The sequence below is a fragment of the Ranitomeya variabilis genome, chromosome 2 (genome assembly GCF_051348905.1).
Source record: "Ranitomeya variabilis isolate aRanVar5 chromosome 2, aRanVar5.hap1, whole genome shotgun sequence".
Taxonomy (NCBI): Eukaryota; Metazoa; Chordata; class Amphibia; order Anura; family Dendrobatidae; genus Ranitomeya; species Ranitomeya variabilis.
Genome location: NC_135233.1, coordinates 311,805,476 through 311,949,654, shown reverse-complemented (window position 1 = coordinate 311,949,654; position 144,179 = coordinate 311,805,476). Strand labels below are relative to the sequence as shown.

The 144,179-nt window shown below is 43.1% G+C and overlaps 1 long non-coding RNA gene across 1 annotated transcript in view; it reads left to right on the top strand.

The window, feature by feature from the left end:
* Positions 1-135,314: 135,314 nt before the first annotated feature.
* Positions 135,315-144,179, top strand: part of LOC143809375 (uncharacterized) — a 10,075-nt gene continuing 1,210 nt past the window's right edge. Inside the window, exons 1-2 of the long non-coding RNA XR_013222245.1 lie at positions 135,315-135,447; positions 140,642-140,693. This is a non-coding gene — a long non-coding RNA (uncharacterized LOC143809375). The remainder of the gene's footprint in view (positions 135,448-140,641; positions 140,694-144,179) is intronic.

Sequence of the window (144,179 nt, the reverse complement as noted above, 5' to 3'; positions counted from 1 at the left end):
ATCAGAAGTAGAGTCAGACAAGCTGGGGTCAAATCAACAAACATTTGTACTGGAACACTCAGGTGGGGTTCTTTTTAGTTTCTGTTGGTCTAAATTAAGCAATCATAACTGTACTGTTTGTGGTGCCAGCCATCACCTTAGCCTGTCCGGGTTAATGAAAGAAAGAAATGATAATCAGAGAAACACTAAAAATTGATTAAATTCTAGTTTGATTGATGAGAGGAACAGACCACCGATATAAGTAGCATGTCCCAGAATGGAACATGAACACTTTATTTTTATAGGCCATTAAAAAATTATCTATTATATAATGGCTGTGAAATATTTCGATTAAAGTTTCCAGCATTATGAAGAATCTATTAGGTAACAGGTCTTTTCCTGAATTACCTAAAAGCCCCAATTAAATCAAGCAGAATTTTCAGCGTTTGAGCTGTAAGGGTTTTTCTTTCCGCAGTAAAACCTGACAAAGCTGCCTTCTGCCGGTCAAATTCCAAGTACAGTTTAGCAATTTGAGCACACAAATTTAGTTTGGTATTAAGCTAATCACCATTCACCAGCTGAAAAGACGTCTGCTTCACTGGTGACAATGTGCCATTTCATTACTAAGTGCCAAGGCATTGGCTCACATAGCATGCTTATTACAATATTATCTGTGGGAAGAGGCGAGCGTTGCCCGGATAACAAGTATAGGTGGGATAAAACAGCAATAGAAAAAGCAGTCTTTCTTCAGCAGAGAGGTTGAGGAACCTATATGGGTCAATAAAAAAAGCTACATTCATTTTACTAGTGTTTTGTATCACAGAAGTTTTGCCAGCCTCATTGGAAGTTGACATGTGGTAAACATGTTTGAAAAAGTGATTTATGAAAAGCTTTTTGACTGATATTTTACACTAAAGTAGCAATGAACATTGTTACATAGAACATAGAAGGAGCAAGGTGAAGAGGAAGACCAGCAACCCCATGGCTTGATACTATCAAGATAATGGCAGAGAAGACCCTGGTAGACCTATCTAGGCTTGCACAAGATTGATCTTCCTACAGATCATTCATCCATCAAGACGCCATGGCTCAAGATCAAGCCGAATGCCATTAAAATTGAAAAAAATGAACATCTCTAGAAGTAATTGCTATATTGCTTATGAATGTACTTGGATCAGAATGCTAGAGAGAGACAATCGGATTAGGGATGAGTGAATGGATTCATAACAAACCAAATGCTTTACAAATTTCCCCCAGAATTTGAATATGCCAGAATCTGACAGAATCAACGCTGCCGAGAGAGGAAAGAGAAAGAGGAGGAGGGAGATGGAGGCAGGCGCAGGGCATGTAACAGCAACACAGGAGGCGGTGCACAGATGCAAGAGATTGGGATGATGGACGGCAGGGAGGCGGCTGAAACAGGGGGAGACACCATACCTCTGGGACTCAATACAGTTATGGGGCGCAATATATAAAAGTCAATATTTCAGTGTTACTTGGGATCAGAAACATAAGAGCCACCTTCACGGAATGCAGCCTTAGTGCTGCTGAAGGTGGCTTTTTTACTTAAAAAACGACCTGTGGGGTGACAAGTTCCCTTTAAATAAACTGAGTGGTACATTTATGTTCTCCATATCTTCAGCTTATGTGGTCTTGTTCAATCACAGGCAAAAAGCATTTGCTATTTTTCTCTCATACACTCAGCGTGAGCCATGTATTAACCACTTATTGACAAAGCCAATTTGGCACTTAATGACCATGCCAATTTTTACAATTCTGACCACTGTCACTTTGTGAGGATATAGCTCTGGAAAGCTTCAACGTATCCCACTGATTCTGAGATTGTTTTTTGTGACACATTGTACTTCATGTTAGTGGTCAAATTTCTTCGATATATCTTGTCTTTATTTATATAAAAAAGGAAATTTGGCAAAAAATTTTAAAATTTTACTATTTTCAAACTTTCAATTTTTTGTACACTTAAATCAGAGAGTGGTGTCACACAAAGTAGTTAATAAATAACATTTCCCATATGTCTACTTTACATCAGCACAATTTTGGAAACATAATTGTTTTTGTTAGGACGTTATAAGGGTTAAAATATGACCAGCGATTTCTCATTTTTCCAACAGAATTTGCAAAACCATTTTTTTAGGGACCAAATCACATTTGAAGTGAGTTTAGGAGGTCAATATAACAGAAAATACCTAAAAGTAACACCATTCTACAAACTGCTCCCCTCAAGGTGCTCAAAACCACATTCAAGAAGTTTATTAACCCTTCAGGTTCTTCACGAGAACTAAAGCAATGTGGAAGGAAAAAATGAACATATTACTTTTTTCACAAAAAATTAAATTAAGGAACTAATTTTTTTTATTTTCTCCAGGGTATCAGGAAAAAATGGACCACAAAATGTGTTGTGCAAATTCTCTTGAGTACGTCAATACCCCGTATGTGGGGGAAAGCCACTGTTTGGGCACATGGCAGGGCTCAGAAGGGAGGCAGCACCATTTGACTTTTTGAACGCAAAATTGGCTGGAATCAATGGTTGTGACATGTCGTGTTTGGAGACCCCCTGATGCACCTAAACAGTGGAACCCCCCAATTCTAACTCCATCTCTAACCCCAACACACCCCTAACCCTAATCTCAACCCTAACCCCAACACACCTCTAATCCTAAACCCAACCCTAACCATAACCATAACCGCAAAACTTAAACCTAACACACCCCTAACGCTAATCCCAACCCTAACCATAATCCCAGCCATAACCACAACCCTATCCCTAGCCCACCCTTAACTTTAGCCCAACCTTTTCTTTACCCAACCCTAACTCTAGCCCCAACTCTAAGTTTAGCCCAACCCTTACCCTAGCCCCAACCCTAATCATAGCCCAACCCTAACCCCAGAAAAATCTTAACCCTAACTTTAGTTCAACCCTACCTTTACCCCAACCCTAACTTTAGCCCAACTCTTTTAGCCTAGCTCTAACCCGAATTGAAAAATGGAAATAAAAAAAATGTATTTTATTATTTTTACCTAGCTAAGGGGGTGATAAAGGGGGGTTTGATTTACTATTTTTTTTATTTTGATCATTGTGATAGGGTCTATCACAGTGATCAAAATGAACCCATAGGACAAACAAAAATTTCCTACTGTTGCTGGGTGCCGGCTAGCAGATCTCAGCGGGCGCACTGTGCATGTGCCCACCATTTTCTCCCAGAAGAAGACTCCGGTGGCTCAGGGGACTTCACGGGGGGTTGCAGGGACAACAAAGGTACCAGGGGGATCAGGGGATCCCATTTCTCTCTCCTCTGATGTGTGATCACATCAGAGGAGAAATAAATTAAATGGGAAATTGGCCTTTTTTTTGCGGTCGGAGTTATTCCGTTAATAATGGTGATTTCAACACTGGGGTCGGTAAAAACCGACCCGAATCATGTTCTCTGGGGTCTCAGCTACCCCCAGTAGCCAAGACCCTGGAGAAATTCTGACTCTGGGGGCGCTGTACACTTATTTCTCAGCACTGTTAAAAGCGGCGCTGAGGCATAAGCACCCTCAACTGCCACCGTTAAAAGGTGTATTGGCGATTGCTAAGGGGTTAAAGGAAAATTCTAGATTGAGCATTACAGTAGTGATTCCAAGTGATTCATAACGCTCATATTGCTTGACTTCTACATGTCTACTGCCATCATAGATGCTTTAAAATACCTTGAAAGTGACAAAAAACAAAAATCAGGATCTCGAACATAAGCTTAAGGTATACTTATCAAGTTGCAAAGAGTTGAAACAGCATTCACGACTCAGTGTTGGGGAACAGTTTTGCTTAGCTTATACTAAGTGAATAAGGATGTCCAAACACGATAATTGATGTTTTGGAAGCTGCTGAAGTTCTCCAATCTCTAATAAGGTTCCTGATAGAATTGTGAGAACAGTTCAATTTATATGAGGAAAAGCTCTCAACATGTCTGAAAAGAAAGTATATAAACATGATGAAAAGCATCCAATTCTCAGAAAACTCCACTCTGATGAGACACGTGATGGTGACGCTCCTTTAAGTGGGCATGACAGCTTTTAAATCAATACATTTATAATCAACTTTTTGAGTTGGGGTGCAGAATTATGTGCTTTAGCTTAGGGCGTAAAAATGGGTGAACTTCCCTGAGTTCACCCCTGGGAATCACTGGTTGATCACTGTTTATGAGCATATTATTGATGTTTTTGTTGAAAGTGCACATCTGAACTTTGTCCTTCCACCCTTGATAACTTCTCTGCTTACAAGCAGCATGCAGAGGTTCTTATACCATTTTCAGTTGTTATGTGTTTTCGCTTCTGACCCACCTATTGGATTTAGGTATATTCTTACATAAAGCATGGAGGAATTGCCAAATGTTATTGTATGCAAATTGATTGCGTAATAGTTGGAGAATAAAAACGTTATTACTTCAAGTTGCTTGAGTGCGGTCGATAAATCATTGCAACTGATGTCTTCATATTAGAAGAATTTGCTGCCATATTTTTGGCTTCCTCACTTATTCTCAGTAGCCTAATGACAGCTGAATAATGTTCTGCTATCATCTATTCTTGTAAAATGAATAAAACGATAATCCAGTTTGAATGTGACACTAACAAGATAGATTTCCTCTAAAGTATGCATTGTGTCCATGCTTTTTATTTCCAGAAAATCTTCCATTTTGTCTCTCCGTTTTTCTCCTACGTGAAGTACATATATTAGTAATATATTTTATACAAGTGTGCATATCCACTTCATTTTTATTTCTCCTTGTGTTGAAATTAAGTTTCATTCCATCTCTAGTGTTTATTTTATTTATATATTTGCATGGAAATAAGAAATCAGAGAATTTGTCTTTAAATTAAAATAAAAAACAAAACTGTAAATTAAATTTTGCTGGTTGATGAACTACAAGTTCCAGTGACTCTAAGCAAGGCTTCTGAGCAGAGCGCAGGCTGCATTTTAAGTGTGGGGCTGCAGATAAGTGTATAGTTAAACACAATATCCAAGCTTAATATAAGAGCGTAGTTTGGTGTTTTTCTTACTCGTTTTCCAGTGTTTTCCTACTTTTATCTGTATTGTGTATGTACTCCATGGACAATGCTTCCAGGTGTGCGCCTTGTGAGATGTATGCATACCTTAAACAGCCGTTTGAGGGTGTCTGTGTCTGATCTCGAAGTCAGCATGTTACATGTTTGGAAGCCCAGGTAATGGATCTAAATGTGCAGCTGGCAACATTCAGCAGCATTACAAACCTGGTAAGGAGATTAAAGTTCACTGAGCATGTGCTGGCTGGGGCCAGTGATGTGGAGGTGGGGATGATCAGGACCCAGAAGTAGCTAGCTGGGTGACAGTTACAAGCAGGGGTAGGGGAAAAAGTGCCAGGGAGTTCAGCCCTGATCTGGCACGGCATAGTAAATATACATGTTTGGCTGATATTAGGATTGTAAGTCCAGGACTGGGATCACTGCAGCAGGATGTTGCTCCTAGCAATCAAGAAAATGACTGCTGTAGGAAGGGAGATAGGAGTGCAGCAAAGGCCCTACAAATGTTGATGGTAGGAGACTCTATAATTAGGAGAAAAGATAAGGTCATCTGTTGTTGAGACAGTGTGTTGTCTGCTGGGTTCTCAGGTTCAACATATTGCAGATTGGATAGACAAATTGCTGAGTGGGGCTGGTGAAAACCCAGCGGCCATGGTACACATTGGTACCAATGACAAAGTTAAAGAGATGTGGAAGGTTCTTAAAATGATTACAGGGAACTAGGAGAGAAGCTAAAGGCCAGGACCTCCAAGGTGGTGTTTTCAGAAATACTGCTGGTGCCACAAGCGTCACTCAAAAGACAGCGGGAGCATAGGGAGATAAATAAGTGGCTTTGAAATTGGCGCAGGAAGGAAGAGTTTGGGTTCACGGAGAAATGTGTCAACTTCTATGCCGGCTACAAGTTCTATGGTATGGATCTGCTGCACCTGCATGGTGTGCAGTTGTGCTGAAGGTAAAAATGGTCAGACAGATGGATGATCTTTTTAGCTAGGATCTGGGGGAGGGTAGTTATGCTAATAAGAGGATAGATAGAGTAGACAGAGAGAGTGAGAAAGTAGGGGAAATTGGGAATTAGTGGGTTGGGGTATGCAAGGAAAGTAGAGAGGTGAGGGAAGTAATAAAAATGTGCTAATAGTATTAAATGTCTGCTGGCAAATGCAAAAAAGTCTTGCAAATAAAATCAATGAACTGGAGACTCTTATGTTGGGCATTACGGAAACCTGGCTTGACAAAAGCTATGACTGGGTGACAAACGTAGAGGGTTACACTACATTCAGAGAGGACAGAAAAGACAAAAAAGGTGGAGGGGTGTGTATTTTTGTTAAATCCAACTTTAAACCTGGGCTCAGTGATGATATTGTAGGGAGCGGCAACAATATAGAGTCAGTATGGGTAAATATACATGGGGAATGAAATAAAGGAAAGCTGCTAACTGGAGTTTGCTACAAACCTAATATAGCTGAACAGGTAGACGATGAAATGCTGCAACAAATTTAAAAAAATATAAAAGGCAGCAAGTAATATTAGGGTCCTTATTTTGAGAGATTTAAACTATCCAGTGATTCAGTGGGACTTGCTTCTGGTTGTGCTAAAAGCTTCAAGTTCTTATCCACAGTTCAGGACAATTACCTCTCTCAGCTGGTAGATGACCCAACCAGGGGAGATAATCTGCAGGATCTGGTTATGTCAAATAGACCAAAAAAAATTTTGAGATCTACTAGTCAGGGAGCATTTGGGATGCAATGACCATAGTACGGTAAGTTTCAATGTAATATTCAATAAAACATTTAAAATAGGAATTGCAAAAACCTGAAACTTTAGGAAAGCTGATTTCAACACATTAAGTGCTTATTCGGGTAGACTGAGACCATGTCATGGCAACTGGTGGTACCAAATATGAATGGGCATGTTTAAGGATATATTGCTAGAATCCTGTAGAAAACTTACACTCCTAAGGATTAATAACACAGTACAAAATTTAATAAGACAAAAACAATGCGCATTCAAAATCTTGAAGGTTGAGAATACAGAAATAGCATTTCATGAGTACAAAGCTGTGTAGCTTGACAAACTTTTGTTCTCAGAACTGTGCTTGTTCACACTGTCTAAACAACCATGAATAAGGCTCATCAGAGCAGAAATGCGTCGGTTGTATCCACTGTGACGAGAACTGCACTTACCATGTTTTTATGGATGTGATTTATTTCTTCAATAAAATTGACATTTTATTTACCTGCTTCTATGCTGGATTTTTCAGCTTCTATCTCTACCCACTTCTCATGGCCTCTCACAACTTTCAACTTCTGACACACACAAAGATGGTAACACTCCTTTTCTGGTCTTTGTCCAGCTCTGTTCAATCTCCTACCTAGATAACTCATCTCTTACCCTTTCTACCCCATGAAATTAAGACTGACTACAACTTACACATTTTTAGGTGCTCCCTAAAACCCATCTGTTTAGGGTGGCCTACTATGCTCCCTATTCAAAGTCCATTTTATACTGTATATAGCCTATTCTCTACTTCTCTGAGCATATTTCGCCGTCAAACTCAACCGTTCCCATGCAGCCTTTATCTAGCCCCCATTTCCTTAAGATGGCTGGACCGGCATTGTAAATATGCACCTGTACTTTGTGTCACCTCAACCTCATTGAAGATTGTAAGCTCTTACGAGCAGGGTCATCATTATTTTTTCTTTGATTGTTGTATTATTGTTAGCTTTGTAACTTTTGACTGTTTTACATGAACTGCTGACTTGTAAAGCTCTGTGGAATATGTTTGTGCTATATATATAAAGGTTATTATTATTAGTAGATTAAAGATGGTGAAGTTCAAACAATCTTTTACGTGACCACAACTGGCTGGCTGCTCTGATGACAGAGGGTGGTGTAGGGTGAAAACGACAAACTGTTGGACTGTGAATGAAGTGCAAGCACGGATGTTAAGGTGGATTGAGAAAGATGTGATGTGCTTGGTGTCTGAGATCGGTCAAAAACAGCAGGCTTGTCCACTTACATAACAGCTGACAGACTCTCACTCACCACGACTGTAGCTTGTAAACAAGTGGAGGTTTTGTGGAGGGAGAACTGTGCGAGAACACTTTGCACATTGATGGAGGAGAAAGCAGCAGCAGATGTGGTTAATGGGCCGGCCGGTGGTTGGATGCAGTGCTTTTCGTGGTTGCATCACTTACTTTCTGTGTGGGAATCCGCAACGTAACCTACTTGCTTCCTACTCTTCCACCTCCTCTTTTAGCTACTTAGCTGTGTGACTCTGGGTTCACACCAAGTGGGATCTACAAACTAGCCATCATCCTCTCTGTTCTCCCATTCCTCACTCTGAGAATCACCATACTCTTTTTCCTGTCATGATAGTACAGTACAATTCATGTGCGCCTCAGGTAGTTGCGCCACATCAAGCTCTCCTACACCCCTAGGGGTTAATGTCTGGTGACAAGGGTCTGGCTTGGATCTGGCACCCGACTTTGTCCAGCCCCAGATTCAACTGCAAAAAAATTTGCCCATCGGTGCAGATGCTTTCCTCTCCTTGAGTCTGAATCTTTTGAGCAGAACTGTGATGCCTATAGAATAGAATGTGCAAAAGGCCTCCAGGCATATTGGCCCAACCTGGGAATTTCCTACAGATACTTCATGTCAAGTGTATTGTCATGCAGTTTATACAGAAATACCCAACCAGGTCAAATTGGTCTTGGTTTGATGTGTTAACCAAATTTCCGCTTCCGCGACTTAACATTATATCACGTATATATTCCCATCTCTCCGTTCCTTCCTCACCAAACAAGCCCTCATATATATACTCCTGGGAGTTGGAAATTGGGACCTCTTTTTCAGAGGATCAGGTTTCTAGAATGTTATCTAATGCTAGAGGCTTTTCTAGGTGTATACTTTTGCAGGAGAATGCATATAAAATCCTGACTAGATGGCATTTAACCCCAGCAAAGCTCCTCCAGAGAGGACTCACTGATAAGGGGATCTGCTAGAGATGTCTTAACTCGTTGGGTCACCACACACATATATTCTGGGACTGCCCCAAAATAAGAATCTTCTGGGAAGGAATTAGCTCTATCCTTAAGAAATTAGATTTAATCAAGTCAAGCCTTCGGGCGGAGGAGGCACTCCTCTCCTGTCCGTCCGCTAACTACTTGCCAAAGAAACATGGCCTGCTTCCTCTTCTGGTAGGTGCTGCTAAACACCTGATTACGCTACATTGGAGGGACACTTCTCCCCCCACTGTGTCGGAATGGTATATTAAAATAGATCAAATATCACGACTCGAGGAGTTGTCGAGTTGGGAGGTTTGTAGTCATGATTCTCATCTGTCTACATGGGATCCCTGGAAAAAATTTCGGGAGAACAACACCCTAAGTGTTATGACCCCAATGGCGAGGGTCTCAGAGGAACGTGGAAGTCTGCAGAATACAAAAATCCAGCTCATAGGGCAGTGGTAACTGGGTTGACCATATATCTACTCCTAACGCCAACACTAGAAGTAGCCGGGGATCATTCCTACGTTGATTCTAGATGACACGCGCCAGCCGGAGAATCTAGCTACCCCTAGTAGAGGAAAACAAAGACCTTTCTTGCCTCCAGAGAAGGGGACCCCAAAGCTGGATAGAAGCCCCCCACAAATAATGACGGTGAGGTAAGAGGAAATGACAAACACAGAAATGAACCAGGTTTAGCACAGAGAGGCCCGCTTACTGATAGCAGAATAAAGAAAGGTAACTTATATGGTCAACAAAAACCCTATCAAAATCCACACTGGAAATTCAAGAACCCCCGAACCGTCTAACGGTCCGGGGGGAGAACACCAGCCCCCCTAGAGCTTCCAGCAAAGGTCAGGATATAGTTTTGGAACAAGCTGGACAAAAATACAAAACCAAAACAAATAGCAAAAAGCAAAAGGCAGACTTAGCTGATATAACTGGAACCAGGATCAGTAGACAAGAGCACAGCAGACTAGCTCTGATAACTACGTTGCCAGGCATTGAACTGAAGGTCCAGGGAGCTTATATAGCAACACCCCTAACTAACGACCCAGGTGCGGATAAAAGGAATGACAGAAAAACCAGAGTATAAAAAACTAGTAACCACTAGAGGGAGCAAAAAGCAATTTCACAACAGTACCCCCCCCTTAGTGAGGGGTCACCGAACCCTCACCACGACCACCAGGGCGATCAGGATGAGCGGCATGAAAGGCACGAACTAAATCGGCCGCATGAACATCAGAGGCGACCACCCAGGAATTATCCTCCTGACCATAGCCCTTCCACTTGACCAGGTACTGAAGCCTCCGCCTGGAGAGGCGAGAATCCAAGATCTTCTCCACCACGTACTCCAACTCGCCCTCAACCAACACCGGAGCAGGAGGCTCAGCAGAAGGAACTACAGGCACAATGTACCGCCGCAACAAGGACCTATGAAATACATTGTGAATAGCAAACGACACAGGAAGATCCAGACGAAAAGATACAGGATTAAGGATTTCCAATATCTTGTAAGGCCCAATAAAACGAGGTTTAAATTTGGGAGAGGAGACCTTCATAGGAACAAAGCGGGAAGAAAGCCATACCAAATCCCCAACGCGTAGTCGGGGACCCACACCGCGGCGGCGGTTGGCAAAGCGCTGAGCCTTCTCCTGTGACAACTTCAAGTTGTCCACCACATGATTCCAGATCTGCTGCAACCTATCCACCACAGAATCCACCCCAGGACAGTCAGAAGGCTCCACATGACCCGAAGAAAAGCGAGGATGGAAACCAGAGTTGCAGAAAAAAGGTGAAACCAAGGTGGCGGAACTAGCCCGATTATTAAGGGCAAACTCAGCCAACGGCAAGAATGTCACCCAATCGTCCTGATCAGCAGAGACAAAACACCTCAAATAAGCCTCCAAAGTCTGATTGGTTCGCTCCGTCTGTCCATTAGTCTGAGGATGGAAAGCAGACGAAAACGACAAATCAATGCCCATCCTACTACAAAAGGATCGCCAGAACCTGGAAACGAACTGGGATCCTCTGTCAGACACAATATTCTCAGGGATGCCGTGCAAACGAACCACGTTCTGGAAAAACACAGGAACCAGATCGGAAGAGGAAGGCAGCTTAGGCAAAGGAACCAAATGGACCATCTTGGAGAAGCGATCACATATCACCCAGATAACGGACATGCCCTGAGATAGCGGAAGATCAGAAATGAAATCCATGGAGATATGTGTCCAAGGTCTCTTCGGGACAGGCAAGGGCAAGAGCAAACCGCTGGCACGAGAACAGCAAGGCTTAGCTCGAGCACAAGTCCCACAGGACTGCACAAATGACCGCACATCCCTTGACAAGGAAGGCCACCAAAAGGACCTGGCCACCAGATCTCTGGTGCCAAAAATTCCCGGGTGACCTGCCAACACCGAGGAATGAACCTCGGAAATGACTCTGCTGGTCCACTTATCCGGGACAAACAGTCTGTCAGGTGGACAAGACTCAGGCCTATCAGCCTGAAATCTCTGCAACACACGTCGCAGATCCGGAGAAATAGCTGACAAGATAACTCCATCTTTAAGAATACCAACAGGATCAGCGACTCCAGGAGCATCAGGCACAAAGCTCCTAGAAAGAGCATCGGCCTTCACATTCTTTGAACCAGGTAAATACGAGACAACAAAATCAAAGCGGGAGAAAAACAATGACCAGCGGGCCTGTCTCGGATTAAGGCGTTTAGCAGACTCGAGATACATCAGATTTTTGTGATCAGTCAAGACCACCACACGATGCTTAGCACCCTCGAGCCAATGACGCCACTCCTCAAATGCCCATTTCATGGCCAACAACTCCCGATTGCCCACATCATAATTTCGCTCGGCAGGCGAAAACTTCCTAGAGAAAAAGGCACAAGGTTTCATAACAGAGCAACCAGGGCCTCTCTGCGACAAAACGGCCCCTGCCCCAATCTCCGAAGCATCCACCTCAACCTGAAAGGGAAGTGAGACGTCAGGCTGGCACAAAACAGGCGCCGAAGTAAACCGGCGTTTCAACTCCTGGAAAGCCTCCACGGCAGCAGGAGCCCAGTTAGCTACATCGGAGCCCTTCTTGGTCATATCCGTCAAAGGTTTCACAATGCTAGAAAAATTAGCGATAAAACGACGGTAGAAGTTAGCGAAGCCCAAGAACTTCTGAAGACTCTTAACTGACGAGGGCTGAGTCCAATCAAGAATAGCTCGGACCTTGACTGGGTCCATCTCCACAGCAGAAGGGGAAAAAATGAACCCCAAAAAGGGAACCTTCTGTACACCAAAGAGACACTTTGAGCCCTTGACAAACAAAGAATTTTCACGCAAAATTTTAAAGACCAACCTGACCTGCTCCACATGCGAATCCCAATTATCAGAAAAAACCAAAATATCATCCAGATAAACAATCAAAAATTTATCCAGATACTTCCGGAAAATGTCATGCATAAAGGACTGAAAAACTGAAGGCGCATTGGAGAGACCAAAAGGCATCACCAAGTACTCAAAATGACCTTCGGGCGTATTGAATGCGGTTTTCCATTCATCACCTTGCTTAATGCGCACAAGGTTGTACGCACCACGAAGGTCTATCTTGGTGAACCACTTGGCACCCTTAATCCGGGCAAACAAGTCAGACAACAGCGGTAAAGGATACTGAAATTTGACAGTGATCTTATTTAAAAGCCGATAATCAATACAAGGTCTCAAAGATCCGTCCTTTTTTGCCACAAAAAAGAATCCCGCACCAAGAGGGGAAGAAGACGGACGAATATGTCCTTTCTCCAGAGACTCCTTGATATATGAACGCATAGCGGTATGTTCAGGTACCGACAGATTAAACAGTCTTCCCTTAGGAAATTTACTGCCTGGGATCAAATCTATAGCACAGTCACAGTCCCTATGAGGAGGCAGTGCACTGGACTCAGACTCACTGAAGACGTCCTGATAATCAGACAAATACTCCGGAACTTCCGAAGGCGTAGAAGAAGCAATAGACACAGGCAGGGAATCCCCATGAATACCACGACAGCCCCAACTTGAGACTGACATAGCCTTCCAGTCCAGGACTGGATTATGGGTCTGTAACCATGGCAGCCCTAAAACAACCAAATCATGCATTTTATGTAAAACCAGGAAACGTATCACCTCGCGGTGTTCAGGAGTCATGCACATGGTAACCTGTGTCCAATACTGCGGTTTATTTGCAGCCAATGGTGTAGCATCAATACCCCTAAGAGGAATAGGATTTTCTAATGGTTCAAGAGTAAAACCACAGCGCTTAGCAAATGAGAGATCCATGAGACTCAGGGCAGCACCTGAATCTACAAACGCCATGACAGGATAAGATGACAGTGAGCAAATCAAAGTTACAGACAGAATAAATTTAGGTTGCAAATTACCAACGGTGACAGGACTAACAACCTTAGCTATACGTTTAGAGCATGCTGAGATAACATGTGTAGAATCACCACAGTAGTAGCACAAGCCATTCCGGCGTCTATGAATTTTCCGCTCATTTCTAGTCAGGATTCTATCACATTGCATTAAATCAGGTGTCTGTTCAGACAACACCATGAGGGAATTTGCGGTTTTTCTATCACATTGCACCGAATTAGGTGTCTGTTCAGACAACACCATGAGGGAATTTGCGGTTTTGCGCTCCCGCAACCGCCGGTCAATTTGAATAGCCAGTGCCATAGTATCATTCAGACCTGTGGGAATGGGAAAACCCACCATAACATTCTTAATGGCTTCAGAAAGGCCATTTCTAAAATTAGCGGCCAGTGCACACTCGTTCCAATGTGTCAGCACGGACCATTTCCGAAATTTTTGGCAATACACTTCAGCCTCGTCCTGCCCCTGAGACATAGCCAGCAAGGCCTTTTCTGCCTGAATCTCAAGATTGGGTTCCTCATAAAGTAAACCGAGCGCCAGAAAAAACGCATCAAGATCAGCCAATGCCGGATCTCCTGGCGCCAGCGAAAAAGCCCAATCCTGAGGGTCGCCCCGTAAGAACGAAATAACAATTTTTACTTGCTGAGCAGAATCTCCAGATGAACAGGGTCTCAGGGACAAAAACAATTTACAATTATTCACGAAATTCCTAAACTTAAACCTGTCTCCGGAAAACAGTTCAGGAATCGGTATTTTAGGTTCTGACCTAGGATTTCTGATAACATAGTCTTGTGTGCCCTGCACACGAGTAGCCAGCTGGTCCACACTTGTAATCAAGGTCTGGACATTCATGTCTGCAGCAAGCATAGCCACTCTGAGGTAAAGGGGAAGAAGAAAAAAAAAAAAAAAAAAAACTCAGAATCTTCTTTCTTATAATCCCTCTTCTGCAATGCATTAAACATTTAATACTGGCCTGGCAAACTGTTATGACCCCAATGGCGAGGGTCTCAGAGGAACGTGGAAGTCTGCAGAATACAAAAATCCAGCTCATAGGGCAGTGGTAACTGGGTTGACCATATATCTACTCCTAACGCCAACACTAGAAGTAGCCGGGGATCATTCCTACGTTGATTCTAGATGACACGCGCCAGCCGGAGAATCTAGCTACCCCTAGTAGAGGAAAACAAAGACCTTTCTTGCCTCCAGAGAAGGGGACCCCAAAGCTGGATAGAAGCCCCCCACAAATAATGACGGTGAGGTAAGAGGAAATGACAAACACAGAAATGAACCAGGTTTAGCACAGAGAGGCCCGCTTACTGATAGCAGAATAAAGAAAGGTAACTTATATGGTCAACAAAAACCCTATCAAAATCCACACTGGAAATTCAAGAACCCCCGAACCGTCTAACGGTCCGGGGGGAGAACACCAGCCCCCCTAGAGCTTCCAGCAAAGGTCAGGATATAGTTTTGGAACAAGCTGGACAAAAATACAAAACCAAAACAAATAGCAAAAAGCAAAAGGCAGACTTAGCTGATATAACTGGAACCAGGATCAGTAGACAAGAGCACAGCAGACTAGCTCTGATAACTACGTTGCCAGGCATTGAACTGAAGGTCCAGGGAGCTTATATAGCAACACCCCTAACTAACGACCCAGGTGCGGATAAAAGGAATGACAGAAAAACCAGAGTATAAAAAACTAGTAACCACTAGAGGGAGCAAAAAGCAATTTCACAACACCTAAGTGGCCCTTAATTGCCCTTGAAGTCTTGCTTCATTAGAAAGTCATTCATGCAACTTTGCTACATTTAATTTCCATTGTATGTAACCATGCCGATAACCGTTTTCTGTTTATGTACCTACATGTTTTTTCCCCTCTTTCTTACCCCTTTCCCCTGACCCTCCCCCTCCCTTTTCTATATGCTCCCCAACCTTATTCCCCCCAACCACTTCCCTTTTCTTTTCTCTCAATCACTTGGCTCATTGTCTTTATGTGCCTGATAAAAATATGTTCATATGTATAACTGACAAGAGAAAACTTGCTTTACCGTTGTAATGTTTATTGTTCTACTTATAAATAAAGAATAAAAAAAAAAAAAAAAGAATAGAATGTGCAAACAGCTCTAAAGACGCACCCATCTGTGGTTCCCCACAGTCACTTGGGTGGTTGGAGAGTTGTGACATGGGGGGAACAAGGGTAATTGGGGTGCCACTTATGAAGACTGTACTGTGTTATGTTAAGATGGAGGACGAGGAGGAGAGGTCACGTGATGCAGAGCTTACCATCCACTGGAGCACATTCTGTCCCTCATCTACAAGACATACCCATATGCAGCTGCCAAAGAAAGGGAGTCAAGTTGCCCGTCCAGTAACAGAAGTTGTGAAAATGCTGCGCAATTTGTCACTGCAGCAAAACAAACATACTTCTCATCTCTCATTACATCCCTGTCTCACAATACTAAACAGCTGTTCAGTACTTTCAATTCTCTCCTCGTCTCCCAGATCCCCCTCCCTATCCACTTATCTCAGGTGTAGACCTTGCCTCATTCTTTAAGCAGAAGATTGACAAAATAAGGCAAAGCTTTTGCTTAAAGTCCTCACAGCCCCATCTCATAACTAGTTAACTACTCAACTCTCCTACTCCAAAACCTACTTCACTGTCACGGAAGATCAAGTTTCCTCTTTACTATCCAAATCACGTCCCACCACCTGTGGACTTGACCCAATCTCACCTCATTCCAAACCTTACAATAGTCTTCATCCCAAAACTAACCCACCACTTCAAGCTGTCACTAACAACTATTATCGTCCCCTTATGCTTCAGACATTTCTTTTTTTTTCCAAACTGTTTTTATTAAACATTTTCAATTAAACATTTTCAACATTAGCATATCAATATGCAAACATAGGTACACGGGATTATTTCCCTCTTTCCGGTATTACAGAAGCCCATTATTAAAGACGGTAACTATTTTAGCGTTCCAGTTTGCAAATTAAAGGCAAAATACCTCTCAATCAAGATAAAGCATAGAATTCAACATGGAAATACAATACGAGTGGACTACCATTCTGTAACTAGATAACCCCAAATGGTGAAAGAGGGGAAGTTATAGCCAAAGAGAAAATGAAGAACAAAAAAAAAAAAAAGGGGGGAGGGGTCAACAGACAGACTAGGGAAAGTCGAAGGGAGGGGAGGGGGGGGGAACACACGGCTCCGCACTTCGCCCAATGTGTTATTTAAGAGACAACTCCACTCACAAGGGTGCTCGGCCCGCTACCGTCTGTTCCAGGAACCATGTAGTTGTGCAGAAGCATTGTTTGAGCCTCTGTTGTATATGCATCGGAAGAATGGGTATAAGTGGCTGCCATAGTTCAAAAAAATTTTGGGTTTTTAGTTCTTTCTGAAGGGATGCTTCCACCCAATCCATCCTAAATAGGAAGGAGAGTTTGTCCAGGAAGATCCTCAGGGTGGGCACATTAGGTGCCAGCCAGGTTTGTAAAATCGTTTTCCGGGCCGAGGCCGAAATCATGTACAAGAATTTTCTACCATAAGTGGGGATCACAGCCCCTTCATTAGTAATGTACCCGAAAAGAGCCCAGGCTGGAGTGAGAGCCACCCTATATGGTGTATGCGTATGAGTAAATACAAGTATGCGTTGCCAAAATTGTTGGATTTGTGGGCAAGCCCACAAGCAGTGGAACATGTCTGCCTCGACCTCTTCACACCTGGAACAGATCGGACTCGGTATATTACCCATAAGAAAGTTGCGCCTTGGCGAGATATAGGATTTATGCATAATCTTCAACGTCATTTCCCAATAAGATGTAAACGGTGTAAATTTAAGCGTATTCCTCAACATTTGTAGAATCAGAGTAGGTGTTAATGACGGGTCACTGAGCTGCCACTTCATTATTCCTGTGGAATGTTCTTCCCTCTCGGTCTCAGATCTTAGGAATGTATAGTAGTCTGACACAAGCCTTTTCGTCAGCTTGCATGTGGTAAGTTTGGTTATCAGCCTATCCTGCCAGTCATTATCACTGAAACCACAAGTAACACTCGTCACATAACTCTGTAATTGCATGAAGTGGAAAGGGTGTATACTGATGAAATCAAATAAGAGTGTCGCCTGGTTGAAGGTAAGGACCTTTTTGGAATGTACATCTACTATGTCTCCCACCCTGCCCAGGCCTAATGTTTGCCAACCATGAAAAATGTGGTGTGCCTTCCCTGCCTGAAACCTAGAATTAGTACAAAACGTCTGTGCCAGTGACACCCGTGGTGATAGCTTTAATCTACGACGTATGACCGCCCAAGACCGCCAGATTGTTATAAACAGAGGATTGGATCTCAGCTCCTGGGGCACCAATGTGTAAGGCTCATGTAGTACGTTTACCAGTGACCTGCCTCCCACTAATGATGTTTCAACTGCTAGAGCTGAGTATGTAGAGGTACCCTTCAACCAGTCTCGGAGAATTCGCATGTTTGCTGCAAGGTTATACAGCTTAATGTCTGGGAAATTCACTCCGCCACTGGTTCGGGTTTGTGTGAGGGTGTGGAATCCTATTCTGGGCCTCTTCCCCTGCCAAACAAATCTGCGAAACAGACGGTTAATATTATGTTCATCCACTGGTCTCAGATAAAATGGCAGGACATTGAATAGGTATAATAATCGGGGAAATGAGATCATTTTTATCAAATTTGCCCGGCCTATGAAGGACAAGGTAAACTTTTCCCATGCTGTCAACTCGTCCTGCAATGAGGTGATGTACGTTTGCAGGTTAGTTTTGTAAAGTTTTGCCGGGTCTCTCGTGATCTGAACCCCCAGGTAAGTCAAGGAGTGAGTCTTCCAACGTAAAGAGTGTTCCTGTGTCCAGCGTGGTTCGGGAGGCCCAGAGAGCATCATTGCCTCAGATTTACCAACATTTATGGTGAAACCCACCAACGCCCCCTTCTGTTCTATTATTCTAAGGAGCGGGCCCAGAGACTCCCGTGGATTTGACAGGAAGATCAATAAGTCATCGGCGAAGGCCACAGTCTTAATTTCTGTCGCCCCACATCGTATGCCCTCAAGACCTGCCCAGCCATGGAGATACTGTAAAAGAGGGTCCAAAGCCAGGTTGAACAATAAGGGCGATATCGGGCATCCCTGTCTCGCCCCTCTTTCCAAATTAATCTGAGGGGACATCAAGTTGTTCACCCAGAGTCTAGTAGCCGCGCCACGCTGAATATTCTGCAAGAATCCCAGGAAAGTCTCTCCAAAACCCCTGTAGCGCAGTACTGTATTTAAAAATTTCCATGAGATAGAATCAAACGCTTTCTCCGCGTCAAGGCTGAGAAGCATTGTCCGGGGATAGTTTTGTTGTTTGGCCATAACCGTAGCCGCCACCGCCAATCGGACCCCTAAGGTCGAGTGTCGCCCCCTCGTAAACCCCAACTGTGAGGGTGTCAATACCTGTGGCAGAAATACCTGCATTCTATTCGCCAATATCTTAGTTAAAAGTTTGTAGTCTACATTCATTAGTGAAATAGGGCGAAAGGAACCCACATCAAGGGGATCTTTATTTGGCTTGGGTATAAGAATTGTGTGGGCCTCATGAAAGCCCTCCAGCACCTCCCCCTTAAGATAAATATCATTAAGTATATCCACTAGAATAGGGGTATTATACGGTTGCAAAAGCTTATAATATTCTATGGTCAGTCCATCAGGTCCAGGAGACTTATTATTGTGGAAAGATTTAATCGTCGATTGCACCTCCTCAATGGTTATCGGGGCAGACAAAAAATCTCTCTGCTCTGCTGTCAGCTTTGTGGGCTCCACCGAGGAAATTAAGTCCCGTGCACCCTGGGCGTCATACGGTCTCTCTTTATAAAGTGTGGTATAATATGTTATAAACGCTTGCTGTATCTCAAGTGGCGAGGTGACCAGTCGGTTACTTTTGGGTTGTTGAATCTGCAGGATTGTGCGCTTGGAGGTATGCGGCTTAGTCAGGCGGGCCAGTAAACTACCCGTCTTCCCCCCCCATCTATGGTAATGATTTTTCGTGAACTCTATATTCCTGGTTGCTTGGGCAATAGTAAACGCATCTAGCAGTTGTTTGGCGGAGAAGTAGTTTTGTTTATTAATGTCTGTAGGGTCTCTCAAGTACGCCTGGTGTGTGGCTAGCAGGTCAGTATGAAGAAGATTATACCTAGTTCTCCTTTCCTTTTTTTGGTGTATCATGTATGAAATGACATGGCCTCTCATGACGGCCTTAGATGTGCGCCACATCAGTGAGGTATCCGAAGATGAGGACATGTTATCGTCCAAAAAGTTGTTCCAGTGGACCTGGAGGAACTGTTTGAAATCCTCCGAGTTAACCAAATAGGATGGAAACCTCCAGGGCGCCGAAGAGCCCCTCGGAGGCTCCATCCCCAGTTGCAGTCTAATTGGTGCGTGGTCCGATATCATGATAGACTCTATTGTGGTTTCTGATATCCTTTCGAATAGAGTTTCTGTTACTAGGAAGTAGTCTATCCTAGAATGGGTATCATGGACCCTCGAGTAGAATGTGTAGTCCCTTTCCGTGGTATGGAGCACCCGCCACGGATCACACAACCCAGTGTGCTGCATAATCTTTAAAATGACTGAAGTAGCACGTTTGTCATGGGAAGCCGCGGAAGACCTATCCAGGTGTGGATCAAGGACAGCATTAAAGTCGCCGCCCACAATTAAATTATCTGTGCGCTTTGTCAGAATAAATTGATATAACTCTGAAAAGAAAGTAGTATTGGGATAATTTGAAGCATAGATATTCAATAGTGTGTATACTGTGTTTCCAATTTGGATCGCAAGATATAAAAACCGTCCCTCAGTGTCTGAGTATTCATCAAGCAAGGTGTAAGGCAGAGAATTCCCCAGCAAAATCGCCACTCCGCGCGACTTGGAAACAAACGGCGCTGAAAAGCAATGCTGAATCCAAGGTGCTCTCAAAGTGTTATCATCCCCTTGCCTCCAGTGAGTCTCCTGCAAGAAGACCACATCAGGCTTCAGCCTCTTTAGGTGCGTAAGGACCCGTTTACGTTTAATCGGGGAATTCAGGCCCGCCACATTCCAAGATACAAAAGTGTATAGCTGTGTGTTAAGTGGTGTGTTACTCATCCTACCCCAGTCCTGGGCGTCTCAAAATGCTGAAAATCCTGCATCTGGATCCTGTGGTCCCTGTCCCAGCGAGCAGGACCCTCCAGGAAGTCGGTAAGGCGTACAGAGTCGTGTGTTGGTGGAGAGGGGAAGGGGAGTCCACACAAGGGTAAAAACAACATAAGAACAAACCTATGATAGAAAAACATCAGTTATAACATATTAAAACATTAATCTGAAGCCGTGAGCATACAGGGTAGAACATTGCAATAATCTCAAGCTAGGTGTTTAACACCCTATAACTTCTCCTAGCCAGTGTCCTCTTGAGGAATGAGCCTCAGACATTTCTTGATCACAGCCATCCTCAAAAAGTCCTCCCTTGAACCATCCTTTGTTTATCGCTATCACCTCATATCACTTCTCCTCTATGCCTCAAAATTAGTGGAACAACACGTCCATTTTGAATGGTCCTCAAATCTAATCTCCTGCTCTCTCTTTTACCACTTACAATCTGGCTTCCAACTGCACCATTCCACTCAAACTGCCCTGACTAAAGTAATCAACGACCTACTAACTGCCAAATCAAAGAGACACAATTTTGTCCTCCTCCTCCTGGACCTGTCACCTGCCTTTGACACAGTGGGCCATTCCCTCTTACTACAGAGTCTCTCATATCTTGGCAATGCAGACTTGGCCCTATCTTGGATCTCCTTATACCTAAAATACAGAACATTCAGTGTCTCCCACTCACACACCACATCCTCATCTCATCCCCTATCTGTCAGTGCCCCCAAGGTTCAGTTTTAGGACCCCTGCTATACTCCATCTACACCTTCGGCCTGGGACAGCTCGTGGAATCTCATGGCTTTCAGTATGACCTCTATGCTGATGACACACAGATCTACCTCTCTGGACCTGATATCACCTCCTTACCAGAATCTCACAATGCAGTCCTTTATTTCATCTTTCTTCTCTGCTGGGTTTCTAAAACTTAACATGGATAAAGCCAAATTCATCTTCTTTCCACCATCTGCTACATCCCCCCAATTGACCTATCTATCAAACTCAATGGCATGATTCTGATCTCTCCTTCAAATCTGAGATACAAGCCCTTTCTCCTTCCTGCCGACTCCAACTAAAAAACTACGGGTTTATTTAAATGTGGCCAACATCCTTGCAAAACTTGCCCCTATACTAGAAAAACTCCAATTTTTTCCTGCTCAAAAAATAAAAAAAACTACAGGATAAAGAAATGTTTTAATTGCAATTCAAAATTTGTAGTTTACATCATGGAATGTTCAGATTGCAAATTATTATATGTAGGATCCACTATCAGGAAGCTCAAAGATAGACTCAGAGAGCGTTTATATGATATCCTTCAACCCACAACTAGTGTTGAGCATTCCGATACCACAAGTATCGGGTATCGGCCGATATTTGCTGTATCGGAATTCCGATACCGAGTTCCGATATTTTTGTGATATCGGAAATCGGAATTGGAAGTTCCCAGTGTATGGTTCCCAGGGTCTGGAGGAGAGGAGACTCTCCTTCAGGCCCTGGGATCCATATTCATGTAAAAAATAAAGAATTAAAATAAAAAATATGGATATACTCACCCCTCCGGCGGACCCTGGACCTTAGCGATGTAACCGGCAGCCGCCATTCCTAAGAATGCAGTGAGTTTAGGACCTGCGATGACGTCGTGGCTTGTGATTGGTCGCGTGAGCGGTCACATGAGCGGTCACGCGACCAATCACAAGCCGCGACGTCATCGAAGGTCCTTAACTCTGCATTCTTAAGAACGGAGGCACCGCTAAGAGCAGGGGCCGCCGGAGGGGTGAGTATATCAATATTTTTTATTTTTATTCTTTATTTTATACATGAATATGGATCTCAGGGCCTGAAGGAGAGTTTCCACTTCCTTCAGACCCTGGAAACCATTCCGATATTTTGTGTCCCATTGATATGCATTGGTATCAGGTATCGGTATCGGCGAGATCCGATATTTTGCCGGTATCAGCCAATCCAATCCGATACCGATACCTTTGCATATCGGAAGGTATCGCTCAACACTACCCACAACCCGTCATGTTTCAAATACATCTAACCATTTAATTAATGTCCACAACAGACAGATAACTCATCTCAAAGTTTTTGCAATAGAACAGGTGCATAGGAATGTTCGCAGTGGAGACAGAGAGAAAAAATTGCGAGAAAGGGAGGCTTTCTGAATTTACCTATTAAATACTAGAGTGCCCTCAGACTTAAATTTAAAGAAGGAAATTATGTTGCACTATTAGTATAAATGTTTTTTTGTTTTTGAATTATTATTTTTGTATCTTCTGTATTTTTGTTTAATTTATCATGTAATTTTCCATTTAGGTTTTTTATAAATTGTGTTTACGTTTCGTGCATTCATACTAAGGGGATTATCTTGATAATTGCTAATTATTCATCACATGTGTTTCTCACCTGTCAGGAACATTCTTATTTTAAACCAGACTGCTCACTTCTATACTGAGGACTAAAACACTACACGTGTTCGAAACACATTCAGTGGTTCATGGCATTTCTCCTTGGCAAACGACGATTTGTAAGCGGCTTCTCATTTTAAAGATGTTAAAATAAAGACTTTGGCTCTTATATCCAGCGCTGGATACCTCTTTTTCTCCTCATGCAAGTTTTCAGCGTTGGGCAGAGATGCTTCTCCGTGCTCGGACTTTTCCCTCAAGATCGTGGAAATGTTCTTATAAGGGTGAGCTGAATTTTTCTCCTGTTTTTCTCATCATCTCCCGCCTCAACTACTGCAACCTCCTGCTCTGTGGCCTCTCTTCTAACACTATCGCACCCATCTAATCTATCCTAAACTATGCTGCCTGACTAATCCACCTGCCACCCCGCTATTCCCTGGCTTCTCCCCTCTGTCAATCCCTGCACTGGCTCCCGCTTGCCCTGAGACTCTGGTTCTGAACTCTGAGTTTGGCATACAAAGCGATCTAAAACCTGTCTCCTCCATACATCTGTGAACTAGTTTCCTGGTACTTACCTACACGCAACCTCCAATCGTCACAAGATCTCCTTGTCAACTCCCCTTTTTTCTCCTCTTCCCATAATAGCATACTAGATTTGTCCCATAGATCCCCTCTACTCTGGAACTATGTCCCTCAACATATCATATTCTCGCCTACCATGGGAACCTTCAAAAGGAATCTGAAGAAATAACTCTTCCGACAAGCCTACAACCTACTGTCCACTAACCATCACTCCACCATACCGCTGCTCAAGCAGCTTTATCCTTACCTATTATATCCTCACCAATCTTTTATAGACTGTGATCGCTCACGGGCAGGGTCCTCTTTTTGCTCCAGTAGCTGTCGGTGACTTGTATTGTTTAAGATTTTTGTACTTGTTTTTATGCTGTATAACCTTTTCACATAAATGGCGGTATAACAATAAATAATAATAATAATAACAATACCACTGTGTGGATGCCAAAGAAAGGGAGTCAAGTAGACCGTACCATAACTGAAGTTTTAAAAAACTGTGCAAATTTCTACTCTGTGAAATTGATGACACTTTAGTGGTGTGTGTCAATCATTTTGTACTCCAAGTTGGGTCTCGTTAATGTGTGTTGCCTGTAGCAGTAGGGTTCCCAGACCGGCAGGCCTGCAATTACTTTCAGTCAACTAGCTGTTTTACTATCCTTAAATTTTTATAACATTTGTGGTATACCAAGCTGATTTTTGTGCCACCTGAGTGTGGCTGATCAAAAATCCTGTGTAAGATGTTGCATGAGTTATCCGGGCTCCCAGGACAGCAGGCTTACATCGCTCCCTAATCCACTTTGTCTTCATTGAAACTGTAATTCAAAGCTGTAAATGCTGGCCCAGACTCTTATACTTCATGCATAGGCCATGCTGACTGCTTATTTGCCATTATAACAGGCTCTACTGTGGATCAATTGATCAGTGAACTACCTGTTTTACTATTCTTACATTTTTCTATTAATAGTAGTCTATGAAACTGATGTTAACCACTATGTCCTCATTGAATCTTCAATTCCAAGTAGTAATTGCTGGGCCAGGCCCTGATACCTCATGTATGGCCCATGACTGACTGCTGCTGCGCCACTTGCTAATTTCTACTGTGGGTCAATTGATGCACATTTCCTGGTGTCTGCCACTAAATGTAGCTGTTTGGGAAGCTTTTTGTCAACCCCCAAGGTGTTTATGCATTTGGTTTTGCCTCCCATTGAACCTAATGGGGTTTGGATACGTTCTTTGAACTGTTCAGTGAACTAAGGTCTGTTCAGCTAATCCGAACTGAACTGAACCTTGAAAGATGATGCTCATCTCTATTTGAGACCCCTTTTGTGATTGTCATTTATGATATCCCCTAGGTATGCTATTGAAACAATAACCGTATTTAAGGGTAGTCATTGTGCTTGATTTAGAGAACATTAGATTTCTTATTCCCTATCTGTGGTTCCTGAATGGCTTTTGAGCCAATTAGGTACAGTATTAGTTGTACTATGTTGTTCCCCTTTAGAGTCATCTCTTTTAACTAGATTGCATGTTTAATAAAGGATTTTGCTGTTTGGACCTCTTTGTTTTTTTTTTTTCACGTAGAAACTATACCCCAGAAAAAGGCTGCTTGATTGTATACTGAAGTGCCATACGGTTATGTTAGTTTGGACCTTTTTGGTAATATTAAGAGAGGAGACTGTTACAACGGATGGCACTATGCATAATAAGAGAGGACACAATAATAATGTACTTATGAACATGCAGAGAGGATGATGTTTTCTGTATTTCTGTTCTTTTTATTTAGCTTTAAAATGTTTCTGATTCTTAACTTTTCTACATTGTTCTTCAATGACAAAATACTTCGAGTCTTAACTACTTTTTTATAAGCACAAGTAACTATCTATCTAACCCTATTGTCCAATCACCATGTATTAACCTATGATATATAGTGGTAAATTTCCTTCAAAGTGTGGCTTTAGGAGCACATGCAGAACTTGCTGTGTGTGATGATATCTTGTCCCTGTGTGAAATGGGGATTACCAAATGGATTAAGATCCTGGACAGAGAAGCACCTGAGAAATCCTTAGGGTTCATGTTATCCTTTTTCTCCCTTTCATGTATACGCCTAGGTGGGGTCTTAATTCTTTCTCATGCTGACAAGTAATTTTCCTTTGGTTTCCTCCTACAGACTGACTTGCTATGGATTATAAATTGATCCTCGAAACCTGTTGTTAGTTATTGACTTCACTGCGTATTTCATGTAATCGCTTGTCTTTTTCCTTTTCAGTCCCTACAGTTCCAGTTTTAGTAGTACAACATGTTAAAAGCAGATGTGATTATGAAGTAGGTATATTAACATTTTTTACATAAGTTCTAATGCTTACTGTTAACATTTTATAAATGTGTCCCCTGTATTGTTAGATGTTATAGGTATTGAGAAACTTCTATTTTGATTAATTCCTTGTTTCATTTTAATAGTTTTTATAGTAGTGTAGAATTATGATGTTGTGAACAAGAACTTCTACTTCGAAATGTGTTGGGATTGGGGAGCTCTGTGTGTCAGGAACCTTTCTACAATGTTCAATTACAATTATTAATAAAGAAGACACATTTTCAGAAAGAAATATTGGACAATTTATGAACTTTAATGTTAGAGGTCACTTATGCTTGTAGAAAACAGAGGCAAAAAAAACTTAGAAACTTAAAAAGTTTAGAAACTTATTTAGTTTAAGAGGAACTATCCTCGAAACGCGTCACTGAAAGAAAAATATATTTCTGCACAGACGAATCTTCAATCTATTTTGCAACACTGACCGCACATTTGGGTATCCAACAGTGCCTTCAAGGTTCTCCATACCATAGTACTACTGACTCTACTTGCGCACATCCAGCCCTTCAAGTCTCTGTCTAGGGATCCTGCATCAGGAGACTGAGCAACAGCAATGAATACCCCCTTCCTTTGTTGTGTGTGCTATACACGTAATTATATTCGAGCGCCTCCAATTTCTTTTCTCACATATTCCTTGGAGTTGTGAATACAACAGGAACAACACAACTCCACACCAACTGGAAGGGCAGCTTACCAAGAGGTTGGATCCCCATTTGTGATCAATTTTCTACATAGCGTTGTGCCTGTCCTTCACAACCCCCACAGGTGAGCATATATACATATACACTCACCGGCCACTTTATTAGGTACACCTGTCCAACTTCTTGTTAACACTTAATTTCTAATCAGCCAATCACATGGCGGCAACTCAGTGCATTTAGGCATGTAGACATGGTCAAGACAATCTCCTGCAGTTCAAACCGAGCATCAGTATGGGGAAGAAAGGTGATTTGAGTGCCTTTGAACGTGGCATGGTTGTTGGTGCCAGAAGGGCTGGTCTGAGTATTTCAGAAACTGCTGATCTACTGGGATTTTCACGCACAACCATCTCTAGGGTTTACAGAGAATGGTCCGAAAAAGAAAAAAAATCCAGTGAGCGGCAGTTCTGTGGGCGGAAATGCCTTGTTGATGCCAGAGGTCAGAGGAGAATGGGCAGACTGGTTCGAGCTGATAAAAAGGCAACAGTGACTCAAATCGCCACCCGTTACAACCAAGGTAGGCCTAAGAGCATCTCTGAACGTACAGTGCGTCGAACTTTGAGGCAGATGGGCTACAGCAGCAGAAGACCACACCGGGTACCACTCCTTTCAGCTAAGAACAGGAAACTGAGGCTACAATTTGTACAAGCTCATCGAAATTGGACAGTAGAAGATTGGAAAAACGTTGCTTGGTCTGATGAGTCTCGATTTCTGCTGCGACATTCGGATGGTAGGGTCAGAATTTGGCGTAAACAACATGAAAGCATGGATCCATCCTGCCTTGTATGGAGCATCTTTGGGATGTGCAGCCGACAAATCTGTGGCAACTGTGTGATGCCATCATGTCAATATGGACCAAAATCTCTGAGGAATGCTTCCAGCACCTTGTTGAATCTATGCCACGAAGAATTGAGGCAGTTCTGAAGGCAAAAGGGGGTCCAACCCGTTACTAGCATGGTGTACCTAATAAAGTGGCCGGTGAGTGTATATGTATCATGATTGTTTTCTATATGTCATTTATTGGGCTTTGGTAGCACTCTCCATTTTTCTCTCCCCTCTTCTCAGTCTCCTGCTAAATTTTCTTATGTAGGTATATTGTTTACAGAAAGGGAGCCGCCCCATGTTAAACCTGGTAGGGTAAAGGGTCCTCAGCTCAAGTGTAATACACAATGTGTTGTCCTCCCTTTATGTTTTTCTCCAATATGGTTAACAGCAAGGGACCCTAAGTGAACAGTTGACTGCCAGGATCAATAAGGGTTTTTCTTTGTGAGAAAGGTAATTTTTTGGTAGGGTCTCAGCATCAATCCTTGTAATCTTTAAAAATACTAGCTACCAAGCAACTTTGTTTAGAATTCTATCAGGAGCCTTACTAAGTTGACTGCACCAAAATTTTGTCTCAATCTGCACCAAAATGCTGGTAGGCATGCATTTTGGCATAATTTTATGAGTTCTAGATACTATTTAGCCTTCAAGCAAAATGGCTGTGGCTTAGTGCAAAGTCAATCAATAGATGTCATAAAGCTAGAAACGTCTAGCAAGATGCATCAAATTTATTACACAGCATGGGTTACTGTGATACATATGGCATCATTTCAGGCTGTAATAAGGCAAAGAAATCCAGCTTATCGCGCTAAGCCCCAATCCAGTCTGGAGCGTAAGAGGCATCTCTGCCATGGCGCAAAGACCAATGAAAAAATTAAGGATAATCCAGTTTCATGGACGTAAAATCTTCAGTTATTGGTAAGTATATAAAACCTTGATAACTTCCATAGAATACTTCCTGTTAGAAACACTAACGCGTTTCATGTGTAAAGCACCTTTAATCTCAGACTGCTTTATAAACTAGAAACACATCAGTGGTTCTAAAATGAAATATTTTATCGATGTTATCATGATTTAACATACTTAGTAACAACTGAAGATTTTACATCCGTGAAGCTGAATTATCCTTCATTTCCTCATTATTTCAGGCTTACTTGGGTAAGACTATTCTGTCTAAATATTTGACAAGATTAATAAATCTATACCGTTATTGTGACATTTCCCTGGTAATTTATGAATAATTTGACAACTGGGTGTTACTTATTGGGGGGTGTCCCTGCGTGTTCTGACATCGTCCCATCAGTGCTGATAATGTCAGAATGTCTAATGACACACATTGTTAACGAAAGATTGTAACACCCATCTCTCAATGTATTCCTAATGTTTTAGGAATAGAAGAGAAAGGGCACCATACAATATGTAAAAATGATCCAAAATTGTTCTTTTATGGGACATGCAAGTATTTACTAAAAGACATGTCAGGAAGGTCATGAGGAAGATAAGACACCATGAAATGAAAACTTTCTATAGACATCTTTATCCGCAGTAATACAGAATAGATAGGCTGAGGTTACACACCGTTGGTTGAGATGTGATGCAGAACAATTGCCATTTTCTTTTTGTTACTGTAACTGAGATTTGTTTCTATATATCTGCAGTGTTCTATGCAACCAGCGCACACTGGAATAGAAGGATTTAAAACAGAGTTCAACCACAACATTGCAGGCCTTGGAATTTCAACCCTTCATTTTTAGAGCACAAATATTGAGGTCGGATTCCCTTTTTTTTTGTATTTCTTTTTTTACTCCCCTTCTTCCCAGAGCCATAACTTTTTTTTTGTCAATGCAGCTTGTTTTTTGAGGGACAAGTTGAGCCTTTGAATGACATCATTGACTTTACAAAAAGGTATACTGGAAAATCGCAAAAAAATTCCATGTGAGGTAAAATTAAAAAAAAATGCAATTCCACAATTGTATTTTTTTTTATTTACCATGTTCATTAAGTGCTAAAAACTGACCAGCCAAAATGATTCCTCAGGTTAGTACGAGTATGCAGATACCAAACATGTATAGGTAATTTTTTATATAAGTGGTGAAAACAAAATCCAAAGATTGTAAGAATATAAAATGTCGACATTTTCCAAGACTGGTGGAGTCTCCATTTTTCGGGATCTGGAGCAGGGTCGGGGCCCTTTTTTTTTGCATCCCGAGCTTACGTTTTTATTGATACCATTTTGAGGTAGATACGACATTTTGATTGCCTGTTATTGTATTTTATTGCAATGTTGTGGCTGGCAAAAAAACATAATTCTGGTGTGTCAATTTTCTTTTTCACATTACCTAGTTTACCAATTGGATTAATTTACTTTATATTTTGATAGATCAGACATTTCTGAACTCAGTGATACCATATTTGAGTATTTTTTTATTTTTTTTAAACTTTTATTTTACTTTTAACTGGCTCCAATAGTCTCCTGTGGAGACTTAAAGCTGTGATCATCTGATCTCCTGTTGTACACATAGCATGACTACAGCGCTGCTATGTGTAGCATAAATCATGATCTCCTATGAACGCCGGCAACAGGCTGGCGTTCATGGATTTACAATGACAGACACAGGGGTCTTCTGCAGACCCGCGGCTGTTCTGCCAACTCATCAGCACCCTGTGATCACTTGACAGGGGTACCGATGAACAGGAATTGGGAATCGCTGCCACTCAGCACATGTTAAATGCCGCTGTCAAAGATTGATGGCATTTAACTTGTTAACAGCCACGGGTGAATCAGGATCTGCAATGTCTCATCTTGAATTGAGTGAATTCTCTACCCTCGCAGTATTTATTGACTATGGCATGGATAAGGAACCTAAAGCCCCCAGGCAGATTCCCGGGGACCATAGTGTTTTGGGCTGGCAGCTGTGTCTTGACAGCCCTTAAATTTCTTCTTGCTCTGTGAGGATATGTATGCAGCGTTCAGTACTAAACGCTGAGGTTCATGCAATGAAAGATTACATCATGACACCAGTGCCAGCATCAGGACGTACTTTGTGGGCCGAGTTAGTGCCCGATTTGTAGGGCCTCCAAAGGATGATATAAATATCCAAAATGCCTGTGGCAGAAACAAGGCTCCCCACCTCTGGTCTATGGGAATGCTGGAAAATCCTAGTTATGAACTTGGCTTGTAGGAACACAGATTTTCATTGCACACCGTATCACAAATGTAACACCCACAGCCAGTGTCGGACTGGGGTGCCAAGGGCCCATCAGTAACCAACTCCAGGGCCCCACTTTTCAACTACAAGCAAAATTGACATTACCCTCAATCACAATTGTATGTAATAACTAGCTGAAGAGCCCGACGTTGCCTGGGCATAGTAAATATCTGTGGTTAGTTATAGCACCTCACTTCTCTTATTTTCCCATCACGCCTCTCATTTTCCCCCTCACATCTCTCATTTTCTCCCTTACACCTCTCATTTTCCCCTCACTCCTCTTATTTTCCCCCTCACTCCTCTCATTCCTCCCTCACTCCTCTCATTCCCCCCTAACACTTGTCATTTCGACCTCACATCTGTCATTTTCTGATCACACCACTATTTTCCCTCACTCCTCTCATTTTGCACTCACACCTTTTCATTTTCACCTCACACCTCTAATTTTCCCCTCAGTATATACATGTTTGTCATCTCCCTTATATGTAGTATACACCTGTATGTCATCTCCTGTATATAGTATATACTTGTATGTCATCTCCCCTGTAAATAGTATATACCTGCTGTATGTCATCGCCTCCTGTATGTTGTATATACCTATGTGTCATCTCCTCCTGTATATAGTATATACCTGTGTGTTATCTCCTGTATATAGTATATACCTGGATGTCATCTCCCCTGTATATAGTATATACCTGCTGTATGTCATCCTCTCCTCTACTGTATATACCTATGTGTCATCTCCTCTTTTATATAGTATATACCTGTATGTCATCTCCTCCTGTATATAGTATATATGTGTGTCATCTCCTCCTGTATATAGCATATACCTGTATGTCATCTCCTGTATATACCTGTATGTCATCTCCCCTGTATATAGTATATACCTGTATGTCATCTCCTCCTATATATAGTATATACCTGTATGTTATCTCCTGTATATAGTATATACCTGGATGTCATCTCCCCTGTATATAGTATATACCTGCTGTATGTCATCTCCTCCTCTATATACCTATGTGTCATCTCCTCTTTTATATAGTATATACCTGTATGTCATCTCCTCCTGTATATAGTATATATGTGTGTCATCTCCTGTATATAGTATATACCTGTAAGTCATCTCCTCCTGTATATAGTATATATCTGTGTGTCATCTGCTCCTGTATATAGTATATACCTGTGTGTCATCTCCTCCTGTATATAGTATGTACCTGTATGTCATCTCCTCCTGTATATAGTATATACCTGTGTGTCATCTCCTCCTGTATATAGTATATACCTGTGTGTCTTCTCCTCCTGTATGTAGTATATATGTGTGTGTCATCTCCTCCTGTATATAGTATGTACCTGTATGTCATCTCCTCCTGTATATAGTATATACCAGTGTGTCATCTCCTCCTCTATATAGTATAAAGCTGTGTGTCATCTCCCCTGTGTATAGTATATATGTGTGTGTCATCTCCTCCTGTATATAGTATATACCTGTATGTCATCTCCTCCTGTATATAGTATATACCTGTGTGTCATCTCCCCTGTATATAGTATATATGTGTGTGTCATCTCAGCTGTATATAGTATATACCTTTGTGTCATCTCCTGTATATAGTATATATCTGTGTGTCATCTCCTCCTGTATTAGACCTCGTTCACACGTTATTTGCTCAGTATTTTTGCCTCAGTATTTGTAAGCTGAATTGGCAGCCTGATAAATCCCCAGCCAACAGGAAACCCTCCCCCCTGGCAGTATATATTAGCTCACACATACACATAATAGATAGGTCATGTGACTGACAGCTGCCAAATTTCCTATATGGTACATTTGTTGCTCTTGTAGTTTGTCTGCTTATTAATCAGATTTTTAGTTTTGAAGGATAATACCAGACTTGTGTGTGTTTTAGTGCGAGTTTCATGTGTCAAGTTGTGTGTGTTGAGTTGCGTGTGGTGACATGCATGTAGCGACTTTTGTGAGATGGGTTTTGTGTGGCGACATGCGTGTAGCAACTTTTTGTGTGTCGAGTTGCATGTGACAGGTTAGTGTAGCAAGTTGTGTGCAGCAAGTTTTGCGCATGGCGAGTTTTGCGCGTGGCGAGTTTTATGTGTGGTGCGTTTTGAGTATGTGCAAGTTTTGTGTGAGGCAACTTTTGCATGTGTTGCAACGTTTGTGCATGTGGCAATTTTTCCGCGCGTGCAAGTTTTGCGTGTGGTGAGTTTTCCATGAGGTGAGTTTTGCATGTGTGGCGAGCTTTGTGTGAGCCTAGTTTTGCATGTGGCGAGTTTTGCGTGTGGCGAGTTTTGAGCGGCGACTTTTGTGTTTCGACTTTTATGTGGCGAGGTTTTTTGTATGTGTGGTGAAATGTGTGCTGAGGGTGGTATATGTCTTCAAGTACGTGGTAGTGTGTGGCGCATTTTGTGTGTGTGTTCATATCCCTGCGTGTGGTGAGTATCCCATGTCGGGGGCCCACCTTAGCAACTGTATGGTATATACTCTTTGGAGCCATCGCTCTCACTCTTTAAGTCCCCCTTGTTCACATCTGGCAGCTGTCAATTTGCCTCCAACACTTTTCCTTTCACTTTTTTCCCATTATGTAGATAGGGGCAAAATTGTTTGGTGAATTGGAACGCGTGGGGTTAAAATTTCGCCTCACAACATAGCCTATGATGCTCTCAGGGTCCAGACATGTGACTTTTTCCAATCACTCCACTATTTCCCCTCACTCCTCTCCTTTTGCACTCACACCTCTTCATTTTCACCTTACACCTCTTATTTTCCCCTCAGTATATACCTGTATGTCATCTGCTACTGTATATAGTATATACCTGTATGTCATCTCCTCCTGTATATAGTATATACCTGTATGTCATTTCCCCTGTATATAGTATATAACTGTATGTCATCTCCTCCTGTATAGAGTATATACCTGTAAGTCATCTCCTCCTGTATAGAGTATATACCTGTATGTCATCCCCCTGTATACAGTATATACCTGTATGTCACCTCCTGTATATAGTATACACCTGTATGTCATCTATCCTGTATATAGTATATACCTGTGTGTCATCTCCCCTGAATATAGTATATACCTGTATGTCATCCCCCTATATATAGTATATACCTGTATGTCACCTCCTGTATATAGTATATACCTGTATGTCATCTATCCTGTATATAGTATATACCTGTATGTCATCTCCTGTATATACCTGTACGTCATCTCCCCTGTATATAGTATATACCTGTATGTCATCTATCCTGTATATAGTATATACCTGTGTATCATCTCCCCTGAATATAGTATGTACCTGTATGTCATCCCCCTATATATAGTATATACCTGTATGTCACCTCCTGTATGTAGTATATACCTGTATGTCACCTCCTGTATGTAGTATATACCTGTATGTCATCTATCCTGTATATAGTATATACCTGTGTGTCATCTCCCCTGTATATAGTATATACCTATATGTCATCCCCCTTTATATAGTATATACCTGTATGTCACCTCCTGTATATAGTATATACCTGTATGTCATCTATCCTGTATATAGTATATACCTGTATGTCATCTCCTGTATATACCTGTACGTCATCTCCCCTGTATATAGTATATACCTGTATGTCATCTCCTGTATATAGTATATACCTGTATGTCATCTCCTGTGTATAGTATATACCTGTATGTCATCTCCTGTTTATAGTATATACCTGTAAGTCATCTCCCCTGTATATAGTACATACCTGTATGTCATCTCCCCTGTATATAGTATATACCTGTATGTCATCTCCACTGTATATAGTATATACCTGTATGTCATCTCCTCCTGTATATAATATATAGCTGTATGTCATCTCCTCCTGTATATAGTATATAAGTGTATGTCATCTCCCCAGTATATAGTATATACCTGTATGTCATCTCCTGTATATAGTATATACCTGTATGTCATCTATCCTGTATATAGCATATACCTGTATGTCATCTCCTGTATATACCTGTTCGTCATCTCCCCTATATATAGTATACACCTGTATGTCATCTCCTGTATATAGTATATACCTGTAAGTCATCTCCCCTGTTTATAGTATATACCTGTATGTCATCTCCCCTGTATATAGTATATGCCTGTATGTCATCTCCGCCTGTATATAATATATAGCTGATATCATGAGTAAGACTTCTTAGTTGAAACGCATTGATCCTCCTCACTGGTGTGCCAGGTGTTTGCTATGTAAACATTTTTCTTTTTGAAGAACTATTTATCGCTTTAGTTGTCTAATAAAGTCCCACAAAGTCTGAACTGCCTCCACTTCCAGCTGGATCATTTCTCTGTTTGTCTTCATTTGCTGTGGGCGCTCACCCCGAACCGTGCTGGGCGTTGGCAGGTCTGGGGATTTTGTCTAAGACCGGTAAGCTGACTACATTCCTTTTTTCTTTTGTATGCCATCTCCTCCTGGCTGTCAAATTGCCTCCACCACTTTTCCTTTCACTTTTTCCCTATTATGTAGATAGGGGCAAAATTGTTTGGTGAGTTGGAATGCATGGTGTTAAAATTTTGCCTCACAACATAGCCTATGACGCTCTCGGGGTCCAGATGTGTGACTGTGCAAAATTTTGTGGCTGTAGATGTGACTGTGCAGATGCCAATCGCGGACATACACACATACACACATACACACACACATTCAGCTTTATATATTAGACTAGCTATTGAACCCGTTCTACACCCGGGTGGTGAGCACTTATATTGGTATATGGTCTCCATCCTGGTATGTGCTGCTCTCATCTTGCTCTCCCATCCTGTCATGTGCTGCTCCATCCTGCGCCCCCATCCTCTCATGTGCTGCTCCATCCTGCGCCCCCATCCTATCATGTGCTCCCATCCTGCGCTGTTATGATCCAGTGGTAGGATCTCAAAACTGACCTGACACATGTGACCAGAATATAGGACCAGTTCTGGGGAGGTGGAAGCTATACTGACCGCAATCCTGATCCTATCCACAAACACTAAAGGCAGCCGTGGAGCGTTCCTAAAATCCTAGACTTCCATTGAGTGAGCACAGACCACTTCCTAAACTTCTGACAGTAAACCTCTGCTTCATCTGGACCCTGAGAGAGAGCCAGCAAAACCTTCTCTGCTTGGTCTACCAGATTTGGTTCCTCATAAAGCACTCCTAGCGCCAGAAAAAACGCATCCACATTTAGCAATGCAGGATCTCCTGGCGCCAGAGAGAATGCCCAATTTTGAGGGTCACCACGTAACAAAGAAATAATAATTTTAACTTGCTGAACAGAGTCACCTGAGAAGCGAGGTCTCAGAGAAAGGAATAACTTACAATTATTCTTAAAGTTCAAAAACCTAGATCTATCTCCAGAGAACAGTTCAGGAATTGGTATTTTAGGCTCTGACATAGGACTGCGGACTACATAATCCTGAATGCCCTGCACCCTTGCAGTGAGATGATCCATACTAGAAGACAGACTCTGAATGTCCATATCTGCAACTGAATTCAGAACCACCCAAAGATTAAGGGGAGGGGAGAGGCTAAACACAGTGCAGAGGAAAAAAAAAATGACTTCAGGATTTCTCTTCTCCCTCTTCTGCTGCATTAACACTTTCGGGCCTGCTGTACTGTTATGATCCGGTGGTAGGATCTCAAAACTGACCTGACACATGTGACCAGAATATAGGACCAGTTCTGGGGAGGTGGAAGCTATACTGACCGCAATCCTGATCCTATCCACAAACACTAAAGGCAGCCGTGGAGCGTTCCTAAAATCCTAGACGCCACGTTCACAGCCTGAGAAACTGACTACCCCTAGAGAGAAAGCAAAGACCTCACTTGCCTCAGAGAAATAACCCCAAAGATTTAGTCAGCCCCCCACAAATAATAACGGTGAGTTAAGGGGAAAAGACAAACGTAGAAATGAAACAGGTTTAGCAAATGAGGCCCGCTAACACTAGATAGACTGAAAATAGATAGGAGTCTGTGCGGTCAGTTTACAAACTATCAAAAATAAACCACGCAGAGAATACAAGAACCCCCACACCGACTCACGATGTGAGGGGCGCACTCTGCACCCCAGAACTAACCAGCAAGCGCAAGATCACATAAAAGCAAGCTGGACTGAACTCATCATATACAGAGAAACGTTTTCAAGGAAATAATGAGCAAAATGAACAAACAAACTTAACTTCTCCAGCAGGAGACTGGTCACAAGGAATATTCAGGAGCTCTCAGAAACAGGACTGAATACACCGACAGCAGGCAACAAATGAAGGGCCAGGTGAATTAAATAGGCCTCAGCATAGCAGGAAATGAAGAAGCTGAGCCCAGCCAAGACCAGCCATATCGCTAAAGGCCACAAGAGGGAGCCCGAGAACGGAATTCACAACACTGCGCCCCCATCCTGTCATATGCTGCTCCATCCTACACCTCCATCCTGTCATGTGTGTGCCCCCATTTTGTCATGTGCTGCTCCCATCCTGTGCCCCCATTCTGTCATGTGCTGCTCCCATCCTGTCATGTGCTCCCATCCTGCGCCCCATCCTGTCATGTGCTCCCATCCTGCACCCCCATCCTGTCATGTGTGCGCCCCCATTCTGTCATGTGCTGCTCCCATCGTGCGCAATCATTCTGTCATGTGCTGCTCCCATCCCGCGCCCCCATTCTGTCATGTGCTGCTCCCATCCCGCACCCCCATTCTATCATGTGCTGCTCCCATCCTGCGCCCCCATTCTGTTGTAATGTGCTGCACCCATTCTGCCTGTTCCTGTTTCCATTCTGCCATATGTTGCTCCCATCTTTCTCTCTCTGGCTCTTCTGCCCGAGGGCAGCTGTGCTGAGTGCGGGCGGCTGTGCTGAGTGTGGGCGGCTGTGCGTGGCGGTGCTGAGTGCGGGCGGCTGTGCGTGGCGGTGCTGAGTGCGGGCAGCTGTGTGTGGCAGTGCTGAGTGCGGGCGGCTGTGCGTGGCGGTGCTGAGTGCAGGCGGCTGTGCGTGGCGGTGCTGAGTGCAGGCGGCTGTGCGTGGCGGTGCTGAGTGCGGGCGGCTGTGCGTGGCGGTGCTAAGTGCGGGCGGCTGTGCGTGGCTGTGCTGAGTGCGGGCGGCTGTGCTTGGTGGTGCTGAGTGCGGGCGGCTGTGCGTGGCTGTGCTGAGTGCGGGCGGCTGTGCTTGGCGGTGCTGAGTGCGGGCAGCTGTGTGTGGCAGTGCTGAGTGCGGGCGGCTGTGCGTGGCGGTGCTGAGTGCAGGCGGCTGTGCGTTGCGGTGCTGAGTGCGGGCGGCTGTGTGTGGCGGTGCTAAGTACGGGCGGCTGTGCGTGGCTGTGCTGAGTGCGGGCGGCTGTGCGTGGCGGTGCTAAGTGCGGGCGGCTGTGCGTGGCTGTGCTGAGTGCGGGCGGCTGTGCGTGGCGGTGCTGAGTGCAGGCGGCTGTGCGTGGCGGTGCTGAGTGCGGGCGGCTGTGCGTGGCGGTGCTAAGTGCCGGCGGCTGTGCTTGGCGGTGCTGAGTGCGTGCGACTGTGCGTGGCTGTGCTGAGTGCGGGCGGCTGTGCATGGCTGTGCTGAGTGCCGGTGGCTGTGCGTGGCTGTGGTGAGTGTGGGCGGCTGTGCGTGGCTGTGGTGAGTGTGGGTGGCTGTGCGTGGCTGTGGTGAGTGCGGGCGGCTGTGCTTGGCTGTGCTGGGCGCCGAGTGCTGGGGGCCTGAGCAGGCAGGGACACCGGCGCGCTGTGGGGGTAAGGTGCCGGAGTCTCCGCTAGCTCAGGCCCCCGGCACTTGCTATATTTACCTGTCCCCCGTCCACCGATGCGCGCTGCTCCATCCTCCATATCCTCTGGCTGTGACTGTTCAGTCAGAGGGCGGCACGCATTAAGCGCGTCATCGTGCCCTCTGAACTGAACGTCACAGGCAGAGGATGTGGAGGATGGAGCAGAGCGCATCGGTGGAACGGGGGACAGGTAAATATTGCATACTCACCCTCCTGGCTCATCCCTGCTTCTCCGTTGGAGATCACAGTGTGCGTTCAGTGCTTACGCATACCGCGATCTCCTTGGAGCGTCACTCTGTGGGGTCCAGACTGCGCCGGCGCTTGCGCTTGCACAGTCTATAAAGGCTTCGGGCAGAGTGACGCTCCCAGCGTTATATTATAGATGAGCGGGGTAGATTGTTACATGAATAAGATGCTGCCTCTGTCTGTACATAGTGATTCATGTATATTGTGCCAAGCACTGCTCATATAAGAGAATGGTGGCCCACTCCTGTACAGGGGCCCACCGGATGATTCTACTGTTCTCCTGTGGGCCAATCTAAGCCTGCCTACAGCTCCAAAACACAGACTCTCCATTTGTGGTTGCACCTGGTCTGTAAATATGGATCAGTGTTCATGAGCCTTAAAACTCGCTGAAAGTTTGTGCACCATGAGCGACGAGTCGTCCCCCATTTCACAACCACATAGATTTACAAGTTTTATTATTCTTTAATTCATTCAGTCTAATGCCATTCCAATCATATTGCTTTTTTTACAGGCACCAATCGCTAAAGCTGTTTGCTAAGCTTCCGATATGATATGCATTGGCTAATAGCATGTGATATGAACCCTGCCCTGATTATCTTTTTACCAACCTTTAATTCCTGTAGTACCCATTGAGAAACACATATTTGTTACATCACCAGAAATTACTATATTCCCGCTGTAGTATTTCTCTGACTCTATCTGGTTACTCAAACAAATTACAGCAATCTTTCATCTTCATTTACTGTGTGCTTTAACAATTACTTTCATTGAATGATCACATTTTCAGCTAATCATCCATGTATGTGTGCACCTGGCTGCTCGGCAAGTCATTCCCATACATTCCAATTACAGCAAACTAAAGAAACTCTTGTATTTACTTATGCAGAATTCAATTTTCTCCTCATATATAACATTTTTGTGTTAAACGGGTTGTCCTTGATTTTTCAAAAAACTTGTCGATAGCTGGAATTTGTTAACATAATAACATTTATTAAATTGGCTGTCAGAATTGCTTCGACATTGCTATGTTTTACAAGTGATCAGAGCTGTCAAGGAGAAAGTTCCATTGCAAGGATAAGTAAAAAAGTTTAAAAAAATTAAAAAGTTGTTAAAATGTTAAAAAAAATCACAAAATAATAAAATAATGAACAAAATATTGTACCGATAAATATTTTTATGAAAAAAACCAAAACCCCCAAAAAGTATACATAATTGGTATCGCTGCGTCCAGATCGACCTGACTTAAAAAAATGTCCCACTAGTTACCCCGTTCAGTGAACACCGTAAAAAAAAATAAAAAACGAATCAAAAATTATTGTTTATCCTCATACCACCGAACAAAAACTGGAATAAAATGCTATCAAAAAGAAAAATGTAAATAAAAATGGTATCTCTGAAAACATCATTTTATCTTGCAAAAACAAGCTGTCAAACAGCTCCATTAGTGGGGAAAAAAATAAAGCTTATAGCTAAAGCAATGCAAAGATAATAATTTTTTCCATAAAATAGTTTTTCTTGTGTAAAAGCTCAAAACATAACAAAACAATATAAATATAGTATTACTGTAATTGTACTGACCTGAAGAAAAAGGTTGCTTTATCAATTTTACCACACATGGAACAGCACAATCCCCCACACACACAAAAAAATCCTGAATTGCTGAATTTTTGTTCACTCTGCCTCCTAAAAATTGAAACAGAAAGGGATCAAAAAATGTCATGTGACTGAAAATGGTACCAATAAAAATGTCAACTCATCCTGCAAAAAACAAGCCCTCACATGACTCTGTCAGCTGAAATATAGAAACATTATAACTATAAAAATAGCGTCTTTTAGTGTGTGACAGCAGCCAAAAAGAAAAAACCTAATATAAATCTGGCATCGCTGTAATCGCACCAACCAGAAGAATAAAGTTGTCTAATCACTTATGCCACTCAAAGAACGATGTAAAAAATAAATAAAACCAATTCTTAACATTTATGATGACCCTGCACCTTGCCACCCCACCTAATGTCACTATTACGTCAGAAGGATCACGTAGTGTGGTCTCCCTACTTGCATGAACGTGACATTTCTCATCCCCTGGAGACATGTCAGCTTAGTACAGTTTTACATAGACACCACCTGTGAACACAGGACCAGAGAGACACAGGGAGTGAGAGTATGTGGCCCACGCAGTCGCTGACGTGGCACCACACTCGCACACAACTGTTGTGAACTCTATTTTTGGGCTCCCTCTAGTGGTCACAAGCGGTACTGTGTAGTGTTGTCTTTCTGCAGGTTGGCAGCATCAGCTGGTTCGTTATCCTTGGTTGGTTTCCTATTTAGCTCACCTGGATACTCAGTTCCTTGCCTGCTCTCAATGTATTCAGTGCTCTTCAGATTCCTTGTGACTACCTTGCTCCCAGTCTCTCCAAGACAAGCTAAGTTTTTGTTTGTTTATTTTTTGATTATCTGCATTCATCATGTTTCTTGTCCAGCTTGCTAAAATGTGATTTCCTCGCTTGCTGGTTGCTCTAGGGGACTGAGTTTCTCCCCCCACACCGTTAGTTGGTGCGGGGGTTCTTGAAATCTCAGTGTGGATATTTTGTAAGGGTTTTTTACTGACCGCACAGACCCCTTTTCTATTTTCTGCTATCTAGTATTAGTGGGCCTCATTTGCTGAATCTGCTTTCACCCCTGTGTATGTGCCTTCCTCTTACCTCACCGTTATTATCTGTTGGGGGCTTCTATATCTTGGGGATTATTTCTCTGGAGGCAAGAGAGGTCTTTTCTTTCTCTCTAGGGGTAGTTAGTTCCTCAGGCTGGCTCAAGACGTCTAGGATTTTAGACACGTTCACCGGCTACCTTTAGTGTGTTGGATAGGTTCAGATTTGCGGTCAGTCCAGTTTGCCACCTCTCTAGAGCTTGTCCTATGTTTTGTTACTTAGCTGGAGTATTTTGTGATCCTCAACCACTAAGGATCATAACAGTAGAGCAGGCCAAAAAGTGTTTAATGCATCGCAGAAGTGGGATAAAAAGAAGACCTGAGTACATTTTTTTTTTTTTTCCTCCCGCTTTTCCTTTGCTGCAGTCTGTTTAGCTTCTTTCATCCCCTTGAACTCTGGGTGGTTTTGAGCTCAGCTGCAGACATGAATGTTCAGACTCTGGCTTCTAGTGTGGATCATCTTGCTGCACGGCTGCAAAGTATTCAGGATTTTGTTATTCATAGCCCTATGTCTGAACCAAAAATACCCATCCCTGAGTTGTTTTCTGGAGATAGATCTAGGTTTCTAAATTTTAAGAATAATTGTAAGTTATTTCTATCTCTGAGACCTCATTCCTCTGGTGATTCCGCTCAGCAAGTTAAAATTGTTATCTACTTGTTACGTGGCGACCCTCAAGATTGGGCTTTCTCTCTGGCGCCAGGAGATCCTGCATTGCTTAATGTAGATGCATTTTTTCTGGCTCTTGGACTGCTTTACGAGGAGCCTAATCTTGAGAATCAGGCAGAAAAAGCGTTGCTGGCTATCTCTCAAGGTCAGGGTGAAGCAGAGGTGTATTGTCAAAAATTTCGGAAATGGTCGGTGCTTACTCAATGGAATGAGTGTGCCCTGGCTGCAAATTTCAGAGAAGGTCTTTCTGAGGCCGTTAAGAATGTTATGGTGGGGTTTCCCACCCGACTCACAGAAAAATCCCCAAGAAAAATGAAAAAATCTTTAAAATTATTCTTTATTATTATTTGTTAAAACCATAGTGTGCACCCACCAACACCATCACCAATAGATGCAAGCGTACTATAGAATAGGCCGGGTTAGTGCCAAACCCTACGCTTTCTCAGTGCTCCCTGCCTGCCTGCGGAGGTTGGCACCCTATTTTTTCTGCGCCGTGGCGCCCCCGCTCCTCGTCGACTGGCCCTGCTATCCCTATAATACCCTCATGGAATCAGGGGAGAAATCTCATATACACAATCAATTCAATATGGATAGCTTGAGGGGACATAAATATCAGTCAACTATCTAGCTAAAATCTAAGGGTCTCAACTGACTTGGTAGTCTGTGTCCCTTCTCTCTCAAAATACTATATTTTTAAGACCAAACACTGTAACAATAGGCAAAGATGCTACCAAGAGAAATAAAAGAGCGTGTATGATCTTGGTCTAGCTATACATTTATTACGGTCACCAGATACTACTGTGAAAATGGGGAGAATGTATTTGCTGTGGTGTCAGGCATTACCCACACAGCCCCAAACACCTCAGGCTACAGCCTGAATTTGAATAATAGACATAAAGATGATAACCATATATTATCCCCACATTTCATCTGTTCCGATCCTTGTGCTGACCAAGCTCCTAAATAACTTCCCAACTTATGCAGAAACAATTAAATAAATGTATCTATATACATCCCTTTACTACTCAACGCGTTTCTCCCCTTCTAATGAAAAGAGGTTCATCAGGAGTATATCCAAATAACAAAGGGTTACTTAGCTTGCATGTAAAATCAGCATATCAACATGGTAGACAGCTGCACCACCGGGCCGATCCCCTCATCATCATGGCGCCTGAGGGGATCGGCCCGGTGGTGCAGCTGTCTACCATGTTGATATGCTGATTTTACATGCAAGCTAAGTAACCCTTTGTTATTTGGATATACTCCTGATGAACCTCTTTTCATTAGAAGGGGAGAAACGCGTTGAGTAGTAAAGGGATGTATATAGATACATTTATTTAATTGTTTCTGCATAAGTTGGGAAGTTATTTAGGAGCTTGGTCAGCACAAGGATCGGAACAGATGAAATGTGGGGATAATATATGGTTATCATCTTTATGTCTATTATTCAAATTCAGGCTGTAGCCTGAGGTGTTTGGGGCTGTGTGGGTAATGCTTGACACCACAGCAAATACATTCTCCCCATTTTCACAGTAGTATCTGGTGACCGTAATAAATGTATAGCTAGACCAAGATCATACACGCTCTTTTATTTCTCTTGGTAGCATCTTTGCCTATTGTTACAGTGTTTGGTCTTAAAAATATAGTATTTTGAGAGAGAAGGGACACAGACTACCAAGTCAGTTGAGACCCTTAGATTTTAGCTAGATAGTTGACTGATATTTATGTCCCCTCAAGCTATCCATATTGAATTGATTGTGTATATGAGATTTCTCCCCTGATTCCATGAGGGTATTATAGGGATAGCAGGGCCAGTCGACGAGGAGCGGGGGCGCCACGGCGCAGAAAAAATAGGGTGCCAACCTCCGCAGGCAGGCAGGGAGCACTGAGAAAGCGTAGGGTTTGGCACTAACCCGGCCTATTCTATAGTACGCTTGCATCTATTGGTGATGGTGTTGGTGGGTGCACACTATGGTTTTAACAAATAATAATAAAGAATAATTTTAAAGATTTTTTCATTTTTCTTGGGGATTTTTCTGTGAGTCTAGTTCTATTTACCCCAAGTCCAATTATTGACTGTGAGAGTTTGGGGTTTCCCACCCCTACAAGTCTGAGTGATTCTATGGCTTTAGCCATTCAGGTTGATCGGCGTTTACGGGAGCGCAAATCTGCTCATCCTTTGGCGGTATTTTCTGAACAGAGACCTGAGTCTATGCAATGTGACCGAACTCTGACCAGAATTGAGCGACAAAGTCATAGACGTCAAAATGGGTTATGCTTTTACTGTGGTGATTCTACTCATGTTATCTCAGCATGCTCTAAACGCTTAAAAAAAATCGCTAAACCTGTCACCATTGGTACTATGCAGCCTAAATTTATTTTGTCTGTTACTTTGATTTGTTCTTTGTCGTCCTACCCAGTTATGGCTTTTGTGGATTCGGGTGCTGCCCTGAATCTGATGGATTTGTCGTTTGCCAGGCTCTGTGGTTTTGTCCTGGAGCTTTTGGAATTTCCCATTCCTCTGAGGGGAATTGATGCTATGCCATTGGCTGAGAATAAGCCTCAGTATTGGACGCAAATGACCATGTGCATGACTCCCGTACATCAGGAGGTGATTCGCTTTCTTGTTCTGCATAATTTGCATGATGTTGTCGTTTTGGGTCTGCCATGGCTGCAGGCTCATAATCCAGTTTTAGATTGGAAAGCTATGTCTGTGTCAAGTTGGGGTTGTCAGGGAATTCATGGCGATGCTCCGTTGGTGTCTATTGCTTCTTCCACTCCTTCTGAGGTCCCAGAGTTTTTGTCTGACTACCAGGATGTATTTGAACAGCCCAGGTCCAGTGCCCTGCCCCCTCATAAGGATTGTGACTGTGCTATAAATTTAATTCCTGGTAGTAAATTCCCTAAGGGATGACTTTTTAATCTGTCTATACCAGAGCATGCCGCGATGCGGAGTTATATAAAGGAGTCTTTGGAGAAGGGACATATTCGCCCATCCTCTTCCCCTCTTGGTGCAGGATTTTTTTTTGTGGCCAAGAAGGACGGTTCTTTGAGACCTTGTATAGATTATCGTCTTCTGAATAAAATCACAGTCAAATTTCAGTATCCTTTACCACTATTGTCTGATTTGTTTGCTCGGATTAAGGGTGCCAGTTGGTTCACCAAGATAGATCTCCGTGGTGCGTATAACCTTGTGCGCATTAAGCAGGGAGATGAATGGAAAACAGCATTTAATACGCCTGAAGGCCATTTTGAGTACTTGGTGATGCCTTTTGGACTCTCTAATGCTCCTTCTGTGTTTCAGTCCTTCATGCATGACATCTTCCGAGAATATCTGGATAAATTTATGATTGTTTATCTGGATGACATTTTGGTCTTTTCTGATGATTGGGAGTCCCATGTGAAGCAGGTCAGGATGGTGTTTCAGGTCCTGCGTGCTAATGCTTTATTTGTGAAGGGCTCAAAATGCCTCTTCGGAGTACAGAAGGTCTCCTTTTTGGGTTTTATTTGTTCTCCTTCTACTGTGGAGATGGACCCAGTCAAGGTCCAGGCTATTCATGACTGGACTCAGCCCACGTCTGTTAAGAGTCTTCAGAAGTTCTTGGGTTTTGCTAATTTTTACCGTCGTTTCATCGCTAATTTTTCTAGCGTGGTTAAACCTTTGACGGATTTGACCAAGAAGGGTTCTGATGTGACTAATTGGTCTCCTGCGGCCGTGGAGGCCTTTCGGGAGCTGAAGCACCGGTTTTCTTCAGCTCCAGTCTTATGTCAGCCAGATGTCTCTCTCCCCTTCCAGGTCGAGGTTGATGCTTCTGAGATTGGAGCAGGGGCTGTTTTGTCGCAGAGAAGCTCTGATGGCTCTGTGATGAAGCCATGTGCTTTCTTTTCAAGAAAGTTTTAGCCTGCCGAGCGGAATTATGATGTTGGTAATCGGGAGTTGTTGGCTATGAAGTGGGCATTTGAGGAGTGGCGACATTGGCTCGAAGGAGCTAAACATCGCGTGGTGGTCTTGACTGATCACAAAAATCTGATTTACCTTGAATCTGCCAAGCGCCTGAATCCTAGACAGGCTCGTTGGTCGTTGTTTTTCTCCCGTTTCAACTTTGTGGTCTCATACCTGCCTGGTTCGAAGAACGTGAAAGCTGATGCACTTTCTAGGAGTTTTGTGCCTGACTCTCCGGGAGTTTCTGAGCCGGCTGGTATTCTCAGAGAGGGAGTGATTTTGTCTGCAATTTCCCCAGATTTGCGACGAGTGCTGCAGAAATTTCAGGTGGATAGACCTGACCGTTGTCCACCAGAGAGACTGTTTGTCCCGGATAGATGGACCAGCAGAGTTATTTCCGAGGTTCATTCTTCGGTGTTGGTGGGTCATCCTGGGATTTTTGGTACCAGAGATTTGGTGGCTAGGTCCTTCTGGTGGCCTTCCTTGTCGCGGGATGTGCGTTCCTTTGTGCAGTCTTGTGGGATTTCTGCTCGGGCTAAGCCTTGCTGTTCTCGTGCCAGCGGTTTGCTTTTGCCTTTGCCTGTTCCGAAAATGCCTTGGACGCACATTTCCATGGATTTTATTTTGGATCTTCCAGTATCTCAGAAAATGTCTGTCATCTGGGTGGTGTGTGATCGTTTTTCCAAGATGGTCCATTTGGTGCCCTTGCCTAAGTTGCCTTCTTCCTCCGATTTGGTTCCTCTATTTTTTCAGAATGTGGTTGGCTTGCACGGCATTCCTGAAAATATTGTGTCTGATAGAGGATCCCAGTTTGTGTCCAGGTTTTGGCGGACTTTTTGTGCTAAGATGGGCATTGATGTGTCTTTTTCGTCGGCCTTCCATCCTCAGACTAATGGCCAAACCGAGCGAACTAATCAGACGTTGGAAACTTATTTGAGATGTTTTGTTTCTGCTGATCAGGATGATTGGGTGACTTTTTTGCCATTGGCTGAGTTTGCCCTTAATAATCGGGCTAGTTCTGCTACTTTGGTTTCGCCTTTTTTCTGCAATTCTGGTTTCCATCCTCGTTTTTCCTCGAGTCAGGTTGAGCCTTCTGACTGTCCTGGGGTGGATTCTGTGGTGGATAGGTTGCAGCAGATTTGGAACCATGTGGTGGACAATTTGAGGTTGTCACAGGAGAAGGCTCAGCGCTTTGCCAACCGCCGCCGCGGTGTGGGTCCCCGACTTCGTGTTGGGGATTTGGTGTGGCTGTCTTCTCGGTATGTTCCTATGAAGGTCTCCTCTCCTAAATTCAAGCCTCGCTTCATCGGTCCTTATAAGATCTTGGAAATCCTTAAGCCGGTGTCTTTTCGTTTGGATCTCCCAGCATCGTTTGCCATTCATAATGTGTTCCATAGGTCTTTGTTGCGGAGGTATGTGGTACCTGTGGTTCCTTCTGTTGAGCCTCCTGCTCCGGTGCTGGTCGAGGGCGAATTGGAGTACGTGGTGGAGAAGATTTTGGATTCTCGTATCTCTAGACGGAGGCTTCAGTACTTGGTTAAGTGGAAGGGCTATGGTCAGGAGGATAATTCCTGGGTTGTCGCCTCTGATGTTCATGCGGCCGATTTGGTTCATGCCTTCCACGCGGCTCATCCTGATCACCCTGGGGGTCTTGATGAGGGTTCGGTGACCCCTCCTCAAGGGGGGGGGTACTGTTGTGAACTCTATTTTTGGGCTCCCTCTAGTGGTCACAAGCGGTACTGTGTAGTGTTGTCTTTCTGCAGGTTGGCAGCATCAGCTGGTTCGTTATCCTTGGTTGGTTTCCTATTTAGCTCACCTGGATACTCAGTTCCTTGCCTGCTCTCAATGTATTCAGTGCTCTTCAGATTCCTTGTGACTACCTTGCTCCCAGTCTCTCCAAGACAAGCTAAGTTTTTGTTTGTTTATTTTTTGATTTTCTGCATTCATCATGTTTCTTGTCCAGCTTGCTAAAATGTGATTTCCTCGCTTGCTGGTTGCTCTAGGGGACTGAGTTTCTCCCCCCACACCGTTAGTTGGTGCGGGGGTTCTTGAAATCTCAGTGTGGATATTTTGTAAGGGTTTTTTACTGACCGCACAGACCCCTTTTCTATTTTCTGCTATCTAGTATTAGTGGGCCTCATTTGCTGAATCTGCTTTCACCCCTGTGTATGTGCCTTCCTCTTACCTCACCGTTATTATCTGTTGGGGGCTTCTATATCTTTGGGGATTATTTCTCTGGAGGCAAGAGAGGTCTTTTCTTTCTCTCTAGGGGTAGTTAGTTCCTCAGGCTGGCTCGAGACGTCTAGGATTTTAGACACGTTCACTGGCTACCTTTAGTGTGTTGGATAGGTTCAGATTTGCGGTCAGTCCAGTTTGCCACCTCTCTAGAGCTTGTCCTATGTTTTGTTACTTAGCTGGAGTATTTTGTGATCCTCAACCGCTAAGGATCATAACACACAACCCTGACAGGTTGAGAGGTAACTTTCACTAGCACCCGTGTAACAGAGAGCTGTCAACCCAGTAGGACTGCCACCAGTTCCTTTTTAGATATAAGCACAGTCAGTTAGCGGGATTATATTGGGTCAGAAACCAGCCCCGTTAACATTGAAAGTTAAGCCGAGAAAAGGACGTGTGGATTTGTGGATTGAGATAAAAGAGCAACCCAAGGTTAAATTATATATTTAATATGCTTAAGGGCACATTAGACAACACACTATATACACAATAGTTATAGATATACAATGGTCAGATATGCAAATACAAATAGTGGTAGTACAGCAAATATATGCAGATGGATCATGCGCCAGGCTGCAGGGGGCATGGGCTGCCAGATGGTTCCTAGGTCCTTTACAGCACATTACTCAACCTAGCCTCTAATTTTGAAGTGAACCGCAAGCATAACAAAGAGAGAGACCACATGGCCTTACAATAGCCTTTATTCCCTTGAGCTTAATCCTCTCCTGCTCTCTGGGCTGAACCTAAATCTCTTCCCCTTACCTCTAACAGATAAAAACTCCAAAACCTAAGGTGGGTCATAACTCCTTAATGTACGGTCCTAGAGAGGCAGTTTGGGCCAATGCTATGAGTTGAAACCGAAAACAGCTTTGCCACTTGGCTTCTACTTCCCATTCTATATATGTCCCCACCCTGTAGTGCTAGAACAGATTGAGACCATAGTAAGTGTTTGACCTGTTCCAGATATCTCAAAACTGTAACCGATGTGTGACCAGGATGTACGATAAGTCCATATTCTCCTTATGAGATCATAACTTTTTCAACAAAGCAGTTAGACTGCATGGTATCTACAGTCATTCAGTATTCACACCCCTGCAATTATGTCAGATAATACTCAGTTTCTTCCTGAAAATGATTGCAAACACAAATTCTTTGGTATTATTATCTTCATTTAATTTGTCTTAAATGAAAATACACAAAAGAGAATGAAGCAAAAAGCAAAACATTGATCATTTCACACAAAACTCCAAAAATGGGCCAGACAAAAGTATTGGCACCCTCAGCCTAATACTTGGTTGCACAACCTTTAGCCAAAATAACTGCGACCAACCACTTCCAGTAACCATCAATGAGTTTCTTACAATGCTCTGCTGGAATTTTAGGCCATTCTTCTTTGGCAAACTGCTCCAGGTCCCTGATATTTGAAGGGTGCCTTCTCCAAACTGCCATTTTTAGATCTCTCCACAGGTGTTCTATGGGATTCAGGTCTGGACTCATTGCTGACCACCTTAGAAGTCTCCAGTGCTTTCTCTCAAACCATTTTCTAGTGCTTTTTGAAGTGTGTTTTGGGTCATTGTCCTGCTGGAAGACCCATGACCTCTGAGGGAGACCCAGCTTTCTCACACTGGGCCCTACATTGTGCTGCAAAATTTGTTGGTAGTCTTCAGACTTCATAATGCCATGCACACGGTCAAGCAGTCCAGTGCCAGAGGCAGCAAAGCAACTTAAAAATTAAAAGGAGTTGTCCGGTGAAAAAAAATTATCACTACTTTACAGAACAGGGTATAACTTGTTGGTCGGCAGGATCTGACTGCTGGAATTTGCAGATTGGCAGAATGGGGATCTTCTCGTGTCCCTGTTGGAATGGAGCGGCAGTAGACATGCTAGACCACTAGTGTTGAGCATTCCGATACCGCAAGTATCGGATATCAGCCGATATTTGCTGTATCGGAATTCCGATACCGAGTTCCGATATTTTTGTGATATCGGAAATCTGAATCGGAAGTTCCCAGTGTATGGTTCCCAGGGTCTGGAGGAGAGGAGACTCTCCTTCAGGCCCTGGGATCCATATTCATGTAAAAAATAAAGAATTAAAATAAAAAATATGGATATACTCACCCCTCCGGCGGCCCCTGGACCTTAGCGATGTAACCGGCAGCCTCCGTTCCTAAGAATGCAGTGAGTTTAGGACCTGCGATGACGTCGCGGCTTGTGATTGGTCGCTTGAGTGGTCACATGAGCGGTCACGTGACCAATCACAAGCCGCAACGTCATCGAAGGTCCTTCACTCCTCATTCTTAGGAACGGAGGCTGCCGGTTACATCGCTAAGGTCCAGGGGCCGCCGGAGGGGTGAGTATATCCATATTCTTTATTTTAATTCTTCATTTTTTACATGAATATGGATCCCAGGGCCTGAAGGAGAGTTTCCTCTCCTTCAGACCCTGGGAACCATCCAGGATAGCTTCCGATACTTGTGTCCCATTGACTTGCATTGGTATCGGCGATATCCGATATTTTTTGGATATCGGCCGATCCCATCCGATACCGATACCTTTGAGTATCGGAAGGTATCGCTCAACACTATAGACCACCACACCACTTATTCCTTAAAGGGCTCAGTATGCTGCACTCAGACTTTTCCAGCAGTCCAATAGAGAATGAATGGACCGGTGGTCGGACATGCTCACCGCTGCACCAATACTAACAAGGATAAAAGTGCCTCATTGGTAATAAAAATTCCCTGTTCTGCAGTTTGGGTCCCAGCAGTCAGATCCCCACCGATCAATAAGTTGTCACCTGACCTTTTGATGGGTGGTATTTTATTTTTGCTGGAGAACCCCTTGAAACCTACTAGGTTATTATTATTAATGTGACTTGCACTATATTTGTACGATAAGATAGAAGGAATGATTCACAGAGAACAGAAGTTGTTAACTTATAATCTGTTAAGTAAATGTTTTGGCAGATACAATTGATTCTGCTACATTTTAGTGCTCTTGACTAATAATCGTATGCCATATTTATGTTACTTAAAAGTATTTCAGTTTATGGCTGTTGAAGGACAGTTTATTACAGTTGTCACGCTGCACACATTTCTGGCTGTTCAATAATTTAAGACATTTAAATGTATCAGCCGTGGACACGATATTCTTAAGATTCGCAATGCACTAGTATAGATTTGTCTGCTGTAGACGTAATGGGCTTTAAATCATAACTGACAATGTTACCTTTGCATCGCAATAGTCGGCATGTTTTAATGGATTTTTGCATTCTAACATGTCAAACACATGAAAAAGTCACATTAGAAACAGTCCACAAACAAATGTTCCAAATCAGTAATTTTCAGGGCTGCCAAATGTTCCTAATTCCTAAAAATTCTGTAAAAAAACTTTTTTTTTCCAAAAAAATGATTTTTCGGAAGCTGGAAGAGCTTTTGCGGATTATTGTGAATGTAACGATCATTATTTTACTATTAAGGCTGGGGTCACACATGGCGTAAGAAAATACGCCACGTATTATACGTCCGTACTACGGCCGTAATACGGAGAAATGTCCCCAAAATATTGATCCGTAGTCAGGGTGTTTCAGCGTATTTTGCGCATGGCATCCTCCGTATGTAATCCGTATGGCATCCGTACTGCGAGATTTTCGCGCAGGCTTGCAAAACCGACATCTAATGGATTTATGTGCTCAAATGTTAGGGAAAACATATATACAGTATATATATATATATATATGTCATTGAGACACATATATATATATTCTGTATTTAGATTTCATTCAGCGCGATATCTGTGAACAGCCGCTAATTCAATTGCCGGCTTTTCATTTCTCCTGCACAAACCCGACAGGATATGAGACATGGTTTACATACAGTAAACCATCTCATATCCCCTTTTTTTTTGCATATTCCACATTACTAATGTTAGTAGTGTGTATGTGCAAAATTTCAGCACTGTAGCTGCTGAAATAAAGGGTTAAATGGCGGAAAAAATTGGCGTGGGCTCCCGCGCAATTTTCTCCGCCAGAGTGGTAAAGCCAGTGACTGAGGGCAGATATTAATAGCCAGGAGAGGGTCCATGGTTATTGGCCCCCCCGTGGCTAAAAACATCTGCCCCCAGCCACCCCAGAAAAGGCACATCTGGAAGATGCGCCAATTCTGGCACTTGGCCACTCTCTTCCCACTCCCTGTAGCGGTGGGATATGGGGTAATGAAGGGTTAATGCCACCTTGCTATTGTAAGGTGACATTAAGCCAGATTAATAATGGAGAGGCGTCAATTATGACACCTATCCATTATTAATCCAATTGTAGGAAAGGGTTAAAAAACACACACACACATGATTACAAAGTAGTTTAATGAAATAAACACAGCGGTTGTTGTAATAATTTATTGTTCTCCCATTCCATTTCCAGGACCTCGCTTGGCAACATAATAAACGCACAAGATACATACCTTCTGCTGTCAGATCTCGTCCCACGAAGTAATCCATCTGAAGGGGTTAACTAATATTACAGGCAGGAGCCCTGCAAATGCAGCTGTGCTCCGTGCTTGTAATCCCCGGGGAATGAATGAAATGTAGGTCATTGACCTACATTTCCTTCAGTCGCGGTGATGCGCCCCCTGGTGGATGTCCTCATATGACCTGGAGCGTGGGAAAAAGTTCCCAGGCTGCAGTTCATGAGAACATCCAGCAGGGGCGCATCACCGCGACTGAAGGAAATGTAGGTCAATGACCTACATTTCATTCATTCCCCGGGGATTACAAGCACGGAGCACAGCTGCATTTGCAGGGCTCCTGCCTGTAATATTAGTTAACCCCTTCAGATGGATTACTTCGTGGGACGAGATCTGACAGCAGAAGGTATGTATCTTGTGCGTTTATTATGTTGCCAAGCGAGGTCCTGGAAATGGAATGGGAGAACAATAAATTATTACAACAACCGCTGTGTTTATTTCATTAAACTACTTTGTAATCATGTGTGTGTGTGTTTTTTAACCCTTTCCTACAATTGGATTAATAATGGATAGGTGTCATAATTGACGCCTCTCCATTATTAATCTGGCTTAATGTCACCTTCCAATAGCAAGGTGGCATTAACCCTTCATTACCCCATATCCCACCGCTACAGGGAGTGGGAAGAGAGTGGCCAAGTGCCAGAATTGGCGCATCTTCCAGATGTGCCTTTTCTGGGGTGGCTGGGGGCAGATGTTTTTAGCCACGGGGGGGCCAATAACCATGGACCCTCTCTAGGCTATTAATATCTGCCCTCAGTCACTGGCTTTACAACTCTGGCGGAGAAAATTGCGCGGGAGCCCACGCCAATTTTTTCCGCCATTTAACCCTTTATTTCCGCAGCTACAGCGCTGAAATTTTGCACATACACACTACTAACATTAGTAGTGTGGAATATGCAACAAAAATGGGGATATGAGATGGTTTACTGTATGAAAACCATGTCTCATATCCTGTCGGGTTTGTGCAGGAGAAATGAAAAGCCGGCAATTGAATTACCGACTTTTCACTAACAGCGCTGCGTATTTCTCGCAAGTCACACTGCAGGTCCGTGTGGAATCCGTATTTTTCGCGCCCCCATAGACTTTCATTGGCGTATTATTTGCGCAGTACGCTGACAAACGCAGCATGCTGCGATTTTGTACGGCCGTAGAAAGCCGTATAAGGCTACTTTCACACACAGCATATTTGCTGCGTATTTTTACGCGCGCGTATTTTGCTGCTGCTTTACCTGCGTTTTTTTACGCAGGCAAAAAACGCAGCTGCTTTCACACACAGCGTTTTTTGCTGCGTTTTTTGCAGCTGCGTTTTTTTCAGCATTGTGTACTGAAAATAAAGTTTGTTTGAAAAAAAAAAAGGGGGAAAAAAAAAAGAGTCATTGAGGTCATTTCCTGTCTTTATGACTCAGAATACAATACACACTGGAGTTAACATCATGTCGATTCTGCCAGCTGCAATGGCCTTGAGCCAAAGACGCCTCAGCATGCGGAACAGACATCAGCTGGGGTTTACTAACCTCACTGTCACTAACCCCAGGTTACTAGGGCAGGTGTCAGTCAGACGCCCCCCCTCGTAACCCTGTACGGTAAGGGTATGTTCACACGATCCTGATTTCAATCCTTTTTTTTCAGGACAAAAACCGCAGCTCTTGGCAGAAAACGCAGGTGCGTTTTTGGTGCGTTTTTGATGCGGTTTTTAGTGCGGTTTTTTATGCAGTTTTCTCTGCAGATTGTCTGTGTTTGACACAAATAAAGCTTTAACTGCAGTGGGGGAAAAAAAAAAGAAATGATGTCATTTCCTTGTCCAACCCTTTTCTTCTTCCATCCTCCATTTTGGGACTAAACACCAAAATGAGTGGACGTGTTTTGAATGACAGCGCTCCGCAGAGTGCTGAGCGTAGGCCAGATCACAGCCCGCGGATCCAGCTCTATCTAGCTATTTAAGTCTACGTTCACATTTGCGGTCTGCGCCGCAGCGTCGGGCGCCGCATGCGTCATGCGCCCCTATATTTAACATGGGGGCGCATGGACATGCGTCGCACTTGCGTTTTGCGCCGGCCGCATGCGTCACTGCAGCGCACGCATCCGGCCGCAGAGGACGCAGCAAGTTGCATTTTTGCTGCGTCCAAAATCAATCAAAAAAAGGACGCATGCGGCGCACAACGCAAATGTGAACATAGCCTAAGTGCCACGTATTTAAGTGCCACGTATTTCAGTGCCACGTATTTCAGTGCCACGTGCCACGTATTTCAGTGCCACGTATTTCAGTGCCACGTATTTCAGTGCCACGTATTTAAGTGCCACGTGCCACGTATTTAAGTGCCACGTGCCACGTATTTAAGTGCCACGTATCACGTATTTCAGTGCCATGTATTTCAGTGCCACGTATTTCAGTGCCACGTATCAAAGTGCCACGTGCCACATATTTCAGTGCCACGTATCAAAGTGCCACGTGCCACGTATCAAAGTGCCACGTGCCACATATTTCAGTGCCACGTATCAAAGTGCCACGTGCCACGTATCAAAGTGCCACGTATCAAAGTGCCACGTGCCACGTATTTAAGTGCCACGTGCCACGTATCAAAGTGCCACGTATCAAAGTGCCACGTGCCACGTATTTAAGTGACACGTGCCACGTATCAAAGTGCCACGTATCAAAGTGCCACGTGCCACGTATTTAAGTGACACGTGCCACGTATCAAAGTGCCACGTATCAAAGTGCCACGTGTTTAAGTGACACGTGCCACGTATCAAAGTGCCACGTGCCACATATTTCAGTGCCACATATTTCAGTGCCACGTGCCACGTATCAAAGTGACTGAGCGCCGGCCCTAAAGTGAAAGTGAAAGCAGAGTGGTGACGTCACCGCTGTGCTGTTAAGGCCGGAGCTCAGTCAGTGTCAGGAAGCAGACGCTGGGGGACGCGCAGGTGAGCATGTACTGTTTGTTTTTTTTACTTTTATGCTGGTAACCAGGGTAAACATCGGGTTACTAAGCGCGGCCCTGCGCTTAGTAACCCGATGTTTACTCTGGTTACCCGGAGGCCTCGGCATCCTTGGTCGCTGGACAGCGGTCTGTGTGACAGCTCTCCAGCGATCAAACAGCGACGCTGCAGCGATCGGCATCGTTGTCGCTATCGCTGCAGCGTCGCTACACACACACACACACACACACACACACACACACACACACACACACACACCTACCTTCACTGGGGGGCGGGGGCTTCCCTCTTCCTGTCCGACGTCACGTCCGGTCCTGGGTGTCAACCCCTCCGTACAAAGACGCCGACACCCAGGACAAAGGCGCTGTGTGTGCACGTTAATATGGGGCCCTAGGGGGATACGCAGACACGCCGCTGCGTAAAGAATTGACATGTCAATTCTTTTTACGCCGGCGTGTTTGCAGACAAAAGCGCCGCGTTTTTTTGCGGTGTGTCTGAACGGCAAAGTGAATTTCTCATTCACTTTGCCGGCAGACGAAAATGACATTGCGCATTTTTGAAAAGCGCCCGCAAAATAGCGCTCAAAAATGCGCTATGTCTGAAAGTAGCCTAATACTGAACCGTAATATACGGCTAATAGGAGCAGCCCCATTGAGAATAATTGTGCCGTATGTAATGCGAGTTTTACGGACGTAGTTTCTGCGCTCTTACGTCCGTAAAACTCGCATGTGTGACCCCAGCCTAATAGTCATCACTTCACTATTCTGAGCTATAGGCATAAATGTCAGCCATGTGATCAGCAAAATGAATATGATGAATACAAACCTACAGTATTGAAGAGCAGATATTTATTTTTTCTAAAATATATGCTTTCTTTGAGGACTTATGATATAAGTTCTAGTCTACCCCACCAGTCATAGACATGTTTAGTTTCAAGCCAAGCCTAAATACGGTAACTGTGCCCCAATTCCTAGCTTTTTGACATTTTTTATTTTATACGGTAAAACTAGGGTCTTTAATATTTCTTACACATGTATTACAATTGTTAAAAACAAAATCATTGAATGCATATAACATTCATAACTTCCAGACAAATTTTAATCCTTTCTGGAGCAATCAATTGAAACTTCATCTGAAAAGCCTGACTGCCAATGAGAACGTTTTCTGTAAAAAAAAAAAAAAAAGAAAACAACCACAAATTGAAGGCAGCAGAAAATTCCTAAAATTCTTGAAAAATATTAGACAGAAAATAGAAGCAAATATTTTCTAAAAGGTTTTAGAAGACTTCTTGCGGTAAAGGGTAAATCAAATGTATTACAATAAATGGAAATTTTGGATGAAAACCTGCTGCAGTCTGCAAGCGAATTGCAAATTTGCCATTTATTTTCCAGCAAGGCAAATACCAAATAACACTACAGTGTTAGAGCTCACTCACAAGAGTGAATAAATCGGACGAGTGCAATCCGGTAAGAAATTGGATTGCACTCGGACCAGTGTTATTCTATGGAGCCATGCATATCTGTGATTATTTTCTCATGCCGATTTGGCATGCAAAAACAATTGCAGCATGCTGCCAATAGCTGTGATAATCATATCGCATGCACCCATACAAGACTATGGTGCATATGAAACATCGCACTACACTCGGATGTCACCCGAGTGCAGTGCGATTCCCACGGAGGCTGGCAAAGGAGGAGATGGAAAAGTTAATTTCTTCATCTTGTCCACAAATGTGTTCCGATTCTTTAATGCAAGAGGATTGGAGCACATTTCACTGACACATGGTTCATGCTCGCAGCAGAGCTGGAGCCGAGTGTCTTTAGCATTCGATGCTCTCGCATCTCCAGTCCATTTATTTCTATACAGCAATTTGCTGCTCACCTCCCTCCCTCTCCATGCTCTTCCTCTCATCTTCTGAAGAGATGCAATTATACATCACCAGCCTCAAAGCCATTGTAGCAGGTCTCCTAATCACAACTCTCTGCTCTCCCTCTCCAGACTTGTGTTCTGAGTCAAAGGCCTTGTTATTTATATGTATAAACTAACTGAAGAGCCCGGCGTTGCCTGGGCATAGTAAATATCTGTGGTTAGTTATAGCACCTCACTTCTCTTATTTTCCCATCACGCCTCTCATTTTCCCCATCACATCTTTCATTTTCCCCCTCACGTCTCTCATTTTCTCCCTCACACCTCTCATTTTCCCCCTCACTCCTCTTATTTTCCCCCTCACTCCTCTCATTCCCCCCTAACACTTGTCATTTCGACCTCACATCTGTCATTTTCTGATCACTCCACTATTTTCCCTCACTCCTCTCATTTTGCACTCACACCTTTTCATTTTCACCTCACACCTCTCATTTTCACCTCAGTATATACATGTTTGTCATCTCCCTTATATATAGTATACACCTGTATGTCATCTCCTGTATATAGTATATACCTGTATGTCATCTCCCCTGTATATAGTATATACCTGCTGTGTGTCATCTCCCCTGTATATAGTATATACCTGTATGTCATCTCCTCCTATATATAGTATATACCTGTATGTAATCTCCTCCTGTATATAGTATATACCTGTGTGTCATCTCACCTATATATAGTATATATCTGTGTGTCATCTCCTCCTGTATATAGTATATACCTGTATGTCATCTCCTCCTATACATAGCATATACCTGTATGTCATCTCCTCCTGTATATACTATATACCTGTAGGTAATCTGCTCCTGTAAATAGTGTATACCTGTGTGTCATCTCCTCCTGTATATAGTATATACCTGTATGTCATCTCCTCCTGTATGTAGTATGTACCTGTATGTCATCTCCTCCTCTATATAGTATATACCTGTGTGTCATCTCTCCTGTATATAGTATATATCTGTGTGTCATCTCCTCCTGTATATAGTATATACCTGTGTGTCATCTCCCCTGTAAATAGTATATACCTGTGTGTCATCTCCTCCTGTATATAGTATATATCTGTATGTCATCTCCTCCTGTATTAGACCTCGTTCACACGTTATTTGGTCAGTATTTTTACTTCAGTATTTGTAAGCTAAATTAGCAGCCTGATAAATCCCCAGCCAACAGTAAGCCCACCCCCTGGCAGTATATATTAGCTCACACATACACATAATAGACTGGTCATGTGACTGACAGCTGCCGGATTCCTATATGGTACATTTGTTGCTCTTGTAGTTTGTCTGCTTATTAATCAGATTTTTATTTTTGAAGGATAATACCAGACTTGTGTGTGTTTTAGGGCGAGTTTCGTGTGTCAAGTTGTGTGTGTTGAGTTGCGTGTGGCGACATGCATGTAGCGACTTTTGTGAGATGAGTTTTGTGTGGCGACATGCATGTAGCAACTTTTTGTGTGTCGAGTTGCATGTGACAGGTTAGTGTAGCAAGTTGTGTGCAGCAAGTTTTGTGCATGGCAAATTTTGCGCGTGGCGAGTTTTATGTGTGGTGCCTTTTGAGTATGTGCAAGTTTTGTGTGAGGCAACTTTTGCATGTGTTGCAACTTTTGTGCATGTGGCAATTTTTCCGCGTGTGCAAGTTTTGCGTGTGGCGAGTTTTCCATGAGGTGAGTTTTGCACGTGTGGTGAGTTTTGCATGTGGAGAGTTTTGCGCATGGCGAGTTTTGAGCGGCGACTTTTGTGTTTCAACTTTTATGTGGCGAGGTTGGTGTATGTGTGGTGAAATGTGCACTGAGGGTGGTATATGTGTTCGAGCACGTGGTAGTGTGTGGCGCATTTTGTGTGTGTGTTCATATCCCCGTGGTGGTCTGGTGATTATCCCATGTTGGGGCCCCACCTTAGCAACTGTACAGTATATACTCTTTGGCGCCATTGCTCTCATTCTTTAAGTCCCCCTTGTTCACATCTGGCAGCTGTTAATTTGCCTCCAACACTTTTCCTTTCATTTTTTCCCCATTATGTAGATAGGGGCAAAATTGTTTGGTGAATTGGAAAGCGCGGGGTTAAAATTTCACTTCACAACATTGCTTTGACGCTCTCGGGGTCCAGACGTGTGACTGTGCACAATTTTGTGCCTGTAGCTGCGATGCCGCCAACACTTTTCCTTTCACTTTTTCCCCATTATGTAGATAGGGGCAAAATTGTTTGGTGAATTGGAAAGCGCGGGGTTAAAATTTCACCTCACAACATAGCCTATGACGCTCGCGGGGTCCAGACGTGTGACTGTGCAAAATTTTGTGGCTGTAGCTGCGATGGTTCAGATGCCAATCCCGGACATACACACATACACACATTCAGCTTTATATATTAGATGTATAAATACAGTGATAGCAGTGTAGACTCATAACAAACAACTGAAAGTGTTATAGCAGAACTTGTGCTGAGCTTTATTGTTCTACTAATACTACAGTTCTATTCACCAGAGTTGTCACTCAAGGAAGAGAGCCCATCCTGCTAGAAATCAGGAAGAAAGAAAACTATAAGGAGATCGAATGAAAATACCCATTTAACTTGTCGTTATTAGCATATTCTCCTTGTTCTCTCCAACACATGGTTTGGCTCTTTTGGCTTCTTCTTCACCTTCAAAGAGGCCAAAAAAAGCAAAACCCTCGGTTGAACGGGATGCTGAGCGCATGGTTTTGTTTTCTGAAATTGGATTATCACAATGTGCTGACCATCTTATGCTCTTTTTGAGTACGCTATTTGCATTTTAAAATTAAAAAAAATCAATGATTGGTTTCACACTATGTTTTGGCTACTCTGATAAATAAGGAATAACCTCTTTCATTTCATAAGGAACAGCTTGGGAAAGGAGAACAACTCCCAAGTGAAAAGCCGCAAACCAACATCTATCCTAATGGATGCAGTCTGATTCGAAGAACTACTTGGTTAAAGTCTAATGAAATTTCTCAGGCTATAACAAAAGAAAACAGAATGATTTCAGCATGTTGGCATTTTTTTTGTTATTTAATGGCCCCCACACACATTGGACTAAATTCGGTAAAGCCTGCCGATTTCAGCAAGATCGACAGAGAGTGTCTATGGACATCTCCTGACACTTCTTCTGTATCAACCAACCTGTTGGATTTTCAATGGCGGATTATTATGTTCTCTAGGAGATAAGCCGTTGCCAAAGTAGTCTGACAATGTACAGTATATTGCAAACAGAAAACAGGAGAGCTCAGTTGAGCCGAGAGCTGCTGTGTACAGTGGAGTCAGAAGACATAGCTGTCGGCTAATGTGTATATCGGCCTTTAGTGTTAGCTTGTCGAAGGTAGTTTTGTTAAAGCAGTTTCCTCGGAATTATAAAAATTATATGATGACAGAAAAAAATAATAATAAATATTACTTAAAAAAATCTAATATCTCACCTTATAAGAGGTTCCTGCCAGTCTTAGTGACTTCTACCATCAACTTTATATATGTTTTTGTTTGTTTCAAAATAGAACTGGGTAACATGACCCTCCTCTTCTCCTCTCACAGCATTAGTACTCAGATATTGAGGGAGAGATATTGCAGCAGCATCCCCTCCTCTACTCCAGCCAGTCTTGAGTTCAGTGTTTTACCTGATAATAATTGGAGCTAAGAGGTTTCTGAACATTCATAAAGAGCCCAGAGACAGAGAAAGGCGAACTACAGGAAGCATTAAAGCAAGGAAAATGACACATTCCCTTAATAAGATGTAAGGTGTTTAATATTTACATATTCCAACATATCGTAATATTATTCAGCGGGGTTTGCCTTAAAGATATTGTCCATTACTCAGACAACCCCCTCTGAATTCTTGTTTCCCCCAGTAAAATAATAACATTGATACTCCCTTCTGGTTCTGGCGCTGTTTCAGCGGTGTCGGCACTGGCTCCAGCAGGGCTTGTGTGACATTGTTATATCATGTGATCCCAGCGGCCAATCAGTGATGGCTTCACTCTCCTCTCCTTCGGACAAATCAAGACATCTGGAGAAAGTGAGAGCTGTGGCTGCTCTCTCACCTCCTCAAGGATGTCAATTACAGACATAGAACAGGAGAGTGAAGCCAGCGCTGATTGGCCATGGTGATTGATTTGTCACGCGAGCCTCGAGAGAGCCAGTCCTGACATTGCTGAAACAGTGCTGGCACCGGAGGTGAGTTTGAGTGTTATTATTTTACCTTGGGGAAAACATAGGGATTCAGAAGCGGTTTTCTGTGTAGTTAACAACCCCTTTAACTATAATAATACTAATTCAGAGCAAAAATTACATAAATATAAGTAATTGCAATAATACACAAGTAAATTAAACCCATTTGGATTACATGCAATAATATAAGCATATTATCCCCACTATTTCTACTAACAATCCCTAATATTTCAATGGAGATCAAATCCCTACTTAATAGATCATATTGTACAAAATCCTCTTACCACGTAGTATCTCTTCTTTTATGTCTGCCATAATTATATTTGCTATTTAGATGACCTTTATATGAGTAAAATGGAAGAGGGAAATGATGCATAGAAATGTGGATAAATATAGCATTAGTCATCACAGAGGAGGAGAATGCTAATCTACAGTGTGTTTACTTAAAGCAAATTACATGATATATGAGCTGATATTACAAGGGTCCTCATTAGTGAGTGACAGGTGCAATTCTGTCTAGATAAAAAGATACAGAATGACACTGTGAAATTATGAGAAATGATCTGTGCTGTTCACAGTCATTATCGCTCTCATCTCTTCATCATATTTACAGATTTTATAACTAAAGATATTACAGCACTTTCCAATAAGTGTCTTTTTGGAGAGATGATGGGTCCAACTAGACCATAAAGAGATCACAGAGAGGGGTCTTATTCCTTCTAAAATATAATTGTCAAGGTTTCATCACTGAGTATGGTCTAGGAATGCTGTTAGTGACAGCTCAGTCGCCCTGGGATCTGTGGTGTGCTGGATTATGGGGTTTGTGAGTGACAGTCCAGTTATCCAATCAAATCTGATCCTGGGGTGTGCTGGGATGTCAGCATTTTGATTAACAGCCCTGCAGTTCAATCTGGTCCAGTCAGCGGGTGTTTCCAGAGGTGTCTCCCAACCTTTAATGATTTGCAAGGTATTTAATTGGCATACAGTGAGCAGCAGGTTGTCAGTTGGAGCTTTGCTATTGCTAGGTCTGTTTGCTTGCGCTTTGTCTGACTTCTGATCTTGCTGATGCCCATGGATTTGTTATGACTATCCTTGTGAATTATCCATTCTGCTTTTGATGCTTTCAGAGTTCAGGTATCTGACCCCAGACTCGGCCTCTGACTATCCATTTGTTGTTCTTCCTAATTTTGATGTACTCTCTTGGCATTTAACCCTGGACTGTTACTTGACCACGACTTAGTCCTACCCTTCTGTACTATGAGCCCTCCTAGTATCTGACCTTGGGCCACCTGACCACTATGTCTCACGGCTTGAGTATGAGTATTCAGCGGCACAATAACAGATTGCTCTGCTCTGGCATATTTGGCCACCAATGCATTACATGGCTCCCTGCTGTGGAAGAAAAGTGTGGCCAAGTGTAGTTTTCTCTGATAATAATTGATCACTGGCAAACAATAAAAAGTGCAGTAATGGATAACGCTTTTGCAAGTAGAGATGAGTTTAACCTAAGCTGGGTATCCATATTCAGTGGCGTAGTGTGAGTTGCCAGCACCCAAGTAATAATGACCAGAAGTACACCCATTAAACAAATCATGCTCTAAGTAACCACTTAAGCTGTGCCGTGCGGTGAGAGGGCGTCATGTGGAGATTTTCTGCAAAAGAGCAGAGAAGATGGAAGTCTGTAGAGACGGCTGTGGATGAGAAAACTCATCATGGGGTCTGGACAAGATGAAGAAAAGAAGAACAGCTCCAGAGACGACGTCATCTATAAGATACTTCAGACGGAACCTGAAAACCCATCTCTTCAGGAAAGCCTACAGCCTGCAATAATCATTCTGCTGCCTCATCAACCACCCGAGCTGCCGCCTCACCAACCACCTGAGCTGCCGCACCCCCGACCTTCTGTCTCTTCCCCAGTATCCCATAGAATGTAAGTCCGCAAGGACAGGGTCCTCTCCCCTCTGTACCAGTCTGTCATCATAAATTTGTGTACTGTAAATAATATCTATAACCCTGTATGTAACCCCTTTCTCATGTACAGCACCATGGAATTAATGGTGCTATATAAATAAATAATAATAATAATAATAATAATAATAATAAAATAAATAATGACCACAGATTGCCCCATTTAGAGAGTATTAATAATTTTTCACCTTATTCACCTAATTCAAGTGGGTGTGTCTTTTTCTCTCCTGCACACAGAAAGGGCTGGTACTTTTGCCACAATACTGACATCTTGTAGTCAGGCTCGGACTGGCACTCAGGGGAACAGGTGAATTCCCCGGTGGGCCACTGTGAAGGAGTAATCCACTTAGACCCACAAGACGAGCAGCAGTGGAGTCAATACATTTGATTTACTACAGTATGTAGAGACAAAAGCTATGTTCACATGTTGCGTTTTTGCATTTTATTTTAAACAAATTAAAAACGGCTTTTTACAGTACCAGCAAAAGCTATGAGCTTTCAGAAATCTCATGCACACAATTGTTTTTTCTTTCCCTGTCTGGATTAGAAAAATGCAGCATTTTTTTAAAATCTGCAGCATGTCAATTATTTCAGTGTTTTTACAGTGTTTACGTCATGACTCTGTTGTTGGGTGTCCCTGGACCCGGGGTTCCTTTCCTGTCCCTAATGCTAGGGGCGCCTTAGCTTGCCTTGTTCCCTGGATTGCTTCTGATGGTGAAGATGCTAGGGTCACGTACCTTGCCTTAGCTCTTGAATCCACCCTCATTCTGTACTCTTCCCCCACCAAGGGAAGAGGGTAGTAATAGTGTACCATAATACACCAACCAGACTAAAAAGGTAATATGAACAGAGGTAATGAAAATACCAAACATGCAAATATACTGACACATATAACAGAGGAATGCACCAGGTAGTGGTAGATTGGTCTAAACCAAAGTAGGAGAAGAAAGGCAATTATCACACTCTCAAAACCTAGCAAAAGTCTCAGATAAATTCACCAACCGCCTACTGCTATAAACCAACAACCACCTCTAGCCATGCAGCATAAGCTATCTCTGACAATGAGTGCTAGCTAGTAGTGATGAGCGAATTTGTTCGAAAAAACGCTCAACAAACATATATTCGGCATGAATATGGCAGATTCAGATTCGTGATTGGAAACAAGAGCAAAATTTAATAAAATCTAAAAAAAAAATAACATTCGTTAAAAAGTGCGGGAAAATATTTGCGTTGCCATTAAAGTATTTTCAGCACTTTGGCTACGATAATGGTGGTTTATCATGTTTGTGGCGCACGTGTTCGATAAGGGGTTTGCAGAGCTCAGAGTAGCGGCGTGCTTGTAAACTGTATTTTTTTTTTTTTTCTAACTTTAGGTATGCACATTGCGGCTAGCAAATCAAGCCAAAGAAAACATCCACAATGTCCTGACACAACGGCTTGTGTCATTGGCTGCTGAAATCACATGTCCCTCCACATACAAAGAGTGGACATCTTGTTTTAGTGCCATTTTGACACTGTAGCAGTGCAGAGAGGCTGCTCCTGATGCTGGCAGTGTTAGCAGCTAGATTATATGGTAGTTATCTAGGCGGTTGTTTCTTAGTCAGATAGTTTAACTAAGGCTAGTTTCACACTAGCGTTAACTGCAATACGTCGCAAATGCGTCGTTTTGCCGAAAATACGCATCCAGCAAAAGTTCTTGCTGGATGCGTTTTTTCATCATAGACTAACATTAGCGACGCATTAGCGACGCATTTGCGACGCATTGCCAAACGTCGCGTCCGTTTTGCGACGCTTGGGCGTGTGGTAGCGGACCGTCGGGAAAAAAAAACCTTACATGTAACGTTTTTTGCTCCCGACGGTCCGCTTTTTCCGACCGCGCATGCGCGGCCGGAACTCCGCCCACACCTCCCCGCACTTCCCCGCACCTCACAATGGGGCAGCGGATGCGTGGGAAAAATGCATCCGCTGCCCCCGTTGTGCGGCGGGGACAACGCTAGCGTCGGGGACCTCGGCCCGACGCACGGCGATGGGCCGAGCCCGACGCTAGTGTGAAAGTAGCCTAAGTAGTGTCCTGTGTGGCTGTGAAGTCGACCTTCCAGCATTTTTTGTTGTTGCCATTACTGTGGTCCACAGACAAAGACATTAGGGCACATTTCATACAAGTGTGTTGTGCACTGCTTGTATTGTTTTCCATGCAGGAGCATACCATTCTAAATCTTATTTTTTCACTAGCTAAATGTGAAACAGCATGCCATATCCCACCTTGTTATTTAGTGCTGTGGTGACATTGTTCTGGGATTTGAGCTGTTGTGCATAAAAAAATATTTTTTGGGGCAGTTGCTACTGTGATTCACCATTTCTCACCTTGATATTTAGTGGCGGTGAAATTCCACAGTATGCATAGCTCATGCACATTAAAAAATAAATTATAATTTTTTCTGTGGGTAAACGTGATGCAACCTGCCATATCCCAGGTTGTAATTTTTGGGGGTTGAAATTAAGCTGTGTGCAAACCTCATGCACATAAAAAAAAAGTTCTGTTGCAAAACATAATACAGCCTACCATATCCCACATTCTAATGGTGTGGCAGTAAAACTGTTGTGTGTGCATAGCTATTGTACATAAAAAAAAAAATAGTTTTACAACAGGATAAATCTGATTTTGAAATTCTTTGTAGCATCTATTCTATGTTATATAGGCCTCAACCACAGGCCCCAAAAAAAAATTTCTGTCACTAACGTCATACAGTAGGGGATATCTCCCTTTCAAATTGTTTGCAGCATCTAATCAACTAATCAATGTTATGAAGGCCTCATCCACAGGCCCAAAAATATTTCTTGTGTTACTGACGTCATACAGTAGGGGACACCTCACTTTCAAATTTTTTGTAGCATCTAGTCAATGTTATACATGCCTCATCCACAGGTCCCCCAAAAATTATTCTCTTACTAATGCCATACAGTAGGGGACATCTCACTTTCAATCTGTTTGCAGCATCTAGTCTATGTAATAGAAGCCTCATCCACAGGCTGAAAAATATTTATTGTGTTACTAACGTCATAGAGTAGGGGATATCTCACTTTCAAATTGTTTGTAGCATCTAGTCTACGTTATCGAGGCCTCATCCACAGGCCCCCCCAAAAATTCTTCTGTTACTAAAGAAAAGAGCATGTGCTCGAGTGGATGGCAAGTACAGTCCACAGATGTGGCACCCAAATTACCCTTGCTTCCCTCCGCATCACAACTCTCCAACCGTTCAACTGACTGTAGATAACCACAGATGGGTGAATCTGAAGAGCTGTTCACACATTCTATGCCATGGTCATCAGAAGTGTACTCAAAAGCTTCACAGAGTAAAGAGGAAGAAAGCTGCACTGATGCCCAAATTTTTTTAAACTTGGATCCAGGGCAAGACGAAGAAGGGTCCGAGCAGCTTCTTGATCCTCATGGCCAGACGATACCCACTGGGGAAGAGGTGATCCTGATGAGGTTATGTTGTGCCAAATGTCGCAGATATGTAGTGATGCAGCCACGACAAGCAGTGTATCCTCAGCCACAACTGTGGCTGTGACCAGCAGCATTCGCGGGTCTGCAGCTTGCATGGGTGGCAAGGGTTGCCTAGCCTGAGCCTTTTTTGACACCACAAAGGATGAACCAACTCATGTAATCTGCCAACTTTGCAAAAAAACTGAATAGAGAGAAAATGTGCAATCATTTGACTGCTTTATATATGAACCTTCATATGTGCAATCAACATGCATTACTCTTGGAATCCCACTGTGCTAAAATGTGGACCAGAGTACATAAACAACCATCAGCCAACTCCATGAATTGCATCTGCAGCTTCTTCCTCCTCCTCTGTTACCATGCCAAATATTGTGCCGCAGGCCTCCAAACGCAGAATCTCGGGTTCTTTACCGGCCGCTCCAGTCACACTGACTGAGAGCCCATCAGCTGTAATGGAAGTGGACATGCCTGCTGTTTTTGACCAATCTCAGAAAACGAGCACACCACAATTTTCTCAATCCACCGTAACATCTCCACCTGCACCTCCCTCACAGTCCAGCAGTTTGTCCGGTTTACCATACCCCACCCTCTCTCATCACTGCAGCCAGCCCACGGCCCCGCAGTTGTGGTCATGTAAAAGATTGTTTCCTCCTACACATGACAAAGCTAAGAGGTTGAACTTAACCATCTCCAGTCTGTTGGCCATGTAAATGCTGCCTTTCTGCCTGGTAAATATAGATGGATTCCGAAAGCTGATGGCCATTGCAGTACTCCAGTAACAGTTGACCAGTCGCCATTACTTTTCTAAGAAAGCAGTGCCTGCGCTATGCCAGCATGTCGCAGACAACATCACCCATTCCTTGGCTAAATCTATGTCTGCCAGGGTGCATTCACCACAGACACTTGGACAAGTAAGCATGGCCAATGGTGTTACAGCTCATTGACTGGGCACTGGATGAGTCTGCTGGCTGTGGGGGCAGGCGCTGCTCCACAAGTCTTGGAATCCCCAAGGCTTGCAGGACAAACCTCAATATTTCACACTTCCTCCACTGCTTCTGCTTCCTCCACCTCCTCTAAGGCAACCAGGTCTCACCGCAATCAGGCAGTGTTAAAATTGATATGCCTTGGGGAACGCAGATCGCAGTCATACAGCTAAAAAGTTGTGGACAGCTCTCAAGGCTGAGTTTGAGCAATGGCTGTCTCTGCCGAACCTGCACTCATGGAAGGCCATGTCCGATAACGGTGCAAACCTGATGTCATCCCTACAGCGAGGCAAGCTCACACATGTACCTTGCATGGCTCATGTCCTCAACCTGGTGATACAGCGTTTTCTCTGCCACTATCCTGGCCAAGGTGAGCTGCTGCAGAAAGCAAGGAAGCTGTGTGCTCACTTCCGCTGTTTGCGCCCCTCACGTCATCGACTTGCATTGATACAGAGATATTTGTCCATGCCAATTAACAGGTTGATATGTGATGTATCGACATGGTGGAATTACACTGCCCATGTTGCAGCAACTGTGGCAGCATCAGTCTGGGGCAACTTATTGCGATTGAAGTGCGCTGTGTGCCCAGGTCCCTGGTGCAGGGGTGCCGTCATGCAGAAGGAATGCACCCCTGCACACGGACCTGGGCACACATAGCGTTCCTTCACATCCAGTTCTTGTTAGAGAATGTTCTGATGAAGGTCCTATGATGGACCAAAAAGTTCAATTTTTTAAATTTTTTGTCTGGATGCACAATAAAAGGAGCTCCAATTCTTCACATACCGAATGTTAGGGGTCGAGTTCCTGCCTCCACACAGGGGGAATCTCGAGCCATCTCCACTGCGGTCTCCCATTCTTCTCCTGCCGCAATGGAGCCTGCTCAGCGGAGGCATCGGTCCCAGTGTCATGCTCAGTCTGACACTGTGTGAAGGGTTACTGCTGTCCTTCCAGCTTCTGCTATTGTGGCCAGTACTGGTCAGCAGCGAGCAGATGTCTTTGGAACTAAGTCCTACTTTTCCCCTTCTGAGCATGCCCAGGGTAAGATCTCTCATTGTAGATCAAGGGTCACATGCTCAGGTACTGCAGCAAATCTTATTGGTCCTCTAGGAAGGTCCTGAAGGTGTTCAACATCTGTGGCAGTCTCTCATTGGTCCTTCTAGGAAGGTCCTGTACTTGCTGCAGCTATAAGAAGTGCGCATGACCGCACAGCCATGCGCTAGTGTCAATTTATGTACGAGCTCAGCGCCAGTGTGATCATGTTTGTGTGTGTATTCAGGGACCTGGCTGAAATAAGCCCCTAGAATGCTGGCACCTCCGGTGAGGAGTTTGGTGTGTGTGTATGTTAGGGCTAGCAGAACGCACCAAATAATAGAAGCTTCACCCTGTGTGAAGGAAGCAAACCCTGTTGCGTCACAGGGCCGCGGTACCGCACCAAGAGCGCAAGCAAGGAGTCTCAGAACTCAATCCCAAGACACAGGATTTCAGTCCATATAGACCTCTTGCACTCGACACCGCAACTGGGGTGTCAGAGTGACAGAAATAATAATAAAGATGCACAAGAGTGCATGCGGTGCCGCACTGGCGGATGCCACTTACCACCCAGGCTTGGGTCAGGAAAGCGCTGTGAAAGCGCACAGCGCCGCACTGGCGGTCACAGCAATTAGACGCTGTTTTGTTTGTTACGTGCTGATGGCTAAGTCGGGCACTAGATAGCAATCATCCACCCTACGCGAGCAGTCATACACAAGGGAGGGGATAATTAATGAACGACTTTCACACATCAACAGACACACGTTTACAAGTTTACACCAGCGTATGGCCGTGCGGTCATGCGAACCTTTTATAGCTGCAGCCTGTACAGGACCTTCCCAGAAGGACCAATGGGAGGCTGACACAGAAGTTGAGCACCTTCAGGACATTCCTGGAGGACCAATGGGATCTGCTGCAGTATCTGAGCATGTGACCCTCGGTCTCCAACGGGAGATCTTGCCCTGGGCATGCTCAGAAGGGGAAAAGCAGGACTTAGTCCCAAAAGCGTCTGCTCGCCGCTGCCCAGCACTGGCTTCAATGGCAGAAGCTGGAAAAGCAGCAGTAACCCTATGCACAGAGTGAGACTGAGCAAGACGCTGGGACCGACATCTCTGCTGAGCAGACTCCACTGCGGCTGGAGAAGAATGGGAGACCGCAGCAGACATGGTTCGAGATTCCCCCTGTGCAGCAGCAGGAACTTGACTCCTAACATTACCCCCCCTCCTTGGGCCTCGCTACGCTCAAAGGCTGCAATGAGCAGCAGAGCCCGAATGTGCTCTACAGGTTCCCAGGTTCTGTCCTCAGGGCCGTGGCCCTTCCAGTCCTCCATATAGTATTTTTTGCCACGTACTACCTTGCACCCCACGATAGCATCACCTATTCACCTCGTACTCATCCGTGGATGAACCCGATGTCCCGGCAGATGACTCAGAAAACCGGGACATATAGACGGTCTTTAAGAGGGAAACGTGGAAGGTGTCGGTGATACCAAGGCGTGGAGGAATAGCCAAACGGTAGACTACAGGGTTAACCTGTTCCAGAACTTTGAAAGGACCAATGTAGCGAGGCGCAAACTTGGTGGACTCAACTCGCAGCCTGATGTTACGGGCGGAGAGCCACACTAAGTCGCCAGGAGTGAAGGTCAGAGCGGGGCGCCGGTGAGCATCGGCAGAAACCCTCATTCTCTCCTTGGAAGCCCAAATGGCATCCTGTGTGCAGTCACAAATGTCACGTGCCTCCACTGCCCAGTCTGCCACCTTGAAATCAGTGGATGACACGAGCATGGGCACAGGGACACGCGGATGCTGGCTGTAATTAAGAAGAAAAGAAGTCTGCCCAGTGGAATCGGCTACGGCGTTGTTCAGAGGAAATTCTGCCCAAGGTAACAAAGATGCCCAGTCATCCTGCCTAGCAGAGACAAAATGTCGCAAATATGTCACCAGAGTCTGGTTGGTCCTCTCTACCAACCCATTCGTCTCGGGATGATATGCAGAGGAGAGATTTAGTTCTATTCTGAGTAAACGACAGAGCTCTCTCCAAAACCGAGACGCGAACTGGGGACCCCGGTCACTGACAATTTTGTCAGGCATGCCATGTAAATGAAAAATATGTCTAATGAACAACGCCGCCAAGGCCCGTGCAGAAGGTAACCGTGGAAGCGGCACCAAGTGCACCATCTTAGAGAAATGATCGGTGACAACCCAGATAACGGTGCAGTTATGAGACTTGGGTAAACCCACCACAAAGTCCATCCCGACCATCTCCCAGGGCCTGTCTGCCACCGGCAGGGGGAAAATTTGCCCAGCAGGCCGTTGCCGAGGAGACCGATTCTTGGCGCAGGAGACACATGCCCGAATATAGTCCCTGACGTCACAGGCCATATGCAGCCACCAGTACGTCCTCGCCAAAAGCTCAGATGTCCTCTTGGTCCCAAAATGTCCACCCACCCTGGACGAGTGAGCCCAAGAGAGAACCTCCGGTCGCAAATTAGATGGAACGAAAGTCTTGCCTGGGGGCACAGACTCTAGCGAAACCAGAGCCACAGTTCTCAGGCTCTCAGAAGGTACAATAAGTCAAGGCTCCTCCTCCTCAGATGACACTATGGAGCGAGAGAGAGCGTCGGCACGAATGTTCTTCTCCCCGGAGAGAAAATGGAGAGTAAAATGGAATCGGGAGAAGAACAGGGACCATCTAGCCTGGCGAGAATTCAGCCGCTGGGCCGTCTGTAAGTACACCAAGTTCTTGTGGTCTGTGAACACTTGGAAGGGAAAGCGAGCTCCCTCCAAGAGGTGTCTCCACTCTGAGAAAGCCAACTTCATGGCTAGCAACTCCCTGTCCCCGATGGAATAATTCCTCTCCGCTGGTGAAAAGGTCTTAGAGAAGAAGCAAGGATGCTTCCGACCTTGAGCATCCTTTTGGAAGAGGACTGCTCCAGCACCAACGGATGAGGCATCCACCTCCATAATTAATGGCTAATCTACATCGGGGCGATGTACACTCACCGGCCACTTTATTAGGTACACCATGCTAGTAACGGGTTGGACCCCCTTTTGCCTTCAGAACTGCCTCAATTCTTCGTGGCATAGATTCAACAAGGTGCTGGAAGCATTCCTCAGAGATTTTGGTCCATATTGACATGATGGCATCACACAGTTGCCGCAGATTTGTCAGCTGCACATCCCAAAGATGCTCCATACAAGGCAGGATGGATCCATGCTTTCATGTTGTTTACGCCAAATTCTGACCCTACCATCCGAATGTCGCAGCAGAAATCGAGACTCATCAGACCAAGCAACGTTTTTCCAATCTTCTACTGTCCAATTTCGATGAGCTTGTACAAATTGTAGCCTCAGTTTCCTGTTCTTAGCTGAAAGTAGTGGTACCCGGTGTGGTCTTCTGCTGCTGTAGCCCATCTGCCTCAAAGTTCGACGCACTGTGCATTCAGAGATGCTCTTAGGCCTACCTTGGTTGTAACGGGTGGCGATTTGAGTCACTGTTGCCTTTCTATCAGCTCGAACCAGTCTGCCCATTCTCCTCTGACCTCTGGCATCAACAAGGCATTTCCGCCCACAGAACTGCCGCTCACTGGATTTTTTTTCTTTTTTGGACCATTCTCTGTAAACCCTAGAGATGGTTGTGCGTGAAAATCCCAGTAGATCAGCAGTTTCTGAAATACTCAGACCAGCCCTTCTGGCACCAACAACCATGCCACGTTCAAAGGCACTCAAATCACCTTTCTTCCCCATACTGATGCTCGGTTTGAACTGCAGGAGATTGTCTTGACCATGTCTACATGCCTAAATGCACTGAGTTGCCGCCATGTGATTGGCTGATTAGAAATTAAGTGTTAACAAGAAGTTGGACAGGTGTACCTAATAAAGTGGCCGGTGAGTGTAGGATGGGAGCGCTAGCGAAGTGTGACTTAATCAAGAGAAAGGCCTTGGAGACCTCCTCTGACCACAACTTGGGATTTGCTCCCTTCTTGATGAGGGCAACCAAGGGAGCTACCAAAGTTGAGAAGTGGGGAATGAACTGGTGATAGTAATTAATAGTGTTGAGCATTCCGATACCGCAAGTATCGGGTATCGGCCGATACTTGCGGGTATCGGAATTCCGATACCGAGATCCGATACTTTTGTGGTATCGGGTATCGGTATCGAAACAACATTAATGTGTAAAATAAAGAATTAAAATAAAAAATATTGCTATACTCACCTCTCCGACGCAGCCTGGACCTCACCAAGGGAACCGGCAGCGTTCTTTGCTTAAAATGCGCGCGTTTACTTCCTTCCGTGACGTCACGGCTTGTGATTGGTCGCGTGCCGCCCATGTGGCCGCGACACAACCAATCACAGCAAGCCGTGACGTAATTTTCAGGTCCTCAATGCCTAATTCTAGACATTCATGATTTTAAAATTACGTTCCGGCTTGTGATTGGTCGCGTCGCGGTCACATGGGCGACGCGACCAATCACAAGCCGTGACGTCACGGGAGGCAGGAGACGCGCGCATTTTTAAAATTACGTCACGGCTTGTGATTGGTTGCGTGCCGCCCATGTGACCGCGACGCGACCAATCACAGCAAGCCGTGACGTAATTTCAGGTCCTGAATGCAGAAATAGGCATCAGGACCTGAAATTACGTCACGGCTTGCTGTGATTGGTCGCGTCGCGGTCACATGGGCGGCACGCAACCAATCACAAGCCGTGACGTAATTTTAAAAATGCGCGCGTCTCCTGCCTCCCGTGATGTCACGGCTTGTGATTGGTCGCGTCGCCCATGTGACCGCGACGCGACCAATCACAAGCCGGAACGTAATTTTAAAATCATGAATGCCTAGAATTAGGCATTGAGGACCTGAAAATTACGTCACGGCTTGCTGTGATTGGTCGCGTCGCGGCCACATGGGTGGCACGCGACCAATCACAAGCCGTGACGTCACGGAAGGAAGTAAAAGCGCGCATTTTAAGCAAACAACGCTGCCGGTTCCCTCGGTGGGGTCCAGGCTGCGTCGGAGAGGTGAGTATAGCAATATTTTTTATTTTAATTCTTTATTTTACACATTAATATGGATCCCAGGGCCTGAAGGAGAGTTTCCTCTCCTTCAGACCCTGGGAACCATCAGGAATACTGTCCGATACTTGAGTCCCATTGACTTGTATTGGTATCGGGTATCGGTATCGGATTAGATCCGATACTTTGCCGGTATCGGCCGATACTTTCCGATACCGATACTTTCAAGTATCGGACGGTATCGCTCAACACTAGTAATTAATGAACCCCATAAAGCGCTGCACCGCTTTGAGAGAATGGGGTTCCTGCCAGTCCATCACAGCCTGTAGCTTGGCAGGATCCATAACCAATCCCTGGGCAGAGATGATATAGCCAAGGAAAGGCAAGGACTCCTGCTCAAATACACACTTCTCCAACTTGGCATAGAGGGAGTTAGCCCGTAGGAGGTCGAAGACCTTGCAAACATCTCTCCGATGGGGGTCTATATCTGGAGAGTAGATGAGAATATCATCCAGATAAACTGCGACCGAGGTGGAAAACATATCCCGGAAGATGTCATTTACAAAGTCTTGGAAAACAGCTAGGGCATTACAGAGCCCGAAGGCCATCACCAGATATTCATAGTGCCCATCCCTGGTGTTAAAAGCCGTCTTCCATTCGCCCCCCTCACGGATGCGAATCAGGTTATAAGCACCCCGCAGATCTAATTTAGTAAATACCCTTGCTCCCCGTAGCCTATCAAAAAGCTCAGATATCAGGGGTAGTGGGTACTTATTTTTAACTGTGATGGCGTTAAGACCCATGTAGTCTATGCATGGATGCAGTTCTCCACTCTTCTTCTGTACGAAGAAGAACCCAGCTCCTGCAGGTGACACTGACTTCCTAATGAATCCTCTTGCCAGATTCTCTCGGATATACTGTGATATTGCCTCCATCTTCAGGAGAGACAAAGGATAGACTCGACCCCGGGGAGGCTCAGCACCAGGCAAGAGGTCAATAACACAGTCATAGGGGTGGTGAGGCAGAAGGGTAGAAGGGTTTACGCAGCCCTTTTGGAGAACACGTCCGCATAAGGCCAATATTGCTTGGGAAGAGAGGATAAAACTGCGGGTACCTCAGTAGTAGCAACCTGAACGCTCTCCCTCTGACATCTACCCCCACAAGATTCGCCCCATCCTAAAATTCTGCCTGTGGACCACTCGATATGAGGAGAGTGATACCGTAGCCAAGGCATCCCTAACAGGATCTCATCAATTCCCTCAGGAATGACGAGCAGAGATATAATCTCCTGATGAGATGGCGACATGGACAGAGTGAAAGGGATGGTCTGGTGTGTTATCTGTGAGGGCAGTGTTGACCCATTCACCACTCATACAGTTACTGGTTGAGCTAGCATTACCAGGGGTATTGCGTGACGTTGGGCGAAGGCAGAAGACATAAAATTGACCTCCGCCCCAGAATCCACGCAGAGCTCTACCGAGTGAGTGAATGAGCCTATTGTAATTGTCCCCTTAAAGGACAATTTGGAGGCAAATGTCGCCGTGTCTAGTGTACCTCCACCTACTACCACTAGACGCTGACGTTTCCTCGACCGCTGGGGACATCTGGTGGCAAGATGTCCTGACTGCTGGCAAACATGACAAACCTGGAGTGCACGAGCGGTCCAGGACTTAGATCCCGCTCGTGACTCTTCCATGGCCTCATGTGACTCAGGGGCCTGGACTGGAGATTCCAAAGGTTTGGCGAAGGTGGGAGCCAGCCAAAACCTCTGCCTACACTGGGTTCGCTCTAACCTCCGCTCGTGAAAACGGAGGTCAATACGAGTGGACACTGCTATTAACTCCTCCAGTGTGGCGGGAATCTCCCTAGTAGCCAGTGCATCCTTCATGTGGTCAGCCAGCCCCCTCCAAAATATCGGAATAAGGGCTTTATCCAACCACTCCAGGTCAGATGCTAGGGTGCGAAAGTGGACGGCAAAATGGCTTACCAAGGACGAGCCCTGAGTCAATGCCAACAGTTGGAGCGCCGTATCATGGGTGACACGAGGTCCTAAAAAGACCTGTTTCAGAGTGCTCAGGAACAATGAAGCACTCTGCACCACATGATCACCATGCTCCCACAGCGGCGTAGCCCACTCCAACGCCCTGTCCGACAGAAGAGACACAATAAACCCCACCTTAGCCCGCTCTGTAGGGAAACGAGAGGCCAGAAGCTCGAGATTTATAGAGCACTGACTCACGAAACCCCTACAAGACTTACTATCACCAGAAAAATTTTCTGGCAGTGGGAGGCGAGATAGAGTCGGTACAGGGGTGGCAGTGAACAAGGTGGCTGCAGCCACGCTAGCAGCCTGAACAGCAACTGCGGTTACATCCACAGCTGAGGTTGTGCGCTCAAGAGCCGCCAACCTACCCTCCAGCTGCTGGATGTAACGCAAGGATTGTTGTTTGTTCGTCATACCCTGGTGCTAGTGTAATGTTAGGGCTAGCGGAACGGACCAAATAATGAGAAAGATAGAGTAAGGTGCGTTCGCAGCCCGGGGTCCACCGTGCAGAGAAGGAAACTGCTGCCAAGTAATGACGGACTATATGGCGGTACAATGCGGATACACACACGGGTTAACTTCACCCTGTGTGAAGGAAGCGAACCCTGTTGCGTCACAGGGCCACAGTACCGCACCAAGAGCGCAAGCAAGGAGTCTCAGAACTCAATCCCAAGACACAGGATTTGAGTCCATATAGACCTCTTGCGCTCGACACCGCAACTGGGGTGTCAGAGTGAAAGAAATAATAATAAAGATGCACGAGAGTGCGTGCGGTGCCGCACTGGCAGACGCCACTAACCACCTAGGCTTGGGTCAGGAAAGCGCTGTGAAAGTGCACGGCGCCGCACTGGCGGTCACAGCAATTAGACGCTGTTTTGTGTGTTACGTGCTGATTAGTGTTGAGCGATACCGTCCGATACTTGAAAGTATTGGTATCGGAAAGTATCGGCCGATACCGGCAAAGTATCGGATCTAATCCGATACCGATACCCGATACCAATACAAGTCAATGGGACACCAAGTATCGGACGGTATCCTGTATGGTTCCCAGGGTCTGAAGGAGAGGAAACTCTCCTTCAGGCCCTGGGATCCATATTAATGTGTAAAAGAAAGAATTAAAATAAAAAATAGGGATATACTCACCTCTCCGGCGCAGCCTGGACTTTACCGCCGTAACCGGGAGCCGTTGTACCTAAGAATGCGCGCTTGAAGGGCCTTAGATGAGGTCACTGCGCTCTGATTGGTCCGTAGCGGTCGCGTGACCGCTACGCGACCAATGACAAAGCAGTGACGTCACCTAAGGTCTTTCAAGCGCTTGAAATACCTTAGAAGACGTCCGCAGCTTCTGATTGGTCGCGTAGCGGTCGCGTGACCGCTACGCGACCAATCACAAAGCATTGACGTCTTCTAAGGTATTTCAAGCGCTTAATTAATGAACGAATCTTTCTTCAGCTTATCATCCCGAGACGAATGGGTTGGTAGAGAGGGCCAACCAGACCTTGGCCACAAATCTTCAAAATTTTGTCTCAGCCAGCCAGGATGACTGGGCATCCTTGCTACCGTGGGCGGAGTTTGCACTGAATAACGCCGTAGCCGACTCCACCGGACAGACCCCATTCCTCCTAAACTATGGTCAGCATCCGCGGGTACCTGTGCCTATGCCCGTGTCTTCCGCCGACTCCAGGGTGGCAGACTGGGCTGTGGAGGCACGGGACATTTGGGACCGCACTCAGGATGCCATTCGGGCCTCCAAGGAGAGAATGAGGTCCTCCGCCGATGCACATCGGCGCCCCGCTCCGACTTTTGCTCCTGGCGACTTAGTGTGGCTCTCCGCCCGTACATCAGGCTGTGAGTTGAGTCCACTAAGTTTGCTCCTCGCTACCTGGGCCCTTTCAAGGTCCTCGAACAGGTTTACCCAGTGGTCTACCGTCTGGCCCTTCCGCCACGTCTGGGTATCACCGACACCTTTCATGTGTCCCTCTTGAAGCCCGTATACATGTCCCGGTTTTCCGAGTCATCTGCTGGGACATCGGGTTCATCTATGGACGATTAAGAGGTGAATGCTATTTTGGGGTGCAAGGTGGTACGTGGCAAAAAAATTTTATTTGGTGGACTGGAAGGGTTATGGTCCTGAGAGCCTGCTGAGAATATTTGGGCTCCGCAGCTCATTGCTGCCTTCAAGCGTGGCGAGGTCCAAGGAGGGGGGTAATGTTAGGGGTCGAGTTCCTGCCTCTGCACAGGGGGAATCTCGAGCCATCTCCGCTGCGGTCTCCCATTCTTCTCCTGCCACAGTGGAGCCTGCTCAGCGGAGGTGTCGGTCCCAGCGTCATTCTCAGTCTGACACTGATCGAAGGGTTACTGCTGTCCTTCCAGCTTGTGCTATTGTGGCCAGTACTGGTCAGCAGCGAGCAGACGTCTTTGGGACTAAGTCCTACTTTTCCCCTTCTGAGCATGCCCAGGGTAAGATCTCTCATTGGAGATCAAGGGTCACATGCTCAGGTACTGCAGCAAATCCTATTGGTCCTCTAGGAAGGTCCTGAAGGTGTTCAACGTCTGTGGCAGTCTCTCATTGGTCCTTCTAGGAAGGTCCTGTACTTGCTGCAGGTATAAGAAGTGCGCATGACCGCACGGCCATGCGCTAGTGTCAATTTATGTACGAGCTCAGCGCCAGTGTGGTCATGTTTGTGTGTGTATTCAGGGACCCGGCTGAAATAAGCCCCTAGAATGCTGGCACCTCCGGCGAAGAGTTTGGTGTGTGTGTATTCAGGGACCCGGCTGAAATAAGCCCCTTGAATGCTGGCACCACCGGCGAGGAGTTTCATGTTTGCATTTGACTGCATGACCACCATCTGCTCTACTAAGTAGCTGTGTTCCTCTGTGAACCAAACAAGGCACAGCGTTATCCTTGCTAACAGACTCTGTGAAGTAACAGAGTCTGTTTATATTACTAAATTGTACCGCCATATCTAGCTGCAGGTGCTTTCCTGCACGGTGGATCCCGGGTTGCGAACGCACCAACTTCTTCTAATAAATATATATTCGGTGCGTTCCGCCAACCCTAACACCGAATGCCAAGTTTATTATTATATATATGTAGTGGAAGACGTGTCAGTCCCTATTATAGTATTTCTACTCTCATGAAATTTTTACCACTTTGGTGGTGTTAAGCGCTATTTTTTTAAATTGAAGACTCCTGATTGGGTCTACATCTGCTGGGTAGGCTGTAATGGAAGACGTGTCAGTCCCTATGATAGTATTTCTACTCTTTTGAAATTGATGCCATTTCAGTGGTGTCAGGCCATAATTTTTGAAAATGTGAACATTCCTGGTTGGGTGTCCATGCGATGGCTTGGCTGTAGTGGAAGAGATGTAGATCCCTATTATAATATTATAAATATTACTATTGGGAAATTGATGCCACTTTGGTGTCTGCCAATAATTTCTGGAAATGTGGAATGTCGTGATTGGGTCTCTCTATCTGCTGGGTTGGCTGTAGTGAAAGATATATCGTTCTCCATTATACTATTTCTACTCTGGTGAAATTGATGCCACTTCAGTGCTGTCAGGCCTTAATTTTTGGAAATGTGAACACTCCTGTTTGGGTGTCCATGTGATGGGTTGGCTATAGTGGAAGAGATGTCGATCCCTATTATACTTGTCATGATCCGTTCTAGGGTTTAGTCCTGTCTGCTCTTTTTCTGGGCGGATCATGTCAAGGGTTAACTTTGCTCTGCCTCATTCAGGGCTCAGGTTTGCTATTTAGTTTCCAGGCATCCTGCTGATGGTGTCAGCTACAGTTCTGCCTTCGGCGTGTGAACCTGACTCTGGTAACTCAAGATTTGTCCTGCTGTAATCCCTGACTTGTCCCATGTCTGTTTACTCCCTCTGTCTGCCCTTTTCCCATCATTTCTCTGTTTGTCTACTTGATTCTCTGGTTCCTGATTTGGCTTGTATTCAGACTCACGTCTGCTTTCTGACTTTGTCTTATCCGCTTCTGACCGCTGCTGAACCTCCTGGCTTGTTTTCTGACCACTCTCTTGCCACTTGGTGGCACCTGTGCTGCTGCTCTGTGGTGCTTCTCTGTGTACACAGTCTCCCTTCCCTCTCAAGCTCCCTCTGTATGTGGCGTTATTCACACAGGAAATGCAGAGCATCTGACTAACAGCCTATTAGTAAGGTACATGCAGGTGGGCTGCCCAGTGCTACAAAATGCATGCTGTGTGAACAGAGGCCACAGTTTACAGAGCCATCTTGGTCCAACTGCACCCTGCAAGATAAAGTGCAAAAAAAAAACCATATCAATGTATGTAAGGTATTGGTTAATATTGGGGCCACAATACATAAGCTTGCAACCCACGTCAAGGGTCCCTGCCAGTGCATTTGTTTTGGAGGCCTGAGCAGGTAATCATCTCTGCTTTTTTCTCTGTGACTTTTTTCAAATCTGTAAATGTTGGGCGAGACTCCAATACCTCATGCATTGCTGATTGCTTCCGTACAATGCCACTATTTGTACTCTGGGTGAATTGAGGCCACTTTCATAGTGTCTCCCCCTAATTTGATGTGTTTTGGCAGTTTTTGGGCCAGTTTGAATGTGTGTTATTATTCAGTTACTATGTGATGGTAATATGTGTTCTAGTCATGGTGTGGCAGTATTTTACCTTGTATGTGGTACTATTCAGTCACTATGATTTTAATATGTGGTCTGATCATGGTGTGGTGGTATTTGTGCCTTGTATGTGGTATTATTTTGTCACTATGCGGTGGTTTTATGGGGTCCGGCCATAGTATGGCGGTATTTGTCCCTTGTATGTGATATTATTCAGTCATTATATGGTGGTAACATGCGGTCAGTTCACGGAGTGGTTATTTTTTAAGAAAAATAAATAAAAATATACCTAAAAAGAGTGTTTGATATTTTAAGAAATGTTTAATATGTTCGAGAAACGTAGGATGCTGCCAAAAGAGGCTACCTTGTCCTGTTGGCAGATTAAAAAATCTTTTGGTCAAAACAAAAGCTGCTGGCTATATATGTGAATTGGTGTTTGATGGGAACTGTTAATAAGTGATTGGTGAGGACATCATGCAGAAGAGGAGTTTTTCCAAAAGTGAGTATGGGGTCCTGAAATTCCAAATTCCTAGTGGCAGCCCTGTTCATATACTCTATGATGAGTTTACCTTTGATAAATATAAGCATACAATGTCATAATAGCTAATTTACAAGCTCTAATTATATGCAGACACAATTTTAATGAAATTATCATAACGGCATTATATATATATATATATATATATATATATATATATATATATATATATATATATATATATATAATGCTGTTAAGTGAATATAATCATTATGCTTTTTATTCTGCAGCACAGGTCACAGGAATACTGGGCAGTAATGTTCTGTCATAACATATTCATTATAAATTAGCTGCCACGAGGAAGGAAAAATGCCTGATGCTTAATGATGTGAAGTATTGCAGTCATAGAGCCGCACTGACCTTTTCACTGTTCTTTTACTTCATGACAATCCTTGTGTCATCATAGACTTCAGTGTCTTTCTGCAGAGAGAGCGAGCACAAAGGAACAGAACAGCTGCCTGTAACAATATAAAATACTGGGCAACACTAGCACGCTACTACAGCGGCATTAAATACTTTCAGGCATTGAATATCAAAGATGACAGCGACAGAAAATACCTTCCATGTAGCCATTTAAAGAAATAATATCTTAATTATATGAGGGATTTAATTATTTGAACTGCCAATATAAAGGATTTTTCAATTCGCATTTACATTAATCTTTTGGTACGTTCTGTCACGCAGAATTGCTTTGAACGGAAAAACAAAGCTTTAGCTAATTGGACCCTGTCTCCTTCTCTTGGCATACATTAAGACTGGGGTCAGATGACCATGTGAAATATCATCTGATTTTCATTCACAAATCTCAGATGATTTTCATCCGTGTGTCCGTATTTTACATCTGTGTAACACCCGTGTTGCTATCCGTATTTATACAACCACAGTTTAAAATTTACAAGATCAATGACAGTTTCCTATGGTAATAATTGCAATTTAGTCATAAAAATCGGATCATATCGATAAGTTTGCAGTCACTCTGTGTGACTGCAGACTTATGAACCTCCTCAGCACATGCATTGTGCACTGCAAGGATTTGCCGGTTTCTGTGCTGGGACTGGAGTGAACGTATGAATTATACATACTCCCGGCCAGAACCCGACTAGTTGTTGTGGCCTCACTCCATACATTTGTAATGACAGAGGCCGTCCCTGACTAGTGACGCTTATGTCCAGTGGGCACGGTTGACTAGAGGACACGAGCTCGCTCCATACATGTATAAGTCATACATACCCTCCGGTTGTGTCTCAAATATCGGAAAATCCCCGCAGCACACAGTGGTTTCACTAGAGGGATTCATAAGTCTGCAGTCACACAGAGTGACTTCAGACTTATCTATTTGGACTGGACAACACATTTAAGGCTAGGGTTATGCCACTCTAATTTTTCTCATCCAAGAAAATCGGGCCAATTATACTAATTAAATTAGGGTAAAATTTGTATCAGAATTTGATCAGAGTGTGATCATAGTGTGATCCGGTTTTCTCAGATGAGGAGAAGATGTAAAAAAAAATGTCTCCATGTCTGCTGCGTTCAACGTGTTGCCGTCTGTTGAAAGCAGGTTAATCCGCATATGTTCACTGAACCGTGCAGATTCAGCGCGTCCAATAGATTGTATGGGTGAGATTTCTCTTGCAGAGACCCGCGTCTCCGCAAGAGAAATTGACATGCTGTGATCTACAGAGGCGCACTGCATGTCCGTCTCCGCGGGTGATCCGCAGGCATCTCTGGTCGCATAGTGGGCATGGGATTTCTTGAAATCCCATCCACCATGCTGTAACATCTAGACGCTGCGTGTTGGACCCTGCACAAGTACACAGCGTCCAACCCGCAGCGTTTACTGATCATCTGCACATACCCTAAGTGTCCGTGTGTAAAAAATCTCAGCATGCAACATTTTCTTATAGGTGTGCAAAAAAAATTGGATCCCATTTAATACATCTGTATTGAATTTGATTTTTAAGGAGACATTGCCATTATTAGCATAAGAAATTGTATGTGATCCTGCACATTATGAAATGTTGATGCCACACCGATGTCACACTGATGTAAACAGCAGGCACATGGATGGATCAAGGATTACAATATTGATGTAAATCATCCAAACTTTCTGGATGAAAATTGGACTTTTTTCATACGCTCATCTGAATGCGGCCTTAAACAGCTACTCAACTGTTGTTAGGTGGATGCATTAAGCCAATCTTTATCTAGGACTAACTACAATCTACGTAAAAAGAAAGGACTCTGAATGGAACTATTTTAAAGGAAATCTGTTTGTAATTCATGTTGCTCGAATCATGGGCAGCATGACTCAGACACCGGCTGGGTTATTGCAGCTGAGTATATTTTAGGGCAGGTGCAGATGACTATTTTCCCCACATCTGAGAAAATTGGTCTGATTATACTAATACCATTTTGATTAGACTCTGATCAGTACTCTGATCAGAGTTTAACCCCTTCACAACATAAATGTACGGCACTGTGGGAGGTGCATTTCTGCAAACTGTCGAACATGTACTTCCAAGTTACTGGTAGCAAAGGGTCTGGAAAAGCACTATGGCTCCGCGTCCCTCAAATGCAAACCAGCAAATTCTGCACTTCCTAATCCAAAACCCTCCCTTTTGAGCCCCACAGTGTACTTAAATCACAATTAGCGTTCACATGTTTGGCATTTCTATAGCAATGAGAGCCTCCTTAATTTACTGAGTACATGTCTCCAAAAGCATAAGCTGCAAATAACATATGGGCAGTACAATGTACTGGGCACCATAATGTACTGAGCACTACAATGTTCAGGTACTATAATGTAACATTCACTGCTGTTTGTTTCTGGCAAAGCACCCATGGAGTCAAAATTGTCACTACACCTGCAGATAAATTCTCAATTAGGTGCAATTTCCAAAATAGGGTCACTTGAGGGGAGATTCTGCTCTTCTGCCACTTATTCCACATATTGGATGTTGCCACGCCCAGAAGAAATTGTGTGAAAAATGTTGGTGCGATTTTTACCCATTTCATAGAAAACGAAAAATCAGGGGCTAAAACAGAATTTTTGTGGCAAAAGATGTAATTATTTTTTCCACACTGCCCAATGTTATACAATTCTGTGATACATGTACAGTGTCAATATGCTCACTGCACCCCTAGATGAATTCATTGAGAGGTGTAGTTTGTAAAATGAGGTCAATTATTAGGGGGGTTCTGCTGTCCTGGCACCACAGGGGGTCTGCCAATGTGACATGGCAGCCTCAAATCATTCCTGCTAAATCTGCAATACATTAGGGTGCTCTCTTCCTTCTGAGCTTTGCACTGTGCTTCAAACGTAGTTTTTGACTACATAAGGGGTATTTGCGCACTCAGGAGAAATTGCATAGCTTATTATACAGCTCTTTTTCTCCTATTATCCCTTTTGAAAATTGAAAACTTGGGTGCAATAAACATTTTTGTGGAAAAAATGGCAATATTTCATTTACTCAGCCAAATATTATACAATTCTTTAAATCACCAGATTGATAAAAATTCTTACTACAACCCTATATGAATTCCTCAAGAGGTGTAGTTTTGGCATGTCGGTAATTTTTCATATGTGACATGGCATCAGCAATATATTCTAGCCAAAATTGGTCTCCAGAATTCAATTGGGAGTCCTTCCCTTCCAAGTCCTGCCTAAACAGTTGTTTTTCCCTACATAAGTAGTATCAGTGTACACAGGACAATTTACACAACAGATTGTATGATCCATTTTCTCCTGTTACCTTTGTGAAAATGAAAAATTTGGGGCTGAAGCTATATTTTTGCATGTAAAATTAATTTTTTTTATTTTCACAGCTCAACGTTATCAAATTCTGTGCTGCGCCTGCGGGTTCAAGGTGCTCACTACAGCTCTAGATAAGTTCATTGAGAGGTGCAGTTTCCAAACTGGGGTAATTTGTGGGGGTTTTCTACTGTTTATGCGCATAAGGGGCTCTGCAAATATTATATGGTCATTTTCTCCCGTACCCTTGTAAAAAATGCAAAATTTGGGGCTAAATTAACAATTTTGTGGGAAAAATGTAAATTATTTCCTTACACATTGCCTTCTTTCCTGTGAAGCGCCTAAAAGATTAATAAACTTCTTGAATATGGTTTTGAGCACTCTGAGGGATGCCGTTTCTAAAATGTTGTCACTTTTGGGTATTTTATGTTATAGAGGCCTGTCAAAGTAACTTCAAGTGTGATGTGGTCCCTATGAAAAATGTTTGTTTAAATTTTATTGGAAAAATTGAGAAATTGCTGATAAACCTTTAACCCTTTTAACTTTGTAACAAGAAAAAATGATGTATCAAATATTATGCTGATGTAAAGTCGACATGTAATTTTTTTTTTATTAACTATTTTGTGCAATATAACTTCTTGGTGTAAGGGCATAGAAATTAAAACTTTGAAAACTGCAAAATTTTCAAAACTTTTGACAAAATGCCGATATTTCCACAAAAAAACACAAAACATGTTTATCTAAATTTACCACTATCATGAAGTACAATATGTCACAAAAAAAATTCTCAGAATCACATGGATCCAATGAAGCGTTACAGAGTTATTTCCTTATAAAATGACACTGGTCAGAATTATACAATTTGGCCTGTTCAGGAAGGTGAAAACAGGCGTCGGAGCTAAAAGGGTAATCAGACTGTGATCCAATTTTCTCGGAGGTGGAGAGAATAAAAGTTTCAAAGTTTTTCTTTTCTATAATGTCAGTCCATGAAAATCAGACCACAATTGAATGTCATCTGGGTGCAGTCCGAATTTTTCCATGGGCACAGAGTTGAATTGTTTGAGTCTTAGAGGCAAATTGCGCATGCTGCAATTTTTTTTCTTGGACCATTTGGTTTGAGGAAAAAATTGGACATATGCGCAGCTCCAAAGAATAACATGGGTGTAAGTGATATCCATCAAAACCACAAGTTATATGGTCATCTGCACGAGCCTTTACTATGAAACACTGCAGAATTTCAAAGAAAAGATACTTTAAGAACCTGCCCTTCTATGTGTTTTGACTGACTAGTCCAAGGCCTGTCCCTGAATTCTTGTCTCCACCCTGATCCCTTTGATTGACAGGACTCTTGCTATGCACTTTCTCATTTGGAGATATCTGTCAGTCGAGGAGAGTTGGATGGGGATAAGCAACTGGGGTTATGACATATATTCCCCAACTGGCTTTTCAAAATATGTTTTCTCTAAAATGGCGTGACATTTCATAATAAACATACTTGATTGCAATAACACAATCAGTGTCTGATTTATGCTGGCCGTGGTTCGAGTGGCATGAATTTGATGTCAGGTTTCGTTAAATGTTGATCCAAACAAAATCACAGACCACCTACAATTATCTTCATTATTTTTAAGGGAAGTGCTGCAACTGAAAACAGCAATTCTGACTTTTTGATTTTTTTTTCTTTTGGGGTTTTATGTATTGTATAAATAATTTTATATTTGATAGATCAACTTTTACATATTGATGCCAAATGTGTTTCTTTTTCTATTTATTAATTTTTTCATTTTTAACTACGAAAAGGGTAGAGATATAAACCTTTTTTTATAAAATATTTTGTAAACAATGTTTTAAATAATTTTACTTAGCGTTTTAATTCCCTCACAGTATTTGATCATGTAATAATTAGATTTCTTATACTATGAACTGCAATACTACAGTATTACAGTAAATAGTAAAATTTATGTTCATTTGTGAGGCCCAATCACAGACTAGGCTTCACAGGAGGACCAACATGGCTGCAAAAGGAGCCATGTTAATCCATTGGCACCGTGCAATCGCATTGCAGGGAGGCCTATGGGTGCGGCTGCATGCACGCACCAGTAACACCATTTGCCATAATACGTAAAGTCACATTATATAGTTGTAAAGGTGTTAAAGGGACTCTGTCACCTGAATTTGGAGGGAACAATTTTCAGCCATAGAGGCGGGGTTTTCGGGTGTTTGATTCACCCTTTCCTTACCCGCTGGCTGCAATATTGGATTGAAGTTCATTCTCTGTCCTCCATAGTACACACCTATGTAAGGCAAGATTGCCTTGTGCAGGCGTGTACTATGGAGGACAGAGAATGAACTTCAATCCAATATTGCAGCCAGCATGCAGCCAGCGGGTAAGGAAAGGGTGAATCAAACACCCGAAAACCCCGCCTCTATAGCTGAAAGTTGTTCCCTCCAAATTCAGGTGACAGAGTCCCTTTAAGGACTCCAATTTACCCAGAAACATATTTAATATAATATTACACCATAACTGCAATACCATTGGTAGGCTAAAACTCAAATTACAGCCACTTAGTGTTCACAGATGGAAACACATAAGATATCACAAGACAGAGTATCACAAAATAATATTTTGTGAAAATCTGGTAATTTTATGTCACAAATCTCAGGCTTTTTTTGAGCAAATTGGAAAATAATGCAATTTACAGAATGTTTTTGGTTGAATTTATTGGAAACTGTTCATTTATGATCCAGTATGTGGCAGAACCAGACAGGAGCATAAAATGGTGTCCTTCAGAGAATATGTTCAGGTAAAACATCATATATTACAACGACATGAATATTGTCTCTTCAGAGAGGAAGAGCAAAATATGAGATTTGATTTGGCTAGGTGATCTCAAACTTTGCACCCCAAAACACCGTGTCTGTAAATTGCGATTCTGATTTGGCTTTTATCCTAAGTCATATTGCAAGGCTCGTTAAAGGGTCGATATTGACTTTGTAGGATTGCTACTTCCAATAAGTGGCACTAGAGTTCAAGTCCTCTTTCTCTCTGAAGAGACATTTTGCTTATTTCATTTCCCAGAGGAGCATGCAAAGCGCTTAAGTCTCCTCATACTGGCATGCCAGACCTGGCTTGCCACTCTCCACAAGGAGAAACATTACCCCTTATATTACAATGATGCATTTATGACATCACACCAGCCTACCTGATCAAAAGCATATTGGGGATACCGCAAAAGATTTGTGAGAGTCCCATACAGTGGCCAGAAACTATTAAATTAGGCGATGGAAGAAAGTCCTGCAAAATGATCTTCCCAATTCTAATCATCACCAATTAAATAGTTACATCTGTATAACACTTGAACTTTTAATGCTCATTCAGACATCTTTGATTTTCTTGGATGAGAGAAATGGTCTGAGGTCCATCAGGTTTTTTGATCACAGTTTAATCAGAGTTTCATCAGTGTAAGCGTTTCATCAGAGTTTCCTCTGATTTTCCTGTTTTACACAGATGAGAAAAAAAGTTTCTCATTCTTTTCCTACCTAGCAGTCCATAAAAAATGAACAGCGCTGAGTTGACATCCGAGTCTTGCTCAATTTTTTCATGGACCTGTAGACTAGCTTTGCTGATTTTGATCCATAGTTCGGATCAATTTTGTATGTCTCCATGTTTTTTCCTAGACCACTCGTTCTGCAAAAAAAAATCCTGGACATGTGAAACAACACATAAACTATACTAGGTGCGATTTCTATCTGAAAAGAACAGAATTAGAACTTGTATACAAAAACAGATTTAGGAATGAGACCTTATAGGTAGGAGTAAGTATTTGGCTTACATATTCAATTAAACTAGTGACAGTACAATGGGGAAAAGTGGGATGGCAGTCAAAATGTAACAGTGTCATAATAGCTTTGATCATTTTTTTGCAGTAACACATGGTAATTATAAGCACAAATATTCAGATTCATTGTGACAATCATTATTATGTATGAACAGCTCTTTGAAGCTCATGGGAGCCATTTTAAGCTGAGTCTCATCACAATACATGACTTAAATCAAAAGTCCTGACCTCATGACATCTCCCACATGAAGTTTCTTGGAAAGATTCAGAAAAAATATTATCACCTGTAAGATTTTTAGAATAAAAGTGTGGAACAAATATATTATTAAGTAGGCCAAAAAGTAGCAAAAGGTTCAATTTGTGAAAATGTGTCATTAAAATGCAAGGTTTGATCAATTTGGAACATTGTAGTTGAAGTGATTACACTAATGATTTAATGCAAATTTCACCCTTTTGAATGAAAGTCGGCCATTATCGTGTTGCAAATTCCAACCTGAAAAAAGCCCTAATGTATCAATAGTTCAAATCTGTCTCTGACAATTAGATCCCCATTTCCGCAGCTACATAATCGCATGTAGCTGCTCTCCTACGCAGTGACATTTTAGTACACCATTGCAGAATATGAGCGGGATGTTTAAATCTATGGGCGGTTCGGAAACGGTTAAACTGATTGATTAAAGAAAATCTTAAATTCCTTGAGTTGGATTCTTTTTCTTATTATTACATTTACAGTTAAAGAATGACTTTATGCTCAGTAATGTTTTTTAACAGCTGTACGTTTGCTCACATAACAGAGATATTATAGCCTAATAGGATTTCTGCTGTCACTTTAGAAATATACATGCCGACAGCTAATATTTACCCTTCAGTGTTTCTATGAAAGGAGCTGGATTTAAATACATTTGTTGCAAAGGTGATGTAGAATGTTTTTCTCTTCCAGAATCAGTAAGGGTATGTTTTCATAGTCAGGAAATGCTGCGGATTGGACGCTGCATACAGCCGCAGCGTCCAATCTGCAGCATCCAGATGTTACTGCAAAGTGGAGGGGATTTTATGAAATCCCATATCCAAAATGCGTTCAAAGATGCAGGTGGCAGACCTGCGTATACGCACATGTGGCGCGTCTTTGTAGACCGCAGCATGTCTATTTATCCTGCAGAGACGCACAGTCTCCGCAAGATAAATTATACAGTCTATGTGTAGGATGCGGTGATTCCGCATGTGTTCATTTCGGTATCACCGCACATACAAAATCCAACAGCGCTTTGGACGGAGCTGCATCCAAAGGGCTGCCAATCCGTACCGTGGATACATACCCTAACAATTATAATGACTATGGATTGTACTTGGAATTGTAGCTCATACAGATTCAAGTTAACCAAGTCAAGCTGCAGTTCACAGGGACAAGATTGGCAACGTTTCTGCAGATAAGACGCCAAAGAGTTGATGAAAGGAATTGAAAAGAATATACAGTATGTGCTATATTATCATGAGGGGATTCTAGTGCCTTCTGGCTCAGTGGGATTTTCTGAAATACATGATGATCTAGTTATGAAGCCAGTTTTGAGGAAGTGAAAAAATGTCCAGTCCATGATGACCTAGTACTATAGTCCCTTTATAAAAGTGACCAGATCAAAGTGACCATGTAAATATACTTAGGCTAGGTTCACATTAGCATTTCTGTGCGCAGTGTATCATCTGCATGCACAAACACATGCAAAAATGCATACACATGTTTATGCAGCATTTTTATCCGCATTATCTTACGCATGACGCAAAAAAGCGCTGCATGTGCATGCATTTTTATATGCGTTTGTGTTGTTTATGCACATGTGTTCGATATTTACAATGCTTTTCCAGTAGAATTTCCTTGACACTAGACACCCAATAGGTGTATCTCATGTGATTTCTATATAAAGACACACTGCACTGATGAAATCATCATCCTTTGCAGCTGCTCATTCTGAAGTACGCATGCATATCGAACGCATGCGTACGCATGTCCATGCCTACCAATGCATTCCCATAGACAGTAATGCGTTGTTTTGATGCACTCATCCACAATAATCCGCATGCGCATGATTGCGCAATATTTCATGCCTCAAAAAATGCAACATGTTGCATTTGCCGGACACCGCGAAATGACTCATGCATACTCATCCGCATGCGAATGCATGCAAACGCATATCCCTGCATGCACCATGTTAAAGATATGTACACATGACGTGTGCGGATCGATGCGGATCATTCGCTGTGCACAGATACGCTAATGTGAAACCAGTAGTGATGAGCGAATATACTCGTTGCTCGGGTTTTCCCGAGCACGCTCGGGGGAGACCTCCGAGCATTTGTTAGTGTTCGGAGATTAAGTTTTCATCGCCTCAGCTGAATGATTTACAGCTATTAGCCAGGCTGAGTACATGTGGGGGTTGTCTGGTTGCTAGGGAATCCCCACATGTAATCAAGCTGGCTAATAGCTGTAAGTCATTCAGCTACCGCGATGAAAACTTAATCTCCGAACACTAACAAATACTCGGAGGTCACCCGAGCGTGCTCGGGAAAACCTGAGCAATGAGTACACTCGCTCATCACTAGAAACCAGCCTAAGTCAATGTCCATTAATTGGCTGGTCACTTATGATCAATTCAGGAAGGCTTGGGCAATAGCACTCAACCATTTCTATTTTGTTCCACCTCCTCAAAAAATCTTTCTGAGATACCATCAGAAGTGATGAGCGCAAGGGCTCATTACTCAAGTTTGCTGAGTGTTCACTGAGTATCGCAGGTCCTCGAGTGAAATGTTTGTGTGCCATGGCCACATGTTTCACGGCTGTTAGCCACAAAACATGCAGGGATTGACTGACAAACATGGGCAATCATTGCATTTTTTGTGGCTGTCTAAAAGCCACAAAATATGCGGCTGCAGGGACAAGAACATCTCAGTCAAGTACCCGCACTCATCAGTGCATAGCCGAGCCCCCTCTGCAAACTCGGAATAACGAGCACTTGCGAACATCACCAACCATCAACTTTTGGACAAAGCGTAGGGAAGTAATACATAAAAAGTTACATTGATTAGTTATATTTCTTTTTTACAAGTCACCACTCCCAACCATGAGTTTTGTACTTTGATGGAATTTCATTGAAGCATAAAGATGCTAGAACAGTGCATTGATACATCAAATAAATTAAATTGTGTGCCCATTAGCCGTGCAGGGCCAGTTGTACCTGAACACATCCAACATAGCCATGTCCTTTACCAATGGCTTTCTCTGGGATATGGTACATTTTACCTGTTTCTAATTGTTCTTTATAGAGCAATATACTTTTATACTTTAGTACTTTTTGATGTCATGTAATGGTTGGCAGGTATATTTGTATATATTTTAAGTGATTTTCAACATTAATATATTGATTACTTGTCTTTTTGTAGTAAATATCATTGACACTAGAGATGAGCAAATCTTTTGAACTTCAAATTCGCCGGTTTTGCTAAATTTTCCACTCAAAATATTTTGTTTTTACATGAATTTCAATACTGCAAAGCATCTAAAATGTGTACAACACTCTGAGGTCTCCTAGGACTGTATTGAACCCCATTTATTTTTTACAAAATACACATTGTTTGAGATAGACAGCAGCATTTACTTTTCTGAAATGTTATTTTTTTGATCTTTAAAAAAAATGTAAAATTATGTATTTTCTCTCTCACAAGACAGGAAGGACACTTACTGTGCTGCACATGCCTTGGTTTCAGGATTTTTCTTCAGTAGCAAAATTAAGACAGAGGTATATTAAACTGTCCACCTTGTTTGGTGTGTGTGAAAAATAATAATAAAAAAAATCTGTTTTTAAAGTTCTGTTACTGTAGTATATCACAGATCAATCAATTCACAGTCACAATGACTGTTCAGGTACAAAACCTACATTGGAATATTGGATTCATAGACTGATAACATCACTCCCATTTTCACTGTCCTTCAGTGAAGCAATCAGATTGGGCCTTTTTCTTTCTTTTTGTTTAATGAGCTTTGCGCAATAACGTCTTATTCTTAGGCTGTAAAATCCAAAAAGACCACTGCTTCCCATCCGTCGTCATTTTTAGTCCTTGGGATGGTCCTCCCTGACTGATTGTGCTAGACCATGTGATATGATAATTATGAGTCTGAAAGCACGCGCAGTGGCGCCTGACGTCAGTTCCCTTTCTGGCTGCTGCAATCTTAAGTAGTATGTGAAATTGCACCTGGCTTATTTATTTATTTGTGATCCTCATGAATCGAATCTTAAATTGTACAAATTCGCAAGGACTTTCTTGAAATTCAACTCAAAGTCGATCTCTACTTAACTCCCTCAATCGTTTATAGTGTATTTCTGCTGTTTTAGTCTTTTGTGATGTCTTTATATTTTATATTTCTTCATATATTATCGGTCTAGTATTTTATTTTTATTATAGGAGTTTGTAGCACATGTTAAAATTTATTGTAATGACTATACATGCATAGGAATAAAAAAAGTGAAGGCTAAGAAGAGTGAACATTTCTCAGCAGTTTCAAAAGTGTTTTATACACTCCAAAAAAAAAAAAAGATTCTGCCTTTAATAACCTGATCTAAGTGGCTCTTGGAAAGAGTCAGTCATGTCAAATTCATAGCACCGTGACCCTATTACCCCATGTGTAGTCCATTCCCAGAAACCACAAAGCCCTACAACAGAGGCACTGAAAATACAAGAGTAGCATGATACAAATCCCAACACCACTGCTGGAAAAAAAAGGCATTATGAAGCTGCCAGGCACACCGCGGGAAATGCCAAAGATGGTAGTTATGTATGAAGACACAATGAAAAGAGAGACATAGAAGGTAGAACAAACACACAGAAATTCACTGCTCATATAGTGAGCAGAATATTACCGTGGAAGCTTATCTGTTAGCGGGATTAAACTGAATTTTTCCAGGGCAACAACATTTATTCTAGAGCATCTTAAGGAAACGTCGTACAATAGCTATTGTGGGGAAAGTTAATCAAAGGTTTATAGAGCAAAAAAGAGAGAAAATAAGCTTTTCAGATATTTGTGTTCAGCAGTAAATGCTATTAGTATTGCCATTCATGCTACATAAATAGACATAAAGCAGGTATACTTGTGCAATAAGTGCTGGCATGGAAAAAATATCTCACATTTTACATAATGTAATTGTTAAAAAGAAATCAAGGCTACACTAGTACACAATATAATGTTCCCAAATATAAATATAGAATAGATTTTTAAGCAAACAGTGGAACCTAGCAAGGAATGCTGGAAATATAGAGTATATGTAAAACTCACGCAAGACAAGTATGTGTCCTCTCTCTTTTTCTTCTCAACCTTTAAGCAGTAGTAATCATGAGGAAGCTGGGCTTAAATGATTCCAGTGTTGGGGTAAAAATAGGCCGAAGAAATATCAGCAATCTAAGATATTCAAATGATACAACCCAGCTATCAGAGAGTGAGAAGGGCTAGAAAAATCTCATCCTGAAGTTGAGAGGAAAAAGTGAGAAAATTTGACATTAACCTGAGCATCAAGAAGACTAAAAACATGACTACCATCAAGGAAGTCCATATAAAGATCAACAATGAAGAAATAGAAGTGATCAATACTTTAGATTCCTATCTCTTGGGTTCCTCATTAATCACAGTGGTAGTATGACAGCAGAGATCAAGCGGCGATTAATACTGAGACGTACAGCCATGCTGCACATGGAACACATATGGAAATGAAACCACATGTCCCATGTCAGGTAATGTATAGGACAAAGAAGAGATCCCAACCATTATAATAAAAAGTCAATTTTTATTCATTATGCCATAAAAGCAGTAAAAAACAATTATAAGAAAGCAAAATGCCATCTAGGGGACGCTAGAGCACATCAGTATGAAATCATCACAATCAACATAAAGAGGGTCATACAGAATGTAGCAAATTCCTATATATAGCCGCAACAAATTTAATAGTATACAATAATAATATTGCGCCGTAATATGCGCACATAATCATGAATATAAAAGACCCCTTTAAGAGGCAAGAAATTCAAACAATGGTATAACCTAATCTGTTAACCAATAGAATGTGGCCAGGAGATATGCAAAAACAAAAATAACCCTGTGTATGGTAACACTAAGATACATAGGAGACATGTCACAATGAATAATCACATTGTCTCCATGATAATCCACGCCAACAAATCATCTGCATGTGCCAGATAATGATAGTATTTAAAAATGATAATTACCAGATGTATCTTGATAGTGCTCGTGGCATCCCCTCACCCCGACGTGCGTTTTGCCGCCAGCTTCTTCGGGAATGCCCTATTTTTGACAACCAGCCAAGCTAATGCAGGCAGCTGGGGGCTGTATTCTCAGCCGGATAAGGGGCCATCGACCCCCAACCTAAAAATAGCAGCCTGCAGATGCCCCAGATAAGGCTATCTTTTCTAACCTATTAGATTCATCAATTCTGGTGCTTTGCCAGGCTCTTCTAACTTGCCCTGTGGTAGTGGCAATTGAGGTTAATATTTGTGAAGAATTCAGAGGGAATGTGATAGGAAAAGCGTTTCACATAAACCACTTCATTAATTGCAAAACCAGAGGAGTGGTATATAAGATGACTTGTGAATGTGGTCCAGAATATATAAGGAAAACTAGCAGAGAATTAAGAAGAAGAGTGGGTGAACACCATAGAGATACCATCAATAAGAAAGATACCCCGGTGGCGAACCACATCAACAGTATGCATAATGGGAATCTGAGAATGGTTACATTTATGGGTATTGACAGAGGGGAGGAGATTGGGACAAATGCATCCTACAAAGAGAAAGCAGATGGATTTTCCGCTTACAAACTATTAGTCCTAAAGGACTTAATGAACAACTTAACTATTCTTCCTTCTTATAGATGTAGGTGCACAATAGGGCCCTATAGAGCAGGGACAGCCGCCGACGAGTGGGGGCGCCACTGCGCAGGTTCTAGGGTGCCAACCTCCGCAACAGGCAGGATGCAGAATAGGCAGGGAACTTTAGGGATAGTTTTCAGCTGCACCCTTTATCTATTTTTCCCTCTTAAAATATTTCTGAGGGGTCTGTTGTATCATTTTTTGTTAATGTGATTTTTTATTTAAAAATCTTCACTAAAAGGCCCCCCAATATGTCGGTATATAGGTATATCTCTCTCATATGTCACATGATGACATGGTGTCTCTGATCTGCGTGGTCACAAGGTTAGAGGAACCGCTGTTAGAGCCGCATCCATTGAAATATATAAGAAAATGTGGAATTTAGGAATAAAAAGCCTGCATGTGCCCCACAAGGGCGGTGAACAGGCTATTTATTAACCTAACAGAAAGAAAATTATGGGACAGATCTTTCTACAGAGAATGGACCCATAAAGTAAGACTACGGGCATACGCTCATCATAATCATGAGCCACTGCATTACGCAGCAGCACTGGCGCATCGGATGTGATGCTGGCAGTTCAAAGCTTACCGCTTGCATTCCAGCATCCGGATGTGACACGAGCGGCCCAGGTCTATGACACATGTACTCCAAGATACCGGAAGCGCTATTGTAGTGGTCCGGAAACATGCGGTCACAAGGAGTGAAGCAAAGCATATATAAGGCGAGTAGATGGAAGGGAACCATAGCTATGCTCATATCTCTCAAGATGTCAATATCCCCTAAAGATTCTATATGATGAAACGCGTCGGGAGACACAATATGATAAAGGGACCAGATGGCGGCACTATATGAAAAAATCATTGCCGCAGATGGTACTTCTGTAACTCAGTGGTGAATTCCAGTGGATACGCCTGGTTGCCCAGATGAGTATAATAATATATATATGATACAATGAACCCAGCTTTATAACAATAAGAATGTATGCCAAAAAGTATACCGTATATACTCGAGTATAAGCCGACCCGAGTATAAGCCGACCCCTCTAATTTTGCCACAAAAAACTGGGAAAACTTATTGACTCGAGTATAAGCCTAGGGTGGAAAATGCAGCAGGTACCGGTGAATTTCAAAATTAAAAATAGATACTCCATACCGTTCATTATGGCCCCATAGATGCTCCACATAAAGCTGTGCCACATATAATGCTCTGCACCGTTCATTATGGCCCCATAGATGCTCCACATAAAGCTGTGCCATATATACAATGCTCTGCACCATTGCCCCATAGATAGCTGTGCCATATATATAATGCTCTGCACCGTTGCCCCATAGCTGTGCCATATATATAGTGCTCTGCACCGTTGCCCCATAGCTGTGCCATATATATAGTGCTCTGCACCGTTGCCCCATAGCTGTGCCATATATATAATGCTCTGCACCGTTGCCCCATAGCTGTGCCATATATATAGTGCTCTGCACCGTTGCCCCATAGCTGTGCCATATATATAGTGCTCTGCACCGTTGCCCCATAGCTGTGCCATATATATAGTGCTCTGCACCGTTGCCCCATAGCTGTGCCATATATATAATGCTCTGCACCGTTGCCCCATAGCTGTGCCATATATATAATGCTCTGCACCGTTGCCCCATAGCTGTGCCATATATATAGTGCTCTGCACCATTGCCCCATAGCTGTGCCATATATATAGTGCTCTGCACCGTTGCCCCATAGCTGTGCCATATATATAATGCTCTGCACCGTTGCCCCATAGCTGTGCCATATATATAATGCTCTGCACCGTTGCCCCATAGCTGTGCCATATAGTGCTCTGCACCATTGCCCATTAGCTGTGCCATATAGTGCTCTGCACCGTTGCCCCATAGCTGTGCCATATATATAGTGCTCTGCACCGTTGCCCCATAGCTGTGCCATATATATAATGCTCTGCACCGTTGCCCCATAGATACTCCACATAAATCTGTGCCATTGCTGCTGCAATAAAAAAAACAAAACACATACTCACCTCTCTTGCTTGCAGCTCCTCGGCGTCCCGTCCCGGCGTCTCTCCGCACTGACTGATCAGGCAGAGGGCGGCGCGCACACTATATGCGTCATTGCGCCCTCTGACCTGCACAGTCAGTGCGGAGAGACGCCGGGAAGATGGCGCGACGCCCGGCGTGTGGAACGAGGACAGGTGAATATGTAATACTTACCTGCTCCCGGCGTCCCGCTCCTTCCCCCGGATAGCTGGTCTTCGGTGCCGCAGCCTCTTCCTCTATCAGCGGTCACCGGCACCGCTTCATTAGAGAAATGAATTATGCGGCTCTGCCCCTATGGGAGGTAGAGCAGCCTATTCATTTCTCTAATGAGCGGTCCCACGTGACCGCTGAACAGGGGTAGAGCTGCGGCACCCGGAGACCGTGGGATGGGCAGGGGGAGCGACAGGAACGCCGGAACTAGGTGAGTATATGACAGTCCTCAACCGCCGACCCCACCACCGATCATGACTCGAGTATAAGCCGAGAGGGGCACTTTCAGCCCAAAAATTTGGGCTGAAAATCTCGGCTTATACTCGAGTATATACGGTAATTCAATAAGAAGGCATAGATGCATTCAGGTTATAATTTGGGATAAGAAGTATAAAATAACTTGGAGAATGAAATAGCTCCTTCTAATATTTAATAATGAGCGTACTGTTACGTGCTGTCATTTATTCTCACAGAACAACAGCGCACATAAGCGGAGGATACTAGGGTCAAATGATAAATAATGACTTGCTGAATATGCCAGTATCGCTGTTGTTCACTATATTGAAATATTATGAGATATAACGATATAACACTGTTGTAAGGGAAAGTATACCCTATCAGAGTATCTCTTTAAATGTGAGGAAATCAATAAGAGGACCTGATAGGACATAAGTCCAAAAATTGGAAAAAGAAAATCAATCTGTGAAAAAAATCTGAACACCTGGAGTACGGGGGTAAAGGAGAATATATAGGAGATCACACTGGTTGTGAAATAATTTCCCTATTCGCGCCATTGCTATTACATGCTTTTTTTGGTACTTTTTCATTTCTTGCATTGAGCAATATATTTGTCACAGTTTGTTATGCACTTTAGATGATATGTAGTTGTTTTTAAAGTAGTAAGAGTAAAAGTTACGTTTTATTGCAATCCAAACCTGCTTATTTCCTAGAGAATTTGGTTTTGGCTGTAAAAGCCTCTGCTAATAAAAGTTATACTCACCTTAAACCCATTCCATTGAAGCACTTGTTCCCTGTAAAAAAAAACAGAAAATAGTAAACAATAATAATACTCACCTAACGCCCATTCCATTGAAGCCCTGGTCTCCTGTAAAAAAATAAAAATAAAAAACAACAATATCCCTCCCCTGTCCACCATGCTGTCCCAAGCCATAATCAATGTCTGCAATAAGTGGTTTTCAACCTGGACGGTGCCAAGATTCGACTGTCCAGGCTGAAATTCACAGAAGAATGAGCTGCTGCAAAGCAGCATCAGTGACTAGAGATGACTTTATCAAGGTCACATCAGGTCACTGAGGCTGCATTCCCAGCTCACTTCACTGTGAGCAAGGCCAATGAACTGCAGTGACCTCAGTGAGATCACCACTAGCACCATGGGAAAATGTCTCACAGTGCAGCGCTGATCTCAGTGAGTTTGCCGCAGTTCACCTTGAGGACCCCTCTATTTTTGATAACTAGCCATGATAAAGCTGACATCTAACATACTGGTTATCAAAAATAGACAGGAATCCATGCCATTTTTTTTGTTTATTTTTAGTGCAAGTTACTTGATCTAAGGGTATGCAGTTGATAAATTGTCTTTTCCGCACTTTAAGAGATGGCATCTAGTTTATTTTCTCACCTGGATTCTATTGATGGCTATCAAAAGAATCACTGTGGGGAATTTCACTTTCTCGCTTCTACTCTCTTCTCTCACCTGATTTGAAAATAATAGGAAATTGATACTAAGGGAATTCCTTAATAATTGTATAGTAAATCAAGTTTATCACCGTATATCCACGATTCTTTCCAGAAACAAATACTGCATTTTGTCTGACTTGTTCCTCCGGCTGCAGCTGCTCTAGGATTGTGCTCATATTTGCATATTAAGTATGTCATGTCTACATAGAGGATACAAAGCTTCCAAACTGTTCTAATTAGCATCCAATAGTTTTCCTACCTCACATTATTTATAGCTGTGGAGACTTCTATGTATCCCATAGACAATATAGCTAAATGGAACGCGTGTTGAAAAGAAAGGTTTCATATTAATGTTTCATGGGCTTTATATGATTAGGAAGAAAAAAACCCAGTGCAAGAGAGTAACCGAGAATCATGTGAGCAAGCAGTGACAATGAGTCCTATTCATGAGTGATTCTGGCACTGAGTACAGCAGAGCTATGTAGATTTATAAATTGACACTACTTCAGCATTCAGGGAGAAATTATACAGCTGACAGATGCCTAAACTACATCTATTTGGCAAAACACATGCTGTACCTTACCATACCATTATTTATCCTGAAACGTACCCAGTGACCAAATTTGCCCAACTACTGAGATTGCCGAAACATTTTGGATAATTCCACTTACTTAAAATGAAAAAAAAAATCTAATTTAAAAATTAGAAGATAAAGAAACTCATTTGTGTAAGAGTGCCAAGAAAACGCCAGCTCTGACTGATCGTGACTGATCGTGCTATGTCTAAGTGAATCTTCATTATTTCTGATAGTCTTTTTGCCAAGCTATGGAGATGTCATATTATTGCTAAATCGTCTTCAGCTGTGTGGCCATGTGCGGGAACATGAATGTGTGTAGCTGTGTAAGGTCAGAGCTTATAAACTGGGACCATACGAAAATATGTCTTTGTGTTTATGTCATTTTTTCAACAACAGAATAATTGTGATATACATAATATAAAGTCATATGAAAGGCTTGTATTTAACTTAAGTTGCATAAATGGGAAAATGTGAAAGTCATAGGTATAGGAATTGATTTTACTAAATGTAATTAACTTTTAATGAACGTTTCATAAATTGTTTGTTTGGTTTATTTTATTTTATAAAGTTTTATGTTTCTAATACTCTCAATGGTAGTAGACAATTATATATGTACTCACTAGTGATGGGTGAGCGTGTTTGTCAGACTCATTACTTGTTACTCGCTCTTGCATCAGTGTGCTCGGGAAGCTCATTACTAGATATGAGCAAATCTTTAAAGGTTCAGTTCAGATTTGCCGAACAGACCACCATTCGATGAACAGTTTGCCAAATGGCTTGACGAATGTATACGAACGCCAAACGCATAGACAGCACCTTAAGGGGTGACAAAAAGCTTCTCAAACAGCTAAAATTATGGGTAGACTGTTATGACCCCAATGGCAGAGGGTCTCAGAAATAGTTACCAAGTCTGCAAACACAAAAACCAGCTCATAGGGCAGTGGTAACTGGGCTGACCATATATCTAATCCTAGCACCACAACTAACAGCAGCCGGGGAACGTGCCTACGTTGATTCTAGACGTCTCGCGCCAGCCGGAGAACTAACTAACCCTAGAAGGGAAAAGAAAGACCTTTCTTGCCTCCAGAGATAAAGACCCCAAAAGTTGGATACAAGCCCCCAACAAATAATAACGGTGAGGTAAGAGGAAAAGACAAACGTAAGAATGAGCTAGGTATTTAGCAAAGAGAGGCCCACTAGCTAATAGCAGAATATAGTAAGATAACTTATATGGTCAGCGAAAACCCTATCAAAAATATCCACGCTGGAAATTCAAGAACCCCCGAACCGTCTAACGGCCCGGGGGGAGAACACCAGCCCCCTAGAGCTTCCAGCAAGGTCAGGAATCACATTTAGTACAAGCTGGACAAAAATGAGAGCAAGCAAATAACTGAAAAAACAAAGAAGCAAGACTTAGCTTAATTTTGCACGAACCAGGACCAGCAGATAGGAGCAAACAAAAAGGATCTGATTACAACGATGCCAGGCACTGGACTAAGGATCCATGAGGTTTATATAGCAACACCCCTGGACTAACGACCCAGGTGAGTGCAAACTGAGGGAAGAAAATCCCAGAGTCATATCACTAGTAACCACCAGAGGGAGCCAAAAAGTCTAATTCACAACAGTACCCCCCCCTTAAGGAGGGGTCACCGAACCCTCACTACGACCACCAGGGCGATCAGGATGAGCAGCGTGAAAGGCACGAACTAAATCGGCTGCATGCACATCAGAGGCAACCACCCAGGAATTATCCTCCTGACCATAGCCCTTCCACTTGACCAGATACTGAAGCCTCCGTCTGGAGAGACGAGAATCCAAGATCTTCTCCACCACGTACTCCAACTTGCCCTCAACCAACACCGGAGCAGGAGGCTCAACAGAAGGAACCACAGGCACAACGTAGCGCCGCAACAAAGACCTATGGAACACGTTGTGAATGGCAAACGACACCGGAAGATCCAAGCGAAAGGAAACTGGATTAAGGATTTCCAATATCTTGTAAGGACCGATGAAGCGAGGCTTAAATTTAGGAGAGGAGACCTTCATAGGAACAAATCGAGAAGACAGCCATACCAAATCCCCAACACGAAGTCGGGGACCCACACCGCGGCGGCGGTTGGCAAAACGCTGAGCCTTCTCCTGTGACAACTTCAAGTTGTCCACCACATGATTCCAGATCTGCTGCAACCTATCCACCACAGAATCCACCCCAGGACAGTCAGAAGGTTCCACATGTCCCGAGGAAAAACGAGGATGGAAACCAGAGTTGCAGAAAAATGGCGAAGCCAAAGTAGCGGAACTAGCCCGATTATTAAGGGCAAACTCAGCCAACGGCAAGAAGGTCACCCAATCATCCTGATCTGCCGAAACAAAACACCTCAAATAAGCCTCCAGATTCTGATTAGTTCGCTCCGTTTGTCCATTAGTCTGAGGATGAAAGGCAGACGAGAACAACAAATCAATGCCCATCCTAGCACAAAAGGATCGCCAGAACCTGGAAACAAACTGGGATCCTCTGTCAGACACAATATTCTCAGGAATGCCGTGTAAACGAACCACATTCTGAAAGAACACAGGAACCAGATCAGAAGAGGAAGGCAGCTTAGGCAAAGCACCAAATGGACCATTTTAGAAAAGCGATCACATACCACCCAGATGACAGACATGCCCTGAGACACCGGGAGATCAGAAATGAAATCCATGGAAATGTGTGTCCAAGGCCTCTTCGGGACAGGCAAGGGCAAGAGCAACCCGCTGGCATAAGAACAGCAAGGCTTAGCTCGAGCACAAGTCCCACATGACTGCACAAATGACCACACATCCCGTGACAAGGAAGGCCACCAAAAGGACCTAGTCACCAGATCTCTGGTGCCAAAAATTCCCGGATGACCTGCCAACACCGAGGAATGAACCTCGGAAATGACTCTGCTGGTCCACTTATCAGGAACAAACAGTCTGTCAGGTGGACAAGAGTCAGGTCTACCAGCCTGAAATCTCTGCAACACGCGTCGCAAATCAGGAGAAATGGCTGACAAGATAACTCCTTCTTTAAGAATACCAACAGGTTCTGCGACTCCAGGAGAGTCAGGCACAAAGCTCCTTGAAAGAGCATCAGCCTTCACATTCTTTGAACCAGGTAAATACGAGACCACAAAGTCAAAACGGGAGAAAAACAATGACCAGCGGGCCTGTCTAGGATTCAGGCGTTTAGCAGACTCGAGATACATCAAATTTTTGTGATCAGTCAAGACCACCACACGATGCTTAGCACCTTCGAGCCAATGACGCCACTCCTCAAATGCCCACTTCATGGCCAGCAACTCCCGATTGCCAACATCATAATTCCGCTCAGCAGGCGAAAACTTCCTAGAGAAGAAAGCACATGGTCTCATTACCGAGCAACCAGGGCCTCTCTGTGACAACACGGCCCCTGCCCCAATCTCCGAAGCATCCACTTCGACCTGAAAGGGAAGTGAGACATCAGGCTGGCACAAAACAGGCGCTGAAGTAAACCGGCGCTTCAACTCTTGGAACGCCTCCACGGCTGCAGGAGCCCAGTTAGCAACATCAGAACCTTTCTTGGTCATATCCGTCAAAGGTTTAACAACGCTAGAAAAATTAGCGATAAAACGACAGTAGAAGTTAGCAAAACCCAAGAACTTCTGAAGACTCTTAACTGACGTGGGTTGAGTCCAATCATGAATAGCTCGGACCTTGACTGGGTCCATCTCCACAGCAGAAGGGGAAAAAATAAACCCCAAAAAGGGAACCTTCTGTACTCCAAAGAGACACTTTGAGCCCTTAACAAACAACGCGTTCTCACGCAAAACCTGAAACACCATCCTGACCTGCTCCACATGTGAGTCCCAATCTTCAGAGAAAACCAGAATATCATCCAGATAAACAATCATAAATTTATCCAGATACTTCCGGAAAATATCATGCATAAAGGACTGAAACACTGAGGGGGCATTAGAGAGCCCAAAAGGCATCACCAAGTACTCAAAATGACCTTCGGGCGTATTAAATGCAGTCTTCCATTCATCTCCTTGCTTAATGCGCACAAGATTGTACCCACCACGTAGATCTATCTTGGTGAACCACTTGGCACCTTTAATCCGGGCAAACAAGTCCGACAACAGAGGCAAAGGATACTGAAATTTAACAGTGATTTTATTCAGAAGACGATAGTCAATACAAGGTCTCAAAGATCCGTCCTTCTTGGCCACAAAAAAGAATCCCGCACCAAGAGGGGAAGAGGATGGACGGATATGCCCCTTCTCCAGAGACTCCTTGATATACGAACGCATTGCGGCATGCTCAGGTACAGACAAATTAAATAATCTACCCTTAGGAAATTTACTACCTGGAATCAAATCTATGGCGCAGTCACAGTCCCTATGAGGAGGCAGAGCACTGGATCTGGACTCGCTGAATACATCCTGATAATCAGACAAATACTCAGGAACTTCCGAAGGAGTAGAGGAAGCAATAGACACTGGCGGGGAATCAGCATGAATTCCCTGACAACCCCAACTTGACACAGACATTGCCTTCCAATCCAAGACTGGATTGTGGGTCTGTAACCATGGCAGACCCAAAACGACCAAATCATGCATTTTATGCAGAACAAGAAAACGAATCACCTCCCGATGTTCAGGAGTCATGCACATGGTTACCTGCGTCCAAAACTGCGGTTTATTTTCCGCCAATGGCGTAGCATCAATACCTCTAAGAGGAATAGGATTTACCAACGGTTCAAGAACAAAACCACAGCGCTTGGCAAATGACAGATCCATAAGACTCAGGGCAGCACCTGAATCCACAAACGCCATAACAGGGTAAGAAGACAATGAGCAAATTAAAGTCACAGACAAAATAAATTTAGGTTGCAAATTACCAATGGCGACAGGACTAACAACCCTTGTTAGGCGTTTAGAGCATGCTGATATAACATGTGTAGAATCACCACAGTAAAAACACAACCCATTCTGACGTCTATGATTTTTCTGCTCATTTCTAGCCTGAATTCTATCACATTGCATTAAATCAGGTGTTTGTTCAGACAACACCACCAGAGGACTAGCGGTTTTGCGCTCCCGCAAACGCCGGTCAATTTGAATAGCCAGCGCCATGGAATCATTCAGACTTGTAGAAATGGGGAAACCCACCATCACATTCTTAATGGCTTCAGAAAGGCCATTTCTGAAATTTGCGGCCAGAGCACACTCATTCCACTGAGTAAGCACGGACCATTTCCGAAATTTTTGGCAATACACTTCAGCTTCATCCTGGTCCTGAGAAATAGCCAGCAAGGCTTTTTCTGCCTGAACTTCAAGATTGGGTTCCTCGTAAAGCAATCCGAGCGCCAGAAAAAACGCATCAATATTTGCCAATGCCGGATCTCCTGGCGCTAGCGAGAAAGCCCAATCCTGAGGGTCGCCCCGTAAAAAAGAGATAACAATTTTAACTTGCTGAGCTGAATCTCCAGACGAACGGGGTCTCAGAGAAAGAAACAATTTACAATTATTCCTGAAATTCCTAAACCTAAATCGGTCTCCAGAAAACAGTTCAGGAATAGGTATTTTAGGTTCAGACATAGGACTACTGGTAACAAAATCTTGTATGCCCTGCACACGAGCAGCAAGCTGGTCTACACTTGTAATCAAGGTCTGGACATTCATGTCTGCAGCAAGCACAAGCCACTCAAAGGTAAAGGGGAGGAAGAGAGGAAAAAAAAAAAAAAAAACTCAGAATTTCCTTTCTTATAATCCCACTTCTGCAATGCATTAAACATTCAATGTTGGCCTGGCATACTGTTATGACCCCAATGGCAGAGGGTCTCAGAAATAGTTACCAAGTCTGCAAACACAAAAACCCAGCTCATAGGGCAGTGGTAACTGGGCTGACCATATATCTAATCCTAGCACCACAACTAACAGCAGCCGGGGAACGTGCCTCACGTTGATTCTAGACGTCTCGCGCCAGCCGGAGAACTAACTAACCCTAGAAGGGAAAAGAAAGACCTTTCTTGCCTCCAGAGATAAAGACCCCAAAAGTTGGATACAAGCCCCCAACAAATAATAACGGTGAGGTAAGAGGAAAAGACAAACGTAAGAATGAGCTAGGTATTTAGCAAAGAGAGGCCCACTAGCTAATAGCAGAATATAGTAAGATAACTTATATGGTCAGCAAAAACCCTATCAAAAATATCCACGCTGGAAATTCAAGAACCCCCGAACCGTCTAACGGCCCGGGGGGAGAACACCAGCCCCCTAGAGCTTCCAGCAAGGTCAGGAATCACATTTAGTACAAGCTGGACAAAAATGAGAGCAAGCAAATAACTGAAAAAACAAAGAAGCAAGACTTAGCTTAATTTTGCACGAACCAGGACCAGCAGATAGGAGCAAACAAAAAGGATCTGATTACAACGATGCCAGGCACTGGACTAAGGATCCATGAGGTTTATATAGCAACACCCCTGGACTAACGACCCAGGTGAGTGCAAACTGAGGGAAGAAAATCCCAGAGTCATATCACTAGTAACCACCAGAGGGAGCCAAAAAGTCTAATTCACAACAGTAGACACTGTGAAAAGTGGTATCAGTTGACCCACAGAAGAAATATGCAAATATGCAAATGGCACAGCAGCCTGGCCCAGCATTTACAGCTTGGAATTGAAGTTTTAATGAGGACTTGGTGGTTAAGGGAGTGGTGTAAGCCTTCTTAGCTGGGAGACCTCACACCTCATGCAACACTTCCAATTTTTTTTTTATTCCAGCCACACTCAGAGGGCACACACATCAGTTTCATAGACTACTATTGATAGAAAGATGTAAGAATAGTAACACAGTTAGTTGACTGAATGTTAAATGCAGGCCTGCCTGTCTGGGAGCCATATGTGCATGGGCAACCCACCAGATGGAGACCCAATTTTGAGTTTCAACATTTCAAAAAATAATTGTCCCACAGCACTAAAGTGGAATCAATTTCCACAGAGTAGAAACAGTATAATAGGCCTCTGACACACCTTCTACGACAAGCAACCCACCAGATGGAGATCCAACTTAGAGTCTCCACATTTCAAAAAATTGTTTGTAACATCAGCAGCAGTAGCAACAGCAGGCACAGAAGACACCACAAATATGGCACAGACTGCAATAATGCGAGATCAATACATGACACAAAAAATAACATCATCACCTACTCTGCCCAATCTGCAAATGAGATGCAAAAGTCATCGGAGATCCATGACTTGTTCATTTTATTGAAAGTTAGGTGGTCTAACTTTGAGTGGACAGCCGGATGTGCTTATCCATCAGGATACCACCAGCAGGACTGAAGACTCATTCTGAGAGAACGCTGGCTGCCGAGCATGACAAAACCTCCAAGTCGTGACAGGCAAGCTCAAGCCACTCTTCCATTTTTGAAGACCAAGATGTAAAAGTGTCCAACCCCTTATGGAATTGTTATTGAGCTTGAGATACTCCTGCAACAAATAGGCTCTCCATGCATGTGTTGTGCCTGTCACACTGCCGCGACACATGCAGCTGCGGCTCTAAACAGCTGATTATCCGGAGCGCTCCAGTTAGCCATGTTCCTGATGCAGCTCTTATGGAAAAGGTTAAAACTTGCAGAATAAGGAGGGAGCCAAAGATATTTGCTCAGCTCTAGTCCTGATCCCACCCGGGAGGGACGGCTCTACTCACTCTCATTGTTCTTTCCGCAATTTCAGGCATGCCTCTCCTGTCACAATATGCTCATGAATTTTCTCGGTTTGACCATTGGTGGAAGTCTCTTAGGCTCGGGGTGGAGAGGACTATGCTTCGGCTCTTGACAGGCGATGACGGCTCTCGGAGGCTTGTCCAGTGCAGGGCGTGGATCCTGGTCCTGGCCAGCGTAGGCGGAAATTGGAGTTCTTCTGAGGGGAATCTGGACCTTGAAAGGTGGTGATCAACACGTAAGTGGTGCAGACTTTCTGCTGAAGCCTGTCACGCTGGTCTCAGTAGTATCTCTGGAGCATGTCTGCTCTGCTCTCTTCCCTGGTCCAATCTGCTTGCAGTTTGGTGAGCAGGGCTTTTATATCAAGGAAGTTCTTTCTGTGGGTCACCTGTTTGGGTCCAGCATGTGAAGTCGCTCCCCCTGCAAATCTTTCAGAACAATTGGTACCACTTGATTTTGCCTGGCCAGCAGATGGTAGTCTCTCCTCTTTAATGGCACATCTTGCAAGGACTCTTCGGGGATATCACTGCTTCCTATTATACACCATCTCTACTTATTGCACTTGAAATTGCATTCATCCCTGCTGGATTCTACTTTGTCTGGCCTACTGCTACTGAGATTGCAGTTTGTCAAAGTTCTCATGGTTCCACTTGTTCTCTACAAAGATGCACAAATGTCTGAGATCCCTGGGCCCAGCCTGACATAAGGCTTAGTGGAAAATCTTTACCTGGTCAGCCTAACACATAATACTGTATTCTAGTGGAACATGACACAAAGCCATACAGATGTGCAATGTATATTATTTCCCAATAGATATTTATAGATTCCATATTATGACATTTGGAGTCTGGACAGAGCTATATTTCGGACATTTGTATGAGCGCTTTGGGATTTTTATGGCCACTTTGTTATCAAAAGGATAATTAAACATTATATTCTAAAATGTATAACTTATTTAATTATTGCAAAAATTAGGGTCAACCTATAGTTAATCCGATAAAATAAAATGGATACACCTAGAGGCCTAGGTAACAAACGTTGTACAAAAATGGTAATTACAACAGAAAATATAGTGGACAGTTTATATCCATTAATATGTAGTAGGTGATTTGTTAATCAACCTTCAGGAAATAGAATTCAGTGACAAGATTGGCTCCATAAGCACTTATAAATGGTTTGCCTCTGTTAAAACTCTTCCATGTGGACAACTTGATTACAGGATGTCTTATTTCTGTTACCTCCAATTTAAGTATAAACTGAAGGCCTCCATGCAACAAGTGTTCAATTTTCCTGCAGCTATCCTACAGGGGAAATAATGCAGTACACAGGTGCCAATAAAATCAGTGGGCCATTTTATGTATGTAATACATGGTCATATTATTGTGAATGGTCTTCTATGGTGCCACACTTCACCCTAATTAAAGTACTTTATGAATACAAGACTTCTTTTTTTTTCAATGTTCTAACAAGATGCTTAGAAATAAGTTTGCTAACTGAGCTGAGCAAATCGATTTGATGCAAATCAAATTTGTGTAGAATTTTCTGAAGGTTTTACCAGTTCGACAAATTTAAGCAAAATGCGATTCAATTTGCGCAAATTAACAAAAAAAAGGCTCACTTTCATTTTACACAAAGCAGAAGATTGCTTCAGCCACAAAACGCTTACTTGACCTTATATGTAACACCGTGGGCTTTCGCATAATTCCTTGCAGCTATCACATCACTTACTATACAGCTCTGGCAAAAATTAAGAGACCACCATATCAAAACCCTGTTATGGGCAGCCCAATCTCCGGACCTGAACCCTATTTAAAACCTCTGGAATGTAATCAAGAGGATGATGGATAGTCACAAGCCATCAAACAAGGAAGAACTGCTTACATTTTTGCGCCAGAAGCAGTGTGAAAGACTGGTGGAAAGCATGCCAAGACGCATGAAAGCTGTGATTAACAATCATGGTTATTCCTCAAAATATTGATTTCTGAACTCTTCCTGAGTTGAAACATTAGTATTGTTTTTTCTAAATGATTATAAACTTGTTTTCTTTGCATTATTTTAGGTCTGAAAGCACTGGGGGGGGGGTTGGCCATTTTTCTTTGTCAGAAAAAAATACAAAATATATTGCTTGGAACTTCGGAGACATGTCAGAAGTTTGTATACTAAAAGAACAATTTACATTTTACTCAAAAATATACCTATAAAGAGAAAAATGAGACAAACTGAACATTTTGCAGTGGTATCTTAATTTTTGCCTGAGCTGTAGTGCAGCCAATTAGGATGGACAATAATTAAGACAGTAGTGTGTTGTACAACTGCAGCACTGAAGAAGATAAGGGCCCCTTCACACTGGTCGATTCTGCTACGATTACGACGCATTTGCGTCATATTCGACATCGCAGTACGAGCTCGTAGCCAGCGGTCACACTCTACGATGTTAACGCTTTTTCTGACGTAGTTGCGATGTGAACGTCACGCGTCGCAATCGTACGCTACCCTTCACACCGCCATAGTCCTACGACTCCGAGCGTGACGTATTACCAGCATGGGCGTGCTAAAACGTCACGCCCAATCAGGAGACAGGTATGCGGAAGCCCAACCCACGTAGTCGCATTACGAGCTCGTATGACCGCCGTCACATACTACGATTTCGACCGCCACAGCGAGACATTTACGACGAAAGAAAGTTCTGCTCTTTCTTTCACATCGTACGATGCTGGGCTGCGTCGCAAATCGTAACGCCATGTCACACTTTGCAACCTCGGAACGAGGACGGATAAACGTCACAAATCGAACGCTCGTTCAGACTTTGATTGCACAGTGTGAAGGGGCCCTTAGAGTAGTAGTCTGCAAACAATACAGAGATTTAATTGATGGAGAGAGAGATAGGAAAGGTGACAGCAGCAGTGACAGACTCAGTGTGATTGATTGATTAGTAATAATAATAATAATAATAATAATAGTAATAATTTTATTTATATAGCACCAACATATTCCACAGCACTTTACATTTAAGCAGTGACATATACAAACAATAAATTCAATACAAGGTAATACAATTTAAGCAGTTACAGGAAGAGTGAGGGCCCTGCTCATAAGCTTACCATCTACAAGGAAATGGGGAACACAAATGGTGAAGTCTTGTTATTTCAGGTCCAGCCATTATAATAAATAGGGGTTTTCATAAAAAGCTGCATGATCCAGTCATCCAGTTAGATTTGTGACATGATGTTGCTGGCATTTGCCCTGCTGTATTTGATTTACAATTATACATTTTTTTCTTACATTTGATGCACTAGGAAACAGCAACAAGGCAGCACAATAGTATTTTTTTTAACCAAAAAACAATATCTGAAATCAATTTCAGTCAGAAATTGTGTGCTTCTCTCACGAGACTATATTGCCTGATATCTTGCATTTCTTGTGTGATCTTTTTTGTGAAGGTGAACAATTGTGTCTACCCCACAAAGTGTTAGTGTAGAAAAACTTTTTTTACTTGCACATCTGTCTTAAGAATGAAATTTTATATTCATTCGTATCTCACCGATAAAGTGCTCTTATGCAGTTACTGGGTTTTGGACATTTACCTAACATTTCTTAGCAGATTATTTTTGGAAAGTTAATTGAATTTTCTTAAATAGAAGAAATGTAGACAGTTAACTGTGCATGTCTGTTTTTGAACACCTATTTTATTCGGCCAATATGAGAACCATATGCACCACACCTATTCTATGACCTATTGCCACATGCTTTAAATATATGTACCTTATCACCTAGCAGTTATTGTTATATTTATTTTGGGCAAATGTTGAATAACTGGGGTTGAAAAGACTGTGAAAAGTTATTAAGCTAAATTAAATTGTTGTATAAAATATATGATATAATAAAAAATTGTGATTGCAAAAAGCATAGTATAAAAGAAAAAATCATACAACAGTTAAGAATCTTGGAGCCACTAGCAGCAGCCAAAACACCACCACCACAACTGGCACTATTCATTCAAACAGGTTACAATTGACCTCTTTTGCCACTAGAAAGTATATTAGTGGGGACAAAGCAAAGAACATTATAGAATATATGACACATCACTTATCTCATTTAAAGCAGTTTAATGTTACCCAGAACGGTCTTTCAAAACACAAATGACTAAAATAGGGTAATTTTTGGACTATTTCTTAATTGTAAAATATATAAAAAGTCTGTCAGCATTTTGTGTCATTAAACTGCTATTGGTTACTACCAGGTTACCATTTTATTTTATGGTGAGGTCACTTTAACTTTACTAAGGCTGTGTCTCAGAAGACCTTAAGACTATTACAAACATCTTTTCAAGTCACTTGTAGGCTTTACAGTATTGTGATTATCAGGGAATCACTTTCCTGCAAATATTTTTTTTAAATGTGGAACCTGTTTAAAGATTTGATAATTTCTAGAGGCCATCCATTTAACATCTGCAGCGTACATTATGTATTTGTAAGTATTGATTAGAACATGCATGAGTGCTGCGAAAAGGAAGTAGCACACAAAGAACCATTAAATAATGTAAAGGCACTACGAGGGAGAAAATGGACATTTGGTTGCAAATCAGTTCTTGTTTAAATACTATTCCTCTCTTAGATTCTTGGTTCCACATGAAGTTTTTTCTGAGGTCACTTTTGTTTGGTCATGGATGCTCCTTGGTGTTGAATTGGCAAATGTGATGTGCCTTAAGTCTTAAAATGTTCAGTATGCTGGGGTTGTTTGCACAAAGAAGCTAAATGTCCACTGCGGTTGTAATTGATGTGTCTGACAGCTTGCTTTACCCCTGAAACCATTGCATATAGGGGCTGATACAGAGGAAAAACACATCTACAGATTGTCGCAAACATAAGGGCTCTTGAACCTCATAAAATGGAAAAAAGATGGATGTGTATTGTCTCAAAGTGATGTCAGGTATAAAGCTGATATATACTACTGTGCTCGCTCTCAGAGCTCAATCACCGAGGTCCATTGCTTCAGGCATATTGAGCAAAAGTGACGATTATATGACCTGACTGTGAGACACAGCACTGTCACTCACCAGGCACGATATGAGACAGGGGGAGAAAAAGGTTGTCATTACAGCTCACCAAGCTGCATAGTTAAGATTATCCGCTAAGGCTTTAGTGCCATGTTTCAAAAGGCGTAGTTGACAGACATTTCCATTGTATGATCTTTGCAAAAGATATTCTACTGTAAGTCCCCATTATTTTATTATATATTTAGGAATAATTACATTCTTCTAATGGTTTACCCATAATATATATATATATATATATATATATATATATATATATATATATATATATATATATATATATATATATATATATATAATGGTTATTAATAATTTCCAGGTACATTGCACAGTCACTCTTTTCAAAATATTAGTAATACTGGAATGCTGAAACATCAGTTTACTATCCTGAACAAATACTTTACCAGCAGGTTTTGCAATAATTCATATAATAAACATATAATTTGGTATATTGCTTCTCCTTGTGGCCAGATTACCCCTTCCTGATGAGGATTTATTTACAATGCTCACGATATGGTAAAACTAACCTAGCAATATGGGTCTCCAGGACAGTATGATTATGCTGATACCAAACATTGATATTTATTATTTAAGTGGTGAATAAAATTCTGAAATTTGTAAAAAAAAAAAAATTACTTTTGCCGCCAGTTTCTGAACCGTTTTCATTTTTTGCTACAATGTTCTGATCACCTCTTAATGCCTTTTATTGCAATGTTGTGGTAGCCAAAAAAAGGTAATTCTGTTGTGTCAATTTTTTTCAATGCTGTTTATTAATCAGATTTTATTTTATATTTTGATAGATTGGGCTTTTACAACAGCATCAAAATGTGAGCTTTGTTAATTGTTTTATTTTATATGAGGCAAAAAAAGGGGTGATTTGAACTTTTATGTTTTGTTAATTTTTTTTGTATTTTTAAAAATTTTTTTTTTCACTTTTTACTGTCCCTCAGGGACTTCAAGCTGCGATAATCTGGTTGCATCAGCACTGCTATTTATAGCTAATATTACACCAGGGTATCGCTCTCTTCACAGGAGAACTGTCATGACAAGCACGGAGGTCTTCAGCAGAGCCTCGGCTTTCATAGCAACCCATCGACGCCCTGTGATCACGTCACAGCCTTGCCGATGGATGCATAGGATGACATGTCCCCCTGCCAACGTATGTTAAATACAGTGCCTTGCGAAAGTATTCGGCCCCCTGGAACTTTAAAATTTTAAAATTTAAAATAAACAATAAATTTCATTCAAATTCACAATTGTGTTCCACTTGTTGATTCTTCACCAAAAATTTACATTTGGTATCTTTATGTTTGAAGCATGATATGTGGGAAAAGGTTGAAAAATTCCAGGGGGCCGAATACTTTCGCAAGGCACTGTACCTCTGTCAGAGATTGATAGTGACATTTAACAGATTAATCACGCCCGCATAAAAGTCAGAGAGCCGGCATGTGACGTACCAGTACATCAGATGTCGGTAAGGTGTTAATAATACAAGATAATAAGTTATGATTACTGATTACTAGTGTTGAGCGATACCGTCCGATACTTGAAAGTATCGGTATCGGATAGTATCGGCCGATACCCGAAAAGTATCGGATATCGCCGATACCGATACCCGATACCAATACAAGTCAATGGGACACCAAGTATCGGAAGGTATCCTGATGGTTCCCAGGGTCTGAAGGAGAGGAAACTATCCTTCAGGCCCTGGGATCCATATTACTATGTAAAATAAAGAATTAAAATAAAAAATATTGATATACTCACCTCTCCGGAGGCCCCTGGACATCACCGCTGGTAACCGGCAGCCGTCTTTGCTTAAAATGAGCGCGTTTAGGGCCTTCCATGACGTCACGGCTTCTGATTGGCCGCGTGCCGCTCATGTGACCGCCACGCGACCAATCACAAGCCGTGACGTCATTCTCAGGTCCTAAATTCTGAATTCTAGGAATTTAGGACCTGAGAATTACGTCACGGCTTGTGATTGGTCGCGTGGCGGTCACATGAGCGGCACGCGACTAATCAGAAGCCGTGACGTCATGGAAGGTGCTGAACGCGCTCATTTTAAGCAAAGCAGGCTGCCGGTTACCAGCGGTGATGTCCAGGGGCCTCCGGAGAGGTGAGTATATCAATATTTTTTATTTTAATTCTTTATTTTTTACATGGTTATGGATCCCAGGGCCTGAAGGAGAGTTTCCTCTCCTTCAGACCCTGGGAACCATACACTGGGAACTTCCGATTCCGATTCCCGATACCACAAAAGTATCGGATCTCGGTATCGGAATTCCGATACCGCAAGTATCGGCCGATACCCGATACTTGCAGTATCGGAATGCTCAACACTACTGATTACTGATTATGGTTACAGCAAAGAAAGATGTACTATGTGGCATGCACGTCTGCAATGGATCCTTATGGTGGATGGATGCCTCAACATTTAGCATGATTGAGCCTACTGTCGGACTCATGCCTCATGAGCATATGCTTCTGACAATGTCCACAAATGTAATGTGGAATTACCCTTAGTTGTACCAAATATGGCCCAAGTAAGACAAGTGATGAACAGGAATAATGGCTCGCCAAGGCAAATTTATGGACACTTTCAAAGTTCATGTCTTGTTGAGTCAGAGCTGTTTCGGCAGCGTAAGGGGGTATATAGGAACTCCTAATGGGAGACAATCAAAAATTGGAAATGGATGTTCTCTAACAATTTTAGCAACAAAAGACTGCAATCTTCTACACTACACCTCTTCACCATTCCGATCATATAAATATATAGTAAAATATTTAATTATCTCCTTTTTTGTTGAACTTGGTTTGCCCTATCGACTCTAATAAAATAACTTATAAAAGCAGCTGGTTACTTGTTTCCAGAGGGAACAGCTTTGAAATATGGGTCATCAGTAGGGACTAAATTCATTAGTATGCTATCAGCTCACACAAATTATTATGCACACTTATTTTCTTCAGACAGGAAGGTTTTGATAAATCTTAAACCCCCCTCTCTCAAGTTTCTAGAATGGACCAGTGAAGTCATAAGCATTGATCATTGATCTTGCAAACTAGAACAAATGAGATATTTCTTCCTACTTGATATATAAGCACACATAATTAAGGAGAGGAGCATTCCTTGCACATTGATTAATTAGATCTAATATGAAAGAGGAACAGGAAAACGAGTTGCAGAGCATGATATGAGACACAGCAGGCTATAACTTAGTGCCTTGGAGCCGTTTCCAGCAAATAATGATTAAAAAGGAAATTAGCATTATTTGCTATTTTATGCATAGGTCATAGATGTTAAAGTCACAGATTTCATTTTTCCTTCATGCTTTAGGTTATGCTTGTGTGTACACATGAGGTAACCACAATATTTGAGAGAACACCATACTGTACTCATTTGTCCGTCACTTAAAATTTAAAAAATGTAATATATCTTTCATTTCAATCTCTATATTGAGGTCTCTAGATTATTGAAAAATTGCAAGCACTTAACACCTTTACCCCCCAAGGTGGTTTGCATGTTATCGACTAGGCCGATTTTTACAATTCTGACCAGTGTCACTTTATGAGGTAATAACTCTGGAATGTTTCAACCGATTCCACTGATTCTGAGAAAATTTTTTCAAGATACTGGTAAAATGTATTTGATATGACTTGCAATTATTTGTGTACAAAATGGAAATTTGCTAATTTATAAACTTTGAATTCTTATACCCTTAATTCAGAGAGATATGTCACACAAAATAGTTCATAAATAACATTTCTCACATGTCTACTTTACATCAGCACAATTTTTTTTTTACTTTTTTTGGTTAGGAAGTTATAAGAGTTAAAGGTTGACCATTGATATCTCATTTTTCAAAAATTTTACAAAACCATTTTTTTTAGGGACCACATCACATTTGAAATGACTTTGAGCAGTCTATATGACAAAAAAACACCCAAAAGGACATCATTCTAAAAACTGCACCTCTCAATAATGGAATTATTCTCAGGAATTAATGGAATGTGTAAGGAAAAAAAATAACATTTTCATTTTTTTCACTAATTTAAATTTTCCCCCCTTTTTTTTAAACAAGGGTAACAGGGAAAAAATGAACCACAAAATTTGTAGTGCAATTTCTCTTGAACATGTCAATACCCTATATAAAGGGGAAAACTACTGTTTGGGCGCATGGTAGGGCTCAGAAGGGAAGGAGAGCCATTTGACTTTTTAAATGTAAAATTTGGTGGAATAATTAGCGAACACCGTGTCGCATTTGGATGTGCATAATTAGTGGAAACACCCCACAAGTGACCCCATTTTGGAAACTATACCCTTCAAGGAACTCATCTACATGTGTGGTCAGCACTTTTAACTCCCAAGTGCTTCACGGAAATTTATAACGTAGAGCCGTGAAAATAAAAAATTACATTTTTTTCCACAAAAATTATTTTTAGCCTTATTTTTTTTATTTTCACAAGGGTAACAGAAGAAATGGGACATCAAAAGTTGCTGTGCAATTTGCTCTGAGTATGCTGATGCTCCATATGTGGGGGAATACCACCATTTAGGCACACGGCAGAGCTCGAAATGGAAGGAGAGGCATTTGACTTTTTGAAAGTAACATTTGCTGGAATAATTAGGGAACACCATGTCGCATTTGGAGAGCTCCTGATGTGTGTAAAAAGTGGAAACCCCCACAAGTTACCTCATTTTTGAACTGATCTACTGTTTCCTGGTATGTGAATTTTGTAATGTATTGGCATACGTAAGTTGTGTACAGTGTATTAGGTTGGTATACATGAGTAGGGTAGAGTTCATCTGGTTGGCATACGTGAGTTGTGTAGTGTTCATCAGGTTAGTGTTCGTGAGTTTTGTAGTGTTTGTTAGGTTGGCATACGTGAATTGTATAGTGTTCGTCAGGTTGGCATATGTGAGTTGTGTAGTGTACATCAGGTTGGCATACATGAATTGTGTCAGTTAGAAATGAATTTAATAGTTCTTGGATGTGTGATACAGTCTGAAGCATTCTTTCATACACAGACCAGGTTTGTTGGCGTAGGTGTCGCATTGATAAGTGGTGTCCCTGTGGTCCCCATTTTGTAACACACTCGGCACCTCTTTTGTGACCTTCCTTTTTATGTGGTTTGAGGGACCTCTGCAAGGAAATGTTGGCCTAGTATGATACAAGCAACTTCAATTCCAGAAGTACTGGCGCCTGCTCCTTCCTGACCTCCAAAGATCACTTGATCACTACCTCCTGGAACTGAAGGTACGAAGTACTGGTCTGTCCTGCACATCGTGATAGCACAAAGGTATTGTACATTGCTATTTGTACTATGTGCAATGCCAGCTTTTTGTACCACACATTGGCCCTTCTCATGGCACTGTATGGGTGAAGGACTTGATCAGCAAAATCAGCGCCCTCAATGTTCTTATTGCACCCAGTACACAGTCCGGTTTGCAGACCTGTGTACAGGTACCTCGTACAGTGCTAGGGGTGCTGCCGTCACCATGTATTGTGACCAAGAAAAGGACATCCCTCTTGATTTTTGCAGACAGTACAGCAGGTTGCGGTAGCTCGAGCAGTGTGGGACTTGAACAGTGGGTCACTGGTATAAAAGTTATCCACGCAGAGGTGATAACCTTCCACTTTTACATTTTATAATAATTGTGCCAACAGTTGTTGCCTTCTCACCAAGCTGCTTACCTATTGCCCTGTAGTCCATCCCAGCCTTGTGCAGGTGTATAATTTTGTCCTTGATGTCCATAGACAGCTGTTTGGTCTTAGCCCTAGTGGAGAGGTTGGAGTGTGATTGATTGATTGTGTGGACAGGTGTTTTTCATACAGGTAATGAGTTCAAACAAGTGAAATTAATACAGGTAATGAGTAGTGTTGAGCGATACCTTCCAATACTTGAAAGTATCGGTATCGGATAGTATCGGCCGATATCCAAAAAATATCGGATATCGCCGATACCGATACCCGATACCAATACAAGTCAATGGGACACAAGTATCGGAAGCTATCCTGGATGGTTCACAGGGTCTGAAGGAGAGGAAACTCTCCTTCAGGCCCTGGGATCCATATTCATGTAAAAAATAAAGAATAAAAATAAAAAATATGGATATACTCACCCCTCCGGCGGACCCTGGACCTAGCGGTGTTAACCGGCAGCCTCCGTTCCTAAGAATGAGCGAGTGAAGGACCTTCGATGACGTGGCGGCTTGTGATTGGTCGCGTGACCGCTCATGTGACCGCTCACGCGACCAATCACAAGACCGCGACATCATCGCAGGTCCTTCACTCGCTCATTCTTAGGAACGGAGGCTTCCGGTTGCAGCGGTTACAACCAGGGCGCGTCAGAGGGTGAGTATATCCCTATTTTTTATTTTTCTTCCTTATTTTACTCATGAATATGCATTCCGATCCCGATTCCCGATATCGCAAAAATATCGGAACTCGGTATCGGGATTCCGATACCGCAAATATCGGCCGATACCCGATACTTGCGGAATCGGAATGCTCAACACTAGTAATGAGTGCAGAGTAGGAGTGCTTCTTAAAGAAAAACTAACAGGTCTGTGAGAGCCAGAATTCTTGCTGATTAGTAGTGTTGAGCATTCCGATACCGCAAGTATCGGGTATCGGCCGATACTTGCGGTATCGGAATTCCGATACCGAGATCCGATACTTTTGTGGTATCGGTGTTGTGAATTTGGATTCTGGGCTCCCCCGGTGGCTACTGGTGGAATTGAACTGGTGTCTTCATCTTCTCTGTTCACCTGTTCCCATCAAGATGTGGGAGTCGCTATATAACCTTGCTGCTTTGTTAGTTGCTTGCCGGTCAACAATGTTATCAGAAGCCTCTCTGTGCTTGTTCCTGCTCCTAGACAACTACTAGATAAGTTGGACTCTTGTCCATGTTTGTTTTTGCATTTTTGTTCCAGTTCACAGCTGTAGTTTCGTTACTGTGTCTGGAAAGCTCTTGTGAACAGGAATTGCCACTCTGGTGTTATGAGTTAATGCCAGAGTTTTAAAGTAATTTCTGGATGGTGTTTTGATAGGGTTTTCAGCTGACCATGAAAGTGTTCTTTCTGTCTTCTGCTATGTAGTAAGTGGACCTCAAATTTGCTAAACCTATTTTCATACTACGTTTTGTTATTTCATCTTAATTCACCGCCAATACATGTGGGGGGCCTCTGTCTCCTTTCGGGGTATTTCTCTAGAGGTGAGCTAGGACTAATATTTTCCTCTGCTAGCATTATTTAGTCCTCCGGCTGGTGCTGGGCATCTAGAATCAACGTAGGCATGCTACCCGGCCACTGCTAGTTGTGTGTTAGGTTTAGTTCATGGTCAGCTCAGTTCCCATCTTCCAAGAGCTAGTTCCTATATATGCTTATGCTATGTTCTCTTGCCATTGAGATCATGACAGTTTGACCGGCCCACAAAGTGTTAATTGTTTGGGCTGAAGCAGGAGATAGAGAAGTGTTTAAGGGAAATTTTTTTTTTTTTTTTTTTTTTTTTTTCCCTTCAGAGTTTTGCTGCCTAGCCCTTAATTGCTGTCTAGCTGCTTCTTACCTCCTCTTAACCCTTGAATGGCTCTGTGTCCACCTGTTTGTAATGGATCTTCAGAGTGTAACTGCAGGTTTGAATAATCTCGCCACGAAGGTACAAAATTTGCAAGATTTTGTTTGTCATGCACCTGTATCTGAGCCGAGAATTCCTTTGCCGGAATTTTTCTCGGGGAATAGATCTGGGTTTCAGAATTTTCGAAATAATTGCAAATTATTTTTGTCCCTGAAATCTCGCTCTGCCGGAGACCCTGCACAGCAGGTCAGGATTGTGATTTCCTTGCTCCGGGGCGACCCTCAAGACTGGGCTTTTTCATTGACACCAGGGGATCCTGCGTTGCTCAATGTGGATGCGTTTTTTCTGGCCTTGGGGTTGCTTTATGACGAACCTCATTTGGAGCTTCAGGCAGAAAAAACTTTGATGTCCCTATCTCAGGGGCAAGATGAAGCGGAAATTTACTGCCAAAGATTCCGTAAATGGTCTGTGCTTACTCAGTGGAATGAGTGCGCCCTGGCGGCGACTTTCAGAGAGGGTCTCTCTGATGCCATTAAGGATGTTATGGTGGGGTTCCCTGTGCCTGCGGGTCTGAATGAGTCCATGACAATGGCTATTCAGATCGATAGGCGTTTGCGGGAGCGCAAACCAGTGCACCATCTGGCGGTGTCCACTGAGAAGTCGCCAGAGAGTATGCAGTGTGATAGAATTCTGTCCCGAAGCGAGCGGCAGAATTTTAGACGGAAAAATGGGTTGTGTTTTTATTGTGGTGATTCTACTCATGTTATATCAGCATGCTCTAAACGCACTAAAAAGCTTGGTAAATCTGTTTCCATTTGCACCTCACCGTCTAAGTTTATTCTATCTGTGACCCTGATTTGCTCTTTGTCATCTATTACCACGGACGCCTATGTCGACTCTGGCGCCGCTTTGAGTCTTATGGATTGGTCCTTTGCCAAACGCTGTGGGTATGATTTAGAGCCTTTGGAGACTCCTATTCCTCTGAAGGGGATTGACTCCACCCCATTGGCTAATAATAAACCACAATACTGGACACAAGTAACTATGCGTATTAATCCGGATCACCAGGAGATTATTCGCTTTCTGGTGCTGTATAATCTACATGATGATTTGGTGCTGGGATTGCCTTGGCTGCAATCTCACAACCCAGTCCTCGACTGGAGAGCTATGTCTGTGTTGAGCTGGGGATGTAAGGGGGCTCATGGAGATGTACCTGTGGTTTCCATTTCATCATCTATTCCCTCTGAAATTCCTGAGTTCCTGTCTGACTATCGTGACGTCTTTGAAGAATCCAAGCTTGGTTCGTTACCTTCGCACCGAGAGTGCGATTGTGCCATAGATTTAATCCCGGGTAGTAAATACCCAAAGGGTCGTTTATTTAATCTGTCTGTGCCTGAACATGCTGCTATGCGAGAATATATAAAGGAGTCCTTGGAAAAGGGACATATTCGTCCATCGTCATCTCCCTTAGGAGCCGGTTTTTTCTTTGTGTCAAAAAAAGACGGCTCTTTGAGACCATGTATTGATTATCGGCTTTTGAATAAAATCACTGTTAAATATCAATACCCATTGCCGTTGCTGACTGATTTGTTTGCTCGCATAAAGGGGGCCAAGTGGTTCTCTAAGATTGACCTTCGTGGGGCGTATAATTTGGTGCGAATCAGGCAGGGGGATGAGTGGAAAACCGCATTTAATACGCCCGAGGGCCACTTTGAGTATTTAGTGATGCCTTTTGGTCTTTCAAATGCTCCGTCAGTTTTCCAGTCCTTTATGCATGATATTTTTCGCGATTATTTGGATAAATTTATGATTGTGTATCTGGATGATATTCTGATTTTTTCGGATGACTGGGACTCTCATGTCCAGCAAGTCAGGAGGGTTTTTCAGGTTTTGCGGTCTAATTCTTTGTGTGTGAAGGGTTCTAAGTGTGTTTTTGGGGTACAGAGGATTTCCTTTTTGGGATATATTTTTTCCCCCTCTTCCATTGAAATGGATCCTGTCAAGGTTCAAGCTATTTGTGATTGGACGCAGCCCTCTTCTCTTAAGAGTCTTCAGAAATTTTTGGGCTTTGCTAACTTTTATCGTCGATTTATTGCTGGTTTTTCGGATATTGCTAAGCCATTGACCGATTTGACTAAGAAGGGTGCTGATGTTGCTGATTGGTCCCCTGATGCTGTGGAGGCCTTTCGGGAGCTTAAGCGCCGTTTTTCCTCTGCCCCTGTGTTGCGTCAGCCTGATGTTGCTCTACCTTTTCAGGTTGAGGTCGACGCTTCTGAGATCGGAGCTGGGGCAGTGTTGTCGCAGAAAAGTTCTGACTGCTCCGTGATGAGGCCTTGTGCCTTCTTTTCCCGTAAATTTTCGCCCGCTGAGCGGAATTATGATGTTGGGAATCGGGAGCTTTTGGCCATGAAGTGGGCTTTTGAGGAGTGGCGCCATTGGCTTGAGGGGGCCAGACATCAGGTGGTGGTATTGACGGACCACAAAAGTTTGATTTATCTTGAGACCGCCAGGCGCCTGAATCCTAGACAGGCGCGCTGGTCATTATTTTTCTCTCGGTTTAATTTTGTGGTGTCATACCTACCGGGTTCTAAGAATGTTAAGGCGGATGCCCTTTCTAGGAGTTTTGAGCCTGACTCGCCTGGTAACTCTGAGCCCACAGGTATCCTTAAGGATGGAGTGGTATTGTCAGCCGTTTCTCCAGACCTGCGGCGGGCCTTGCAGGAGTTTCAGGCGGATAGACCTGATCGTTGCCCACCTGATAAACTGTTTGTTCCTGATGATTGGACCAGTAGAGTAATCTCTGAGGTTCATTCTTCTGCGTTGGCAGGTCATCCTGGCATTTTTGGTACCAGGGATTTGGTGGCAAGGTCCTTCTGGTGGCCTTCCCTGTCACGAGATGTGCGAGGCTTTGTGCAGTCTTGTGACGTTTGTGCTCGGGCCAAGCCTTGTTGTTCTCGGGCTAGTGGATTATTGTTGCCCTTGCCTATTCCTAAGAGGCCTTGGACGCACATCTCGATGGATTTTATTTCAGATCTGCCTGTTTCTCAGAAGATGTCTGTCATCTGGGTGGTGTGTGACCGTTTCTCTAAGATGGTCCATTTGGTTCCTCTGCCCAAGTTGCCTTCTTCTTCCGAGTTGGTTCCTCTGTTTTTTCAAAATGTTGTTCGTTTGCATGGTATTCCTGAGAATATCGTTTCTGACAGAGGGACTCAATTCGTGTCTAGATTTTGGCGGGCATTCTGTGCTAGGATGGGCATAGATTTATCTTTTTCGTCCGCTTTCCATCCTCAGACGAATGGCCAGACCGAGCGGATTAATCAGACCCTGGAGACATATCTGAGGTGTTTTGTGTCTGCTGACCAGGATGATTGGGTTGCTTTTTTGCCATTGGCGGAGTTCGCTCTCAATAATCGGGCCAGCTCTGCCACTTTGGTGTCCCCGTTTTTCTGTAATTCGGGGTTTCATCCTCGATTTTCCTCTGGTCAGGTGGAATCTTCGGATTGTCCTGGAGTGGATGCTGTGGTGGAGAGATTGCATCAGATCTGGGGGCAGGTGGTGGACAATTTGAGGTTGTCCCAGGAGAAGACTCAGCTTTTTGCCAACCGCCACCGTCGTGTTGGTCCTCGGCTTTGTGTTGGGGATTTGGTGTGGTTGTCTTCTCGTTTTGTCCCTATGAGGGTCTCTTCTCCTAAGTTTAAGCCTCGGTTTATCGGCCCGTATAAGATATTGGAGATTCTTAACCCTGTTTCCTTCCGTTTGGACCTCCCTGCATCCTTTTCTATTCATAACGTTTTTCATCGGTCATTATTGCGCAGGTATGAGGTACCGGTTGTGCCTTCCGTTGAGCCTCCTGCTCCGGTGTTGGTTGAGGGTGAGTTGGAGTACGTTGTGGAGAAAATCTTAGACTCTCGTGTTTCCAGACGGAGACTCCAGTATCTGGTCAAGTGGAAGGGATACGGCCAGGAGGATAATTCTTGGGTGAATGCATCTGATGTTCATGCCTCTGATCTGGTTCGTGCCTTTCATAGGGCCCACCCTGATCGCCCTGGTGGTTTTGGTGAGGGTTCGGTGCCCCCTCCTTGAGGGGGGGGTACTGTTGTGAATTTGGATTCTGGGCTCCCCCGGTGGCTACTGGTGGAATTGAACTGGTGTCTTCATCTTCTCTGTTCACCTGTTCCCATCAAGATGTGGGAGTCGCTATATAACCTTGCTGCTTTGTTAGTTGCTTGCCGGTCAACAATGTTATCAGAAGCCTCTCTGTGCTTGTTCCTGCTCCTAGACAACTACTAGATAAGTTGGACTCTTGTCCATGTTTGTTTTTGCATTTTTGTTCCAGTTCACAGCTGTAGTTTCGTTACTGTGTCTGGAAAGCTCTTGTGAACAGGAATTGCCACTCTGGTGTTATGAGTTAATGCCAGAGTTTTAAAGTAATTTCTGGATGGTGTTTTGATAGGGTTTTCAGCTGACCATGAAAGTGTTCTTTCTGTCTTCTGCTATGTAGTAAGTGGACCTCAAATTTGCTAAACCTATTTTCATACTACGTTTTGTTATTTCATCTTAATTCACCGCCAATACATGTGGGGGGCCTCTGTCTCCTTTCGGGGTATTTCTCTAGAGGTGAGCTAGGACTAATATTTTCCTCTGCTAGCATTATTTAGTCCTCCGGCTGGTGCTGGGCATCTAGAATCAACGTAGGCATGCTACCCGGCCACTGCTAGTTGTGTGTTAGGTTTAGTTCATGGTCAGCTCAGTTCCCATCTTCCAAGAGCTAGTTCCTATATATGCTTATGCTATGTTCTCTTGCCATTGAGATCATGACATATCGGGAATCGGAATCGGAAGTTCCCAGTGTATGGTTCCCAGGGTCTGAATGAGAGGAAACTCTCCTTCAGGCCCTGGGATCCATATCCATGTAAAAAATAAAGAATTAAAATAAAAAATAGGGATATACTCACCCTCTGATGCGCCCTGGTAGTAACCGGCAGCCTGCTTTGCTTAAAATGAGCGTGTTCAGCACCTTCTATGACCTTCCGCTCATGTGACCGCCACGCGACCAATCACAAGCCGCGACGTCATCCCTCAGGTCCTAAATTCCCTTCTAGGAATTTAGGACCTGAGGGATGACGTCACGGCTTCTGATTGGTCGCGTGGCAGTCACATGAGCGGCACGCGACCAATCAGAAGCCGTGACGTCATGGAAGGTACTGAACGCGCTCATTTTAAGCAAAGAAGGCTGCCGGTTCACAGCGGTAAGGTCCAAGCTGCGTCGGAGAGGTGAGTATATCAATATTTTTTATTTTAATTCTTTATTTTACACATTCATATGGATCCCAAGGCCTGAAGGAGAGTTTCCACTCCTTCAAACCCTGGGAACCATCAGGGATACCTTCCAATACTTGAGTCCCATTGACTTGTATTGGTATCGGGTATCGGTATCGGCGAGATCCGATACTTTGCCGGTATCGGCCGATACTTTCCGATACCGATACTTTCAAGTATCGGACGGTATCGCTCAACACTACTGATTAGTAAGTGATCAAATACTTATTTCATGCAATAGAATGCAACTTAATTATTTAAAAATCCTACAATGTGATTTTCTTTCTTAGATTCTATTATGAAGGAAAAATAAATATATATGTGCTATCACATATACACAAAAATACTCGCGTTTACCATGACTTCACAGACAATAATAAAAGCTTCAGGAGACAATATACACCCCTGGTGGTGTGATTGTGTTCACACAAAGAATAAGTTGGTAATTAGCATGCCCCTGCGCTACTAAGATACAAGAATTGTAAGGGGTTGCTGTGTTTAACCTTGCACATCAGTTATATCCAGCCACCGCTGAATCAGATCGATGCTGGTGCCAGGTTACAGACTTCCACAAATCTCATATTGATGACTAGAGATTGACGAACACGAACAGTAAAGTTCGGGGTCTGTACCAGATGTCTTGTGTCTGTGCACAGACCATGAACATGGAATTAACCTGAAAGTTTATATTACTCTTTGAATTCGGCAGCCCAAACCAAGCTTGTTGAAAGGCTGCAGGACAGTCAATCAGTGAGCCTTTCCTGTGTGGGCACTTCTAGCCCCATCACAGCCATGTCAAGTTTTGGCATGGCTGTGATTGGCTGATGCACTGTGTAAAAAAATAAAATAAATAAAAGGATGTGGGGTCTCCTCTATTCTTGATAACCAAAGCAGGTAAAGCCTAGAGCTGCGGGCTGCAGCCATCATTTGTCAGCTTTATCTTTTCTAGTGATCAAAAATAGAGGGGTCCCCACATCGTATTTTTAAATTATTTAAATAAATTTAATAGATGTGTATTTTCTGGGGTGGCGGATGGTTGATGTTATTAGTCTTGGAGGGGGCCAATATCTATGGCCTTTTTTCAGCCTATTAATATGAGCTCGCTGCTGTCTTCATAGCCTTTGCTGATTATCAAAACCCATTTTTGATAACTAGCCAAGCTAAAGCAGACAGCTGGAGGTGGTATTCACAAGCTGGGAAGGAGCAATGGATATTGGCCCTCCCCAAACTAAAATAGCAGCCTGCAGCCATCCCACAAATGACACAACCATTAGATTTATGGCCCTTTCCCAGCCTGTTAATATCAGCCCGCAACTGTCTGTTTAGCCTTTGCTGATTATTAAATATAGGGGGAACCCCACATCATTTTTTTGGGGGGGTCATCCCATTTTAATAAACAGTAAAGGCAACGCATACAGCTGTGAGCTGATAATAATAGGCTGGGAATCTTTATGGATACTGGCCCTTTTCCAGAATTATAACACCACCCCCCAGCTATCCGCTTTCCCTCAGCTAGTTAGTAAAAATAAGGGGGACACCACACCAGTTTTTCTTTTACTTATTTATTAGCTAAATACATGTATAGTAAAATACACACCACTGTACAAATTATCTCACTGACTTATTACTATGAACAGGTGCCGGCAGGTAAATACTCATTAGCGTGTTTCTGCTCTTACTGCTATCAGCAAGACCAGGCATACACTGATGAGAGTATTATTCATCAGCTGAAGCCTGACTGGCAGTAACTTTTTCACTGTTGGTCAGCGGTCACTGCTGCTGGCTCACACGCTGTCATCTGTGTAACTAATAACAAAAGACTGACTGTCATAACGAAGTGACAGTCAGTCTTTTCTTATATTTATATTGGCTCTCTGACAGAGGACTCCACTCGACTACCTGTGGCGGTTTTAATTGCAGTAGGGACCTACGTACCCATAAATGTAGGCTTAAGCCTAAGAGATGGTCCACATTAGATAGGTTCCCAGCAACAAGAAATCGCCTTGTTGTTGGCTGATGGGCACGCACGATTTAACCAAATTATGTGCTAAGCATCTCCAATTTTTCTTATTACCTACAGCAATAAAGCAATTCAAATTTCATAAATTTCATGTTTAATTGCTGTAGCACTACAGAGTGCAACTTTGTTTGTAATGTGTGTGACACCATGGGAACCGCAGCACTGTGACCGGCGGTAAAATGCAAGGTTCACACCGATCAAATCCAGTGTTTCCCATGCTGTCACATAGATGTTCAGGCACTCCATTCATTTGAATGGGGTCCAAGTTCGGGTTCGAGTTTGGATATCATTCTGGTACCCAAACCAAACTTTTTTAGAACCTTACAAACTCGAACATTCGCCTGTCGCCCATCCCTTTTGCTGGCCTATTTTATTGATAGGTCATCAATTTTAAGTCCCAGACACCTTTTTTATGGAGAAGCTCCAATTCATCATAGGCCCTAATGCAGTGACTCCCCTTACACAACAGAAAAAAAACTGTTATGAAAATTTTGCATTTAGGCTTGTTCTCCTAGTCTCCGAATTAGGAAAAAACTGAGTAGAGAAATTCTATTTAATCAGAAACATGAAATATAAGTATACTATGGTTCTGTCTGCTGAAAATATTTTTTTTCTACTTGCTATAATGGAACATCTTTTCCCTAATTGACCCACTAGAAAATATATTGATGCCCTTTAAGTGCATTATCCTTGACAAAATGTATTGTATATTACAAAATCATCACCACTCAGAAGCACTGGGGTGTAAAAAATCTGAAGACACAATAGTGAATCATACCATGTCTTCAGTTTAAAAGGCTGAATCAATTGTAAGGCCAGTTAACAGATTAGATAGTGCCAGACAAGAGGGAAATTAACACTACAAGATAGCACTGCTTACTGTGCCTCTAATTAATATTATATATTTTGTATATATTTTATATGTATTCATCGTATTGCTCATTGTTTACATAAATCCAATATATTTAATAATGCAGTATACCGAATGAGTGTATTCACCTAAGACGCTATACCTAATTCACATTTCCCACACTCATAATCAATATATGCTTGATGTTTTTAGAGCTTAGGAAATATTAAATATGCAATGGAAATACAATACATAGTGGTTAAATATACAGCTTTACACCAGCCTCTGTTAAATATCCTTACTATAAAGTAATGTAATGTAGAAAATACAATGTGTCCCTCTTTTGGTGTAAGGCCATGTTCACACAGTCAGTATTCGGTCTGTATTTTGTGTCAGTATTTGTAAGCCAAAACCAGGAGTGGGTGAAAAACACAGAAGTGATGACTATTATACTTTTCCTTTATTGTTCCACTCCTAGTTTTGGCTTAAGTAATGATGTAAAATACTGACCAAATACTGAATGTGTGAACGTGGCCTGTCACTACCTGTCATCCACATGATTGTCCTTCTTTTCCTCTTTTAATGCCTGCCCCTATGTATTATATTGTTCTATAAAGCAGCATGTTTTAATATAATTTATTATTTCATAATTCATATAATTTTATGATTTGATACAATTTGGGCTAGAAAATTTTTATAATCAGATCATTTTTGTGGAGTAAAACCATATTGTTTAAATATCCATGAACAATAATAGATCTCTACTGAAGAAATAGTACAGTAAATGTCCTTATTAGGAATATGTCTAATTTCGTATTTAGACATGCCAATATCAGCAAGTGAGCACACTCCGATTGACTACATTTTTATAGGCTTGTTTACACGGGCTGATGAGCAATTATGATGATAGAACGATCACTAATATGATTGTCCTGTCTCAATTCCATATCATATTATCAGCAACTCATGACTTGCTTATGAAGTTCTACCAGTAACAATGGATTATTTTGGTACCATACACAATCTGATCACCTGAGAAAAGAGCATTTTGCTTATTTGCATGATGGTTGCTGATATGTCTACTTGGACAAATAATAAGAAATGAACGTTCCCACAAACACTCGTTTACCGTTTATCTGTAGACAGGAAGACCAGGCTGTCTGAGCTGCTGAAACCCTGGGTTCGAAACTGCTGTGGCTGAACCTCCTGTTCCTGGGGGGAATGAGATGGCAGCCAGAGCGAGCCGGTAACCAGGGTGAAAGGGGCTTGGCCAGTGAGTGTGAGGTAAAATGGGTTGCGTGACAATGGAAGCAGAACACTGATGAGGTACAGACCACAAACACTCAGAGGGGAGCATCAGGCCATGGCGTGAAGAGAAAGGGCGGCATAGTGAGGGACTCACCGAAACCAGCGGGGGCACAGGGGAGCGTGCGATCGACGGAACATTGCAGTACAGACATCCGGGTGTCGGCTGATATCCAGAGAGGCGAACGCTGGGTAAAACATTGCAGCACAGCCCTTCAGGTCACAGCGGCTGCACCGAGAGGGGAGAGCTCTACTCTCTTACTTCACAGATATATGGACTAGGAGCTCAGTGTTTGGAACTAGAGACCGCCCGCTGCCACAAGAAGAGGGACTGTGTGCTAGGCGAGGACGCCAGCAGATATTACACCGAATACTGCCGACATTCTGCGATCCACGGGGCCTTCAGAGAGTGACAGACTACGGAGCCACGATAAGTGGAACCGTTAACAAGAGACTGTTTAGTTAACCAACGTTTGTTCAGTTTTACCTTTGTACTCTTTGTTTACCCTTCTATCTCCCTGTGAGGAGTTTTCCCATTGTTAAATAATTAAATATAGTTTATCCCTGCTCTGCAGCATCTGTGTTACCGCATCCCCGTGCCTGCTTATTACATAACTACTCTCCTTTTGTCACAATTTCAACAGTATCTGCATCCTCATGATGCATAAACCGTTGAATAAAAAGGTGCAGACAGGGCCAACAGCTCCCTGTAGCACCATTCATCCTGTGAGTCTGAAACTAAGTGCAGCAAGGGCTATTATGTTACTGGATCACTCATATTACACAAAGATTCAATCCGTACATGGTGCACAGAATGGAGAAACACATTAGAGGAGTGACTTGGTGAGTAGTGTTTTTAGTTTATTTAAATGTCAGTACTTGTGGGGGACATGATGATGCATGAGGGACTATGCGGGCATCAAAGTGTGTATGGGTAATCTATTGAGTATATGAGCCATCATAATGTGATGTGGGTTGTAGGGCCATCATACTGTGTGGGTGGTTGTTGGGGCCATCATAATGAGTCAGGTTTTATGGGGTCCATCATAATGAGTCTGGGTGTACGTAGGCCATCATACCGTGTGTGATGGGCTGGGGGCCATCATACTTGTGTGATGGGATATGGGGACCAACATACTGAATGGGAAGTGTGGAATCTACCATACGGGGGGATGCTGTGGGGCCTACATACTATGTATGGGTCTGTGGAAGCCATGATATTGTATGTGGGGGACCTTCGGGACCATCATGCTCTGTGTGTAAGAACTATAACAAAATAATACAGTGTGGGCAACACTTTAAAGGCATATTGCTTTTGGGGGGTATTATACTGTGTTGTTGATCACAATGGTGCCTTCATACTGTGTAGGAGTCTGTCGGGGCATCATACTGTGTGGAGGGAATCAAACTGGGCGAGGGCTGTAGAAGCCATAATACTGTGTACTGTATGTGTGAACTATGGAGACAACATGGGAGGCAGTTTAGTGATGTGTTAGGGGCTTTGGGAGGTATTATACTGTTTTGTGGGTCACTGTGAGGGCATCATACTATGTTGGGAGCACTGTGTCAAGAATCATAATGTGTTGGGGCACTTTGAAACTGTGTGTAAAAATTCACTGCGGAGATATCGTACAGAGTAAGAGGCATTATTAGGGGCAGCACCCTCAATGCTTGCCATAAAATGGGTGTCGTAGTGAGTGAGTGAGTAAATGAAAGGACTTCAGTAGGGGTATAATTACTGTGCATGTGTCGCAATACATGCCCTTACTCCTGTTTTAAAAGATTGGTGTTATAAACCCGCCTACTTTGCCAAATATTTTTTTGGGATGGCCAAATTAAGATGTTTGTTATGTGGCCCCATGATTTTTATGTATGCTCCTTCATGCTGGAGCAAGTTACTATTACAGCAGGAGCACCAGAGGAGGTAAGTATACTTTTTTATTTCAACTGATCTATTTAGACAAATCTACAAGCCTAATTTCCTTAGATCTTTTTTTTTTTTCATTTTGCAAAAGTTACCCTTTTGAGGCTTTTTTCTGTATTTTTCTTTCCACCAAAAAAACTGCAGAAAAATATTAAGTCAATGGAAAGATATTAAACCCAACAAGCAGTGCTTTCTACACTTTGGGATTCCATTAATTTTTTTATCTTACAAAAATGCTTTGTAAAAACACATACAAGCCAGAGTTATACGCTGTAAAAAATGTGTAAAAGCCTAATACACTTATCTAGTGTTGCACGTATCTCTGTAATTCAGGATCAGCAATGAGTAATATGTTATACAATGTATTTACAAAGTTTCTCAACTTTTTACGTTTTTAGATAAGATAAGATGGACATCGTATTTAAAGTTACATACTGTTAAAACAGGCTGTATTATCAACTCAGGAGATACCTAAGGGGTTAATGAAATCTCACATTTTAATCATGGATAGTTCATGAGAAAATTAGGCTTTGTCATTCATTACAAAGTGTGAATTATTCAGTAATGGAGATTTCTATTACTTAGTTACAAAAAATGCAGAAATTCCATAGTGTTAAGAATTATCTACTGTACATTTAATGTAGTTCAGCAACAGTTGGAGAAGCAGAAGTTGCATGCTGCCGGAGACAATACTCTGAATATCACATGTACGGCATGGCCTGACATTTGAGAATGGCTTGTGATATTATTCCTGCATGCTGAGAAACTGAGAGGAGAACAGGGACTCTAGTTTCATGACTGACGACTTGATGGCATTCAGCCTTGTAGATTTCAATTACTTACTCCTGGCTGAGATTCAAGATAGACCAGCTTGGGTATGAAAAGCAAAGCTTGACCAAGCTAAAGCAGAAAAAGAAAAACTAGACTTAAATGTCTTTTTAAAGCAAAGAGACTCGCCATTTCTAACAACGTCCTTCTTGACATGCATCATTAACTATTAATAGGGAATCATTATATTGTGCACCCATCACAATGGGTTTTCATGAATGTGTGTCTACATTCCTTTCTAATTATCTATAAGCCGCTACCAGGCACATTTGAGAGTGCCAATCATGTATTACCAATTTACATAATCAAGGAGTGCTGTTGATAATAAGGAAACACTTTAGACTGACACATTAGCATTTCCTCCAAAATCATATTCAGCTCTCGAGAAGGTCAGGGCCCCCGACTTAAAAAAAAATGGAACCTTTCTAATCCTTGTTAAGTAAAATAGAAAGATGAATGCGCTCCTTGAGTATTCCAAGCTTTCTTTTCCTCCTTGTTAAATTTTCTCCTCTGTTCTGAATTAATCGAAGAAAAAGAAGAGAAATGGATTGTTTGCATACTTACAGTTTTATATTGCATTTTATATTCTATGTTTTATATTCTTCACTCACTTATCTCATTTTATTTTATAACACTGCCCAAGATGTACAATTCACAGGGGGATATAAATCCCAGCACTAGAATATGAAGGAGTATACTACACCACTTTCTGTAAGGTTTCCAAAGATTCTAACTTATGGGGAACTTAAGGCATGGCTGTACATGTAATGTCATTGTGTTTTAAGAACATAGCAGGCTAGAAGTATATGGCAACTTAGCAGTGTTGTGCTACCACTACCAGCTGAGAAATTAGAGATGATGTGACAAACATCATCAGAGTCTACAGAATTGTCAATGGGCATAGCAATGTTACAAAGGTGCATTCTTTCCAACTTTTAACTAACTTGACCAGGGACATCTGAAAAAAAAGAATGTAGTGTGCATGCTGCACATAAATTGTCACACTAAAGCCCTTTAAAAATATATTTAACCACACTGTACCCCTTGTAAATGTTATATTTACCAAACCCCCTGAATGCAGAATTAGCCACACCGTTCCTTCAATAGAAGATTAGCTACACATTGCCACCGAATATATAATTAGTCACACTGTGCCTCGCAAAATATAATCAGCCACACTATGCCCCCTCAATAGATCAGCTTTATTGTGCCACTGAATATATACTGTAATTAGCACCAATCAAATGAACTTCCCAATATGGTCAGGTCTTTAGCATGCATTGAAAACAACAAAAATGTCTAAAAATAAGGGGATAAGTGCAAGACTTGGATGGGTCCACAGGAGAATAGGTGAAGAGGTTGGATACAAAAGGGAATAGGTTGGGTCCCTGTACACTTATCACTTTTCTTTCATTTATTTACTTATTTATACATTTTAGCCGCATTGTGTCCTCAGAAATATAATTAACCTCACTGTGCCTCTGAATACATAATTAGGGAAACTGTGACCCTTGACTACATAAATAGCAACACTGTGCACCTGTAAGGGGGTGGCAGGTCCCCTCAGTTGCGCCCTCCTCTTCTTCTGTGTGACCCCTCTGTGCACTTGTGGCACCCCAGGAGTTCAGGTACCACAGTGGTATTGCCTTCCTCTCGGGGAGGGTAATGCCATGCCTGGAGACAGGATGAGTCCCTTTGGCAGGTAACCTTACATGCAACACATTCTGACTCGAGGCCAGAAGCGGGAGCTCTACACCTGACTTGAGGGGAGCTGCTCTCTCTGGTCGGGAGGAGGAGTCAGTTGCTAGGCAGTTGCTAGGCAGTGACAGTTGACAGTTGGTAGCAGACAGTGAAGAAGTACAGAAGGACTTAGGAGCTAGATGAGGCTTGCGACTGGGCCTCTCAAAGCTGAGCGCAGAAACTGGGCACCAGGAGCCCAAGGTTGTCAGGAACTACAGGTCCCACTGCAAAACCAGCAGCAGGAAACTAAAAGGGACTTGCCCACATAATACCTGAGGTACAGCAGCAATCAGAGTCCGGAGTCACCGTGGACAGAGACCCCAAAGAGACGGCTTAAGTTGCCTACCGTGCAGGTACTGTCCCTGGACAGGGAAAAAAGAGGGCCTTGTTAGAGAGCTACAGGCAGCAAGGGACCATAGACTAGCGCATAGTGGAAGGCTCCCAAACTGACCTGTCAAGGGGATTTCCACCTGTCTTCGGGCTGCCTGGACTCCATCTATACCTGTTGCTGGTACCCTGGACTGAGGCTCCTTAAGGCCAGTAAGCCAGGTAAAGACTGCAACCCTGTGTCCTCCAATTATTTGTGGCATTCACCATCTCTGCCAAGTACACCGGGAGCCCTAGGGACACCGCTTCACCTGTGGGAAGCGACACCATCTTTGCTGCAGCACCATTGCCCCCAGAGGACCCCTTTAACCCCTTCATGACCCAGCCTATTTTGACCTTAATGACCTGGCCATTTTTTGCAATTCTGACCAGTGTCCATTTATGAGGTAATAACTTGGGAACGCTTCAACAGATCCTAGCGATTCTGAGATTGTTTTTTCATGACATATTGGGCTTCATGATAGTGGTAAATTTAGGTCGATAATTTTTGCGTTTATTTGTGAAAAAAAAATTTTGCAATTTTCAAATTTTTATTTTTTATTCTGTTAAACCAGAGAGTTATGTGACACAAAATAGTTAATAAATAATATTTCCCACATGTCTACTTTACATCAGCACAATTTTGGAAACAACATTTTTTTTTTGCTAGGAAGTTATAAGGGTTAAAACTTGGCCAGTGATTTCTCATTTTTACAACAAAATGTACAAAACCATTTTTTTAGGGACCACCTCACATTTGAAGTCAGTTTGAGGGGTCTATATGGCTGAAAATACCCAAAAGTGACACCATTCTAAAAACAGCACCCCTCAAGGTGCTCAAAACCACATTCAAGAAGTTTATTAACCCTTCAGGTGTTTCACAGCAGCAGAAGCAACATAGAAGGAAAAAATGAACATTTACATTTTTAGTCACAAAAATGATCTTTTAGCAACAATTTATTTATTTTCCCAAGGGTAAAAGGAGAAGCTGGACCCCGAAAGTTGTTGTCCAATTTGTCCTTAGTACGCTGATAACCCATATGTGGGGGGAACCACTGTTTGGGCACACGACAGGGCTCAGAAGGAAAGGAGCGCCATCTGACTTTTTGAATAAAAAATTGGCTCCAATCTTTAGCGGACACTGTCGCATTTGGAGAGCCCCTGTGTGCCTAAACATTGGACCTCCCCCACAACTCACCCCATTTTGGAAACTAGACCCCCCAAGGAACCTATCTAGATGCATAGAGAGCACTTTTAACCCTCATGTGCTTCACAAATTGATCCGTAAAAATGAAAAAGTACTTTTTTTTCACAAAATATTTCTTTCAGCTTCCATTTTTTCATTTTCACATGGGCAACAGGATAAAATGGATACAAAAATTTGTTGGGCAATTTCTCCTGAGTAGACCGATACCTCATATGTGAGGGTAGACTACTGTTTGGGCGCACGGCAAGGCTCGGAAGGAGAGGCGCGCCATTTGACTTTTTGAATGGAAAATTAGCTCCAATCGTTAGCGGACACCATGTCGCGTTTGGAGAGCCCCTGTGTGCCTAAACATTGGAGCTCCCCCAAAAGTGATCCCATTTTGGAAACTAGACCCCCCAAGGAACTAATCTATATGTGTGATGAGCACTTTGAACCCCCAAGTGGTTCACAGAAGTTTATAACGCAGAGCCGTGAAAATAAAAAATAATTTTTCTTTCCTCAAAAATGATTTTTTAGCCCAGAATTTTTTATTTTCCCTAGGGCATCAGGAGAAATTGGACCCCAAATGTTGTTGTCCAGTTTGTCCCGAGTACGCTAATACCACATATGTGGGGGTAAACCACTGTTTGGGCACACAGCAGGGCTCAGAAGGGAAGGCAGGCCATTTGGCTTTTTGGATAGAAAATTAGCTCCAATCGTTAGCAGACACCATGTCGCGTTTGGAGAGCCTGTGTGCCTAAACATTGGAGCTCCCCCAAAAGTGACCGCATTTTGGAAACTAGACCTCCCAAGGAACTAATCTAGATGTGTGATGAGCACTTTAAACCCCCAAGTGCTTCACAGAAGTTTATAACGCAGAGCCGTGAAAATAAAAAATATTTTTTTCTTTTCTCAAAAATGATTTTTAGTCCGCATTTTTTTATTTTCACAAGGGTTACAGGAGAAATTGGACCCCGAAAGTTGTTGTCCTGAGTACGCTGATACCCTATATGTGGGGGTAAACCACTGTTTGGGCACATGTCGAGGCTCAGAAGGGAAGTAGTGACGTTTTGAAATGCAGACTTTGATGGAATGCTCTGCGGGCGTCACGTTGCGTTTGCAGAGCCCCTGATGTGCCTAAACAGTAGAAAACCCCCACAAATGACCCCATTTTGGAATCTAGACCCAAACAGCAACTTTTCTAGATGTGAGTTGAGCACTTTGAACCCGCAAGCGCTTCACAGAAGTTTATAACGCAGAGCCGTGAAAATAAAAAATAATTTTTCTTTCCTCAAAAATAATTTTTTAGCCTGCAATTTTTTCCCAAGGGTTACAGGAGAAATTGGACCCCAAAAGTTGTTGTCCAGTTTGTCCTGAGTATGCTGGTACCCCATATGTGGGGGTAAACCACTGTTTGGGCACACGTCGGGGCTCGGAAGGGAGAGAGCACCATTTGACTTTTTCAATGCAAGATTGGCTGGAATCAATGGTCGACCCCCTGATGTGCCTAAACAGTGGAAACCCCTCAATTCTAACTCCAACACTAACCCCAACACACCCCTAACCCTAATCCAAACTCTAACCATGACCCTAATCACAACCCTAACCATAATACACCCCTAACCCTAATCCCAACCCTAACCATAACCCTAACCACAAGCCTAACCCTAATCTTAACCCTAATTCCAACCCTAACCCCAACACACCCCTAATCCCAACCCTAACTACAACACACCCCTAACCCTAATCACAACCCTAACCATAATACACCCCTAACCCTAATCCCAACCCTAACCATAACCCTAACCACATGCCTAACCCTAACCCCAACACACCCCTAACCCTAATCTTAACCGTAATTCCAACCCTAACTCTAATTTCAACCCTAACCCTAAGGCTATGTGCCCACGTTGCAGATTTATGTGCGGATTTTTCCGCACCAATGTTGAAAAATCCGCAGGTAAAACGCACTGCACTTAACCTGCGGATTTACCATGGATTTCCAGTGTTTCTTGTGCGGATTTCACCGGCGGATTCCTATTATGGAGCAGGTGTAAAACGCTGCGGAATCCGCACAAAGAATTGACATGCTGCAGAAAATACAATGCAGCGTTTCTGTGCAGTATTTTCCGAACCATGGGCACTGCGGATTTGGTTTTCCATAGGTTTACATGGTACTGTAAACATGATGGAAAACTGCTACAAATCCGCAGCGACCAATCCGCTGCGGATCCCCAGCCAAATCCGCACCGTGTGCACATAGCCTAATTCTAACCCTAACCCTAATTGTAACCCTACCCCTAATTGTAACCCTAACCCTAATTCTAACCCTAATTCTAACCCTAATTGCAACCCTAACCCTAAGTGAAACCCTAACCCTAATTCTAACCCTAATTGCAACCCCAACCCTAATTGCAACCCTAACCCTAATTGCAACCCTAGCCCTAATTCTAACCCTAACCCTAAGTGCAACCCTAACCCTAAGTGCAACCCTAACCCTAAGTGCAACCCTAAGTGCAACCCTAACCCTAAGTGCAACCCTAACCCTAAGTGCAACCCTAAGTGCAACCATAACCCTAAGTGCAACCCTAACCCTAAGTGCAACCCTAACCCTAAGTGCAACCCTAAGTGCAACCCTAACCCTAAGTGCAACCCTAAGTGCAACCCTAACCCTAAGTGCAACCCTAAGTGCAACCCAAACCCTAAGTGCAACCCTAAGTGCAACCCTAGCCCTAACCCTATCCCTAACCCTAGTGGAAAAATAAAAATAAATATATTTTCATTATTTTTTATGTTCCCTACCTATGGGGGTGATAAAGGGGGGGTTTATTTACTATTTTTTTTATTTTGATCGCTGTGATAGAACCTATCACAGTGATCAAAATGTACCTGGAAAGAATCTGCTGGCCGGCAGATTCAGCGGGTGCACTGCGCATGCGCCCGCCATTTTGGAAGATGGCGGCGCCCATGGAGAAGACGAACGGACACCGGGAGGGACATCGGAGCTTGGTAAGTATGGGGGGGTGGGATTGGAGCACAGGGGGGATCGGAGCACGGGGGGGAGCAGACAGGAGGACGGGGGAGTGGACAGGAGGTCGGAGGGGAGCAGGGGACATGACAGGACGGAGAGGAGGAGATCGGTGGCGATGGGGGGGCAGATCGGGGTCTCCCGCCATGGCAGATGCTATTGCAGCATCGGCCATGGCTGGATTGTAATATTTCACCAATTTTCATAGGTGAAATATTACAGATTGCTCTGATTGGCTGTTTCACTTTCAACAGCCAATCAGAGTGATCGTAGCCATGGGGGGTGAAGCCACCCTCCTTGGGCTGTAGCACCACTCCTCCTGTCCCTGCAGATCGGGTGAAATTGGAGTTAACCCTTTCACCCGATCTGCAGGGATGCGATCCTGCCATGACGCCACATAGGCGTCACAGGTCAGATTGGCACCGACTTTCATGACGCCTATGTGGTGTCAAAGGTCGGGAAGGGGTTAAGCAGCATCGGTCACCTCTGACCGAGAACCACAGGTGGCGTCACAAACTTTCCTTATTTCCACAACCCCTTTAAAGACCGTCCCTTTTACTTGGGCACCCAGGGCCATGGACTGGATCACTGCCACCGTGACCACTCCTTTAATTGCGACCGGACCCGGTACCCCACGGCCCTTACAAGCGACTCAACTATATATAAATGCTATGTATTCTTAATGTATTTTGCTGTGTTTGCCTGGTCCTAATGTTTACTATTGTAATGCATGTAACTGTGTGTTAGAAGTAGGGAAAGAGTTAAGTAACTTAGGGGGCTGGGTCAGCAGCATCCAGAGCAGACAGGAAATCTTGGTCTGCAAGCAGAAAAGCCCGGGTATGTCGTCCAGGGCAGATGTGTGCTACAGAAGGGGCATTGCCAGACTCCCAGATGGGAGAGATCTGCTGCCCCAGACCAAGGAATTATATGGACTGAAGGCTTACAACACAGGCTCCCAGGACTTGGGGTGGGCCTTCACTGAAGGGGACTCAGGTGCCCAGATGCCAGCGATTGGATGACTATGAATCCCGGCCACTGTGGACGTTGTGAGTACGGCCACAGCATGTGTCAGGGAAAGAGCAGGAAGGCAGTGTTGAAATTGTCTTTTTGTCCATCCTTCAACGTTTGTTCAATAAAAGTTCATTTTCCCTGTTGGAGTACAGCTGCCTTCAGGACCCTTATTTGCCTGGACTGCTAGGACCAGAGGAAGAGAAGGTAACCTGTGGGGGAAAGCTGTGTTGGTCCCATCTATCTATGTGCAAGGGACTGGGGGTGCTCACTGACCGTTTGCTTAGAGGACTCTGTCTATGTACTGTGCCTTTAAACAACTCGCCACAACTATCCCCCCCGGTCACCCTTTTTACACCCCTTCAATAGAAGAAGACTTTCTGAGATTGAGTATATAATAATTATCCACACTGTTTCCCTAAAAATATATTTGGCTTTACTGTACCCCCTGAGAACATAGTTATAATTAAGCACACTGCACCCCCCTGAATAAAAGATTTGACACATTGTGCCACAAAATAATTAGTTAGCCAAATTGCGCCACATAAATACAAATTTAGCCTCACTGCACACCCTTTATAAAAGATTAGTCACACAGTGACCTTCTCACATAAAGGATGAGGCTACAATTAGCATATGTAAAGGATAACCGAACATGGTATTTGCACTGGGAGGCTTTTTGACAACTTGTTCAGGGGTCTTGGATGTCTACCCCTTTTCCAGGAACCTCTATGATGATATGTTCCAGTAGAGTTGGCAAGCATGCAATAACATCATTGTACAGTGGGGCAAAAAAGTATTTAGTCAGTCAGCAATAGTGCAAGTTCCACCACTTAAAAAGATGAGAGGCGTCTGTAATTTACATCATAGGTAGACCTCAACTATGGGAGACAAATTGAGGAAAAAAAAATCCAGAAAATCATATTGTCTGTTTTTTTATCATTTTATTTGCATATTATGGTGGAAAATAAGTATTTGGTCAGGAACAAACAATCAAGATTTCTGGCTCTCACAGACCTGTAACTTCTTCTTTAAGAGGCTCCTCTTTCCTCCACTCATTACCTGTAGTAATGGCACCTGTTTAAACTTGTTATCAGTATAAAAAGACACCTGTGCACACCCTCAAACAGTCTGACTCCAAACTCCACTATGGTGAAGACCAAAGAGCTCTCAAAGGACACCAGAAACAAAATTGTAGCCCTGCACCAGGCTGGGAAGACTGAATCTGCAATAGCCAACCAGCTTAGAGTGAAGAAATCAACAGTGGGAGCAATAATTAGAAAATGGAAGACATTCAAGACCATTGATAATCTCCCTCGATCTGGGGCTCCACGCAAAATCCCACCCCGTGGGGTCAGAATGATCACAAGAACGGTGAGCAAAAATCCCAGAACCACGCGGGGGGACCTAGTGAATGAACTGCAGAGAGCTGGGACCAATGTAACAAGGCCTACCATTAGTAACACACTACGCCACCATGGACTCAGATCCTGCAGTGCCAGACGTGTCCCACTGCTTAAGCCAGTACATGTCTGGGCCCGTCTGAAGTTTGCTAGAGAGCATTTGGATGATCCAGAGGAGTTTTGGGAGAATGTCCTATGGTCTGATGAAGCCAAACTGGAACTGTTTGGTAGAAACACAACTTGTCGTGTTTGGAGGAAAAAGAATACTGAGTTGCATCCATCAAACACCATACCTACTGTAAAGCATGGTGGTGGAAACATCATGCTTTGGGGCTGTTTCTCTGCAAAGGGGCCAGGACGACTGATCCGGGTACATGAAAGAATGAATGGGGCCATGTATCGTGAGATTTTGAGTGCAAACCTCCTTCCATCAGCAAGGGCATTGAAGATGAAACGTGGCTGGGTCTTTCAACATGACAATGATCCAAAGCACACCGCCAGGGCAACGAATGAGTGGCTTCGTAAGAAGCATTTCAAGGTCCTGGAGTGGCCTAGCCAGTCTCCAGATCTCAACCCTATAGAAAACCTTTGGAGGGAGTTGAAAGTCCGTGTTGCCAAGCGAAAAGCCAAAAACATCACTGCTCTAGAGGAGATCTGCATGGAGGAGTGGGCCGACATACCAACAACAGTGTGTGGCAACCTTGTGAAGACTTACAGAAAACGTTTGACCTCTGTCATTGCCAAGAAAGGATATATTACAAAGTATTGAGATGAAATTTTGTTTCTGACCAAATACTTATTTTCCACCATAATATGCAAATAAAATGATAAAAAACAGACAATGTGATTTTCTGGATTTTTTTTCCGCAGTTTGTCTCCCATAGTTGAGGTCTACCTATGATGTAAATTACGGACGCCTCTCACCTTTTTAAGTGGTGGAACTTGCACTATTGCTGACTGACTAAATACTTTTTTGCCCCACTGTATCTACAACCTTAATTCCAAAAAAGTTGGGATGCTGTATAAAATGTAATGAACACAAGAATGCAATGATTTAGAAATCTCCTAGAGCAATATTTGAACCACAACAGAACATGGAACACAGACCAAAAATTGAAAGCTATATACAATATTTATGATTTTATTTTAAAAAATTATCTAGTTTAGACATTCACCGCAGCAACACATCTCAAAAAGTTGGGACAAGGATAACAAAAGGCTGGAAAAATAATTGATAGTAATGAAAAATAGCTGGAGAGTGGAGAGTCAATATTCGGCAAAGTCACATGAATGTGTATAAAAAGAGCATGTTAGAGAAGCAGAGTCTCTCAAAAGCAAAGATGGTCAGAGATTCACTAGTCTGTAAACAACTGTCTAAAAATTGTGGAACAATTTTAAAAAAAGTTTCTCAATGTAAAATTGCAAAGAGTTTGAATATTCCATCATTTACAGTATACTGTATTTCATCAAAAGATTCATAGATTCAGGAGAAATCCATGTGCGCAAGGGGCAAGGCCAATGGTCAATATTTGATGTTCATGATCTACAGACCCTCAGATGGCACTGCAGTAAAAGCAATCATAAATCAGTCATACAGATTAGTCTATCAGCTTATGAATGCATCATAGAAATCATTGTCTGTGAACAAAGTTTGGAGATGGAATGAACAAGACAACCTGTAATTTCTGGACTGTTTCTGCCCTTTTTCAAACATCATCGATTATTATTCCATATAGTTGACATATATCCTCTTCCAATCCAAAGAAATACTGATAGGGAATTTACATTGCGAACCACAAATAGGTCAGAGATTATGATATATGTTAGAGGGACTCTGTCAGCACAGAATTACTGTTGAAACTAAGTACAGGAGCTTGGTGCATTTGGCGGGCCAAACATTTAAATATCGTGCCACAAAAGAGGTTGGTACACAAAATTAGAATGCTGTGTCTGGGAGAAAATGTGTGTAAATGGGTAAGTAACTGGCTTAGTGATAGAAAGCAGAGGGTGGTTATAAATGGTATATTCTCTAACTGGGTCGCTGTGACCAGTGGGGTACCGCAGGGTCAGTGTTGGGACCTATTCTCTTTAAAATATTTATTAACAATCTAGTAGAAGGTTTACACAGTAAAATATCAATATTTGCAGATGATACAAAATATGTAAAGCAGTCAATTCAAGAGAAGATAGTATTCTGCTACAGATGGATCTGGATAAGTTGGAATCTTGGGCCGAAAGGTGGCAGGTGCGGTTTAACAATGATAAAAGTAAGGTTATACACATGGGAAGA